This window comes from Primulina tabacum, chromosome 16, assembly GCF_025594145.1.
Source record: "Primulina tabacum isolate GXHZ01 chromosome 16, ASM2559414v2, whole genome shotgun sequence".
In the NCBI taxonomy this organism is placed as follows: domain Eukaryota; kingdom Viridiplantae; phylum Streptophyta; class Magnoliopsida; order Lamiales; family Gesneriaceae; genus Primulina; species Primulina tabacum.
The window spans coordinates 29,591,732-29,735,910 of NC_134565.1; the positions used below are offsets into that span (position 1 = coordinate 29,591,732).

At 34.9% G+C, this 144,179-nt stretch overlaps 11 protein-coding genes across 17 annotated transcripts; 4 read left to right on the top strand and 7 right to left on the bottom strand.

The window, feature by feature from the left end:
• The first annotated feature begins 20,581 nt into the window (after window positions 1-20,581).
• Window positions 20,582-25,777, top strand: LOC142528878 (uncharacterized). Of its 2 annotated transcripts, none has more exons than XM_075634137.1 (4): window positions 20,582-20,740; window positions 20,857-20,929; window positions 21,032-23,930; window positions 24,512-25,777. In XM_075634137.1, the coding sequence occupies exons 3-4, from the start codon at window positions 21,108-21,110 to the stop codon at window positions 25,385-25,387; spliced, it is 3,699 nt and encodes a 1,232-aa protein (XP_075490252.1). In that variant the 5' UTR covers window positions 20,582-20,740; window positions 20,857-20,929; window positions 21,032-21,107; the 3' UTR covers window positions 25,388-25,777. The 2 variants fall into 2 exon arrangements, with proteins under 2 accessions (XP_075490252.1, XP_075490251.1); XM_075634136.1 differs by having other exon boundaries at window positions 20,857-20,912.
• Window positions 25,778-27,194: 1,417 nt separating this feature from the next.
• On the top strand, window positions 27,195-31,547 carry LOC142529827 (uncharacterized). The gene is made up of 2 exons (XM_075635480.1): window positions 27,195-27,381; window positions 28,980-31,547. Exons 1-2 carry the CDS (start codon window positions 27,375-27,377, stop codon window positions 31,067-31,069), a joined length of 2,097 nt encoding a protein of 698 aa, XP_075491595.1. The 5' UTR covers window positions 27,195-27,374; the 3' UTR covers window positions 31,070-31,547.
• A 351-nt stretch (window positions 31,548-31,898) lies between these two features.
• Window positions 31,899-33,408, bottom strand: LOC142529829 (putative cytochrome c oxidase subunit 5C-1). 2 transcript variants are annotated; one of them, XM_075635483.1, is made up of 3 exons: window positions 33,335-33,408; window positions 33,196-33,256; window positions 31,899-32,362 (listed from the first exon to the last, which is right to left on the bottom strand). In XM_075635483.1, exon 3 carries the CDS (start codon window positions 32,332-32,334, stop codon window positions 32,140-32,142), a length of 195 nt encoding a protein of 64 aa, XP_075491598.1. In that variant the 5' UTR covers window positions 32,335-32,362; window positions 33,196-33,256; window positions 33,335-33,408; the 3' UTR covers window positions 31,899-32,139. The 2 variants fall into 2 exon arrangements, with proteins under 2 accessions (XP_075491598.1, XP_075491599.1); XM_075635484.1 differs by lacking the exon at window positions 33,335-33,408 and having other exon boundaries at window positions 31,899-32,375.
• A 2,771-nt stretch (window positions 33,409-36,179) lies between these two features.
• On the bottom strand, window positions 36,180-40,072 carry LOC142529828 (putative protein S-acyltransferase 1). 2 transcript variants are annotated; one of them, XM_075635481.1, is made up of 6 exons: window positions 39,658-40,072; window positions 38,598-38,777; window positions 38,203-38,508; window positions 37,386-37,607; window positions 36,687-37,130; window positions 36,180-36,550 (listed from the first exon to the last, which is right to left on the bottom strand). In XM_075635481.1, the coding sequence occupies exons 1-6, from the start codon at window positions 39,754-39,756 to the stop codon at window positions 36,530-36,532; spliced, it is 1,272 nt and encodes a 423-aa protein (XP_075491596.1). In that variant the 5' UTR covers window positions 39,757-40,072; the 3' UTR covers window positions 36,180-36,529. The 2 variants fall into 2 exon arrangements, with proteins under 2 accessions (XP_075491596.1, XP_075491597.1); XM_075635482.1 differs by having other exon boundaries at window positions 36,680-37,130; window positions 39,658-40,070.
• Window positions 40,073-43,996: 3,924 nt separating this feature from the next.
• Window positions 43,997-48,003, bottom strand: LOC142528720 (histone-lysine N-methyltransferase, H3 lysine-9 specific SUVH1-like). 3 transcript variants are annotated; one of them, XM_075633834.1, is made up of 4 exons: window positions 47,853-48,003; window positions 47,439-47,488; window positions 45,085-47,352; window positions 43,997-44,346 (listed from the first exon to the last, which is right to left on the bottom strand). In XM_075633834.1, exon 3 carries the CDS (start codon window positions 47,255-47,257, stop codon window positions 45,137-45,139), a length of 2,121 nt encoding a protein of 706 aa, XP_075489949.1. In that variant the 5' UTR covers window positions 47,258-47,352; window positions 47,439-47,488; window positions 47,853-48,003; the 3' UTR covers window positions 43,997-44,346; window positions 45,085-45,136. The 3 variants fall into 3 exon arrangements, with proteins under 3 accessions (XP_075489949.1, XP_075489948.1, XP_075489947.1); XM_075633833.1 differs by having other exon boundaries at window positions 43,997-44,300; window positions 45,085-47,488; XM_075633832.1 differs by having other exon boundaries at window positions 45,085-47,488.
• A 5,302-nt stretch (window positions 48,004-53,305) lies between these two features.
• On the bottom strand, window positions 53,306-72,910 carry LOC142528472 (uncharacterized). Its single transcript, XM_075633523.1, is given in 9 exon segments — window positions 53,306-53,487; window positions 53,489-53,897; window positions 54,027-55,307; window positions 55,488-55,563; window positions 55,566-56,240; window positions 56,349-57,068; window positions 69,282-69,484; window positions 69,640-70,015; window positions 72,760-72,910. Coding segments are annotated over 9 exon segments (4,050 nt in total). The 3' UTR covers window positions 53,306-53,328.
• A 3,520-nt stretch (window positions 72,911-76,430) lies between these two features.
• LOC142528703 (alpha-L-arabinofuranosidase 1-like) lies at window positions 76,431-84,052 on the top strand. Of its 2 annotated transcripts, XM_075633810.1 has the most exons (17): window positions 76,431-77,971; window positions 78,044-78,098; window positions 78,202-78,413; window positions 78,720-78,841; window positions 78,952-79,099; window positions 79,360-79,429; window positions 79,734-79,879; window positions 79,970-80,015; window positions 80,099-80,151; window positions 80,272-80,416; window positions 80,527-80,645; window positions 80,733-80,804; window positions 80,883-80,986; window positions 81,480-81,536; window positions 81,630-81,828; window positions 82,280-82,426; window positions 83,868-84,052. In XM_075633810.1, exons 1-17 carry the CDS (start codon window positions 77,795-77,797, stop codon window positions 84,012-84,014), a joined length of 2,019 nt encoding a protein of 672 aa, XP_075489925.1. In that variant the 5' UTR covers window positions 76,431-77,794; the 3' UTR covers window positions 84,015-84,052. The 2 variants fall into 2 exon arrangements, with proteins under 2 accessions (XP_075489925.1, XP_075489926.1); XM_075633811.1 differs by lacking the exons at window positions 76,431-77,971; window positions 78,044-78,098 and adding an exon at window positions 78,106-78,129.
• A 577-nt stretch (window positions 84,053-84,629) lies between these two features.
• On the top strand, window positions 84,630-87,683 carry LOC142529563 (E3 ubiquitin protein ligase RIE1-like). The gene is made up of 4 exons (XM_075635125.1): window positions 84,630-85,363; window positions 86,333-86,452; window positions 86,549-86,837; window positions 87,298-87,683. Exons 1-4 carry the CDS (start codon window positions 85,134-85,136, stop codon window positions 87,457-87,459), a joined length of 801 nt encoding a protein of 266 aa, XP_075491240.1. The 5' UTR covers window positions 84,630-85,133; the 3' UTR covers window positions 87,460-87,683.
• Window positions 87,684-100,381: 12,698 nt separating this feature from the next.
• Window positions 100,382-103,183, bottom strand: LOC142528473 (large ribosomal subunit protein cL37-like). Its single transcript, XM_075633525.1, has 2 exons — window positions 103,126-103,183; window positions 100,382-100,737 (listed from the first exon to the last, which is right to left on the bottom strand). Exons 1-2 carry the CDS (start codon window positions 103,181-103,183, stop codon window positions 100,382-100,384), a joined length of 414 nt encoding a protein of 137 aa, XP_075489640.1.
• Window positions 102,104-109,054, bottom strand: LOC142528728 (aladin). Its single transcript, XM_075633857.1, has 15 exons — window positions 108,919-109,054; window positions 108,764-108,819; window positions 108,476-108,637; window positions 107,941-108,055; window positions 107,744-107,843; window positions 107,462-107,635; window positions 106,993-107,051; window positions 106,216-106,303; window positions 106,030-106,105; window positions 105,190-105,289; window positions 104,429-104,480; window positions 103,877-104,014; window positions 103,622-103,709; window positions 103,384-103,447; window positions 102,104-102,618 (listed from the first exon to the last, which is right to left on the bottom strand). Exons 1-14 carry the CDS (start codon window positions 108,974-108,976, stop codon window positions 103,400-103,402), a joined length of 1,314 nt encoding a protein of 437 aa, XP_075489972.1. The 5' UTR covers window positions 108,977-109,054; the 3' UTR covers window positions 102,104-102,618; window positions 103,384-103,399.
• A 20,134-nt stretch (window positions 109,055-129,188) lies between these two features.
• Window positions 129,189-130,176, bottom strand: LOC142529786 (calmodulin-binding protein 25-like). Its single transcript, XM_075635425.1, has one exon. It carries the CDS (start codon window positions 129,973-129,975, stop codon window positions 129,343-129,345), a length of 633 nt encoding a protein of 210 aa, XP_075491540.1. The 5' UTR covers window positions 129,976-130,176; the 3' UTR covers window positions 129,189-129,342.
• Window positions 130,177-144,179: the final 14,003 nt, after the last annotated feature.

A 144,179-nucleotide genomic window follows, 5' to 3' on the forward strand; every position in this document is an offset into this window, starting at 1 on the left:
TTGAGATGGTGAAATTGCCGAAAGGAAAGAAAGCTTTGAAGAATAAGTGGGTGTTCAGATTGAAGCACGAAAAACACAGTAGTCAACCAAGATTCAAAGCTAGGATTGTCGTCTAAGGTTTCGGACAGAAACACGGGGTCGACTTTGACGAAATATTTTCACCTGTGGTGAAGATGACATCCATCCGGATTGTGCTAGGGTTAGCAGCTGAGCTTGATCTGGAGGTGGAACAAATGGATGTCAAGACCGCATTCCTTCATGGGGATTTGGAGGAAGAAATCTACATGGAGCAACCAGAGGGGTTTGAAGAGAAGGGGAATGTAAGGCTCGAGATTTATTAGTCTTCATTGATGTGATATTCGGAAGATATGAGTATGCATGACATGTAATGAGAAGCACTAAATGAGATTAAGAAGTGTTGCATGGAATATAGACCGCACCTGCGGTAAGGAAAGGACCGCACCCGCGGTTGGTGGACAGAGAGTTGGAGATTAATTACAGAAGTGACACCGCACCCGCGGTGAAGAAGTACCACACCCGCGGTGCATGGCCAGTAGGGTATGAAAGTTGCTACTGGAGATTGAGCGCACCCGCGGTGCTAGACAGACTGCACCCGCGGTGTTGTACCAGTAGGGTCAGCGCACCCGCGTTAAAAGACAGAGCGCACCCGCGGTCCAAGCTTCGGGGAAAGTTGATGCATATCAATACATGGAGCGCACCCGCGGTGCGACGTGCAGTATGAAGGTTTAGCCATTTGTTTGACATGCAATTGAGATATATATATATATATATATATATATATATATATGTATTGATTCTCACGATTTCAGCAGAAGAAATCGTGGGATTTCCTTCAACAAATCCCTTAAAGCTTTTCATATCTTCAAATAGTGATTTTGAGATATCCGTGTATCAGAAGTCGAATCCGAACGCAGTATCGTACTCCTCTCGCTACGAGCTATACAAGGACGTAAGTTTTATTAAGTTTTGAGATGATTTGGAAACATGATATTGTTCGATTTGAATATGAACCAGATATGGTGTTTCTGATATAGTAGGCATCGCATAATCGAAGTCAGATCGCAGAACAGACTGTGAATTGTTACTGATTTTAAGTGTACCGATATTGAGATTATGAATTGTATTGATACTGATTATGAATTCTGGTAGTATCTCTGTGATGTTGAGATAGACGGGGTTATCGTGACTGTATTGTTATGCCGTCGAAACATCAGTAGATTGATATTGATCAGATTCAGTAATGATTTCGATTGTATCGTGATATCATTGATATGAATTAGATTGTACCTTGTTCAGATATGGATCAGATTATATACCTATTTGAGTATTGATCAGAACAGGTCTTGAATTGAGTTATATACTGATATGGCATTTATATGATTGTCATTATCAGATTTGGATATGGACAGATTGGAATACAAGACTTCGTCTTCATCAGACCGAGAAGAGAAAGGTATAAATGGATGTCAATTGGGAGATCGACTTGAGTTAGATTTAACTCGAGTTTCCCTAAACCACATACTTGTATGGTATTGTTTTTATACCTTTGTGTTTTAATGAGTATGTTTATTCGATTGAATTAGAAGTAGAAAGCAGAGAGCTATTAAGTAAGAGTCACTGACAGAGGGGTGAGATTATGACAGACTTGTCACTGACCCATTGTACATTGTCAGAATAGGCTTAGTCTTGGTAGATACGCCAAGGCACTGGACGCTTGGTATATCGTTATGCTTCAGATACAGATAACATTCTATTCGATATAGATTAGACCAAAGTCCAGAAATAAGAACGTACCGCCACCGCGACTGGTAGTAGTAGGTGGGAGACTTGTTACGTTCTTATTCACCGGGATCCCTAGACTAGAGTAGAATGAGAGATGAGTCGAGTCTTAGATATCGAGACTAGAACTTGATTTACAGATTCGTATTGATTTATGTTTCGTAGATTACGATTCATGTTTTATTTACAGACTGGTATTGATACATGTTGTTTGATTATGCTACATGTGATAAGATATAATTCATGCTTTTATGTTAATTCAGTTAACTGCATGTATACATTATTTATACTGGGATTTATTCTCACCGGAGTATCCGGCTGTTGTCTTGTTTGTATGTGTGCATGACAACAGGTGGGACAAGATCGGGGTCAAGAAGATGATGAGAGATCGAGATTAGAGTGGTGATTCCGGACTTGGATGTAGACTTGGTTTAATACTTGAAATTTAGTAGTTAAACCTTAGATTAGTTTAAATTATAGGCATGTTGTACAAGATTTGTATTATTATACTGGTTTGTATAATAGATTGATTCCATTACCTTCCGCATTTTAAAGAAAAAAATTTTTAGACCCTGCTTATCTTAATTGATAATTAAATCCCAAAGATGATTAAGAAGATGATTAGCGTCCGGGTCCCCACAACAGGTGGTATCAGAGCGATAGATCCTTTAGACTGAGATAGAAGAGAATGAGCGGGGTAGAGTGAGTTTTCCTTCCTTGCATGTGATTGCTAGCATGAGATTTATTTTAATGTTGACTTACATTGTGTGTGCTAGCATGACATTATGCTTTACTGCTTTAAAATACATGTTATCTAATTATCTGATTTGAATTGGTAATATGTATTATTGAGTATGAATCAGATTTGATTCATGATCAGCAGTAAGATGATCAGAGAAAGATTGGAACAGATTTGTAGTATTTGAGTACTAATGTTTTGATAAGCAGATATACCTCCACGGAGAATTCCAGAAAGGGGTGGTACTTCGACTGAACATATAGATGTATCAGAAACTCAGATGGAAATACAGTTGGAAGAATTTCAGTTATTTCAGCCGCCGATTCTGAGTGGTGTCGAGACGTCTGAAGATTGTGAGAACTGGTTTGATGACATAGAAATACTGTTTGATTTACTTGATTATTCAGATGAGCAGAGAATTAAACTGATATTCCACCAGTTACGAGAGGCTGCCAGAAGTTGGTGGATTACAAGTAAAAGAATGCTAGAACAGAGAGGTACCGTGATTTCGTGGGAAATATTCAGAACTGAATTTTATCGAAGATTTTTCTCAATTTCGTACCGGGAGGACAAGAAAGCAGAGTTTGAGAATTTGAGACAAGGTCAACTGAATATTGAAGGATATGTTGCTAAATTCTCTACTCTACTGCGTTTTGCTCCTCATGTAATTGGGAATGATGAAGCTGTAGCGGATCAGTCAATCAGAGGATTGAACTCGGAGATAGTTGCATTGATGAATATGCAGCGACCTTACTATTTTGTTGATGCCTTGAGTAGAGCAAAGAGAGCGGAGGCGAGTCTGATTAGACAACTAAAAAGGGTGTGTGCGATGCAACCCCAGATACAGCAATCCCCTCTCCGATTTGATCGCGGCAGCACGAGTGGAAAGCAAGATTTGCTGAAAGCTCGAGAGAAACCATTCAAGAAGTTAGGGAGCGGACTGAGCGGTTCATCTAGCTCCAGTGGTTCCAGCCCAAGTTATACTGGAGTATATTGCAGAACTTGCGGAGGGAGACATTCCACAGAGCAATGCCAGGGAGTGACTGGTAGTTGCCATATTTGTAGACAGCCGGGACACCTTGCTAGAGTTTGTCCTCAGAGAAGTTCCCGAAGATTTTAGGAAACAGAAGACCGAGGAACAGACACAGGACACACCTGATGATATAGTGGCAGGTACTGTTTTTTTTATGATTATATTGCATAGGTATTGATATATACTAATGCATTCCCTACGATTATCTTTGACTGAGTTGCATTGAGATATGCTGTATCTGTTGAGTCTGATTGTACTGTAGTATTGATTCCCTTACTTGTTGGGAAAGAAAGATTTATATCAGAGATTTCTGTGAAATATTGTATACTACAGTAAAATGAGAATGAGGTCGAGTTAGATTATGATGTACTTGTGTTTTCTAAGTTGACTGCATTATTGATATTAATATGCTGAACAAGTACAGAACTATTATAGATTCCTTTCAGGAGAGTATAAAATTCAGACCAGATATGGATGATGAGTAAAGATTTCACGGTAAGGATTCTAGATTTAGAATTCCTTTGATATCTGTATTGTCTATGACTCGATTATTACAGAAAGGAGCAGATGAAATCCTTATGTATTCAGTAGACATACTGAAATCGAGCCTAGCATTGGCAGATTTGCCAGTGATGTACGAGTTGGCTGATGTCTGCCAGATAAGATTCCAGAATTGCTTTATATCAGAAAGATAGATTTCAGAATTGAATTGATACCAGGTACTGGTTGTGTTTTAAAATTCAGTACAGGATGATATTGAATGTACAGAATGACACTGAAAGAATTGAAAGATCAGTAGAAGAGTACCGACCAGGAGTTACATATGATTTAATGTTTCTCTTTGGCATGTTTTAGTATGTTCAGAGATATTATGATGATTTCATGCTCGTTGTATCTATGATGTTTTGATATACTCACAGCATCTGATTGACTGAATCGAATATCTGAAGATTGTATTGAATACTCTGAGAACTGTGATTATTGTATACAGAAATTATTCAGATGTGAATCCTGCTTGAAATAGATTGTATTCAAAATATGCGATATCTGAAGTTAGTATACCGATTGATTTTGACACAGTTGAGATCATGATCAGTAGATAAGAATAATACCGATATCAGAAATTTCAGAAATGTCAGAAATGTATGTTTGGTCTGAATTGACAGATTTTCGTATACGATTGTTATTTTGTGTCTGCCTGAGTATTGTTATATTTCTACAGCCATATTTGATACAGATCAATGTGAACCGTTGAGATTATATACAGTTCAATCCGAATCAGAGTTGAATTCGAGAATTTCAGTAGATCAGAAATATAATCAGAATGTTCAGAGCTTAAATTCGATAATCATAGCAGAACATCGATCAGAGTGACAGATATGTGATTTTACGGTATGAGAATGATTATCTTGTGATTTCAAATGTTTCAGAATTGTACAACAGAATTTGATATCGACAATCAGAACCGAATACCAGGTAGGTATTTTTCTTTAATTTATATTATTAACTGATTGTTTATACCAAATAGTTTGAATTGGAAATGACAGATAGGGTCAGAAGCGCACAGAAATGGATTCAGTAGTCGTTCAGGTAACAGAAAGTAGATGATAATTCGAACAGATAGTTTTGATATAGACAGATTAAATCAATTATGGCAGAATTTATGCTGAAATGTTGGCAGAATTGTACTGAAATGTCTGAACCGCCAATAAATGAAGATAGAAAGATAGAGATCAGAAGATTTATTACAGAATTTGTATATTCTTGACTAGACATGGGGAGTATAATTCGATGAATTTCGTAATGAGATCACTATAATACTTTCCAGATTGTGATATGATGTGATTGTGATTGACAGATTGTTCAATCTATATCTATTAGTTTGTACAAGATGACGTACAAACATGACCAAATGACAAAGATCGATGTCAAAGAAATGGTCAGATTGATCAGAATGTAGAACTAGACTATATCAGATTGTGATTTTGATTGAGTTTGTAATTGTGGCAGAACATACCATGAACTCATTCATATATTATCCACTGACTGACAGATAGCCAGAGTGTACTATCCGGATATTGAGAGATATCCAGAGAGCTGTAGTGCTGGATGCTAACACTAGTTAATATGACATATTTTCATCCTATGAATTATAGTATGATAATAGCTAATTCAGAAGAGAATGAAGATAGCTCAGACCAGACAGACTTAATATGCCAACGTCGAATGGTGACGATTGGTATTTGGGGCCGAAGATTTAATATATCCTTGACTAGGATAAACAGATTTGATAATAGCGGATGATATTGATTTGGTATGAGCCGTTGATTGGTATATACAGATGTTGTATAGCCAGTATTATGAGATTGATTCTGTCGGAGTTATTTCGAAGGGTATTATGATATTATGCTCTTGAATTATTATTCCAATTTAGAATCACAGATCCGTACAAGAAAGATATTTTCAGAATGAAGACTATTCTATTATTGAAAATACAGTAAGTTGACAGGGCCTCAAAGAGACTATCTGAAAGATAGAATTTGTCATGAGATTAAGATTTCAGAATGGATTCATTGAGATGAGTTTTGATTTAAACTCTGTATACATTCCTTTTGATATATCTGAATTGATTATTTGCGAGTTCGAGGACGAACTCAGATCTAAGAGGGGGAGAAATGTAAGGCTCGAGATTTATTAGTCTTCATTGATGTGATATTCGGAAGATATGAGTATGCATGACATGTAATGAGAGGCACTAAATGAGATTAGGAAGTGTTGCATGAAATATAGAACGCACCTGCGGTAAGGAAAGGACCGCACCCGCGGTTGATGGACAGAGAGTTGGAGATTAATTACAGAAGTGACACCGCACCCGTGGTGAAGAAGTACCGCACCCGCGGTGCATGGCCAGTAGGGTATGAAAGTTGCTACTGGAGATTGAGCGCACCCGCGGTGCTAGACAGACCGCACCCGCGGTGTTGTACCAGTAGGGTCAGCGCACCCGCGTTAAAAGACAGAGCGCACCCGCGGTCCAAGCTTCGGGGAAAGTTGATGCATATCAATACATGGAGCGCACCCGCGGTGCAAAAGTGAGCGCACCCGCGGTGCGACGTGCAGTATGAAGGTTTAGCCATTTGTTTGACATGCAATTGAGATATATATATATATATATATATATATATATATGTATTGATTCTCACGATTTCAGCAGAAGAAATCGTGGGATTTCCTTCAACAAATCCCTTAAAGCTTTTCATATCTTCAAATAGTGATTTTGAGATATCCGTGTATCAGAAGTCGAATCCGAACGCAGTATCGTACTCCTCTCGCTACGAGCTATACAAGGACGTAAGTTTTATTAAGTTTTGAGATGATTTGGAAACATGATATTGTTCGATTTGAATATGAACCAGATATGGTGTTTCTGATATAGTAGGCATCGCATAATCGAAGTCAGATCGCAGAACAGACTGTGAATTGTTACTGATTTTAAGTGTACCGATATTGAGATTATGAATTGTATTGATACTGATTATGAATTCTGGTAGTATCTCTGTGATGTTGAGATAGACGGGGTTATCGTGACTGTATTGTTATGCCGTCGAAACATCAGTAGATTGATATTGATCAGATTCAGTAATGATTTCGATTGTATCGTGATATCATTGATATGAATTAGATTGTACCTTGTTCAGATATGGATCAGATTATATACCTATTTGAGTATTGATCAGAACAGGTCTTGAATTGAGTTATATACTGATATGGTATTTATATGATTGTCATTATCAGATTTGGATATGGACAGATTGGAATACAAGACTTCGTCTTCATCAGACCGAGAAGAGAAAGGTATAAATGGATGTCAATTGGGAGATCGACTTGAGTTAGATTTAACTCGAGTTTCCCTAAACCACATACTTGTATGGTATTGTTTTTATACCTTTGTGTTTTAATGAGTATGTTTATTCGATTGAATTAGAAGTAGAAAGCAGAGAGCTATTAAGTAAGAGTCACTGACAGAGGGGTGAGATTATGACAGACTTGTCACTGACCCATTGCACATTGTCAGAATAGGCTTAGTCTTGGTAGATACGCCAAGACACTGGACGTTTGGTATATCGTTATGCTTCAGATACAGATAGCATTCTATTCGATATAGATTAGACCAAAGTCCAGAAATAAGAACGTACCGCCACCGCGACTGGTAGTAGTAGGTGGGAGACTTGTTATGTTCTTATTCACCGGGATCCCTAGACTAGAGTAGAATGAGAGATGAGTCGAGTCTTAGATATTGAGACTAGAACTTGATTTACAGATTCGTATTGATTTATGTTTCGTAGATTACGATTCATGTTTTATTTACAGACTGGTATTGATACATGTTGTTTGATTATGCTACATGTGATAAGATATAATTCATGCTTTTATGTTAATTCAGTTAACTGCATGTATACATTATTTATACTGGGATTTATTCTCACCGGAGTATCCGGCTGTTGTCTTGTTTGTATGTGTGCATGACAACATGTGGGACAAGATCGGGGTCAAGAAGATGATGAGAGATCGAGATTAGAGTGGTGATTCCGGACTTGGATGTAGACTTGGTTTAATACTTGAAATTTAGTAGTTAAACCTTAGATTAGTTTGAACTAGAGGCATGTTGTACAAGATTTGTATTATTATACTGGTTTGTATAATAGATTGATTCCATTACCTTCCGCATTTTAAAAAAAAAAATTTTAGACCCTGCTTATCTTAATTGATAATTAAATCCCAAAGATGATTAAGAAGATGATTAGCGTCCGGGTCCCCACAACAGGAAAGAGGACCTCATGTGCAGATTAAAGAAGAGTTTGTACGGTCTCAAGCAAGCACCAAGACAGTGGTACAAGAAGTTTGAATCGGTGATAACTCAACAGGGATTCAAGAAAACCACTGCAGACCATTGTGTGTTTGTCAAAGATACCTCTGTTGATGATTTGATGGTGCTTCTACTCTATGTAGATGATATGTTGATTGTTGGCAAAGATGTTTCTGAAATCAAAGGCCTAAAGAAGCAACTAAGCAAGACTTTTTCTATGAAAGACTTGGGGCCAGCAAAAAGAATTATTGGCATGGAAATCCATCGAGACAGGTATGCCAAGAAGACCTGGTTGTCGCAGGAGAAGTATATTGAGAAGGTACTTCAGATATTCAACATGGACCAGGCCAAAGCAGTTGGATGTCCTATTGCCAACCATTTCAAGTTGAATTCAAAGCAGAGTCCTATTACGGAGGATGAGGAAGAAGAAATGAAAAGTTTTCCATATGCTTCAGCTGTTGGAAGTCTGATGTATGCCATGGTATGTACTCGGCCAGATTTAGCTCATTCAGTAGGTGTAGTGAGTAGATTCCTTTCAAAATCGAGAAAGAAACATTGGGCTGCAGTAAAATGGATATTCAGATATCTACGGGGAACCTCTAAACATAGATTGAGTTTTGGAGGATCCAGACTTGAGCTTGTAGGCTACACAGATGCAGATATGGCAGGAGATGTTGACTCCCGAAAATCCACATCAGGATACCTGATTACATTTGCAGGGGGAGCTGTGTCATGGCAGTCAAAGTTGCAAAAATGTGTAGCATTGTCAACCACTGAAGCGGAGTTCATTGCAGCAACTGAGGCATGCAAGGAAATGTTATGGATGAAAGGTTTTTTGGAGGAATTAAGATTTGTGCAAGATCAATACAGGTTGTTCTGTGACAGTCAGAGTGCAATTCATCTTGGAAAGAATCCTTCAATGCATTCAAGATCAAAGCATATTGATGTTCGTTATCATTGAATACGAGATGTATTGGAGAAGAAGTTGTTGAAACTTGAGAAGATTCACACAGATGAAAATGAATCTGATATGATGACCAAGACATTGCCGAAATGTAAGTTGGAATACTGTAGAGCTGTTGCAGGTTTGATCGAATTCACAAAATGTGCTTGAGGGGGAGAATTGTTAAACAAATCAAGCCAACACTTTGAATTCAAGGCACATCATTTTTGACAAATAATTAACACATGTTTTGTTGATTAGTCAAAAATTATGAGGTAAGCCATGATGTTTTATTTTTTCCCTAAACTTCACCTATAAATACTCATCCATTCTTCATTTCAAAAACATACCAAAAACACAAATCCTCTCATCTACAATCATAAGTGTAGAAGTGAGATAAAGGATTTAGTGTGAGATTTCTTAAGGAGTGTTTATACTTGGAAGGAATAGGATTAGTGGAGAGAAAGTGAGTGTTAAAATCAGAGTGTTCTGAGTGAAATACTTTGTATTCTCAATTCTCTTGTCTTCTTTGTTATTAATAAAGAAGTGATCTCCTTGAGAGGTTTAGAGTGGACGTAGCCCAATCTTGGGGTGAACCACTATAAATATCGGTGTTCATCTTATACATTGTTGATATCACTTATGATGTTCCGCTGCGATGTTACCTCGTTTATTTCCCTGATATCCCAACAGTTTACGCATGTTATCTCGCGATCATATCGGGACTGGGGTGTACTCTCATATTGTTGGCTGTTTTTCGTCATGCTTTGCCTGCACTTCCGATTTCGATTACTTTGGGAGTGGTGTTTTACTTCTTGACCAGAATCTTGATGGAGCAATTTGTTGTCGGGGCTTCTAGTAATTTGATGATGTTCTAAAATGGCAGTCCTTGAGTATGTTAGTGAAATGGACAAAAAATGTAGCCCTGTATTGATAGATTTCTTGAAAATATGTCATGATTTAGCATGCAATACATGGTCTGGTCTGATCTGGTCTGGTTTGAGAAAGTAACGACTAACGACCACCCCCACAGATGTCTCTAAACGAATTAAAAACAATAAAGTTGTAAGCACGCCCACTCATCATCAAAATATTAAGTTTTTTTATATTTAAAAATATAAAATAATCATTAAATTAACAAGTTTAATATAAAGTTGTGATTAGATTATTGGATTGGATTTGATTTGATGAAAGAATTGGGAAATGTATTTCAAATACAAATCCAGGACAATTATTATTAAAATCGTTTGCTTTTCTTGTGGTCGGTCACTCTCATGAAAAAATAATTACATACTTCCTGATAGGAAAGAAAACTTTAGAATATGTCTCTCACGAATCTTTATCTGAGAGACGGGTAAACTCTACCGATATTCACAATAAAAAGTAATACTATTAACATAAAAAGTAATATTTTTTCATGGATAACCCAAATAAGAGATCTGTCTCACAAAATATGACCCATGAGACCGGCTCACATCCAAAACTTTATGCACTCTTTAGATCCACATATATTTTTATGTATGAAAATTGGTACAAAATATTGAAAAATATAGTACAAATGTATAATATTAGAATATCAATTATTTCAGACTTGATACAAAAAATAAATTTGAATTTAAAATTAGAACAAATTTATTAACGCCAACACTTCAAATACATTTTTGGGTACTAATTTAAAAAAATTTAGGTATAAAAATATTTAACGATCGTATTGATTTATATATTTATAATATCAATTGACTCAAATTGGGTTCAAAATCATAATATATACTTTCAATTTTAGATAAATGAAAAACATATATATGTCAAATATTTTTATACTCCGAGTAATTATTTTTGTTCCAGATCTGAAAATTCCTCGGAGGTGCAATTTTTTGTTTTTGTTTTTTTTAAAATTGTAAATCAAGAAGTGCATAATCATTTTATCTCAAAAAATAATTGACCACAAACCAAAGTTTGAGTATGAGGATTTGAAGACATTTACCATTAACTTGATGTGTAACATAATATTAATTTGGATTGTCTTAGTTATTTCTGAAGATATAGTTCACAACATACTAACAATTCTACTTACAAATCTTACATACACATACCAAGAATTTATTTTCAAAAGTTCCGACACGAAACGTAAATCCTCCTAGAAATTTAGTTGCATCCTGACAACAACCAAATTCAACCTCACGGCCTTTGGCCGATTCCAAGAAACATCAGTTGTTCGATGATGTTCTAAATTTGTAATCCAAACATTCTCCGAAGAAAGATCCCAACTTTCTCTTTTACAATACGAAACATGAATTCTTCTAATTTAAAAGTCGTTTTTTTAGAACTTGTAATTAAAATGATAATTATCATCCTATATGAAAGGTGCTTGAGGTTGTTAATCATAAACGTACATGAAATTAATATATTATGTGTATCAGAAGTTAGTGTTGTACTTTGGTGTTGTCAACACGAACACGCAACGAAAATTAATTATTTAACACACAAGTACAACTTGAATAAATAGAGACCATGTTTAAATTATGCACAAGTACAAATACTTGTGCAATACCTCATGAACAAAATTCACTAGAAAAATATGTAATCGTTTACACCAAAATAATAATAGTGAGAATAACAAAACTAAATTCTTTGACACTCCAATGAATTAAAATGCATCAAAATAAACCAAAATAAAAAACTAGATGCATAAACCGAAGTTGCTTAAGAAAAAATAGAAGAACACTCTTCGATCAATACTCTGCGTCAGTGTTGTTCTGCATGTGTCTTCAACACCAATCAGCAACATGGTATAACAGTGAATTAATCATAAAAATTCTTCACCCGAAAATCTCTAATACTGAACTTTCTTTATGTATGTTCAGAAAAAACTCCAGCAGCTACGTAAAGATCCTCTCCGAAGGTCATAGTTCTTCTCTCGATATTCCATATATATAAATCTTCGTATTTTGAACTAATTATCTTTCCATAAAAACAAAATCCTACAAATATGGAAACAAGAGTTTATTAGGAATAAAACTCTATTCAAATTTTAGATATTATATCTCATGGATAAATACCAAATTATGTAGGATAAATATTAAGATTCAAATCAAATTAAGGGTAAATTGTAGATAAATCCCTAAAACCCAACTGAAATTTATTCCAACTCCCTACACCTAAAAACATTTTTTTAAACTCCCTAAAAGGTTAAAAATGACAAAAATACCCCTTATAAGTGTAATTTTTAATGATTGATTTTCTGGGCCGAAAATGATATCAGAGCCGAGTTAAAATTATTTCAAACACACAAATTTATTATTACAATGTAATTAAATGTTTGAGGAGGAGAATTTCGAAAAAATTATGAATCTGAACTTAGGTTCGAGAAAAATAGTTTACAAGAACAATTCCAAAATTTCGGATATACACAAGAGTATATAACCTTGGTTAGACATCAGGAGCATAAAGGGACGAAACAGCACCCTCAGGTAAACTTATGATTCAATCTAATAAGTTTTTGGAGATAGTACCAGATTCCTCTAAGCTCTCTTTAGATCTTAGGTAAATCCAGAAAACGGTACAAAATTATGGCAATATGTTATACTTTGTACCTCAACGAGTTGAAAAATCCTTGAAAACCAAGAAGAAATTCTTGGAATATTAAAGGATATTCAAACAAAAATTCAAAAACTAGAACAACAATCAAGTTCTAGTAAAAGAACTTCAGGAGGATGGTTACCACCATCATTTGGTACTGAACCTTTGTTACATCAACAAGGGAAGGTCAAAGTGGTGTCAAAACCTTTGACTGAAGAAGAAAAGATGATCAATATAATTAAATCTGTCTCAGAAAAGAAATTAATCTGATAGCAACTTTAGAAAGGATTGGTCTAGAGGATTTACAAGAACTTGCGGAATCTTTCGCAAATCTTAAAGTTGTAGATCTAAAGATGAACACAGCAGGAGGTGAAACATCTGCTATAACCTGGTCATCTTTTCAAGAACCACCAAGGGAAAGTGTGGGATCTCAAAATATAAACATAAGAGAATTTCAACCCGATTTCCATACTGGTGGAGGATCACACCCAGCGGGAACAAGAACAAGGAGAAGTCAAATTCCCTTGCACCAAACACCTTATGGGAAAACTGTTTTAGATCATATACATCCTTACATGGTTATGCTAAACCTTGATGTAATAGATTTCAAAAACAAAGAAGATCTCGTAGATGATTGGACATCTGCTATGAGAATCGCCGCAGGAACACTTGATCTCAACAGAGAAGGATTCATTAAACTTTTAGAAATGAATCTTATGGGATCAGTTAAAATTTCTTAGGACATGACCTCATTAGATCCAAAAGAGTCAGTTCTAGCTTGTGAATCTCTCAGCGAGATCGCTGGAAAAATGGCTACCCTATTTAAAGCACAATTTATAGGGGTAGACTATTTTAATAGTCAAGATACAGAGAAGAGGAAGAAATATACCCAAGCTTTGTATAGTCTTGAATTACATGATATATGTTTAGTGGATGAATACATTATGTTATTCACTAAATATAGATGGAATTCAGAAGTCGAAGAAGATATAGTTATGCAGCTTTTCTTCGCTAAAATGCCAAGTCCCTGGAGAGAAATGCTCATAAAGGAATACGTACCTGGAAACCCAGATACGTTGGCACGAAGAGCCTCTTTTCTCAAAGGAAAATTGACAGAATGGTGTCATATGACATCATTACAAAAGAATTACAAACGCTTAAGGGGTATTAACAAAAGAACTTCTTTGTGTTGTAAAGAAAATGATCTTCCAACAATTATTGGAAGTAAGCCACAGAAGCATAAGAGGAAAGGTTTTAGGACTCATCCTTATGCTTGAAGTGGAAGAAGTTCTTGGAAACCAAGAACTGTTTGGTCTAGACAAAAAGCCAGATCTTATAAATCTGGGCAAAGAAGTGGACCATCAAGAAGTAGGATATCATCCCAAGTATCGAGTACATCTCGAAGCACAGGAAGAACACATACGAAGAAAACTTTCAGAAGAGCTCATACTCGAGCTAATGAAAGTTTCAAAGATTGTAATTGCTGGACATGTGGAGCAAGAGGGCATATCTCGACCAACTGTCCAGAAAATGAAAAAAGAGGTATTAAATGCTTCGATCCAACCCGGGATATTGAAGAAGGAGTTTATTACCAAGATCTTATTCAGGTATACCGATTCGAGGATATTGCCTTAGATGAAAGTATATATGAAGAAGAAGAAGAAGAAGTCTTGAGTCAGGGAGAATCAGATGGAACTGAATCGGAATCTGATTGAAGACAAGGTGTTTCGACACGAAACACATAAAGATTTGTCTGGATTCTTTAGCCAGACAACAATATCTCATAATATGGTTCAAAGAATCATGAGAGAAAATCCTAGTCTACAGAGATATCAAAGATTCTTTGCAGGACAGGTAGAAAAGTTCTTAGGAAGTCTTGGCCTAAGAAACAGAAAGCATCATCTAATCTATAAAGTTTCTAGAAGGAAAATGGCAATCCCAATGGAACTTACGTGAAATAGAATGGAGATGCAGTTAATTCCTTCCGAAGAAATTAAGGAGGAATTACAAAAGCTCAAGATAGAAGTAGCAAGGACTATGTCATGGATTCATATTGGAGCAATCCAGATTATGATTAAAGCTATTTTCAAAGAAAGAATAGATTCACCCATTGATATTGCTATATGCGATAAAAGGATGGGGAACCTTCAAGATTCAGTACTAGGAACTATCTCAGAAAATCTCTGCGCAGGCAAGATTGTAGGAGTAATTTATCCAAGAATAGCCTACAACCTGGCAGATCGAGATTTTAGTCGAGCCTTGACATTGCACAAAAATTTCAAGGAAAAAAGGCTAATGAAAGAAGGTAATAGACCATATTCTATTACCTATCAGATTTCATATGCTCTATCTAATACACACCATTCAGAATTGTTTATTAGAAATGAGTTCATTGAAATACGTGAGATATTTGAAAAAGTTGCCCAAGCAATTTATCCAGAAAGAATTGAGTTTCCTTTAATACAGGAAACAGATATCCAAATACAAGACAAACCGATTCTACAAAAGAATCAGAGTCTTAGATTGGAATCAAGGAGACTATCTTTTCAGGAAGATAAAATTACAAGTTACAGGTGGGGAAAAGCACCTGTCCAAAAAACCTAACAGGAGCCAAAAAGCTTTTCCACCATAGGAAAGCTTAGATTCCCAGAAGGGTGAAAGGAAATAGAAATAGTATTTGATATTACGAAACAAAGGAATCGATTTTCTTGTAATACCATATACTATTTGGAGCAACCTACGATAGGAACTTACCAAGGACTGATTAATATCGGAGAATTAGAAGTTCGTATCTAAGGAATTCCAGGAAAAGAATCAAATCAACTGATTCTTGGACTAGAGTTTCTGAGGAACACAAATCTTGAAAACGTTTAGAGTATGGAATGGAGCTTATGGCAGAAGATAAGATGCGGAAAATCCAATGACTACCAGCCCATTCTCTATATACATTCCAGTAGGGATGTTATATGAACAATATAAGGCAGAATTTTTGCTGCTTATATTGATTCAGGAGCTGGAATCTGTACAGAAAAAAGAGGAGTTTTTCCAAATAATTTGGAAGAAAAATTACCAAAGATTGCTGGAATAGATTTTTCATGAAGAATCTTAATCTTATGTAAATGGATTAAGATGAACGAAATCTTGATGGTGGTACTGGACAAACACCTTGGTACAAGGTAAAAACACCACCAATTTATTTTCATGATACAGGAGCTAACATATTGTTAGGAAATAATTTCCTACAAATGTTCAAGTCCTATACTCAAGAAAATGAGACTAGACAATTAGTGTTCGCAACACCCTGTGATCACAAAATCATAGTCCAAAGACTAAGAGAAGCGTTTTATAGAAAATTTCCAATCCAGATTCATAGCAAGCGTGGTGATGAAGGAAATCTTCTGAACCCAAAAATGAAAGACTCTAGAAGGTTTGGAGAAACAATGCTTCAGTTAAGAGCAGATAAAGTACTCCAATAAGAAGATATAGAATGCCTTAAGATAACTCTACATAGGAATGAAGTAGAGTTTGAATCTAAAGTATCATTGGAAGATGTCAAGAAGAGGATCAAAGAAAATTACAATGAAGATCCTTTGGCATGGTGGAACAGAAATCAACTCAAAGCTTGCTTTAAAATTAAGAAAGGCAATGAATATGAATTTGTCCGTTGTAAGCCTATCCCAATGAACATAATTGATCAAAGGGATATGCAGATGATAATCAAGGAACATTTGGACCTTGGTTTAATCAAAGCAGGAATGTCACCATATAGTAGTCCAGGTTTTCTGGTTAGAAATCATGGTGAGATAAAACGAGGAAAACCCATATTGGTTTTTAATTATCAAGAAATTAATAAAATTCTAGAGTTTGATGTGTATTTTATACCTAGTAGAGAACATTTGATTAGTTGCATACGAAATGCCAAGATATTCTCTAAGTTTGACTGTAAATCCGGATTTTATCAAATTCGGATGCAGGAAGAAAGCAAGAAATTCACATCTTTCTCCACTCTCCAAGGACATTATATTTGGGAGGTATTACCAATGTGATTGGTTAATTCACCCCAGATATTTCAAAGAAAAATGGATAATCTTTTTAAAGATTATTTTAAATTTAGGTTTGTTTATATTGATGATGTCTTGATATCATCTAAAAATATGGATGAACATGTTAAACACTTGGAGATTTTCTTGTAAAAAAGAAGGACTGATTCTATCTGAAAAGAAAACAATCATTGCAACAAGAAAGATTGAACTCCTCGAAATTGAAATCGATGAGTCAGGAATAATTCTGCAAGAACACATAGTCGAAAAGGTGCAGAATTTTCCAGATAATCTCAAAGATAAGAAGCAACTTCAAAGTTTCTTAGGAGTTGTTAATTTTGCTAGTATATTTATTAAAAACATAGCAAAACATAGAAAAGTGTTTAGTCCATTATTGAAAAAATATTCTAGATTTATATCGACAGAAGAACACACAAAGGGACTGAGCCAATTAAAAGATATTTGTAAAAATCTTCCGAAAATGGTTGTTCCTCAAGATGAAGATGATCTGGTATTATACACAGATGCCAGTGATCATTGGTGGGCAGCTGTTATTACTAAGCTCACACCGGACGGAGAACAACCATGTAGATATTGTAGTGGTTTATTCTCAGATGCAGAAACCATCAGATGACATATCAACGAGAAGTAATTTTATGCAGTAAAAAGGGCTTTTGAAAAATGGCCATTATTTTTACTTGCAAACAAATTTACTTTGAAGGTTGATAATACACAGGTGAAAGCTTTTCTGAGAAACAGGATTGAATCCAAACAAGAAAAAGCTAGACTTTTAAGATGACAAGCTTTATGTAAAAATAAATCTCATGAAAATATTCTTGCAGATTTTTTAACAAGAGATGGACAACATTGACATTGATGCTATTATCAAGATGCAGAGGCATTTGAGAGAACACCTTTGAAATGCTTCAAACCGAGTTTAACAAGTTAGCACTGAACGCAGAAATTGCGGGAAGGCTTCAACAAGCGAATAAGAGAATTTTCTCTGATCGAATTACAGGATGTTTACAGGCATATACTCAGTTATGGTCTGTGACACAAAGGCCTATCCTCCAAGGCATCGAGAAGCCATTGGTTTCCCGAATGGAGAGTTTTCGAGTACATGACTCTATTCCTGGAGCAGGGGATTCAAATACCCCTAGCACAAGTGTTAAGCCAGGATCATATTCTGATGAGTCGGTCAAAACAAAAATTGAAACTCCAGATTCTAATCTCGAGTCTTCAAGTCAACCCTTCACCTCGGGGATTGGAGAGGGAGAGATCAACCTTAAATCCAATACTGATAGGGGCAAAACTAAGGTTGTTACTAATGAAACTGCGATTTCTCCATTCCAGGCTTGCCAACAGACTTGGTAGAAATTAAACACAAGAATTTGCATCAACCCAGCTATGGTTCGAGTGATGTTGCAGGAAAATATCCTAGGGTATGGATGAAACAAAATTCATATCCAAAAGAGGTTAAGGCTTGGTATGAATTTGGGGCTCTTGCCTCAGTTTATACTACTTCACCCAGCTTCCCGGAAATTTCAGTATTACCAAAGTGGATACAGGAAGCGGTACATGAAACTTGGACGAACAATGATCATTTGTCCGGGGGAGATATTCTGTAACTGTATTTTTTCAGTGCAACATCAAAACCACCAAGAAAAGGCTCACACGAAGCCTTTCATTTTATCAAGCTAAGAAGGCCAGACATCAATATCCAGAAATTCATCAAGAATCCTTCTACAAACGAAACACCCCTAGTCTCTTCATTCAATGAAGATGACATATCTACCAGGAGAGAATGGGGAGTTTGGGTCTGTCTAACAGAGATGGATAAAGTCAAGTATCCATTTAAGTTTTATCGAAATTCTGTAAATGAATCTTTCCTGTTGAATACAATGACAGGAAAAACAACGAGCTTCGCAGAGGATTTGTTCGAAAAGAAAAGAAATCTTATGTGGAACAGCAAGCTGCCAGCAAGCAAAGAGACTCGCCAAAAATTCTGCAATATGACACATGTGGGAAGATGGTCAGAGAACATCTACCCAGAATGCCAGAACCAGAAAGAATCGGAGTTTGGTAAAGGATTCAAGCCGAGGTCTGATCGGAAACACTTTACCGACACCAGTACAAGTGGGGAAGGACCACAAGCACAATTTCCTCGGGGACACAGAAAGCCAAAGATTCCCCGACAAAGCTAAAGTGGACATGTGACCATGCCACTAACAAAAAAGAACACCATGTGAGTGGAATACAAGGACCACCAAAAATCTGTGGTAAAGGACAAAAGACCATTGGATATCCTATATTTAAAGAAAAAGAAAATCCAATAAACAGACAAGAAACTTTAAACCCGAAAAAAAATCATCTATAAAAAGAAGATAAAACGGGAAAAAGAAACACACAAGAAAAATTCGAAACCTAAAGAAAATGTATTTCACATATCTAAAGGTTTCTGAAAGACGCATCAAGAGAATAAGAAATCAGCTGGTAAATAATACAGATCTCTACAAATTGTTAAAAGAAGAAGAAAATGAGATCCCAGCTGATATAATACAGACACATATCTACTAGTTATTCCAAGAGATAAAGTCAGAAGAACAAGCTATCTCTAGATTAATGATCTAGGAAGAAGACAATTTGAGTGGAGGGACCATCCAACCACTCCACCAGATAGGGCCAACCACAGCTGGAAGGCATCAAATTATAGCAAGAATTGAAGTCCGAAATACAAATCCGTGAAGGGCTTCTATAAATAAGCAGGCAGAAGGAACATGAAGACATCACTCAACCTCTTCATTTTTCTTCAAAATATCTGTAATATTTTCTCTTTCAAGTTTATGTGCGCTGTAAGTTCAGCTACGATTAGTAGCTAAACAAGTTTCTCTTTCTCTACAGGAGGTTACTATGTAATAATTGTTTGTATGTTTGAATAAAAGAACCAAGGCTTTTGCCCCTCTCATGTATGGTTTCAAATTGAGCTTTTTACTATACACCCTGAGGTAGGAAACGAAACAGGGTTGTGCCAAGTATTGTTGAAGGAATCTGCGTCAGGAACCATCTGTTGCGACTGAGTGGTTAGGCTGTGAGGAGCAGTCTGTAAAACCCGGTGGATATAACCCGACGATACTCCGGTCAAAGAGGTAAACAGTTCAATTCATTATACGGAAGCATGATGGGCTTATAAAAAAATTGATCATTTGAGCATGGTATATAGGCTAGAAACCTTGCGTAGCTGTATGTCTTGAGGATATATGCTTCAAGAACACGCTCGATAGGTATAACAATGCCACGTACCAGACATAAATGAGTAAGGGTATTTTTGGAAAATTTAAAAGATTGGGGAGTTAAAACTTAAAACAAAGAATTGAAGGGTAAGGAGTTAGAATAAAGTTGAGAAGGGATGCACGAAGTTATTGAAAGTTTGCCCTCAAACTAATCTAGACATATAAAACTTTTATTTTATAAATTTAAATAAAGATTAAATATTAATTAAGAATAAAATAATTTTAAGAAGGCCACTATTATATTATAGATTTGAAAACCGACAATTTGAATCACATAATATAAAATGGAAAGATCCCAACTTTCTGTTTTCCTGAGTTTTGATGCCTTAATATATACAGACACAAATGCTGTGGAATAAAATTAAATGAACGCGAAGCAAATACATCTACAATACACTTTTTTTCTGTTTTTCCCTCCTTTTATTTTTTTGCATGATTGGTCCTGTTTTGAGGTTGGTATGGTTGGAGTTTTGCTTCGTTTTTTGCCCTCTTAAATTTATTTATTTTTGTGCTGAAACATAATCTTTCTGGGATTTCATGCGTTTTGTTTTTGTTTTGGGTTTTCCAGATACTGCTTCATTCTTAAATCCGATTTTCTAGACTTTGATTCCATATTGCACGAAGGTGAGTTCTTGATTGATGTAAATACTTGTTTCGATTCTTTTGTGTTTGTACATTGCCTCATTCCTTGACCTAAGGGCTAATAATAGTTGTTTTTTTTCTGAATTTAATTGATATGACAGAATTGAGAGGACATATTGCTTTTCAAAAGTAAGAATTTGGGAAGTGGGTACTGGATTATTGGAGATTTCAGTTAAGATGGGGAAACGTGAGGTTTTTTCAATCAAATTGCGTTTTAGATCAGTTTTCAATCATCCATTCCTTTTGGTTGTGCTTTGTTTCTTGATATTTTTGTACAGAACATCTCCTTTTATTTTTTCATTATTGGTATCTGCATCTCCTGTCCTCGTATGCACTGCTATTTTACTTGGAACCCTTCTAAGTTTTGGACAATCGAGCATACCCCATATTGAAATGGAAGTGAAAACCACCTGTGACACTTTTTTGATCAAAAGGGGTGCTTCAGGAGGCGCTACTGTTTTTGAGAAAAATGAGAGCTATTATGCTAAATACAGTGAGAAGAAAATGGATGAGATGGAGAAGTTGATTGAGAAATCCAGTTTCACAGCTGGTAAGTTTGGTGAGGGTTTGATCAAGGAAAGTTCGCGGGAAACTGAGCTGGAAAACCATGGAAATTGGAAAACAAACAGAGAGTCAGGTAATATGGATTCAGAGCAGAAGAGCAAATGGAATAAAGAGAGACTTGGCGATGAGGAGGCCGTGGAAAACCACTATGCTTCACTTCTGAAGATGAGTGATGATGAACATCTTGAATTGGACGATGAGACATCGGTGGCAAACTCTTTTGATTCCGAGAGAGTAAATGTAGATACATCGGATTCTCCTCCTCATTCTCATGAAGATAAAGAGAAAGAAGAGGATGAAGAGGTGGAAGGGGATGATGATTCAGATTTGGGTTCGGATATGGCTGAAAGTTCCTCTCCAGATGCTTCCATGGCTGACATAATGCCAATGCTCGATGAAATTCACCCTCTTTTGGATGAAGACACTCCACAACCTGTTCATACATCCCATGATGGCTCCGATGCAGCATCTGAACTGTCTTTGGAAGCCAGTACTAGTAGTCACGAGTCAGATGATGAGTCTGAAAATCACGAGGTTTTGGAAGTTGCAGATGAAGATGTTGAAGACGGTGAAGACGCAGAAAATGCACAAGGAGACTACGAAGAGCAGGCAAAGTCTGCTATTACATGGACAGAAGAGGATCAAAAGAATCTCATGGATCTCGGAAGCTCGGAAATCGAAAGAAACCAATGGTTGGAAAAAATAATTTTGAGGAGGAAATCAAGGAAAAATATGAGCATGGTGCCAGAAATAAACTTGATAGACTTTGAAAATTCTGATTTTTCATTCAACATTCCTTCCATTTCAACAGTGAGAGAAAATCCATTCGACCTTCCTCATGGTTCATATGATAATTCAGGGATACCTCCTATTCCTGGTTCAGCTCCTTCTATTTTATTGGCGAGGCAGAACCCTTTCGACATTCCTTATGACTCAAGTGAAGAGAAGCCTAATCTTATGAGAGATGGAATTCAAGAATCATTTTTCACGGTTCAATCAAGAGAGCAATTGTTTCGAAGACGGGAAAGTTTTAACGTGGGACCTTCATTCTTTGCACCCAACAGGCAAGACAGACAAGAAACCAAATGGAGGCCTTCTTTTGTTCCTGAGCGAATGGTTTCTGAAGGATCTAGCTATTCAATATTTCAACGACAATCGAGTGAACTAAGTGAGTCCAAGGCGAGTTCTGTTCTTGAAACAGAATCACTTGGTTCAGTTGAGGAGTTGGAGGAAAGGAAGCTCTCAGACGAAGATAACTCAAAGGAATTAGAACCCATTCTTGGAATAAACAATGCCATAGAAGAGAGATCATCAATGAAACCAGGACGATTTTCCAATGGGGAACCAGCACATCAAGAAAACTCACTTCAAGAACCAGAGTCTATTTCTGAGATGGAGCATGTTTCTGAGCATGTTGGGCATGGTATCCAGTCTTCGGAAGATGAAGGATCTCTGGAATTAGCCAAAGTTGAGAAGAGAGACTCAGAAGTCGATGAAATTGATTTTCAATTTGGGGATGTTGAAGACCATCACGAGGAAACTAGTGCAACCCGACCTTTGGAAGTTGAGGCTACCGAATATCATTCAAATCCTGACAATGTTGAAAGATACAGTAGCATTTCAAGCTCTTCATCGCTGTCAGAAGTTAGTGAAAGGGTCTTCAATGAAACCGGAGCAGAACAGCAGTCAATGCTGGAGGCAAGAATCGGCGGCATTGCCGAACAGCCAAGAATCTCAATCCAAACTTCTTTAAAAAGTAACGATTCGATTGCTACATTAGCTGATGGTGTTTTACAAAGGGAGCCTGTTTATGATTCGAGCCCCCCAACCATTACAAAGAGCTTCTCGTCTTCCTCTATATCTTCTTCTGATGTTCATGTAGAGTCTGATCTAAGTTTTCCACCTGTATTGGTCAAGAGGACGGTATCTTTTATTGAGAGAGAATCACCAATCATCCATGATCCTGTAAACGAACATGAATCAGAACAGATAGATGTTGTCAATATGGCAGAAAACGATAATATATGCTCTGGATTCTCAAGTGTTGATCAGAGATTCAAAGAATCGGTTGAAGCTTCTGTAGAGGATAATCTGATGGGTCAACATTCTCAGGGTCAAGTTCCTTGTTCATGTGCTGATAAAAACCAGTTCAAATCTTCTGAACATCAAAATCCAGGCAAATCAGAGGAAAAGCATTTACTGATTTCGGACAAAGAGAGTATAGTTCAAAGCAATTCTCGGCAGTCCGAGGGTCAGTTGGCTGAGGACCATTCAATGAACACAGAAGAAACTGTTCAATCACCAAATTCTGATGCCGATATTTACCATGAAGCATATGAGAAATTAATTTCTACACCTTCTGCTGAAGGAAATGTGACTCTCTTTTATGATAAAGCAGTGCAGAAGCCAACTTTTGAGCATCTTATTCAAGCTAAGGTGAGAAGAGACCTTTCAGGCTTTTTCAGTTTTTTTTTTTCATCTATTCTAGTCTTGCCTACTGATGAACAACTTGTTGCAATTAAATAATTTACCGGAGTGATTTGATCACAAAACGGTCTCATTTACATCTTTATGGATTTATGTTGATTTCTAGCATTATTATTTTTCATTAATTGCGTTTATACATTTGCAGATTTAGTTTTCTGAATCTAATAAAAGAATTCTAGATCAATAGCTGTCTAAATCATCTGTCTCAAGAATCGATGACACTGTTTTATCACAAATGCCTACTTAAATTCTTCGGTATATTCTCGATGCACCATCCTTGTTTATGCTTTTGAAGCCACTTAAAACTTCTTTATGAAAATGTTCGCAAAATGACCGTTTTTCCAAAACTGAATGAAGTAATATTTGATCTTGAGTGTATTCCCTTATAAATTTTTAATTACACTTTATCAGACGTGCCACGTTTTTCCAAAACTGAATGAAGTAATATTTGATCTCTGGAATTTGTTACTGCTTCATAATATTTGACTATTTCTGCATATAGAAATTTGTTGACACATGTAAATATGCAGGTACAAAAAAACTCAACCTCGTTTGAGGAAGGCCGAACTGTACGGATTCTGAAAATTCGAGATATTGTGGAGGTTAACCATGATATCTCACCAAATATACATTCTCCACTAAGCCCTGACTTTATTTCTATCCCATCCAGTGCTTCAGAAGCTGCTAGCCCTCGTGTTGATATGCAGACAATAATCCAAGAGGAGGATGAGATCATGAACATTGATGAAGAAATTATGGTGGAATTAGATGGTGTCAGGGGCTTCAGTTTGAGAAAATGGAAATTGGGTTCAAATGACCTTGAGAAACACATATACTGTATTGGAGAAACTAGCGATATGAGAGCTGATGATGTTAACCTTGCCAAAGTAAATAAAATGGAACATGAAATGCATTTGGAGAACTCTAGGGAGGTTATTGATATATACGAAGAGGACATGGAATGTGTTTCAAAGATTACGATGCTAGAAAGTGGTGTAGCTGAACATAATGATATCTTGAATGAACATAATGATATCTTGAATAACGAGTCGACTGATGCGGAGAACCAGGATTCTCCTGATCAGAATACGTCCGAAAAGAAGATGATACTTCCCAAAGTTTTAGAACCTCCTGAAACCAAGTTTGAGATCGGAAACTCGTCATCCGAGTATTATGATGATGGAAAAGTGAACGTAAATCCAAATGTGTCAGACTCAGAAACCGAACTACCAATTCTTGAAGTGACATCAGTCGAAGTTTGTGGGGTTCCATCCGGAAAGCCTGATCATGGAGTCGAAGAGCCTGAAAATGGACATTCAATTAAATCAGGTAAATGTAAGGGTAAATATTCTAAAAGTTCGAGTTCGAGTTCTGAATCGAGTTCGAGTGATTCTGATAGGGAGTAAGAATCACAGGATGGGAAAAATCACTTTCTTTGAGTCCTTTTTACTTTTCACAATCCCCATTCGTGATTTCATCATTAGCTACTTATATCTTTTTCTTCAAGAATGGAGCTTTTCATTCATTTTCTTGGAGATTTGAGGTCAGTTGAGGTTTCCGCGCACTTCTCTTTTTCTCATGAGAGTATTTTTCCTTCTCGGTGTGTGGATAACTCATTAACACGTTCAGCTGATCGAATCAAACGAGCGTGCTGTAAATTACTTGCACCGAACTTACGTTTGTTCATCGTTTTTTCTATGGTGAAGAGGTTTTGTGATGATCCCAGAGATTTTTTCTGTATTTGAATGTACAATGATGATCTGAGTGCAGTTTTCATAAATTTTGTTTCAATTCTACTTCTGTCTCTTTTCTTTTATTGTAGAAATTGTTGTTGTTCTCTTCCTGATAGTGAATAGAAATAGTTCAAGATTTTGCGTGTGATCTATGGATGTGATTATTGTTCAAATGATTCAAATTACTTTTCCAATGAGCTGAACTTGTTGTATCTATATATATACTTCACATTTTATTACATATGTATATTCTATTTGATTCAAATTCTACAAATGATTACCGTCGTAACAGATGATTTCGTTTTTCATATATATTAATGTATCATCTCGCCTTTAACAAGGACTTTTGTCATTCCTGAGGAGTATGCTAACGTGGAGGTATCTATGACTGAAGTATATTTATTTCCTAGTACTTCTTTTCACAAATAAAAATCTGAGCTTTTACGGTTAACAATTCCTCAGCTTATAAATTCGATAGACCCTTTATAAGATTCTACAAGAATAACAATATAATTTAATGACATTGAATAATCTTACACGTTCGTTACTGTCCATACATAATATATTAATAACTAGCCATTTTTAGTAAAATCGAAAATCGAAGGTTTGTTTGACAAACGTTACTAAATTATTCAGCTTTGAAATTTTGAATGCTTCGACTTTTATTATTTTTAATTTATTCTGAACGGTCATTTATGATTTCCGTAAAAGATTTGACACTTGCCGATTATGGAAGCTCTCCCCTTTTATAAAATCTTCTAATACCACGTCAAATTTTTTCCTCACATATCATTGTTTTGTAGATTTATTTCTTTGAATTGCAATATAAAAAATAATATTTTTTATGAATTGAGTCAGATTGAAGATATGTTTCATGAAATTGGATCGCGTAACCATCTTACATGAGTTTTTATCCTCATGATTATTTTATAAAATCATTCGTGGCTTTAATGATCTATAACCTATACAAAAATATTTACTTAAACGATTTTTTCCCAAGAAAAAAATACAAAATCGAAACCAATCCAAAAAACAACTTATGTTAATATTGTTTTGTTCGTGAGATGATATATTAATATATATGAAAAATGGAATCTTGTAGTATGACTATAATCATTCGTAGAATTTGAGTGAAATAATCCTCTTATCAAACGGTTCCCATTAAACATGATTCGATTAGAATTGGGATCATCAATTAGATCGACGAATTGATTGATATTAACGAACAGTGCTTTGTAAATTACTTAATTAATGAAATATATAAATATTTATAGATTTATAAATTCATAATTTTGATATGTTATACTTGATTTTATATAATTATGTGAGTATCGATAAACTGATACTCACTATTAGATTAAATAAAATATATCATAATTATATATATAATTAATAAATGTTATAAATATGTACGATGAATACATGAAGTATCAAAATTATATATATATATATATATATATATATATATTCTCTCTTTTGACGACAAAGAGAATGGAAAGAAAGCATATGCCATATGACACGCTTCTCTCATCCTTACCGATGCATCTGAGCGCATACATACACAGAGAGAAACAACTGTCCCGAAGAGAGAGAGATGGGATTCTTATTTCTTACAGAACATCTGCTTACTGATGACAACGATCTAGACGAAATTTGAACCATGGAAGGTATAATTGCATTTCAGATTTTCCTGCTATCTGAACCCTAATTTTATTTTTTTAAGAAAAAATGGTTGAACTTTGCAGTTGGATGAATTTGGGTTTACTGAATTGTGACTTGATTGTGCCGCATCTTTCGACCGTTTCCCGAAAATAGTTTACTTTGTTGTTTTTCTTTCTTCTTTGCTGTTCATATTTTCATCGGGCTTCAAAATTTTTTTTTTAATTTTTTTGAGTTGGTGCTTATGAGTTATGTGCATGGTGAAATTTTCATCAGATTTTTTAGTTCGTGATGGTGTGTGTTAGTGGGGAAGTTGCCTAGTGGATGAAAAAGTATGGTAATGTCTCTGAGATGATTGAGTTCGTTGTCCATTAAATTTCCTGGTCCAACCTAAGCCAGCCAAGCAGCAAGGAGGTCGGTTGTCAAGGTTAGAGGAAATTTCTCCATAATTTGTTCAACCGGACCGTACTCCGGATTAGTCTGGACCCAATGTGATTATGAGAACCAAGAATTCTAGATAAAAAATAAGTCTTGGCCCTCTAGAGCTTGGATGTTCGATTTTTCGCTTTTGTCTGTTACACAAGTACAGGTGAAGGATTGTATAAAACATGTGACAAGTTATGCTTCTGACCTTAGAAGATTTGTGTACTCGAATGTGCATTATTTTATTGATGCATGGGCAAGAGTGTAGTGTGTATCATTGTATTTGGCGCAGCTGCGTAGAATTGTATTTGGAAAAGACCTGACTGCTGCTATGTTGAGTGCATACATGTAAGAGTGTCATGTCTGCTAGGTCCAAAATGAAATGCTTTCCGTTCATATTTGCCTTGATGATCATATGTTTTAATGAGTTTTAATCCTGAGAAGTAATTTTGATGCATGGTTTATAGAATATAGAGGTTAGTTGGTAATTCTTAAGATTCAGCAAAATGGTAAAAGTTCCAAGGAAGTTATTTATGTCACACAGGGTCAATCAAAGAAACACAGGGTTCAGTATACTCGAGCAATCTGCTAACGAATTTATAATATTCAGGCAGACGAAGTCTGCATAGTTCCCTTGTATACCTTCCAAAACCAAATTTATATTTTCTTGTCAGTTCGTTAATCCAGTTGTGTCAATAGGTCATTACGTTGGAATTGTTCCCTTTCTTAAACTGTGGTGGATTCTTCTAGATTCACCATGAGAAAATCAACATCACAGTCCAAATGGATCTCATATCTCGTTTCCCACAAATTTATTTTAGATAGCAATTGCTTATGGTTCACAGGCGCCACAATATTTTTCTGAAAAAAAAATCAAATACGTAGATATTGGGTAAATGCATTCAATACCCAAAGTTTTGGGTTAATGCCTGATTGATAGACCAGTTTGAGGAGATGACAAACAAACTTGTCATGTCTGAATGATTTTCACCTGTGGCAAAAGAGTTCTACCTGCTTCTCTTTGAAATGACTTATCCCTCGGCCTATTCATAAGACAGTTCTGCTTCTTTCACCTTGTGTCGGAATGAATTTATTTTCCAGCATCAGTTCAGTTTCATCTCAAATTTAAACTCGTCCTCGAGTAAAGTCTTATAATGACTTGTGATTAACAATTTATTTACAGGTGTATCACCTGATCAAGATTCGGTGGATTCTGCTACACAAAAGCTGAGTATTTCATCAGGTGATAGGACTCATGATAGGAAGGAGTTTCTCCGTAGATTTGTTAACAGTGAAATCTTAAATGCAAATCTTACATATTGGTTTGAGGATATAACAGAAAACGATGCGCCACCTGCCTTTGATGTTCCTTTTGAGTTGGTAGACCTACAAAAGTTTGATTATGCATTAGAAGGTGTACCCTTTCAGCAACTAGTTAGGATGCCTAGCGCTATAAATGCGCCGGTATCAAACTCTGTAGAATCAACGGGTTATCTTGCTCTTGAGGACTTCCTGCATGCAAGTGTGAACGGCTTGTGGGAAGCTTTTTGGGGTCATGAGAATGATCAAATGCCTTTCTATGTTTCCTCATTATATGGTGGGAACTCGAGATTTTACCCAGCAGAAAAGGCTGTTTCTAAAGGTAAGCTTGGGGGGTTGTGTGCCTCGGCTATAATGCTGAAGAACCCGAGACATCCTCAAGGGAAGTGGGACGATATTGTTGAATTAGCTCTGCTAAGGCCCGATATCGGAAGTCTTACTTCATTGACTGGCAACTACAAGCCCCAACTCTCCATTATTGGTGAAGCTTTGTTCTTTGCTATTCGTGTATTGCTTGCTAGAAGCATTAGCAGGTCGTATAGGCATCTGAATCATAACTCGATTTTCGTACTACTTGTTGATTCTCAATATGGTGGAGTTGTTAAAGTCGAGGGGGATCTGAATAAGTTGGACTTGGATCTTGATAGTGTCTATGAATCTGCTGCCGCATGGATCAAGAATCATTCACAGATAGAAATATCCCCGGTCGAAAAGATATGGAACAAGCTCGGAAATGCTAATTGGAGTGATATTGGTGCTTTACAGGTTCTTTATGCTACATTTCATTCTTTAACTCAATATTGTGGAATGCCTAAGAATACAGTCGAAGATTTAGCCGCAGACCACAGTTCCCGTCTTCAAACAAGGAGAGCCGAAAGGCAATTGAGGGACACAAATGTTGATGGTAATCATTTGCTTCGTTTCCAGCATCGCCCTTGTTCTCCTGAAATTGTAGAATTACAAAAAGAAGACGTTAAGTTGGATCCCAAAACACCGGTGAAGCTAGAAGTTGGATCCATTTTGTTGATAGAAGATTCAAGCCGACAAAATGGTTATCAGATAGATGAAGTTCCGAATGATGGGGAGATTGTGTTTTATGTCGTGTCTTCTGTTGAAAATCCAGGGAAGAGTCTGTTCCTGTACATTGGCTCTCACCCTTCTCACCTTGAGCCGGCATTAGAGGGTATGGAATTATGGTATCAGGTTCAGAGGCAGACTAAAGTGTTGAGTATTATGAAACAAAAAGGTTTGTCAAGTAAGTATATTCCCCGTCTGTATGCATCTGGACGGGTTGTTCATCCTGGTCAATGTCATAATCAGAGGTCAGGCCGTAACTGTGAGTACCCGTGGTGTGGGATTCCCGTCTTAGTGACCAGTCCAGTTGGCATGACCATTCCCGACATGGTGAGAGCCAACCAGTTTGGCCTTGATGAGGCCATCAGATGTTGCCATGATTGTTTGTCGGCCCTATCTTCTGCTTCTTCAGCTGGAATTCGGCATGGAGACATAAGACCTGAAAATATAATATGCGTGAAATCTAGCTTGGGGCAATGTTATTATGTTCTTATAGGTTGGGGGCATGCTATTTTAGAAGATAGAGACCGTCCACCGTTGAATCTTCATTTCTCGTCTACTTCTGCTCTTCAAGAGGGGAAGTTGTGTTCTGCTTCTGATGCAGAGAGCCTGGTATATACGCTATATTTTTCTTCTGGTGGAGATTTACCCATTCTAGATTCGGTGGAAGGCGCAATACAATGGAGAGAAATTTCTTGGTCTAGGAGGGTGATTCAGCAGAAGCTTGGTGACATCTCCGCAGTCTTGAAAGCATTTGCAGATTATGTTGATAGCCTTTGTGGAACCCCCTACCCTGTGGACTATGAAATCTGGCTAAGAAGGTTAAAACGACATGTTCGTGATAATGATAATGGAAAGGAAGTTGAGTCTTCTTGTTAGGATTTTGCCCTCGCGTTACACTGGCTAGTCTGCTCCAGCTCCCCGTTTCAGGAAAATTTTTCCGGTTTAGGATGTTTCAAATTTAAAGTATTTGGGATATTGTGGTCGCGATTTTAATAGCACTGGTGGTGACGAAAAGGACTCAGCGTCATTGATGGTTTTTGTTTATGCACTTTGCTTGGAGAATCACATTTCATGGCTCTCACTCCTGTTGCGCATCAGTCAGGGCCTCCTGTTTATGTTTGTGTTTCACTTCATGTATGCAGATGAATGATATGTGTGTATTTAATCATTTTTGGATTTATTTTAGGATCATAAATCATTCATCTATATACATGTATAATCGATTACTTATCATTTGGAAGAAAATGTTTGGACCAATAGCCTCAACGTTTTTGTAAAGAGTGGATGGAGATGTTCAGATTGATTAGTGCGATTATTACGTTTTAGTGAATATTTGTTTACGAGAAAACTACAATTTTTTGTATTTTTTAAATTTTACCATATTTTTTGTTATAAAAAAACGAACTGTAGAAACATGTGCCTATACAGAATGCTAGCACACACAATTAAATAGATGATGTATTTGAAATTTTCCCGATATAAAGGCCCAAACAATTAAATGTGGTTGAATTATAGATTTGAAACATATTGCTTCAAATCCCTCAATCCATTGATTTTTAAATAACATAAATCATTCAAGTTAATCACGATCAAAGAAATTAGCATGGCATTGCCGCATGACTTGCCATACCAATGAATTGCTATTCAAACATCGAGGACTAAATAACAAACCACAAACATACAGTCAGCACATACTCAGTTGTAATATTTGAAAGCACTGGTATCCATAAATCTTTCCAGCATAAATCAGGTTCAGCAGCCAAAAGCAAGACAACAGAGACCAGAAAACTTAAGTATTCGCAGGAGATTGAATAAATGGTCTGCAATTATTGACATGAAATCCAAACTAAACAAGCCCAATTCTGATCAAAGAGCCAAAGCAATGGAAATTCTGATCAGCATTACACCAGTATGGGTGGCAATAACCAAGAAAAATTGCAGAAGTTTTATTCTTCTGCAGCGACAACAGTGACCTCGCCTTTATCCAATAAGTCATAGAATGCCCTCGTCTTTCTTTGCTCGTTCCAATGGTGCATCTTCCAAAGACTGCCTGCAGCAAGGCCAAGTGCAGTTGCTATGAGTATCTCCTTCACCACGCTTGGTCCTTTCAGAGTGACATGAGCAACCCTAGAGCCAGCCATTTAACTTGCTAATAGAGGTGTACAAATCCTGATTTCACAAACTTTTGTAATTTCAGAAACATAATATCGGAGGGATTTACATAAATGAAAAGACTACATTTCAACATGAAACGAGGTAAATATATTCTAAAATCTAAATTCAGCAAAATATCACAAGACATTATCAAAGTCGGTACGATGATGCTGGCATTCCCAGCGGAGGAGTGAAATATTGTTGAACTGAACCAACACACTTTGTTATCTAATGGTGCAATTACAATTTCTAGAATAAAGAAAGCCACAAGTTGAACACCTAATTCATCTGAAAAATTAAATAACTTCTGCACAGAGGAAAAATGGATGGAAAACATATGTTTATGGCATATAAAAATAAATAAAGGCTCTGTATTTGATCCATGTAGAAGCTCAAAAATCCAGCGACCTTATTTAATCCAGCATCCATGAGACACTATTCTAGAATTCTACCTTGGTTTTTCTTAGCATTTACAAAGAGTTGATAAAGATGTGCGAAAGCTAATCTTATGAAATTCTCAACTAGTTAATTAACACAATGAAAGGAACAATTTTTTGTCCCTGTTCACCAAAACACAACCAAACCAAGAACGCAGAAATCAAATTACAAAACTACAAATTCATCCAATCAAAATGCAAAAAAGGTAATAATGTGAGGAAATTCGAACCCAAATACCATACAACATAGGATTAATATATATAACCGCGACCCAATAAAATCACAATATCAAATTCAGAGCCGTGATCAAATATTAGCTCTTTCTTAAAATCAACTTTCCAGAATCCTATAAGAATCTTAAAAATTCACACAAAAATAAACAAATCGAAAAATGAAAGGGAAATCCATACCTAGAATGAAGCTCAACTTCTAAACTTCTATCAAATTTCGAGACGCTAAGATCCGTATAACCTGCACTGAAAAATTGGAAGATGAGAAATCGTTTCAGAAAAACAAAAATCGGATCGGGTGTGTGTGAGAGAGATTTACCCTAACGAGTTTGCGAAATGGAACATCAGCAATGAGCTTTGGGTTTTCCATCACTATTTATTTTTTTTTTAGAGAAAATATTTATTTTTTTAAGATAGAAATTATTTATTTAATATTCATGTTATGTACATCAACTATCAAATATTCTTTCGTATCAAATATTGACTGATGAGTTCCTTTATACACATGAGACGATATCATATATCAATTTCAGTAAGATGTGTTAAATCGATTTATATTTTTAATAAAAAATAATATTTTTGACATAAAAATAATTTTTTTTATGAGTTTGGTCAAATCGAATATCTATCTCACAACAATGATCTATGAGATTGTCTCATAAGATTTTTACGTAAAAATAAACATTTTTATAATTACAAATTATTTTATTTATTTGGTACATAGCAACAAAAAATTATATTATTTTTAATGGATGATTGGAAAAAAAAAAGAGTGAAATAAAGTGCACATGCATAGCTATTATACATCATAATATATATATTAACTAATCATTTAATGTTATAAATTATTCTAAATCATCAATTTCATTTCAGTCTAAGATAGACAACATAGTGAGTTATTGCGTGAAATTAAAATTTTTTTCTATCAATTTTAAAAAGATTAATGTTATTTGCCTTCTAAACGTTGTGACTACATTCTATTTTGAATTCTTATATTACAAATAAACAAATTTAAACTTTTATCAATTCTTTTAATTTATGAAAAAAATGAATAATCTTCAAACCATCGCTCAATTTTGGTATTTGTTTATATGTAAAGTTTTAATATTAGGGTTCTATATATTGTTAGTCGAGACGAATGAATATTATAAAAATAATAAAATTTCAAAATTTCTAAGCAATTCATTCTAAATATTTTTTATTTCCCTACATTTATTTTTAAATTAGTGATGTTATTGCAATTATTTATTTATCAATTTGAGTTTGATTTTTATATGAAATCATTATTTTAGTTATAAATATACATCTGTGGTGAAACTTTTTTACAAAAGTGCGAACTTGGATATTAAAAGTGTATATTTTATTTTAAAAATATAGATTTTTTAAAAAAATTATCATGCAACATAATTCACTTTGTTATTTATCCAAAGAATAGGTCTCTTGTGATACGTTCTCACGAATCTTTATCTGTGAGACGGATCAGCCCTACCGATATTCACAATAAAAAGTAATACTTGATGTTGTCCGGGTAAATCGGGGAGCAAAGTCGGAGTGATCCACCGGATGGTGATATAATGTTTAAGGAAAATGAGTAAGGAAATGATATATCTTGTGAGAAAAATATATCTCTGTAATTTTGTGCTTCTACCGTGACATGCAAACAATGAAATGAACTCGTGAATGAGCGCCAGAGAAGTGTCTGGCGTATCAACTCCGATGCTTAAGTTAGCAGGTGAAGAAGAAAGGTGAAATGACTTGTATATGTGTGAATATACGTGAATGTTTGAGAATTCAATATTCCAGCCTCTGTAAATGAGAAATGTACCTGCTATTTATAGGAGAAAATTCCATAATTACCATGTTTTCAGTGCTCACCTGCTAAGTATGGCAAGGCGGCTGCCCATACCCTGCTTCTGATGACTTCTCTGACACGCCAAACCTATGTCGTTCTAACATGAATGATTGTCAACCATGAGGTAGCTCATACTGATGCACTCGAGTGTGGCACGCTTCTCGAGATAGTCCGGGTAAAAAGTTCCCGGGAACTTGTATGAGAGCCCGTGCTCTTGACTGCCCCGGTAGAAAATATCCCGGGTGATCCCATACCCGGCTGATGAAGAAAGTGATATGTATATTGATTTTGTTTTGGGCTATCCATTTAGTTTATCGAGTCATCCATGACCCGGGCTTCTATGAGAGTAACAATACTCTTAACATAACAAGTAATACATTTTCATGGATGACCCAAATAAAAGACTCGTCTCACAAAATACGACTCGTGAGACCGTCTCACGTAAGTTTTTGTCTTATCCGAAAAGTGAAACCGAATTGATTACATAGAATAGTTTATAATTTTAAATGATTAGTTAATATTACGGTGTATAACATTAAAGTTATACAATTTATTTTAACATTTTTTTCAATTATCCATTTAAAATATAAGATTTTTTTTATTTTAATGTACCAAATAATAAATATAATTTTTTTACCAAAATTAAAATTAGTAGCCGTCTAAAAATTATGTTTTAGAATTTTTTTATTTTATGGTGGAACTAAAAAGGAACATTAAGTTTTTGTCCATTTTTTATTCCCATTTCTATTTAATGAAATTAATATCGTGTCATCTTTATCTAAAATCATAATAATAATTTAACATTGGGTAAAATCACACAGGCTGGCCCCATTGTCCTGATCCTGAAATAGCCATTCCCCAGTAAGTAAGCTAGCAGGCTGTGCTATCCATTCTTGGACAACCTCAGAGTAGTCGAGTTAGACATGCAGGGTAGTTCGGCTTGGCGAGCCCCCAACTTTTGAACTCCGATAGCTAAGCATGCAGGTCATGATATTTATTTCAAGCCAGGCGAACCCCCAAAATATGCATGGTGGCTCGGCTCTTCAATGTGACAGGAATCACAAAAGTAAGACAAAATCCCAAGAGGTTAGAAGATCATCATAGAATCTTTGCTCGGGCGTCAAGCCAAGCTCTTATGCCGGGCGACCTAAGCGAGTTGATTCGAAGGATAGAACTCAGTTCCTAGCCGAATATGCAAATCAAGAAAGTTGCATATGATTTGTATTAAGGATGCAATATCTATCAGTGGGAACATCCAACTTTGATCTCTCCCTTTTCTTTAAAAAATTGTATTTGATTCAAGAGAGTAGTATTCAGTAAAGTTGTGATAATACAATCTTCAATATGTAAATATATACACACATAATTATGTGGCAAAATAAAACCAAACTTTCCCCCCTATTTTCATGGTTGGACACAAAGAACAAATCCTACTCGACAACACCACAAAATATTAAATAAAATCGAAAGGAAAGAACAAAGGAAGAAAACAAGGACAGATCTAATTTGGCGCAACAGTTTGAGAAGAAATTACATACATCTTTCTAATATTCACAACATACATTTATATTCGTCCCAAAATCTTGGTCACTTCCTCTTTGATTCCATTCGTGAAGAGAAGAGGATTACATACGATACTCAGCCTTTCGCTACATAAATCCTTCAAACTTCCACAATATGGTCCTGCAAAAAGGATCACAAATTCACAACTTGTTCATAAAGAAATATAAACATTACTCTCCGAATACAATTACTGGCTTCTCGAATAAAGTTCTAACTATGATGATAACGATAAACCGGGAATGAACTCACGTTATACCCGAAGCACAGCTGATGAAGTTCTTTGTGAGCTATTTTCTGTCCCATCATCCTCATCGGCATTACTGTCTCTGCCACAGTCTCCTTCTTGAGCCATGGGAAAGAAAAAGGGATCGGTAACGATTTTCCCTCCTCGGTCCTTCTTTAAGCTGTCTTCGATTCCTTTATAATCAAGATTCTGCAAAAGATCCGGATATGGTTTACCATCTTTTCCAAGAATGCCGGCTTCTATATTCATCTTCCCATTTGATTTCATGATGTCGCCACAGAATTTCTTTGTTATGGACTCTAAAATAGAGTCGTCTTCTTCGGTCACCCATTCCCGGAAGTTTACCAGAGAAGGTACCGTCTTGGAGAAAAATATTTCCTTGAGGTTCTTGATCATTCCTCGATTATATGGATTTTCCTTCTTATCATAACGATAACGAAAGTTTTCATATGTTGTCTGTGAGTTGTTGAGACGATGCTTTAGAATGTGTACAAACCATGGAAATAACAATATGCATGGATGTTTCATCTGTTAAATCTTGAAACGGCATTTTAGAACTCATTTATCGAAAATGGAACATGTAAATGGACTACTGTAGTTTCACAATAAATCACAAGAGCATTTTAGGCAGGCAAAAATCTTCAGTAATTTAAGTATCAAGTAACTTCCACAATATGATTTAGCCCTCGGTTAAAATGAAAAGAGGCAAACCTGGTTGGTGCAGATGAGATAAAAATGGAATACGCTTAGGCCACCAACAAACCACACCGCAATGAAGCAGTAGATTATAAGAGCAACTGACACGATATCCCTCGACATGCTAGTCCAAATGCGACCCGGTTGTTCAAGGAGATGTAACAAAGAAAATGTGAAAACGTATATGCACAAGATTGTTGAAGATGACACGAACATGATAAAAATCCGGTAGTTGCGCTGCATCAAATCAGCATAAAAAGGGAAGCGTAAGACAGTTCTACGACAAAATGGAGATGACCTAGCACAAAGTTCATAAGTGAAACCAATACAATGGGCTTCACCATCAATTATTGCATATCTACATTTACTTTGCAACATTAAAGAAAAAAATTTCAGGATAAATATGAGTTTGAACTATTTTATTCAATTGTTTGCGAGCTTTGATGTTTTATTTAGTATTTTATAAATGTACTTAAAATTAACAGTGCTCGACCCATTGTTTGAGCTTCTTACTTGATAGAGCTCGATTATTAATATCAAGCCAAACAAATCAAGCTCAGATTTGAGCTCTGCATTGAGTCGAACTCAAATAAATTATCATTTTCAAGCTTCTAGTAGAACATCTAGTTAGATTAAATTGTAGGAGGTCGAGTTCAAATATAAAAGATTAATTACTATTTGGCAAGATTTGGTTCATTTGCACCTCTGCATGTGGGGTACTATGAGGTTGTGGGTTATTCATAGCTGAAAACAAAAAGTCCATCAGCAGTCCACCACTAGATGGAATATTATTTAAAGAAACCAACAGGTTTAAAACATAAAAGTAACTTACAACACCAATACATTGGCCCACCCATGGACAATGGTGATCGAACCTCTGGACACAGTTGTTGCAGATTGAGCAATGAGATGAACGTGGGGGACGATACAGCAAACATGTATCACAATACTTCACTTTAACTGTATGGCCATTGATAAAGATATCTTTTGTTCTTGGCAATTTTAAGTCAGGTGTAGCATTGTTAATCCACTCTATAGATGAATTGGAATTCGACAAGCTGTCTGGCTCAGGTGGCCTCGTGTTCCTCGGGATTATTCCAGGATTTCTCGAAGATGTCATGATGAGAAAAGTCAAAACCTGTAAATTCAATCCTATGTTAATAAAGCATGGTACTTTATAAAACCAATACACCATAAATTCTATATAGAATGCTTATGTTTACGCACCAGAAATGTGAGGACAAGTCCAACTATAAATACAATGTGTCCGTACAAGGAATCAACTTCTGGGATCCTTACAAGCATCTTAGTACAGAATGTTAATGCAGGGGCTCCTATTAGGAAGCTAGACAGAAGAAGTGATGCCGCATCAGGACCAAAGATCAACCTCCCTCCACACAAAAATTTCTGAAAGTCGAACGAATCAGTTCACTACTGATTGAGCTATTTTTCAGAAGGGATTAAAAAAAAATTCAAATGAAATCAGCACTTCAAGTAAGATGACAGAACATAATGGGCAAAATACAATTGTGTATGTCATAAAGATCAGATGAGAAGAGAAAATATACGAAAAATAGTAATGCGTTTTCTTCTATTTATGTCTCTCTCGAGATTTTCTTCTTCAGAACACCAAATTCAACACGAGTTGTCAAATATTGTTTAAGAAAATGAAACAACCACAGGTTTGCCCCAGTGTTAAACATACTGATTCAATTTAATTTTGTCATCAAGAACCTCTAAAGATCAACAGACGTAAATTTTATCAAATTTCTTGAAGTTCAGGACAAAAATATAGTTAAATAATCGGAAATTGTACATGTATTCATAAAAAAGGTTTCAACACACACACACACACACACACACACGCACATCATATTTTCTCCGATGTACATAATTCAATCCAAACAAGAATCAGGAGTACAAATAATATTTTTCATGACTGAAAAAAACATAGGATAAGTTCTCAACCTTTTCCACATAGCATCCAACGGTAATAATAATAAAAAAAAAAACCTTTTCCACATAGCAAACATATCAAACAATAAAATCTGACATTGCAAACAAAAACTTGAAAAGAAATTCATTGCAATAACAGAAGTCCAAAAAGGGTTCCATTTTTCAAGAAACCCATTTGAAATCCAACATTTTCTTGCGCCAAAAATTCATAAAAGAACATAAATGGAGAAAAGCCCACATCTGATAATGAAGAATGACAATGCTCACATCCATAATCACACGATAATCAAAACAAAGAAAACATGAAAAATGGTCCAAGAAACACATATACATTTCGACCCTTCCAAACTTGATAAAGCCTTTTCTTGGATTTTGCAGAATCCATGCATTTGGAAGGCAGAACAAAATCTTGATTTTTAGCCCCACCCATCAAAATCTTCTAATCAAATCCTGCAAATTCTCCTTATTTGTTTCTCCAAGTCTCTCCTTTCCTCCCTTGCAAACTATTTCATTGCAAAACAATATCATCCATCACATGGGGAATAAAGGAGATCAAGAATTTGTCAGATGGGCAGGGCTGAATTATGGAGGTGAACAAGAAGAAACACATGAATGTATTTATTTATTTATTTTACAAAATAAATATTGTTTTCTTTACGGTTGGTTTCAAGTTCGAAGGATTCATTCTTGGTATCCGAATTTCTCGCGCTCGCGGATTATATATATAACGAATCCATTAACCGTTCTGTCAAATGTGTATATATATATATATATATATATATATATATCACAAATTAGGGGAAAAAAAAACAACACCTTTTAAGATTTAATTCTGTCTCATATCGAAAGAAAGGATATTTTGCCAATGAGGGATGTCCGAAGTTCGATACCTTTATCGACATTTTTTCGAATTGGATTGTAGTAAAGAGTTTGTTTAATATGATTTATTTAATTAACAAAATTTATAGATTATTATGTTAATCCAAAAAGTTTACTAATACGTTTCAAATGATATCTGCGAGTTTCAATTTGTTAAGATATTTTTACATTTTCACGAGCTTTATGATAAACACATTTGAGATTCTTTTGAAAATCAACACTTGACTATATACATCATATATGTCTCTATCATTGGTTTATTTTTTCATTTTCCCCTAGAAATTCGAGTTCCCAAATGTTGATTATTCATGTATTGTTTGCTTGTGTTTAATTCACTTAGAGAATCGATAACTATATTAAAATAATACCGAACAAGATCAAGAATTGATCATTCTCACCAAATCAAATGTCATGGATGAATTTGACATGAGAAAAAAGGACAGCTTGGGAAGCCTCTTTTACGAGCAACTGAGTGGCTCCGGGAAAAAATGAAAATCTCTCGACTTATATATATATATATACACTAGAAAAGTGCACGTGCGTTGCACGTGAACAACTAAACTGCTGAAATATATGAATAAAATTTTGATAATATTTAAATGAATTAAAATAAGGATAGTAGTATTTATCAATTGAAATAAATCAAACCACAAAAATTAAAAATCATGATCATAGACGGTATATGAATCAGAAAAGTTGTCTTATCCACATGGCACATTTTTCAATATGCTTCTTGGTTGATTTTGACAACTCAACAACTCTTTGTCGTAGTTTTTATAATATGCGTATAACTATTTTGGTATACTCAACAAGTATATGATCATCTTTAACTTATTATGTTATTTAGAATCATCATCAAAGATTTGACATGCTTGTAATTTGCTTCTCTATCACGACATTTTTCAGTTTTCTACATTATTTTTATCCGGTAATCTTATATTTCGACTATTTATTATTATTTTTTGAATGATTTTTCAGTTTATGACAACCATCAACTGTAACTCCTAAGAAAAAATTCTTTTAGTCGTGATAGATTTTCACTTGTGAGTAAAAGTATGTATAACCTATATATCCTTCAACAACATAATCAATGAATGATGTTGTAATTTCTTCAAACCTCGTGATATTTGTAATATCAATTTTATATATTTAATATCAATATTATTAACATATAGCTATAAGGTTAATAAATTAGAACTGTTTATATATAGCTATTCGGTTAATATATCTACTCAAATTACTATATTAGAACTATTTCTTTGTTTAATTTGACGCAATTCAGGAAAGTCATCTCGTTAGTTATTTTTTTAGAAGCTTTGGAACGATGATTGCGTTCGTCATATCATGGGGATAATATAGTTTCATTCTCATTTGTTGTTTCTAGAACATAATATTATATTATTTATTGAAACAAAACAAATGTTATTCTATCGAGTTTACATTTTGTTTATAATATTTTATATCTTGTGGAACGACATATAAAATTAATTATTGTATTTTAAAAATTTTGAGAAGAGACATGAATAACATAATTAAGATGCAAATGAGATAATAAATATCATTCAAATATATATAAAAGTATTTGTTTTATTCAATATCTCATCTAATAATACAACTGTTTAGATTTCATAAGCATTTTATGATAGTCAAAATTAATTTGATGAAATGTTGTAGAATTTTATTTGCATTTCACTATTTGGCTAAGTGAATGTATTTGGCGAGAAGTTTTCAATACTATCATTTTATATCTTATGAATTAGCTGATTAGTCACTTTGACTAAAAAAAAAAGACAAAAACAACCTCTTAACCACCTCGAAATATATCGAGATGATATTGGATAAAATAAAGTGCAATTGGCTCAATGTCTCAATTTACTAAAAATTCACAAAATTGATCTATTGTGTCCACAAAGCTTTAGAATTATTCTCATACCATTATAAATAGAATGAGAATTGTGTACACTTTGTTTTTCATGTGTTTCTTTTTCTGGATGAAGAATTTTTTCTTTTTGAAAACGATTTTATTTTCTTAGAAATATTGACATTTTATATGACATTCATACAACATAATCAACACAAATGACATATAACAATAAAACATGTTAACTCTAGGGTAAAAAACCCATCTCATTGCAAGAATACTAAATGACAAAAGAATCATATTATTTAGTAATATTTATTTAGCAGCATATATAAAAAAATTGACCAAATGGCTTAAAAATAGTGTTTGAAATCAGTTACATACAAACATTTCTCTCAATCACATATCTCAATTGACACATAAAGAGTCTGAAAATATCTCTATTCTAAATGGGAGAAAGAATTTTTATATGAACTTAATATTTATTAATAATTTATTTTTATTCAATCCGTCTCATCTCCCTTCGTCTTCCAATTATTATCTATCACTAATATGATAGAGATTTTCATAAATTTGACGGCAATAAATTTAAGAAATTAAAATTAAATTAAAATAATAATTATTTTGATTGAGTTAATTACACTATTAATGATCATTTTATACTAATATAAAAAATGACTTAAATAACATCATGAATATGATGAATATTGTAAAACAAAAAATTGGTAAAATAGTAAGCTCACAATTGAAAGTCATATATTTAATAGATATTATTAATAGATAATATATTATTTAAGGATATTTTTTTAGTATCATATATCGAAATTGATTAAATACTTAATTTTTTTTATTTTTATTGAAATCTATTACATACAAACTTTTTCTCTCAATTATGTATCTATGTTGATACATAAGTAGTTTAAAAATATATCTATTTTAAATGAGAAAAATATGTTTTATATGATTTTAATTTTATTAATGATTTAATTTTATTCAACCTCACTCATCTAGATTCGTCTTCCCATTATTACCTTAATATTCGGAATATTAACAAATTTTTAATTTATAACATTATTATAGTAGTTTTCTATGAATTTGATGTCAATGAATAATTAAAGTTTATTATAGTACTTTTCTATGAATTTGATGTCAATGTATAATTAAAGTAATTAAATTTAAATTTAAAAATAAAATTGAAATAATAAATACCTTAACTAAGTACTCTATTAATAATCATATTAAACTAACGTAGAAAATAATTTAAAAAACCTCATGAACATGACAGATTATAAAACAAACAAAATGGTAAAATAATAATCCTATTAAACTAACGTAGAAAATAATTTAAAGAACCTCATAAACATGATATAAAACAAATAAAATGGTAAAATAGTAAGTTTACAAATGAAAATCATATATTTATAAAAGTAAAATAGATGTAATATTATTATTATTTTTAAATATGTAAATTAAATTAAATTTAAAAGTAAAATCAAATTAATAATTATATTGATTGAATTAAGTAGACTACTAATGATCATATTAAATTAACATAGAAAATTACTTAAAGAACATCATAAACATAACAAATTGTAAATAAATGAAAAGGTAAAATAGATGTAATATTATTATTATTTTTAAATATGTAAATTAAATTAAATTTAAAAGTAAAATCAAATTAATAATTATATTGATTGAACTAAGTAGACTATTAATGATCATATTAAATTAACATAGAAAATTACTTAAAGAACATCATAAACATAACAAATTGTAAATAAATAAAAGGGTAAAATAGTAAGCTCACAATTCAAACTCATATATTTATAATAGTATTAGATATATATATATATATATATATATATATGTTTTTAACTGTTGCAACTCAATCAACTCACCAGATCAAACAAACCTACTGTATGACGGTGGCTAGAGTTTAAAGGGAAGCTTCTAGTATTAAAGATCAATGCCCCAAAGTCAAATTTACAGCTACATTGCTAATATCATCAAACTTGACACAACTAGCAAAATGCGAAAATCAACGGAGTCCAAATCCGAGTCCATATGCTCCCCGTCACGTAACACTTCACCTTTAAATTACAGTGCTAATACTTGAGACAAAATACGAAACACCATCCGGCCATCAAACGAGAATTTTTTTCTTTAAGCTTCACACCTGGAATTACTTTCTACGGGTTGCAATTTCTTGGCAGGTAAATTCACGGAAAACTTACCTGATAGACACAAAAACACCGTTCATCCAGCAGGGGAACATGTGGCCTATATAATTAACAGATGCATTAATCTAGTACAAAGTTGAGTAAATTTTGACTTTTTTCACAGTGCACAGTGATAATATTAGAAAAATGCTAAGGTGGTCTTTTTGACACAGAGAATAAATTTATTTAAGAGTGCAACAAAAAAACCATAACACAAGATAGATTTGGACCTTATATACAAGTGTCACTGTTACACAGGTCGCGTGTAAATCACAAGTTGAGTTATAAATGTTTCAGGTAAAATTCGATACCTATATTTCAATGACAGAAGAATCGAAAATCTATGATGCCTTTTATATGGACTCATAATACAATCAGGACGAAGTTACATAATTCTGTTGGAGAATGCAAATTTACAGTTCTAAACAAATAATGCCCATTATTTTCACATTTATGAATTCCAAACATATAATTAATCAAAAAGTTATAGGCTAAAGAATCTAAATATAGTTCGTATACTGAATCTTCGGATGTTTCAATTCCAATATTTTGATGCCGAGTAAAACGAAAGATTATGTAACCTTTTCCTTTGACTATTGCACATGGTGATGTAAAAAAACATGTTGTCTACAGGGAAGAATTAAATCAATTAAAAACTAATAGAAGCTGAAAATCCATGTTTCCTCTACCAAGAAATCAATCATGTCCAAATCAATCAAGTCGTGATGAACAAATAATAATGTTGACGCCGGTGAAATAAGTGACAACAGAGTAAGGTTCAATAAAACAGAAATATCACCTTTATTCCATGGTATGGAGCACCAAAATCCATCCACTCATACTTGGCACCATCAATAGAAGTATCCTCGGCACCTCTCGGATCCACACAAACACTTTTTCTTTCCTTTATCCCCTTTTTCGGATGGAACCAGTCCATAATCATAAGTTAGCTCTTGCATTGGAGGAATATGTCGGATGGCAAAGAATGCAACATGGAGATATGAGTCATTGTTTCGTTCACGTAAAACTGGCTGCCAGAACACATTTGGCGAACAGCTATGGTTCATGAAACGAGCTACATTTCCGCAATTCTTTCCACTTATAACAAGCGGGAATGGGGCCTTATTATAACCAGCAGAACTGTCTCGTATAAGCTCTAATGGCTCAAAGTAGCGTGTGGAATCAAAGATATAACTATTATCATTTTCACTTCCAAAATCACTGGTATCACTGATTACATCCCCAGCATATTCACAAATGAAAGCTCCCACACGAATAGGATCCCAAGACCTCAGTCCCCAACCACTGTTCTTTGTTTTGAAAACCTCAAGACGAAATTTAATACCAGCTTGAGACATTCGACTCCGGCAATTTGGAGGACAGGCACAAGTCGGTCCACACTCATATATCAAAGATTTGTTAGTTAGAAGAACCCCGGTTGAAGAATACGGAAGCAGGCCCTCGTTTCCACGATTACAAGGGCAGTTGGTATCACCTGGCTGGCATCCACCCAAGCAGTGGCAACCAGAAGAGGGTTTAGATGTCAAAAAGGGCTTGGAGTATCTCAGAGTAGAAATATACGAGAAATGGGCCGGGCCCTTTTCATTATCAACGTCATTCACAAGAGTGACAGGCTGACTCTCGGCACCCGAAGTCAGATCTGGAAGAATCACACCCTTAGGCCTAGTAAATCCATCCTTCCACTGCTGAATTGACTTCCACACAGAATAAGCTTCTGGCTGCCCCGGAACTCTGACCAACTTATATTTGAAAACATTGCATCCTGACTTGTTTTTTTCCGCCCATGACTCCCGAATCTTGTACAGACCATCATAGATATAGATCTTGCCGGTTGACAGAGAATCTTTTATACCCCTTATAACCCTTACATCATTGGCACGATGTAAACTCTTTTCAAGAGCCAAATTTCCCCTTTCAAGCTTCTGATCAAACATTTGCCCGTCTGGCCTCTGCACTCCACCCTGACCACTGTAAATCAACACATCTACGCCATCCCCCTCATCATCATATCCCCCAGATGAAACTATACTGACAGCGACAGGCTCTTCATCTACGGTAACTCTAACGCTCAAATAATCTATTCCAGCCATACTTTGGGAATGTAGACCAGCAATGCAGAGTTCCATTCTGAAAAAGAATACATCGCCAACTTCAATTCCAGGTACATGCCCGATCCTCTTAGTGCTATTTGTTCGAATCCCTTTCGCCATCAAAAATTTGCCTGCCTTCAGGTCAGGACGTTTAGCAATCGCTGTTGCCAAGTCACTCGCTTCTTCGAGCTGAGTAAGCTTTCTCCTTAATAAACTAAAAACCAGGAGTATGGTTCTAACAGTCTCCATGTCACCATTAGATCTTCTAAAGTCATCAAACTCATGAAGCTTAAATGGTGTCAAGAAGCTATAAACTAGAGATTCCACATCAAAGCCATCACTGTTCCTGGCCCCTCTCCTCCTCGCCCTGCCACTTCTCAACTCTGAGTTGCTGCCATTCTCTGCATCATTGGCATGTGCACTAGGTCCACTAGGATATTGGTCATTCTGTGAGTCATTATACTCATCATCCACCACAACAACATATTTCTGAGAATTGAAGGACCTCTTAGGCTTCCCACGGCGGCCTTGGGCTCGGGGTGTTGGGCTCATATATGAATTAAGTGGAACAGGAGCTGGTATAGGGCCATCGGAACCTAAATTATCTTGGTATTGGGCAGCAGAAGGAGTTTGTTGAGAACTATTGGGAATCAGAAAAGGGTAAAATGGTCGGACTCCAGGTGGAAATGGGCCTGAGGGTGGAAAACAAGAAAAGGGTGCTGGGTGGACTGAACCTGAAGACACATTGGGTGTGTTCGGGAAAATTGGGACGAGGCACTGCAATGGCCTCACATCCAACACCCTGGTTTTATCAATTGACACAGGAAGAGAACTTGGCTCCGAACCAAAACCCTGCTCCATCGATTCAGAATGCAGAACTCCCTATATAATAGCGCTAACCCTAAAATTTTAAGTTAAACTGCGCGCACTGAAATCCACAGAAACTTCTCGATGAACTGTCAAAATGCACAAAACGAAAAAACCTAATCTTTTTCAACTGAGAAATATTAGTCATTAAATGGTCAAAAACCAAACTAATCACTTCATATTTCCAGGAAAAAACATAGTGCAGCGCTTATACGAATCTGCCCCCTGCAAAATGCAAAAGGATGTAATCATTTATTGGAATGAAAATTTCAATAAAAATCAAATCTTGGTGGAAAAGGAACATTGAATCACTAAATCCCGAAAAGAACCACCCGTCGCACAGTACACATGCAAAGCTACGAATTCGAGAACCCAATTGAGAAACGAAGGAAAAAAACAAAAAATTTCAGTCCCGACATCTCTCAAGGGGTCCAAGAAACCTCAAAAACAGTAGAGTGAACTGCGAAGAACACAAAGCAAAACACTAAATCGTAAAATGTAAGAAATCAGAAACAAAAACCAAGTTCATTCATCGTACTTCTTCCACATCATGGTCGAACGAACAGTTCTTGACATAAAAATAAATTACCCCTGTGGTTTACGCTTGAGACCGATTGAGTTCTGAGCGAGGGTTTCAAATTCTTCGCATCAGCTGCACTTTGTAATATTTCTCATCGATAACAGCGCACACTTGGAAAGTCATCATATAATATGCACTTCAGATTTTCATTTTTGGTATCCATTTTGTATTAACTGATTTTTTTTTTCTATTTATACAAAGTCAATTTGTTACAATTTAAGACTTTTAGATGCAATAGAAAAAAATTAGTCAATGATTCAATTAAAATTAACATTCAATTCCATATTTATATATATAAAAAAATTCATTTATCTCTTATCTCCCATCATTTTAATTTCAAAAATTGATAATTCTAATTTTTTTAAAAACCAACATTTCAGTTCATTTCATTTCGATTTAAAAAATTGATAATTTTATTTTTTTTAAAAAAAACAACATTTGGTTCTTTTTTTTTACAGCTTCGATATGACAAAAATTTGTGTGATACAGTCTCACATGTCGTATTTTGTGAGACATATATCTTATTTGAGTCATCCATGAAAAAATTATTACTTTTTATGCTAAGAGTATTACTTTTTATTGTAAATATCGGTAGAGTTGACCCGTCTCACAGATAAAGATTCGTGAGACCGTCTCACAAAAGACCTACTACTCTAATATATATATTGAAGTTGAGGATCTTATATTAACCAACTTCTAATTGATTTTATAAAATCTTATTTTAAATTACAATAATACATCATTATATCACTTTATTGATAATTTTTTAATTTACTAAAATATATTTTCTTTTACAATCTTTTAATCATATCTATATTTTTATATTCAATCATGCATTTATTTATGTTTTAAAATTTTAGATTAAAAAAATAATTAGTTTGAAAATAAATTGCATGAGACAATTATTTCAATAACAATGTGTGCACAAGTACTATGTTGATATTTTAATGAAATGTGATTTTTATTTTTTTATATATAGTAATTTATATATATAATAAATAGAGATATATTAGGATTTTTTATCAATATCGATTTATGTATGTTATATTATATATTTTACATTACCAACACAATTGACATTATAATAACATATTATTTAAAGTTTTGTTACTATAATTAATTCTAAAATTCTTATGAGACGATTTCACGGGTCGATTATGTGAAATAGATACTTGATCCGATCCAAATAATAAAAAAAATATTTTTTATGTCAAAAAATTTATTTTTAATTACAAATATAGATAGAGTCAATTAATTTCACAACATAAATACTCATTAATTGATATATGTTTCTTGTATTATAATTATATCATTTTGCTAATCCCGGACCATAACGATGATTACTTAAGTTTATAATATATAGGAACGTGATTTATCGGATCTGGAACTCGAGACATTTATCATCTAAGGACGTCTATGGTAAATGTTACTTAAGTTCTAATTTATTAAATATTAGTGTCTTGGAATAATGATAATTAATTTTTGCATTTTTTTTAATTATGAATGACATCTAAAAATTTAATGGTATAGATAGATAAAAGTTTTTTATAAATTTAAAAGATTTTTTTAAGATGAATAAGATATATTATACCAAAATTAGATTTAGGTTAAAACAGCCTTGCTTTATAGATATGATATCGTTACTGAGAAGCTGTAGAACACCTGCTCCTCATCTGCCCAGCCTACAGTATTAGAAAAACCAGGTCACATCCTTGGATCCCTGAAGCAGTTTTATCAGTTGATGCGATCACATTTGAATATATTTGGAGAGCATTGAAGCAATGGGATGCACAAAATTTGATGAAACACATGGATCAAGCAAAGATGAGTCCAAGATCAAGAGTTTTTTTTTTAATGTAATTTGCCAAAATTGTATTGTTATTTGTTTGATAGGTTGTTAATGTTTCATATTTTTTTAGTTTGGATTCCGGTTTAAACCTTTGAACATTTCTAGCCAATATAGTGTCTCTGTGGTGGTGACGTGTCGGCAATATAGCGTTGACTTATGTAGTGTTATATAAGCATTTATGTGAAAAATGATTGAGGGTGTATGGTTTAGCTTATAAGCTCTAAATATTTGTTTGGTAAAGTTTTTCTTACAATAAATAGAAAGAAAATAGATAATAAGTTTTTGGGAATTTAGTAAGGAAATAAATCAGGTTTATATATAGTTAACAAATTAAACGATAATATATAAGTGCAGTATTTCAAAATGAGATGACATGTATAAGTAAACGCATTGTCACCAAATATCTTGTTAAGTGAAATACAGTGACAGTTCATGGCTCTGAATTGAATATCAAGGGTTAAAGAGATGACTCCCATCAACATTCGTTGTAGCACTTTTTCTCACGTACTCAAGTAGGATCCGTACGTACAATCGATAATTTAATTAGGGGAATTCAAACTTCCGATAAAACATAAAAAACCGAACACTGAATCGAACCGAAAATCGAATTTTATAATTCGGGTATAAATGTTAAAATCGAAATTTATTTTGTTTGGTTTCGGATTATATATGTCAAAACCAAACCGACCGAAAAAACCGAAATTTCATTAAATTAATAGTTTTTTATTATATATTTTTTGAGATGATATCAGTAAATGATGAATTATTTTGAATAATATTTAGTTGATTGTTGTTTATGTAATTCATTTAGACTTTATATTTAAATGTTTTATTAAGAAATCATGTAAAAAAAAAATAACATATTATATTTTACAATATATTTATCTTATTAATTTAAATAATTGTATCAAAACAGAAATAATCAACCGAAATAAGCGAACCATTTCGGTAGAAAACCGAACCGAACCAAAGAAAAATGGTTCGGATATCGGATTATATATTTGTAAAACCGAAAATCGAAAAAACCGAAATAAAAAATCGAAAACCGAACCGACCGATGAACACCCCTACATTTAATAGCCAGGGTGAACTCGCATTTCAGACCGAAATCACGTTGTTCAGATTAGCACTATAACAGGGTGATTTAAACTTGTTGCTCGGTGAACTCAAATTTTCGACCGAATCCACGTTGTCTAGTTGACTCACATTTTCGGCCCGTAGCCGTTTGTCCAGTGGACTAGTAATCCGGTACATAGACCGTTGTCTGGGATTCCAGTCATTTAGTCATTCATTCATTCCGTAATAGTCGATCCGTATCTATTCAAAAATCAATAAATCCATAAATTCAAAATGAGACACAATATGACAAATGAAATGAGAAATGCATGATATGATGCAGTATATATGAATAAATTTGTTGTTTGTGAAGCTTTAGTGTAAATTACATGCCGAATACTAAAAGGGTCGTAGTTGAAGAAAAACCAATAATAAACTTGGTGGTTGAAACCTCACGGTAGAGAAACCTCATATTGATAGCTTACTTTTTAGTCTTGGTGTCAATATCAAACAAATATAATTTCTTATAAATATAATTTGAGTTATTTTACATTGATTAGGATCAGTGTTATAACCTTTTAAGAAATAATTTGTGTACAAAACTTGTAGCGAGTAATTTTGATTAAATCTCTAAAAATTCTTAATAATTCAAAGAAACGTCCAAAAATCACAGCGTATGATAGGTGGAAAGTCATCCATAAAGTGCCTTAATTTCTCAGCAGCATCCCTAGTAATAAGAGGTACAAAGTGACAACCCCTATTAAATCTCCTAACGAACTTAGCCACAGTCATGTCTCCCTGACGGAAAGTCATAAAATCCCTCTTCAGGCGCCCTCGGACGTCGGCAGTAAAATATTTCTCATAGAAAATTTTCTAGAATTGCTCCCAAGTGAGTGTGGCAAAATTGACTCCATGCTTAGCTCCTTCCCACCAAAGAGAAGCGTCGTCTCGCAGCATATACGTAGCACACCTAACTCGGTCGGCATCTTCCATTTTCAGATAACGGAAATGCACCTCAAAAGATCGAATCCAACCCTCAGCAAGCAAATGGGTCGATGGTGCCAGAAAACTCCTTCGGACCCAGCCTCCGAAACTGATCATACATGTCGTGCTATGGCCTCGGAGCATGTTGTTCCTGCTGCTCAAAGAAACGTGTCACGCCCTCTATAACACGAGTAGTAGCATCCCCATTAGAATGCGAGGGTGTATTCCCTTGACGATCCCCATTAGTCTCAACTTGTCTATCGGTACTAGATGCGCATCTAGGAAGCATTATATCTAAACGTTTTCCAAATTCTAAACGTAACCAACATGCATTTAAATCTAGGTTTCTAATCATGCATCATATACTAATCCCTTTTTGAGCAACTTTAAACATGTATAACATTTAACCTCAAAAAGCTTTTAAACATGTAACGTAAACGTATAAACCATGTAAACATATAGGTATCATCATAAAAATCATGTAAATCAATTAAATTTACAGACTTGAGGCTTGACGACTGAGCTTTCCGGAACTAGCGGTGTCACAACCCTTTGCAGAAACACTGCTCTGATACCAATTGAAACCCCCACTAGTCGTTTTTCTTTAAAAGATACTAGAAATCTTTTTTTTTTCTTTTTACTTCATTCGGCCGAAATACAAGCTTTTAAAATATGAATATTTTGTACCATTTAAAAATAGACCAACCAACTATTATTTGAAAATCCAAAAGAAAGTAATTCAAAGCATAAAGTCGTAAAACATCAATCAATATAAACTAATATTATTTCAAAAATAAAATTAGCTCTAACATCCTCTAAAAAACCTCTCAAAAGCATCATAAGTCACAAAAATCTCTAAGTAATCATAAATCATAAACTATTTTATTTGCGAAAAACTAGCGACGATCCTCGGGTTGTAAGCACCTTCAGTCCAGCAAGATCAACCATCAAAACCTCCATTGTTATCAAGCTCACTGCGTCGATCACACCTACTGAATCTATTGACTCAGAAAACCTTAATCATGATAACAAGTAATACATATACATTCACAAGCAATAGTGAAAATATTTTTAATAAAATAACTTTTCATGAATATGAACTTTAACGTTTTCCTTTCAACATATCATATCATATTTCCTTTCATCATACACCTATATGTTTCCCTTTTTTATTGAACTAGTATTTCACCCGTGCGATGCACAGAGTGTTATTTTATGTAATTAGATATTAAAATTAATATGTATGATAATTTGTTTACTTTCTCTATAACATGACTTTTTATCAAAGTGAAATGTTTATTATTTTCATATACATATAGAACTTAACAATGAAACACTGAATAAAAGATCATTTTGTATTTCGACTGAAAATTAATATCACACTTGTATTAGACGATGAATGATATAATGTGTTTATCAATTATATTGTATTCACATATAAATTTATGTTATATGCACAAAACAATAACTATAACAAAATAAAATGATAAACATGATACAAAATTTTAATGTGGTTTTAATTTCAATAAATAATATAAATAAAATAAAAATAAACTAAATGGATTATAGATCATACAATTAGAAAACAAAAAAAAATTACAAATTTTGAAAAACTTCCTTAAATACAACATTTGTCGTTGAATTTTTCGGGTTGCTATCACTATCACATATCAAAATTTTTAGTCCCTCAGGATTCGTAACTCTAGATACAGCAACGTACAACTGACCATGACTAAAAACAGGGTTCTTCAAAAAAAAGTCCTACATGAGACAATGATTGCCCCTGACTTTTGTTGATTGTCATTGCATATGATACAATCAATGGATATTGTCTTCGTTGAAATTTAAAAGGAAGCCTTAGATCAGAAGGCGTCAATGACATTCTTGGAATAAGCACTTTATGACATGCATTACTTCCAGTAAGAATTTTACCTTCCAAAACATGGTTTCCGAGCCTTGTCACGATCAATCTAGTGCCATTGCATAATCCAAGAGAATGATCTATGTTCCGCAACAACATAACTGGAGTTCCAACCTTCAAATTTAACTCGTGATTTGGTACTCCAGAACATCTTATTCCATTTAAGAATTCAGGGGTATGCACATCATTCAGTAGATCAACATTTCTATCTGAGTGACACGTCGTATCAGAACTTAGATACAACCTTCCCTCTGAATGGTTTAGAGAGATCATATATTTATTTATGGACTGAACGACATCAAGTGTTGGTGCCAAAATAGCTCTTTGCTGAAAATATACAGTATTGTTGATATTGTTGTCTAAAGACGGATACGTACTCTCAACTATTGATGCTATAGAATCATTGCAATCTTTGATCAAAAGTTCATCAGGAATATCTATTGTCGCATAACCGTCATTTTGTTCTCCAACTTCTCCAATTTTTCCATCTCCTAAATTAGCAATCCAATCTGAAAATTTTTTGATTTTAGCACATTCTTCATCATAACCTAAATTCTGTAAGCGCATGTTTTTCGTCAATCTCAAAACTATACAATGTCTCCAAAGATATGAAGAATTAATAGTGGCGTGAACAATATCTTGCCTACTGCCTTTTGGAATAACAGGCAATATTTGTCGAAAATCGCCACCAAAAACAACCGTTTTGCCTCCAAAAGGCAAATGAAGGCTTGAAGGATTGACAAATCTCATTATATCTTTCATACTTTTATCCAAAGCTTCAAAACAAAACTTATGCGTCATTGGAGCCTCATCCCAAATGATAAGTTTAGATTTTACAATAAGCTCTGCAAGATGACTCCCTTGTTTGATATTGCATGTTGATTCCTCATTGGGATTAAATGGAATTGCAAAATGGGAATGAGCAGTTCTTCCACCAGGCAGTAAAAGAGATGCTATACCACTTGATGCCACATTCAAGACAATTTCTCCTTTCGATCTCAAGTATGCAGATAGAGTTTTCCAGACAAATGTTTTTCCAGTACATCCATATCCATAAACAAAGAATACTCCTCCCTTATTTGAAGCAATTGCTTTCATTATTGTATCATATACACGACGCTGCTCTGAGTTCAAATTATTAATGAGTTTATCATGTTCTTGCGACAAAGATCTTCTATCAAACCGCAACTCATCATGAATTAGTCTATTTCGTGAAGACTGAAAATATTGATCACTGGGAAAAGGCATTGATTGGAGTTCTCGTAAACTCTTTCCATAGCTTTGCAATAGCTTTTCAATATCAACCAATGCATAACTTCTTAATTCTATATATATATATATATATATATAAATTATCAGTTCATGCATACCTTGGTGTTGCAGCAAGTTACGCCGTTTATATAAAATATCATCAGATAAATATGTCCAACATGACTCCCAAACAACTTCAGGTCGGCTGATACAATTCGATGATAATAGAGTAGCAAATAAAACTCTCAGAGATTGTGCTGAAGCCCAATGACTTGCCTCAATAATGTCGTCGATATACTCCTTGTCATCATTCAACAACCCTAATGCATAGCAAGCATCACGAAATGAACGGTATTGAACACCGTTAACAAAAGTTATATCATCATAGCACGTGGCGCCACGATTTACATTGAGAAGACATCTTAAATATTACATTTCCCCACAACCAGGAGGAACGTAAAAAATGCGTCCGATTGAAAATCTTTGTTTTCTGGGAACGAATTCTCGTGTTTCTTGCTTCCAAACAAACTTCATTGGTAATTCAGCATATGTTAATTCTCTTGCCTCTGGATATTTCTTATTAGCTTCCATCCAAGCAAGAAACATGCTCTGGTTAATAGTAGTTCTATCGAGAACGGTACTGATTTCATCTGAATCTGAAAAATAATATTTTGTTCATTCGGAAGATGAAAGCTCAGACGCTCGACGGGTGGATCTCTGTATTGAATATCAAATCCAAAAATTCTCCAAGCAGCCTCACACGGGGAAATATATCTGCAGTCGTAGTACATATTAACTTCATCAACATTTTTCCCTAAACTATCATCATCTGAGCTCTTGTAGAATGAGGCAGTCACATGATCATGTCCTTTATTTATATACTTGAACAAATATTTGATAGCTCGAGATTGATTGCACCATTCAACATTCATATGGGCTCCGTACCGAATTAACAAATAACGATTATGGGGAACAACAAATCTGTTATCCAGATTAACACCATTCTTGATAATTGTTCGCCCATTATCTTTGCGTCTATAAATTGGGTATCCATCCTCATCAATTGATGTTACTTCAACAAACTTTTTAGGAAAATGCTTTGAACAACGACCGTTAGACATGCATGGAGATTTCTTTCTTGTTTTTCCGCATGGACCGTGCATCATTAGATCTCGTACTGCACCATAATAAATAGGATCATTTTTTTCATCAGGAATTTCAGCAGAAATGATATGATCTATTGCCTCTGCTGCTGGATATTTGTCTTCTTTACAGAGGAAAAGCAAAATGTGGGCGTGCGTTAATCCTCGCTTTTGGAATTCCACGGTGTATATTACTAACAAAATGAGAAAAATAATTAATTATGTTTATTGAAATATATTAATTTTCTAAAATCCAAAATATTAGTACGTTATATATAATTAAAAAAACATAATTTTTTTACCTGCTTTAACATTTCCAAATATTTTATTCCTTCGAAGATCTTTAATCAAGGCATCCAACTTCATTTTAAAGATTCTGCAAACAATATCTGGACGGTCTTCTGCCCTCAACCCATAGTGCTCGATAAATCTCAAAATTTCTGGCCATTTTGGGTTACATGTAAATGTGATAAACAAATCTGGGTAACCGGCCCATTTACATATAGCCATCGCATCTTGATAGTTCTGAATCATATATCTTGCCCCTCCAGTAAAAGAAGAAGGCAAGATAATACGTCTTCCTTGTGTAGATGCGTTTGTTTCACCATGCAAAAGCGCATCATGAAGACCTTTGTACATCTCACATCTCAATTGTTTTTGATGCATCCGAATATATGTCAACCTTGCAGATTCAACCATTGTGTATGCATCAACAATGAACTGTTGAAATAGTCTTCTTGAAAACAAAATACTCGAAGATTCAAAATCTCTATCATGCAGTCGATAAGCAAAAAATTCTCTTAGACTCACCTTTTTTCTTCCTCCAATACTTGATTTAGATTCTGAAAATGGAATATCTTCTCTATAACCATCTTCACCGTATGGAAAAAGTATAGGATATTGGAGAGCAAGATACGCAGGATTCAACTCATTGATACGTTTAAGTTGGCCCGTTTGAGTTTCTACTAAAATATCTCGGTTGCCCAAAGACTCGTCGAAATCTCCCACAATTAATGCAGCAATGATAAGCACGAATTATATAGCATTTTAGGGATTTTATTTTGTCGTATTCGTGCATATCTGGCATTTTTATTCCGAGTTTTGCGCTTATTTCGTCTCATTATGGCTGTTTGCAGGTTTGACCAAAAGAGGGTGAAAACCAAAGAAATGAAAGAAAAGTCAAACCTCGCAACGCCACATCAGAAATACCCGGAAAAATAGGGGAGAAAATAAAGGCTTTGGGAAACAAAGGCCGATACACGGACCCCGGAGACAGGTCCGTGCCATTCAATTGCCAAGAACCCAACTTACAGTGTCTGCACGGACCCCTCTCCGGATGCAGGCACGGGGTCCGTGTGCGCAATATCAGATCGAGATTTTGGCGAAGATTTGCTCGTGATCTGGAAAGGAATAAAAGGAAAAAAAAAACGAGACAAAACGGGGTTTTTTTTTCAGAATTGAAGAGAGCCGACTTTTAGAGGAGAAAAAAAAAGGGCGACTTTGGGACTCTTGAAGACGGCAAAGACTTGGGAGAAACGAGAGAAAAAGACAGTGCAATTTACACGCAAGATCCGCGCACCATCATTGAGATTTCTCTTCTCTTTTATTTTCTTATTTTTAGACATGAATTCAAACAATAAATTTGATTTTAGTTTTGAATTTATGGAATAGTTTTTCTTGTGATCGGGACCACGATAGGGACAAACGACTGATTTGGTTTATTCGTTGGATCATTCAATTCATCAGTTATTTCATGTTATTGATTAATGTTTGCGTAATTTTTGTGCTTTTGATTTGACCAATTAATTGCATGTTTGTTGTTCGATCTTGACTCGAAAGGGAATAGATTGGAATTAGCTTCAAAAATATTAATCAACACACAGTTAAACCGAGTAGAAATAGTATTCGGTTTCAGTGTGCGATTTTAGGTGACAGCTGCAATTCTATCGTTGATGCATGCGTTTTTGTTTAATTAAATTCAATTAGAAATAATTGGACTGTTAAATGAAAATATGATTATAAATTCTAGAAATAGATTTATAATTAAATTAGAGGATTACATCGTGACTACGAATAATTGCTAGTCGAATAATAATCGTGCTTGAATTTGATCAGAGTTTGTTACCGTTGTGTGCTCCCGGTCATTCTATTTAAATTTGAAAAAAAAACCCCACGTTCCAAGCTTCTCTGGTAATTGATTTAGTTATTAAATTAGAATAAATTCATTTAAAAATTCACTTAGTTGAAATAATAATCAATCGCTCGTTCTTGTTTGCCTATATTAAATAAAATAATCGAATCTTAGTAATTAAATAATAGTCTCTGTGGGATCGATACTTGGACTGTTCGTCCATTTACTATAACTTGACCTAGTCCGCTTGCTAGAATTAATCCCAACCGAATTTAGCGGTCAAGTTTTTGGCGTCGTTGCCGGGGACTATTTATTTGATATTAGGATAAATTATTCATTTGAGACTAGGCTTTTATTCTTAGTTTTAAATATTTCATTCTTTCTTTAGCATTTTAATTAGATTAACTTTGTTTTAGCTTTTCATACTCTTTTGGAGCTTAAATCTTGCATTTTAATTTTTGATTTCAGGGGTTAGCTCGTGTTAAATGAGCCGTGCTCAAGACGTCAGGAATCTAGTACCACTTGATCTTGAGATTGAAAGCACTCTCCGCAGTATCCGCAGAGCTCGAAGGAACAACGACTTGACCCTGGAGTTTGAATCTGAAGCAGAATCTGAATTAGACCGTAAACCAGAGGTTTAGGAAATGGCCGGAGAAGAGGATAATCGTACGCTAATGGAACTTCATCGACCAGCATTCGGAGGTTATGGGTCTAGTATTGTGCGTCCCACAATACAGGCTAATACATTTGAGCTTAAACCGGGCATCATTCAGATGATCCAACTTCAAGTCAAATTTGGAGGATCACCTTCTGAAGACCCTAATGCACATCTGGAGAACTTTCTGTCAATCTGTGACACAATCAAATGCAATGGGGTGAGTACTGATGCCATTCGACTCAGATTATTTCCATTCTCCCTACAAGGAGAGGCTATGGAGTGGCTTCGAGACCTTCCAGCTGGTTCTATCACGACATGGGAAGGATTGGTCGAGTTCTTTATGCACAGGTATTTTTCCCCAACTAAGATTACACAGTTAAGAAATGAAATTACATCATTTAGACAGAGAGATGGGGAATCACTGAATTCAGCATGGGCGAGGTTCAAGAAAATGTTAAGGATGTCCCCGAGACATGGCTTTTCAATAGGCCAACAGGTTGAGACATTCTATTATGGAGTAGACCCTTCGGTGAGATCTATGCTCGATGCGGCAGCAAACGGAAGCTTGTACAAGAAAACGCCAACCGCAGCGCTCGAAATCATATCTAATATGGCAGAGAGCAATGTGGGTTGGCAAGACAACCGCAGGGAAAAGAAGGTAGGATTTCTAGAGATGGATGCTCTGACAGCAATTACAGCGAAACTTGATGGATTGACGCATCAGATGGCACAGTTACAGGCAAATAAATCAATACCAGTCAAACCAGTGAATCAGATTCAAGGAAGTGCTGAAATGGTTGGTGGTTCATCTAGTGACATGCCATTCATGCCAGATATGTCTTGTGAGGGGATACAGTGCTTTGGAGGGGACTCGGTGAATTATGTGGGAAACCAAGGTCGTCCACAATACAATCCATACAGTTTTTCATATAACCCCGGCTGGAGGAATCATCCGAATTTTGGATGGAGGCAACCTGAAACTTCTGTTGAGCCACTACAGTTTAATCCGCCACAACATCCTACACAGCAAAGACCTCCTCAACAACCACCTAAACCGCCGCAAGGTGCTGGACCTTCGATGCCACCCGGTTTCAAGCCACAGGATAGCAAGTCGAATCTTGAGGACATGCTTGCCAAATACATCGCTGGAAATGAGATGAGATGGCAAAACCATGATGCCATGATGCAAAGAGTGGAGACGCAACTAGGGCAGTTAGCGACACAAATGGCTACACGACCTCCGGGTACACTACCTAGTGACACGGAAAAGAATCAAAAAGGTGTCAATGCTGTCACGGTGACGTCTCCCATAAAGCAGGAGGTGGTCGATGTTGAAAGTGATGTGAAGGAAAGGGAACCAGCAAAGCAAGGGTCAAATGCCGCAAGGGAGAAAGGTAAGTCGCTGAACTCGAACTCGAATATTGATATTAAATCACTCCCATTTCCCCAAAGAGCAAAGCAACTGCAATTGGATACTCAATTTTCAAAATTTCTTGAGATTTTCAAAAAGTTGCATATAAATATCCCATTTGCAGAAGCTTTAGCTCAAATGCCCTCATATGCCAAATTTCTTAAAGAGATTTTATCAAACAAGAGGAAATTGGTTGACTTTGAGACAGTTAAGCTTTCGGAGGAGTGTTCTGCGATTTTACAAAATAAACTCCCTCCGAAGCTTAAGGATCCAGGTAGTTTTTCTATCCCTTGCACTATTGGAACTTCAAATTTCAGTAAAGCTTTCTGTGACTTAGGTGCAAGCATTAACTTGATGTCATATTCATGCTTTGAGAAACTGAAAATAGGTGAAGTGAAGCCAACTACAATTTCCCTACAGTTAGCTGATAGATCGATTAAATATCCTAGGGGAGTTGTAGAGGACGTGTTAGTTAAGGTTGACAAGTTCATTTTTCCGGTCGATTTTGTTGTGTTGGATATGGAAGAAGATCGTGAGATTCCCCTTATTTTAGGAAGACCGTTTTTAGCCACTGGGAAAGCCCTGATAGATGTACAAAAGGGTGAGTTGGTGCTGAGACTGAATGATGAGAGTGTGGTGTTTAATGTTTTTCAGTCCATCAAATATCCTAATGATACATCTGCTTGTTTTAGAATTGATGCTACGGACGAGTTTGTTGAGTGTGTTTTACAGGAATTGATAGGTGACGATCTTTTGGAGGTCTGCTTAACTCTTTCATCTCCGCAAGAATTGGGAAATCAAGAGCTTCATGAATGTATCTCCTATTTGGAAGCAGGCAGACCAATTTCAAAGACGGTAAATTCTAGGATTGGGGAGCTTGGGCATGTCCCAAGACCGTTAAAGTCATCCATCGAAGAATCCCCGATCCTAGAGATGAAACCTCTTCCTTCGCACTTAAAATACCTGTTTTTGCTTGATAATGATAAATTGCCAGTAATTGTTTCATCTACTTTGACAGGTATGGAGGAAGAGAAGCTGCTGCGAGTCTTGAGGGATAACATCAAAGCCATATGTTGGAGCATTGCAGACATTAAGGGGATCAGCTCTTCTATGTGTATGCATAAGATTCTGATGGAGGCCGATCACAAGACGTCTACTCAACCCCAAAGGCGTCTAAACCCAGCCATGCAAGAGGTGGTAAAGAAAGAGGTGATTAAGCTACTGGATGCAGGTATTATTTATCCGATTTCTGACAGTAGGTGGGTCAGTCCAGTCCAAGTCGTTCCAAAGAAAGGTGGGATCACTGTTGTGAAAAATGATAATAATGAATTAATTCCCACGAGAACTGTTACAGGGTGGCGTGTTTGCATCGATTATAGAAAACTTAACGATGCCACCCGTAAAGATCATTTCCCCCTCCCGTTTATTGATCAAATGTTGGAAAGGTTAGCAGGCCATTCTTTTTATTGTTTTCTGGATGGTTATTCGGGTTATATGCAAATTCCCATCGACTCTGAAGATCAGGAGAAAACCACTTTTACTTGTCCTTATGGGACATTTGCATATAAACGGATGCCATTCGGTCTATGTAATGCACCAGCAACCTTCCAACGATGCATGATGGCAATTTTTCATGATATGATTGAGGATTTCATTGAGATATTCATGGATGACTTTTCTGTATTTGGCTCCTCGTTTGATACTTGTTTAATTAACATGTCTAAGGTTTTGGAGAGATGTGAAGAGTCGAATTTGGTCTTAAATTGGGAAAAATGTCATTTTATGGTGAGAGAGGGAATAGTGTTGGGGCATAAAATTTCTGAAAATGGGATTGAGGTCGATAAGGCAAAGATTGAAGTAATTGAGAAACTTCCAGCCCCAACCAACATTAGAGGAGTGCGTAGTTTCCTTGGGCATGCGGGATTCTACAGACGATTTATAAAAGATTTTTCTAGCATTGCCAAGCCCATGACTAATTTACTGATAAAAGATGTGCCTTTTGATTTCTTTGCTGAGTGTGTGCAAGCATTTCAGGTTCTGAAAGAGAAATTAATCACAGCACCTGTGATGATAGCACCTGACTGGGGGTCGCCATTTGAGGTGATGTGTGATGCAAGCGACACGGCGTTAGGGGCAGTGTTGGGACAAAAGAGAGACAAGTGCATTCATGTCATCTACTATGCTAGTATGACATTGTCAGCCGCCCAACTAAACTATGCCACCACAGAGAAGGAGCTTCTTGCTGTTGTTTTTGCTCTGGATAAGTTTAGATCGTATTTAATAGGGAGCAGAGTTGTAGTGCACACAGACCATTCAGCCTTGAATTACTTAATGTCTAAAAAAGATGCAAAACCAAGGCTAATTCGTTGGATTCTTCTTCTGCAGGAATTTGACTTGACGATAATCGATAGGAAGGGCACAGAAAATCAAGTTGCTGACCATCTTTCACGTCTGGAGAATCACGTTCAAGGTAATGATTTTATTCGCGACGATTTCCCGGATGAACAACTCTTCGAGATCACCAATCTACCGTGGTATGCTGACTTTGTTAATTATCTATCAAGTAAGTTCATTCCCCCCCATTTTACATATCAGCAAAAGAAAAAGTTTTTCTCAGATTTAAAATACTATTTGTGGGAGGACCCTTATTTGTTTAGAATATGTGCAGACGGTATAATTCGTGGATGCATTCCCCAAGAAGAGGTAAGTGAAATTTTGTTTCATTGTCATGCTGGTCCGGCTGGAGGCCATTTTGGGGCAACTAGAGCTGCGTCCAAAGTCCTCCAGTCTTGTTTTTATTGGCCTACTTTGTTTAAGGATGCGCATGAATATGTCACAAAATGTCCGGATTGTCAGCGAACAGGTAATATTTCTAGGAGACATGAATTACCTCTCAATAACATTCTTGTGTGTGAATTATTTGATGTGTGGGGTATCGATTTCATGGGTCTGTTCCCGGTTTCTTTTGGGAACAAGTATATTTTGGTGGCTGTAGACTACGTGTCTAAGTGGGTGGAAGCAAGTGCATGCAAAACTAATGATTCTAGGGTTGTTGTTCAATTTCTTATGAAAAACATTTTCTCACGTTTTGGCACACCTAGAGCCATTATCAGCGATGGGGGTACTCATTTTTGTAATCGTCAGTTTGACAGTCTGTTGGATAAGTATGGGGTCCGACATAAGGTGGCAACACCTTATCACCCCCAAACTAGTGGTCAAGTCGAGGTTTCGAACCGAGAACTAAAACGCATTCTTGAGAAGACTGTCGGTGCTTCGAGGAAAGAATGGTCTAGGAAACTCGACGATGCACTATGGGCATACCGCACCGCTTTTTAAACCCCCATTGGCATGTCCCCTTTCAAATTGTTATATGGAAAATCGTGTCACCTACCTGTAGAACTTGAACATAAGGCTTATTGGGCTACTAAATTTCTGAATTTTGATGCTAAAGCCACAGGTGACGAGAGAGTGCTGCAGCTAAATGAATTGGACGAGTTCAGGTTGGAGGCCTACGAGAATGCCAAGCTTTACAAAGAGAAAACCAAATGCTGGCATGATCAAAACATCGTCCATCGAGAATTTGTGGTAGGACAACTGGTCCTACTAAATAATTCTCGTCTGAAACTGATGCCAGGTAAGTTGCGTTCACGGTGGTCAGGACCATACACTATCACACAAGTTTTTCCCTACGGAACAGTGGAGATCACGAGTGCAACAACCGGAGCTTTCAAAGTAAATGGGCATAGGCTGAAGGTTTATCATGGTGGTGCCATACCCGATGAGCCGACCACAGTGGATCTACAAGATCCAAACTAAATCAAGGGAGTACAGTCAGGCTATCGACTCTAAATTTAGCGCTTACTGGGAGGCAACCCAGTGTTTATTTTTATTTTTCTTTCATGCTTTAGTTTATTTTATTCGTTCTAGTTTACTTTCTTTTTGTTTTTCTAGCATTGCTCGTGAGTTAATCTCAGTGAATGGTGGTGCAGGTAATTTATCTACTAGCGGTGGAATTTCTCAAGTGTGGGAGAATCTATCAGGGCGATCGGCTTCAAAACCACGAATTGACCAGGGAAGTGTCTGTACAATTCTTGCATCTTGTGTGCTTGATTGAGCCTCAAATTTCGTGTTTAGATCTATAGAATTGTACATGCATGGCATCACATTTGGGTTGGTTCGTATATTTTTCAAAAAAAAAAAAAAGTGTAAAATTGGTTTTCTTATACCGAGCCTCCACGGACCCGCCCCCGGACCCCTACACGGGGTCCGTTTACTTATTCTTCGAAGTGCCAATTTCCCGAGTCTGCACAGATCTCATCCCGGACCCCTACCCGGGGTCCGTGTTCTTCACTTTCGCGACATCACAAAAATAAAATCGCGCAGCCCCTCTTCCAAATCCCTAAAACCTCAAAGCGTTTCCTTCTCTCGCACCACCGCCACAATCACTCACGCCGCCGCACCACCGCCGTCCTCACCACCTCTCCCGCCGCCCGAAACACACCTCCATCACCTACTCTAACACTCCATTAAGCAACACCCACCGCCACAATCGCTCACGCCGCATCTTTCACCGCCGGAACACCACCCTTCGCCGTGCTTTCATCATCGTCATCTTCTTTTTCCGGTAAGCGTGGCTAAGCCTCTTCTCCATTGGCGATTATCAGTGTTGGGAATTTTGTGTGCGGTAGAAGAGATTAATTTATTGCGAGATAGTTCGTTTATTGCTTGGGTCTTTGTCTTCGGTTTGCTTGGTTAGACTGCGGTGATTGATTTGGTTGTTTTATTTGGGTTGCATTCGTGAATTTTTGTGTTTGAGATTGGGTGAAGTGAATTGGTTGAAACAAAATGCCTCCTCGTCGACTGACTAGTAAGCGTGCACGAGGCGAGGCTTCCTCATCATCTCGCCGCGCCAGAGTAGAGTTTGACTCCTTCAGATTCACATCCCTCGAGAACTCTGATTGGTACTCGGCCCTGCATGAGAACGCATTGATCGTTGAAAAGTCTATCCACCCCCGGATTGATCACGAGGTACCAATTCGGGCTGAATTCGATAAGTTTGGTTGGGGACCACTGTTGGACATCACCGGTCCCTACTTCCCCGAGTTGGTATGGCAATTTTATGCCAACTTTGACGACAAGAGTACTACTGGGCTGCAGCACATCCGCACTTTTGTAAAGGGGGTGCCTATCGAGTTTGATACTGCCTATCTAGCCACTCTGTTGAATGTACCAAATGAGGGCCCCCCGGTGAGTCATAATCAGCTAGACATGTTCTTCTCTGACATCACCTTTCAGATTCCCGAGGCCCGACATCGTCTGCAGTACTTCACTTCCCAGACCGGGTCTCGCTCGAGCGTCCTGCCCACTTCCCTCACGTTGCTTGATCGCTTAATCTGTTATTTCACGGGAGCTAACATTGTACCAAGGAAACCCGGGAACAACGAGGTCAGAATTATAGATTTATACATTATCGATAAAATGTTGAATGGGTTGGGGGCTATTCCTGGGATTCCGGTGGCTTCGATCATACTCGCACATATGCGCTCTGTCGCACATATTAACCCCACCAAGAACAAGCGCCCATATGCCCCTTTTCCGATCATCATCTCCAGGATTTTAGCGGCCCACGGCGTCGATCTCACCGGCGAGACGTCCCTCGCCCCCACTTCTACACAGATGCTCACCCCTCAGGCTATGCAGGGGGTGTATTTCATTTTCAGGCAGGGTGCGTGGTATCGGAACCCTGAGAGTCGACATATCGACCATCATCCCCGTGACCCACCGGTGCCTCCCCCTGCCATCGATGACCGCGCCTGGGATGCCCGTGGGGAGGAAGAAGCGGCATTGGATGCCCGAGCTGGCCCTAGAGCTGACGTACCCCCTAGACCGCGCAACTCGCAAGCCCGGCGCCACTTTTACTCATCCGTACTCGACTGAATGGACGACATCCAAAACCGCTTAGCTCGTATCGAGCAACAGTCTCCTGACGCCTATGCCCCACCCTGGGAAAGAGCTACGCTCGAGGCATTCATGGACTTAGAGTTGGGATCCGAGGACGAGCTGTAATTTATTCTGTTAGGATGTGTGGAGGATGTTATTGTTTTTTCTAGATTTCGCCCTTTTTATGTTGTTATCAACGTTTTCAGACTTGATCTTTATCGTTACTCTTATTTGAATTTTGATCGTGTGTTTGTGTGTTTCTCCTATTCCTTTTTACGTTTCCTTATGTATTCGATGTCGTGTTTTTCAGGAGTTGCTGATTTCTACCACATTTTCACCACTTACTCGCAATTTGTCCAGGGAAGTGTTTTTGCTTTAACTGTCTTGATCGTTCCTTTTCTATTGCTTTACACTGAGGGCAGTGTCGTGATCAAAGTGTGGGGGTGGGTCAGTCTTGTTACACATCGTTGCACAACACTTAACAACACTTTTCACGTAGGATGGAACTATTTTTAGACTAAGAACTCTTGTTTCACTTGATAATCGGATTAATTTGTTAGATTTTGGATCACCCGAAAAATTGGTTCATGCCTAGTATTGAGTGAGAGGAGTCGTAGTTTCAAGGAGAGAGTCTAACATGAACCAGTTCTGTATCAACATTTTGTTCAATGCACGTGGTCAAACTTTTACTCATTGATAGTGAATTGGTGAAATGTGAACTTAAAAAAAAAATAGATTAATCGAACAACGATCCCTAGAACTTGTCTGATTAGCCCTCGAAGCGAAAATACGAACGATGGTGACTTAGGGATGATTTAGGCGATCTTTGGACCGTTTGAGCCTTTCAAGCCTGACCGATACATCATTCATTGCCCTAGTAACCCCTTTTGAGCCTGAAAAAAAAAATTGTAATGGTGTGTGTCAATGACACACAGTCAGCCCCCATTCGTCAGTTATTCAGTGTCCCACATCAACTACCTGAATCTTAGCCTATACACTTTTTCCTACCTACATGTGAGAGAAATAAAACTCCTGTGCACATTGGAATGTTTGAATTACGCCAATGGATTGAAGAATTGAGTGAAGGAGTCGATGAATTTTTGTTCATGTGAACTTAAGAAAAAAAAAAAAAGCTGTGGGTGAAAGTTGGTGGACAATGAGAAAGAAAATGAGACGCTAGAGCTCTGAAAATGATGAAAAGATAGTAACTGTTGACGAGTCGAAAGTTGAATGAATGTGCTACAGGAATAATTTTTATTGTATCTCACTTTTGATTCCCCTATCTTTTATTGTAGCCGTGAGCCTTGGCCTTACGTTATAAGCTTGAAAAGACCTATTAACCAGGTCATTGTCGTTCAACATTTAGTAGAGAGGGGTATGAAAGTCAAGCATATGGGGCGTTTCAATAACAAATGAAAATAAGTGATCATGAAACCAAGTAGCTGGAGATGAGTACGAGTCAGACCTACACACTACACACATCTTGTTCTGTTGATCCTGACTGGGTAAATGTTTGAATCTTGAATTGCAACGAAAACGAACCTTGTGATATGCGAAGTGTGATCTTTTGACCGGGGGTGAAAGAGTTTAACAAATTGAGAAGTTTTGATTGTGGTACTTGAGTTCTGAATCTGAAATATTTTCATCTTTATTTATTGTCTAATTTGTTCGAGGACGAACAGGGGTTAAGTGTGGGGGAGTTGATAAGCACGAATTATATAGCATTTTAGGGATTTTATTTTGTCGTATTCGTGCATATCTGGCATTTTTATTCCGAGTTTTGCGCTTATTTCGTCTCATTATGGCTGTTTGCAGGTTTGACCAAAAGAGGATGAAAACCAAAGAAACGAAAGAAAAGTCAAACCTCGCAATGCCACATCAGAAATACCTGGAAAAATAGGGGAGAAAATAAAGGCTTTGGGAAACAAAGGCCGATACACGGACCCCGGAGACAGGTCCGTGCCATTCAATTGCCAAGAACCCAACTTATAGTGTCTGCACGGACCCCTCTCCGGATGCAGGCACGGGGTCCGTGTGCGCAATATCAGATCGAGATTTTGGCGAAGATTTGCTCGTGATCTGGAAAGGAATAAAAGGAAAAAAAAAACGAGACAAAACGGGGGTTTTTTTTCAGAATTGAAGAGAGCCGACTTTTAGAGGAGAAAAAAAAAGGGCGACTTTGGGACTCTTGAAGACGGCAAAGACTTGGGAGAAACGAGAGAAAAAGACAGTGCAATTTACACGCAAGATCCGCGCACCATCATTGAGATTTCTCTTCTCTTTTATTTTCTTATTTTTAGACATGAATTCAAACAATAAATTTGATTTTAGTTTTGAATTTATGGAGTAGTTTTTCTTGTGATTGGGACCACGATAGGGACAAACGACTGATTTGGTTTATTCGTTGGATCATTCAATTCATCAGTTATTTCATGTTATTGATTAATGTTTGCGTAATTTTCGTGCTTTTGATTTGGTCAATTAATTGCATGTTTGTTGTTCGATCTTGACTCGAAAGGGAATAGATTGGAATTAGCTTCAAAAATATTAATCAACACACAGTTAAACCGACTAGAAATAGTATTCGATTTCAGTGTGCGATTTTAGGTGCAGCTGTAATTCTATCGTTGATGCATGCGTTTTTGTTTAATTAAATTCAATTAGAAATAATTGGACTGTTAAATGAAAATAGGATTATAAATTCTAGAAATAGATTTATAATTAAATTAGAGGATTACATCGTGACTACGAATAATTGCTAGTCGAATAATTCTCGTGCTTGAATTTGATCAGAGTTTGTTACCGTTGTGTGCTCCCGGTCATTCTATTTAAATTTGAAAAAAAACCCCACGTTCCAAGCTTCTCTGGTAATTGATTTAGTTATTAAATTAGAATAAGTTCATTTAAAAATTCACTTAGTTGAAATAATAATCAATCGCTCGTTCTTGTTTGCCTAAATTAAATAAAATAATCGAATCTTAGTAATTAAATAATAGTCTCTGTGGGATCGATACTTGGACTGTTCGTCCATTTACTATAACTTGACCTAGTCCGCTTGCTAGAATTAATCCCAACCGAATTTAGCGGTCAAGCAACCTCAGAAGCAGATGGAAGATTATATCTCCTTCCGTCCCCACTTCTTCTACCAATCAACTTTAATTTCACATCGGATCGTCCTTCTACCATCATTCTTTCTTTGGTCATCCTAAAACACTTGACCAAAACATTGTTTTCATCCAACATTACCTTCAGATCAGAAACTAACTCTAAATGCAGATTATTTGTGTCGTTATTTTGTCTGAAAAATATTTCGATTAAAAAAATTTAATTTCTAGAACAAAAATAGAAAATATGGTCTATTCAATGTAACATATAGAATTTGAGATATACCTGACAGCAGAAATCCGATTAGAAATTTCGTTTTCTGTGTCTTAAATATACAGCTGAGCAAACTTCGGGGATGAACCTTCACATGGAAGTAGGCTTCCGATTAAATGATAATTCTGACCATGAAGTTTAAAAATTGGAGGGGAGCCACCTCGATTTAAACTTGAATCTATCTTCCCTCCCATCGACGTGAAGCAAAACATATTATTGTATGATCGGATGCTCTCTAGAAAATGTTTGCTCTTATCACTCACTCCGTTCAATAAATCATGCAGTAATTGAGGAGGTTTTTTTAAAGGAGGAAGTTGTATTTTTCCTTGCATACAACATAGAGAGTACTTAGGATTTCTAGATTTATAACTTCGACATAACCTCTCTTCATACCAAAACATCGCACCACAAAATTCACATTTGTACGTTGGATTCCCTATGTCCCAATAATCTATATATAAAAGGACATTGTTAAATACAAATTTAAGGAAAAAAATAAAAGAAAATTTATATAATAACATAACAAAAAAATTAAAATTATCCTAATTGAAAAATAATAAAAACATAAAATTTAACTGTACCAATTGATGTTATTGAGGTTCTTTTGTCACGATTATTGCAATCGTGTTGACTGTCCGATATGGAAATTGAATTAATATGAATGGAACCAGATTTTTCAACTGCAAAAAACAAAAAAAATAATAAAAAGTATTATTGAAATAATGCAATAAATACGTTAAAAAAATTATATTTAAATATTGTAATATTATTATATGTAATATGAAAATGTGAATTTTAAAAATAAATTTTTAATTAATTATTAGAACATCTTAGTTAAAAAAATTATATTTAAATATTGTAATATTATTATATCTAGAATGAAAATGTGAATTTTAAAAATAAATTTTTTAATTAATTATTAGAACATCTTAGGGTATATTTTCATATTTTTCAAATTAAAGTTAAACATTAGTAATAATGTTAAAATATATTCACATTAAATATTTACATTGACGAACATACTTCAATTTATGAAGAATCTTAATAGAAGAGATATGAAAACCATCACCATTAGTTAGATCAATGATCTCTGAGATATTTGTAGTTGAGCTGCTAGGTATTTCAAAAGATACATTTTTGGCCATTCGGTTTGATGGATTAACTGCAAAAAAAATTATAAATATTAAATACAGTAATTTATATATTAGAAAAACTTTAAAAAAGTACTTTATTTAATTAAAAAAATTCATACCATTTGTAATATCGCTTAACGGAGATATTGATGTATTGATGAACTTGTAATTTTAGATCTAATTTTTGTCATCTTTTTCGAGTGTTTTAACTTCACGCCGAAACTCATGGCGTGTACAGATACATACTCGAATTTTTAACCTCGGAAAAAATCTTTGTGGGGTCTAATATAGTTAGATTTACCGTTGATTTTTTTGAGAAAAGATTTGATGTCATTTTTTTGTGATTTTTCTAAATTATTTTGACGTTTTTGCTTCAGATTCTATTACTTTTGGAATAATAATTTTCGGATAAGCTTTAAATCCGAAAATTATCATATAAAAAATTTATTTTTTCCGAAATATAAATTTTATAAAACATGTTTTCAAGCATTATTCATTTTTTTCGAAACAGATCTATAGATCTGTTTATGGAGCACAAGATCTATTTAGATCTGGTCATGTTTCACCCAGATCTTCATGTTTTTATTTCTATACCTCAGAAAAAATCGTTAGTGACTAATTTATTTAAATATACTATCAACTATTCTGAGAAAATATTTCAAACAAACAGATTTCTTTTGTTTTAAAATTTCAGGAGATCTAACTCAGAAAAAATTTGGCAAGTAATATATATGAATCAACATTTGATTTTTTTGAGTTAAGAATCTATTAATTCGCCGATTGTTTAAAATTATTGTCATTATTTCGGATTCTGTAAAATTCTAAAGATAATATATGCATTTTTCGATGTTAAATCTATGATAAATCTTGCATACTATTGTAGAGTTTTCGAGATAAAATATATTTTTATGAATAAATCTCCGAATCTCGAATAATTTTTTACATGTTATTTTAACTATCATTATTATTTTAATTTTGAACACATATTTCGAAGAGAAAAAACTTAGATTCATCCTTATTCTATTATTTTGTTATTTCTGCATATTAATGTTTTGATAATAAAGTTTGTTTATCTTGAAGGTGTAACTACGGTAAGACAAAATATCATCAAAGACTGAAAACTCCTTCTCCGAAAGAGTTAAATCATGGCTGGTACTTTCAGAACATATTTTTGCTTAGAACTTTGGAAATAAGGTATACTACATTTTCGCCACAAATGCCTAACTTTTTTCAATAAAAGAATGACAAAAAAAAATACCTTTTGTTTGGTCGTCACTCTTCTGTCGCTTACCCCTTAGAACACTTGAATTTGTTAGTCGCTTCATTGTTGGTTTGAGCCTTCGAAATTCTGCATTGTTATTTTTTATGAAGATTGGATCTGTAAATGTCACATCTTTGTTGACTGTATGTGTTTGATTGTTAAAAATATGTGTGGATAGGATTTGGGATTGTCTTTTGAACAAAGTGGATTTCTGTTGAGAATTTTCAAAGAAGAATGAGTGGTAGTAGTGGTTTGAGTTTATTATAAAGAGCAGTAATCAAACATCTCATTGATGTAGGTATTTTGAAACTTGAAATTAGTTGTGATAATAATTTTTTTGGAGTTAATTTTAATGGCATCAATTAGTCATTTATTATTAGTAGCTTTTTTGAAACTCTAAAGGCAACTGAATATTTTAGTTTTTTAATTTTTAAGCCTCTATTTTGGAAAGATAGTTAATTTTGTACGTTAAGTTTCAAGAATATCATTTTTGGAATAAGGAAAAAGTTAATTGTTTGGCCTAATTTTTTTTAATTTATGTTCGATTTATTTGAAAATATAGAATTTCAAATTCAAAATATTAATTTGCACAAATAAAATTTGAAAATAAGTAAAATTGTGGTTACTCTAAATCTTCAATGACAAAATCAATAAGTTTTGTGGAACGGCCACTAATTTCTTTATTTTGAGGTTAGTCTTTTGCTATTATTTTGCCAATGACATCTAGAAAGAAATAAAAAAAATTGTAAAAATGATAGAAAATGTGATAGATGCATAAGTAAATGAAAGAAATCAACTTACCAAAAAGTTCATTCTCATCAATGACATCTGCATTTTTCAAATCTCTAAAACTCTTGAACTTATGTATTGTTGTCTTATATTTCAGACGATTGTCCGCAACAATTACGTTTTTTATTGCAAAAAGATGACCTTCTCGGAGAATTGGTTTCATTTTCTAGATGAGGCCTTCTTTTATTGTTGCATTTATGCGCGAACCCTAAAAATATGGAGAATGTATATATTATATTTATCGTGTTTACAGGATTTCAATATCAAATACATATATAAATTTGTTATCTCATTATCATGTAAGATGCATTCGAAAGTAGGACCATTGTTTCCATATGGAGGAAGATCGTAACAACGAACCAGCCGTAGTTTTAACGTCCATTGCCAGGTTGAAGGCTCAATTTCACGAACATAACTGAATAAAGGTGCCATTAGGGGAATAAAGATTAGCTGCTACAAAACGAATTGGAAAACGGTTTTGTATTTTGTTGGTAGAGTTTTTGGATTCTGTCTTTTGTGTGTTGTGATGATATATCATGGAAATTTATATATATATATATATATATATATATATATATATATATTTTTGTAGATTAAAAACATTAATGTTAATTTAATAAATTGATTTCGGAGCGCAAATTTTGAAGCATGATTCAAATTTCCAAAATTCGAATTTAAAATTTGAATATCATTTTGAATTTGGTTTATAAATAAATCCTAGGATGAAATTAAATTTTTGGATTTGAAATTTGAAATCTAATTTAATTTTGTTTGTAATTCCTAGAAGAGATTCAATTTTCAAAGTTATTATACACACAGATATTAATATACAGTTTTAAAATTGAATTAAATATAATTAGACATTTATTATAATATATTTTATCACATTTTTCGAAAATTTCTTTTTTTAGAAAGTATCTTTTGGCGAAAAATTACCATAAATAGCATACAACTCTGCTTTTATATATATATAGATTCACATCCTCAATTATTGCTTTCGTATTAGCTGTAGTCGATGGATCCATCTACGTATTACCACGGTACCGGACGACAGGGACATCAACGACACTCTCATCTGTCAACTGAGCTTTGGCTTTATATATCATCGTATTAGTTACAATTAATTCACCTCATTAAAATTTTCATATATCCATCACTTATAAAAATTCATGCACATATAAGCCATTTTTCTTTTAAACCAAGCATGCAACAAGTCTTTTATCATTAACGTTTTATCATAAAATTCTATAAACATTTGAAATAAATATTTTAACATTTATTTCATCATTCAGGGTTCTGCCATGACGTCTAACATTTTTCAGGTGTAAAATGACAGTTTTGCCCTGAAACCTTAACTTTCTCAATTTAACTTTAGACCTTAAAAAGACGACCCAAATCTATCCAAACTTAACATATGACCTTAAATACACCCATAAATATTTTTTAGACGTAAACTTAAGTTTCTCGACTAATTTCTCAATTCGTTTTTAAATTTAGACATACATCCCGGTTTTGACTTGTATGGATTCGAAACTTAACCAAATTTTACCAAATTCGAACTAAGGCTTAATAACACCTAACTAAAACATATTCAACCCAATTCAAGTCCATGAAGACCTTCGAATCAGCCTAGACCATCTACTGAACCTTTCTGCCCAAACTCGAAAACCAGGGCCTCCCTAATTGAATCACAAAAACATGAGTTGTATGCATGTGTGCCCATAAAAACGACAATATACCATGTTTATCATGTTTATGCATGCAAGCATGTATCAAGCATATAATATGGTGTGAAAGATAAAAAAAAGGAGATTAAGACGTGCCTTTGAACGAAAACGATTTGCAATGCAATGACATCAACACGGGGAGGACCTTGTTGAATTTTCCCTTCAAACTTCACGTGACTTTGCTTGAAAATTATGTATGTGATCATGTAGGCTGATGGAGGAAGAGTCTTTGTGTTATTCTAGGGAAGGGCGTGAGTTTTGGGATTTATGGGAAGGGTTTATTGTATTAAAATTTAATATATAATACATGGTGTAAGCTTAGATCCATTAACCTTGTATAATAGGCGCATTATACTCATTATTTAATATTTAAAATATTTTGTTTAGGAAATGTTGTGAAAATATTAGAGTTCTTGAAAAGTTTATATTTTCATCAAAAATCGAATACCGTTTAAAAATACGACTCGACGTTATAAAAATACCTCAAAACCCTCATTTTCGAAAATTTCATTTAAAATACACCACACATTAAACCACTAAAAATAATTATTTAATACAAATATTTTCTTTTATTTAGTCATCGGCCTCCGTTCCTCGATCGTGTCTCGAATAACCTTTAAAACACAGTTTTATGCATTATAACAGAAAACCTTATTTTAAACATGTGATCATGCGGATCATAATTAATTCATGCTATTAAAACTATTTAATTACTCATTTTCCATTTACCTTAGATTTGCATGCAGTTGGATTATGTTATCGTATTTTTGGACCTTACAGATCGGTTGGCACATGTTTTAACTAGAAAACATTTCGAACAATTTTATTTAAAACCGAGCTGAAAATCTTTAAATGAAGGAGAAAAAATAGATGTAAATAGCTACCCGAAACAAAAGTTTCTGAAATTTTTCCAGAAACTGTTCTTCGTAGATCTTGATTTTTTGAACAAAATCGATTCATGATTTTGTTACACTACCTATACATGATGTTTGTTGGTGGATGACGATTGTTGTATAAATTTTTCGTTTTTTGTGACATTGTACTATTTTTATTCTTCTTCGAACCATCAATTTTTTTTCTAAAAACATATAAATTTCATAAGATTTTTGTGATGAAATTTATTATGTGAGACCTATTTATATGCAAATTGAGATGAGGTGAGTCGCAACTTCTAGACAAATGTTGGCCTAACTTATTGACACATCTTTTTCATTAAATTAATGACACATATCTTCATCATTAAATTAATTAATATTTTATATTTTTATTCAATATATTTATATATATATATAACCATTCCTTTTTTTTGAGACGATTTCAAAAGTATATTTTGTGAGACAAATATTCTATTTGGATTATTCATGAAAAAACATTACTGTTTTTATATCAAAATTATTATTTTTTATTGTAAATATGAGAAGAATCGATCCGTTATACGAATAAAATTTGTGAGACTGTATCACAATATATAAATATATAGATATCATGACTATGACGTCCAATTATTTGTGGTGACTACTCACTAAAGATAATTTTCTAGACTATTCACACAATTAAATAATTAAAGATATATGGGATGGTTCATGAACAATATTTTCCAATGATAAAATCGCTACCACGCCACCGCATGACTCCCCCACAACTAGATCTCCCACCTTTGAAATAGTAAAAATAGATATAACTTCGAATCAAACGGGATCAGTGTTCACTTTACTATCTAAATGTAATACACAAATTTTGTAAATGATAGATATATATATATTGTTCACTTTTAATGGCATTTTGTGTTTCATCAATCTCTATAGAATGTAAATTCTATTCTATAATGTTAACATAAGGGTGTGAGACAAGTCATTTATGATTTTCTTCTTTTTTCTTCTTTCTCGTGTCTATTTTTTAAAATTTTCAGGATATATTTGTTACATAAATTTTATGATTTTTTAAAACTATAAAATTTTGTGAAGTTCATGGATTTTGATAAAATAGATAATAAGATATCTTGATAGATTCTTGTGTATTTGATTAGAAAGATTTTTACAATACATTGAGTGTACATATAAAGTGGATGGATACAAGGCAGACTCGGTGGCGTCAAGGAAGATTGTTTCCGAAACTTATAATAACTCTTCAACGGCAGAATGGTCGTTTCCTTAAAGCAAAGATCACTCTCTGGTAAATAAATGGCACTTTGCATCATCACACAATACAAATACAGGTTTCTTCCTTCATTAATCTGGCCTGGACTCTGATCTACAGCCTGCAGGTATGTTTTCAAGTGATCGTCTTTAAATTTTCCCAACTGGATCTCCTCTTCTTACCAGATCATTCATCGCCTTCTGGTTCTTTATAGGTAAAATGCGCATGAGTTTGTAGGTTCTATACCGCATATTCTAAGGATATGTGCCAGATGTTTTTTGTCTTATGGACTTTGATTCAAAAAATTTGGATTCTTTAATGGTTGTATTTGAGACCTGATTGATATACTAATATCTCTTATCATTTCTTGACTTGGTTATTTGAATTCTTATTTTATGTCTTTTTTTTTCCCAATTGGGTAGTATTTTTACACTCATATGTATTGTTTATATATGACAAAGCTCTAATGAAAATGGTTGGGTTTCATTTGACCTTATCCATATGTTTGGCTCACATTTTTGGGGCGTTGACTTTCACATCTAGAAGTATATGTTGTCTCTTTGGATTTGTTTTGTCCTCTATTGATAGATTCACCTCCACGTTGGGGGTTACAGTTGCAGTTAATTTATGTCTAGTTTCTTTTAGGCTTACATTGCTTGTCTGAAATCCTAAAATTCTAAAAACATCTCATGAAAAAAAAAAAAATCTCCCTCATTGTTTCCAAATCTTGAGCACAAACACTTTTCCGTACGTGTTTTAATGTGGGTATGTGCTCAAGATTTGAAAACACTTGGGATTAATAGAATGAAGTTTTTCGACGATTTTGGGATTTCACAGTGCTGGTAAGGATCCAGGATTTTTATTTTATATATATGCCAAGTTTCTTGTCAAATATATCGATCTAATAAGTATATATGTGTGTCTGTATGGATATGTATTTATGTTTCAAAACAATGCATCAATTAAAAACAAAGGATTCGGTTGCTTCAAGTTGCATAACTTATCAGCCAAAGAAAGCTAAAAGGCCTTTTCAGTGGTGAGGGAGTTAGTTATTTTGTTTAAACCTTTTTCTGTTTTTGGAAACATACAAGCTATCAGAAAATACAACTAAATTTGATAATATTTCATCACCATTTCATAGCATACGTGATAAGGATCTGATAATCGAAAGTAGTGAGGAAGAGATGGACCCGAGTCGCACTTCCTATGCTACCCTACTTTTCATGATTATTGGATTCTGCGTAGCTTGTCAGTGTTGTTCTAGTGGAATCGATGTAAAACAGACTGCATCGTTGTTCGTTAACGCTTCTGAAAAGTCATTTCGACAAATACCTCGTACCATGTTTGGTATATCATTCGAGGTTAGTTTTATAATGTTTGTTCAGCGTGTGTCCTTTGGTTTGTTCAGTCAAAACACCAGAACTTTTTTGCAGGAGATCAATCATTCTGGGACTGGAGGACTGTGGGGAGAGCTAGTCAATAACCGAGGCTCGTCCGAATTTTCTTTAATTTCCAAAATGTTCGGAATTTTCTTGGTGCTAATATTTTCGAACTATGAATTCTCACAGTTTTAATATATATATGCACTCAGGTTTCGAGGCCGGAGGCCAGAATACTCCATCAAACTTTAATCCTTGGACGATCCTCGGGAATGAGTCGTTGTTACATGTTTCAACAGACCGTTCATCCTGCTTCGACAGAAATAAGGTTGCACTTCGAATGGAGATTTTGTGTGACATTAGTGGTGACAATATATGTCCAGCACGAGGAGTTGGCATATATAATCCTGGATTCTGGGGAATGGTAAGAATATTTTTTCCTGGAGTTTATTAGTGTTTCCATTCGAAGAACGAGTGTTTCCATTATACCAAAAAATATAGCTGATGTTAACAATGAAATTGAGATCGTTTAGATCATATAACAGCTTTTTCATTATTTCACGTGCAAGAAAACATAATTATGTTTCGTTGGCTGCAATTTTTTGCTGATATATCTGCATTGTACGTATCTATCTTCTGGAAAGATGCGAAGGGTCACCGCATTTCTTGTTTGATCTAAACAAAATGATTCTGGATTTGGAATGAATTGCTCGTTCCTATTTTCTTGCAGAATATAGAAGAAGGAAAGACATATAAAGTGACCCTATATATTAGTTCATCGCGACCAATTGAAATATCTGTATCATTTATTGGTTCAAAAGGACAACAGATATTAGCCACGGGAAATATAAAGTATGCATCTGTTGTAGTACCTTTTGTGTAGATTTTAAGCAATTTTAAGAAATTAATTGATGCTTTCATGTCACAAATTTGTAAATATTTGTTCTTAACTGATGAATCAGAGCTGGTGATGTCACAAACTGGGCAAAAAAGGAGATCTTCTTGGTAGCACAGGGAACAGATCGTAACTCAAGATTGCAGTTTACGACAAGAAAAAAGGGTATTATATGGTTTGATCAAGTGTCAGCTATGCCTTTAAGCACACATAAGGTATTACACTTTTAGCCAAAAAACATGTTAATATCTAAATAGTAACCGGTTTCATATGTTTGAATTTAGATGTTCTGCTTATGGTACCGAAGTAATGGCCTCGTGCAAAGTCTTGTTCTCTCAGAAATTGTTCGCATATTTGGTCACAGACATTCTTTTGCTTGAAGATTTCTATATTTTTTGTCCTTGACATTGTTTGATAGTAGGAAAAAAGATTGCAGTTAGTGTGACTGAGATCTTTAAGGAAACTCATGGTGTAGGGACATGGATTCCGAGCCGATCTTTTCAACATGCTTGTGGACTTGAAGCCGGGTTTTATCAGATTTCCAGGTATTTCAGTAGCATATTTGACTTACATTGCTCCATCCTAAATTATCCAATGTGAGCACTCTTCAGTGCTATATTTAGTATCTGCTATTGTGGCTGGAGAACCAACAGCTCTATCACAGGGTTGTTTCTTTGGCCCTTCTGGTAATTTAAGTATATGCAGTTATCTGCTTGGTACCCGTAAATGTGCATGTATATGCATTAAAATTTCGATGCCGCGTATTGTTAATTTAACATCCTTAGCAACATTACCTTGTCTGTATCTTTTTCCCTTAACTAAGCATTCATTTGACTCGTCTCTTTTCAGGGGGTTCCTTTGTCGAAGGAGAATGGCTAGCCAATGCATTTCGATGGAAAGAAACTATCGGACCATGGGAAGAGAGACCGGGGCATTTTGGAGATGTTTGGCAGTATTGGACTGATGATGGGCTCGGTTTTTTTGAGTATCTCCAAGTAATATGTAGTATTAGTGAGCATGCTTTTAACAACTTCTTTCGAATTTCAATCATATCTCACATGCATACCGTTATTCATATTCTGTAGCTCGCAGAAGATTTAGGTGCACTACCGGTTTGGGTGTTCAATAACGGTACTGACCAAATACACCTCAGTAATTATGTGTTCGGTTTTCAAATATTTCTGTTACTTATGCTCTTTCTTTTCTTTCCATAGGAATCAGTCTTAATGATCAAGTTGACACTTCCCTCATTTTACCTTTTGTGCAAGTATGTTTTTTTATAATTCTGTCTTTATTTAATCGTTAATTAAAAAATTTGAACTTGGTCTGAAACATCAAGATTTTTATTTATAAATTATTGATTTTGCGAACTTGAATGCCGTTGCAGGACATTCTGGATGCTATTGAATTTGCTCGAGGAGACTCCAAGTCTAAGTGGGGTTCTGTTCGAGTTGCAATGGGACACACAGAGCCGTTTGATTTACGATACGTCGCTGTTGGAAATCAAGATTGTGGAAGCAAGAATTATCGAGGTATACGTCTGTTTGTAGAGTAAAATAAATTCAGGTTTTTGACATGCTATTTTCTTATGCTATAAACAATAAGATCTGCAATTACTTACTGTATTGCTACACAAGTTCAGGAAATTACAATAAGTTCTACAATGCGATAAAACAAATCTATCCAGATATCAAGATTATCTCGAACTGTGATGGCTCATATCAGCAGCTGGATCACCCAGCAGATTTGTACGATTTTCATGTACGAATCTCAAATTTGACATATAGATCCTTGCATAATATTGGCAGAATTGTCTTCTTTCTTAGTATTCTGGTATCATGTGTTTAGGTGTACACGAATGCGAATACTATGTTTTCGATGGCTCACAACTTTGATCACACCTCACGTCGTGGCCCAAAGGTGTTTGGCAAATTGTTCATTTACTTATTTTTGTTTTGAGAAATTCCTAAATATTTCATCTGATAAATGAATTATCAGGCTTTTGTGAGTGAGTACGCAGTGACTGGAAATGATGCAGGAAGGGGAAATCTTTTAAAGGCACTTGCTGAGGCTGGTTTTCTTATTGGTCTAGAGACAAATAGGTACTAAATTTGAAATTTGAAGTCCCTTTAGCAGCAGTTCATTGTCACGTGTTTGTTGGGTTGTCGTACCACCGGGATTGTGAAATCATAGAACACGAGTTTTCTCCAACACATCGAACGTTAACTGAAAGCAAGTTGCCTTTGCCGTTGCCGAAATCAGATGTAATATGGTGCACGTAGTTCAGCTAAAGTCTCAAAGTTTTCTTTCTTGTCCAATTGACGCACAAGTCACAATCTTCTTTCTTTAAGAAGGTAGGATGGTGCCAACTCTATAAGTTGACGGTAGCATGAGGCTGGCTGTAACATCATTTGTCACATTCCTATGGGTGTGAAAGAGAGGTGTCTCAAATCTAAAATTCGGTTATTTTTAATCATTGTTTAAAATTATAAATATCCGATAGTCCACATGAGTTTGCAGAAAAGCAAATGGTTCAAACTTTTATTCCACATTGAATGGACACAAGAAATTACTGATTTTATTGCTTCGTTGTAGCGATGTCGTTGAAATGGCAAGCAATGCACCTTTGTTTGTTAACGCCAATGATTGGAGGTATGTTTCATATAAACCCTTTACGCAGAACACATGGTTTTCCTCTGCATATTAGTTTTCTTGAACGAACCACACGATACTGTGTTGTTTCAGTTTCAATCCAGATGCTATAGTATTTGATTCTTCAGAGGCATATGGAACTCCTAGTTATTGGATGCAACATTTCTTCAAAGAATCAAATGGTGCCATTCTACTTGATTCCAAACTGCAAGCCGACCCATCAACCTCTATAGTCACATCTGCTATTTCTTGGAATGATTCAGACAGAAACAAAAGTTATGTGAGGATAAAGGTGTGAATATTTTCTTGAAATTGCATTGGTTCTTGAAAAGTCTTTGCAAGAAACTGAGAAAAATAAACTCATGAATGTATACCTTGGCAAATCATATGATACTATTTTGTCACACCCCGAATCCATAAGGCAGAAGTCTAGAATCCCCGTTCAAAAGGATTTATCGCACGTTTGAATTGAGTGCATGTTGATAGTACAAACAAGTGGGGTCTCTGAGTATCTTGTCACCCTCGGAGGCTTCAGATTCGAATCTAGAGGATGCTAGACAAAGAAAAATGTGGATGTTGTTATCATATACCCTTATTTTGTTAAAATAATTATCCCGTATTAACTATGCTGACAACCGATTCATAAATTGTTACTCATCGTGAAATATGACATATATTCGCGATTTTAATAGGAAAATGGCATGATTTTTGGGTTATGTTATGAATGGAGGTCTCTTGTGCAGGTTGTGAACTTAGGTAGCAACAAATTGCCTCTCAAGATTTCAGTTAATGGGGTGGGAAAGAATTCATTTGAATCAAAAGGGTCCCAAATGACCATTTTGACATCCACCAATGCGAAGGATGAAAACTCTTTCAGTGAGCCTAAAAAGGTATATCTATCGACTATTTTGTGTCTATTTTTTTTATAAAATAATTTAGTGATTAATGTTTTTTTTTTTACCAAAAAGTAATTAATGTTAAGTGAACTCGTACGTGGTAACAATGCATACATGAGCAACAAAATTTATAAATCATTAGCGGCACATAAAATTAGTGTTTAAAAATCGAACCAAACTGCGAAACCAAGAAATCACTCACGCATGCGAAATTAGAGAAGATCTCCTTTAAGATAAAACAATTCCTATTGAATTGAGTATGATTGTATGTGTGATAGGATCTATTGTATCACGAATATCAATGAACTCAATTATTGCAATTGCTAGGATACCCTACCAACTAAATCACATAGTTTGGATCGATTTTTAGTCAATCATGATTTGTATTAATTTTTTAAAATCTACCAAATCGATCGCATTAATGTAATGTTGACTTAGTGTTATTTTTCTTGGATATAAAATATTTTATTTGATTTTTAGTTTGTAGTATATTAGTATCGAGCTTTTTAAACAGTCCAATGACATTAATAATCTACTTATTGCATATTTTAGCTCAAATAAACTTCAGTAGAGCACTAAAAGTTTAGTTTCTTTTATAAGTTACAAAATTTTGTAAACTGCATAAGTATTTTAATTTAGGCAAAAACTTGTGTGAGACGATCTCACGGGTCTTATTTTGTGAGACGGATCTCTTATTTGGGTCATCCATGAAAAAATATTATTTTTTATGCTAGGAATATTAATTTTTATTGTGAATATCGGTAGGGTTGACCCGTCTCACAGATAAATATCCATGAGACCGTCTCACCAGAGACATTTGTTACCTTTTTCAAAATTAATATCTCATTATTTAATTTACTCTGAAACTCAAAATATAAATTAACCACTTAACCTAGACCAAATCGAACCCAACCAAAATTAATGATTTTGTTTGATTTGAAATTTTGTAAACCCAATAAACGATTATTTTGTTCGGATTTTTATCTAAACTCGAATCTAATCATAGTTGAACACTCTTAAGAATTTTCAATATACTCCAACATCTCATATATAAAGATTGCATTATTTTTTCCATTCATATCAAATATATAATCTAATGTCTATGTTTAATATTATTTTATCTATTTTTAATCAATCTACTCATATTCATTAAATATATCAGCTATTTCTCAAGAAGTTTTTATTTCTATATATTGTTACCATAAATAAGGGTAAATAGAAAATTTTTTTGTTGAATTTTTTTTTTCCAATAATTTTTTAAAATCTGTATGAAAATACTAATAAAACCATATATATTGGATGGATGAGGTACTTATTTAGTCGGTCGTCTACGTATTATCAACGGATTCTAACCATAATCTACTGGTTCTTAATTAATTCTGAATTAATCATTGAAATATTATCAGCTTTTTGATATATATTATTGTTTATGCAGGTTGCACCAATTACAATTCCACTTAAAAATGTTGGCAACAATATGAATGTCGTGTTGCCTCCATATTCTTTAACTTCAATGAATTTGTTGAAAAAACCAAATTCTATATATCTTGTACGATCCGATACTGCTGAAAAAACTATGTAATTTATGATATTTATCATCAGATTTAATCATTGCAATTATGGATGTTTTTTTTAAGAGAGAAAATATATATTTGTAAATCACTGTGTTTCTGCTAACAAGATTATGCTAAAAAGATTTTTAAATTGTAAAACCATTTTTGAATGTTTATCTAATATTGTCAATAAATTAACAAGTCAGTCGGTTTTTTTTGAAAAAATTATTATTATTACTATTTATTTCTATTATTATTATTATTATATTATTATTATAGCAGCTGTACTCAAGGTTTTAAAAAGCGTGAAGTGCCTCGAAGCGTTAATGTCGGGTTCCAAGCTTTTCAAGATTAAGCAAAATTAGCGCATGTTTAAACGTGAAAAAATGTTTTTTTAGTGTAATTATCTCAAACCAATAAATAGATAAAATAATATATAAATATGATAAATTTAAGTTTGATTTATTAATTCTCGTATTTGAGTGTCATCTTAGAAGTTGATTTTAGCCGTTGATATATGAATGAGCATGATTAATATGAATCATATCAATATATATATATATATATATATATAATATTCAATAAAAACTCCAATTTTTTGTTTTCCTTCTATTTTCTTTCATCGTTTTCTCCGCTGCAAAATTGTGTACGAGGATTTTGGTCGTCTGCGAGTCTTTAGTCAAAACCATTACCATGGTATGACTTGACATTTTCGTACCCCCACACTACCCCACCCTCCACCCACCACCTCAACAATGTAAAAAGCAGGCCCCGCCACCATTAATACACGGCCATCTTCCAGTTCCCTCCTCCCTTCCTCTTCCCAAGCTTCCATTTTTCGAGTGATACCAGCACTTTCCGGCTCGATCTTGCCCATTTCACAGCGCCAAGTACTGACAACGAAACGATGGACCGAGATTACCTGCGTTTTTTCCGAGGTGATGACGATTTGAGGGCCCAACAGAAACTCCATAGCCACCTCACTCACACCCCCTTTTGCAGGAATAGCCACCAATTCTGACCAGCATAGGATCTTGGTTGATAATGAACAAGAAATTTACAGTATTGATGACGATTGTGAGGATGATGATTTAGCAGCTCAAATTGGTAGGGATTGTGGCTACTCAAAACCCTTTCTGTTTCTTGATATGATATGGAATCTGGCATTTGTTCTGGTCTCTGCCTTTGTGATTTTAACCACCATGCAAGAGAGGCCTTCCACTCCTTTGAGGCTGTGGATTTGTGGGTATGCTCTGCAATGCATTCTGCACATGGGGTTTGTGTGGGCTGAGTATCAAAGGCGCGGTATCGATGATGATTTTGAAGGTTTTCAAGATTATAATTTTTATGGGGTGTTCTCTTCTCTCTGTCACAACAGGTAAAATTTTAGTTCAAAAAAAAAAAAATAGTTCAGTGTTGTTTTTTTCTCAAGGCAGTTTGTGGGTTTGAAATGGACAACGACCTTTTGGTTTTATGTATGAATGATTTTTTGACTGGTTTTTATTATTAGATTAAGAGTTTGTTGATGTTTTGTTATCCCTGATGCAATCATGACATTGCTAGAGGCCTATATTGACTTATTTTTGCGTTTTTTGTTATGTAAAGTTCTTTTTTTTTTTGGGATATATGTTATGTAAAGTTCTGTCTGTTAGGAGTTTGTGGTATGATTATAGATGAAAGACATTTAATTTTGTATATCTTAATAATTGACTATATGGCAATGCATATAATAAATGCTCATATAATCAATTTATAACCTCTGTATTTATCTACGATGAATAGAATAGAGTGGAAGCCAATTTATTATAATTTTATTTGGGTAGGATTGAGGTTTTGGGGGATGATTCCCTAAACAGATTTAAGGTTGGATTTCTTGTATTTCTAGAAAAAAACTTGTGATGGATGTACTGTAAAATGAGATGGGACTGGATACAACATGATCATATCACCAAATCAGAATAAGTGGTTTCCGTCTAAGGAAATTTGGTAATAATTTTTCTGATATGGTTTAGGATAATTAGGCCAAGTTCATTTGGTGCACAGTGTATCAGAATGGTAGTAACAAAATTGAGTTTGTAGTTGAGATAAAATCTTAAGGCGGATGTGTTGTTGATCGAGGAACAGATAAACATGAACGTAGCACCAACTTGGTTTAAGGATCATCCGTGCTAGGAAAAATTTGCTGGAACTTGGGGTTTAGCTATTTTAACCAAAGGTCCTAGCAAAATTGACGGAGCTAAATTTTCTGATGAAGAGAGACATTAAAATGACATGACTTTAGAAATGGCTTTATTTGACGAAGAGAAACAATCAATATGAACAACCGATCCCAATATCCTTTCCACAGGATATTCCAAAAGTTGGAGTCCGTCAATACTGTTCTTTCGTCAATCTGGTGGGTATTTGGATTCTATTGGATAGTGATGGGAGGCCAGCTGCTTCTGCAAGATTCTCCGCGTCTATACTGGTAATTACCATACTTGTACATTTCAAAAATACAAAAAATTTATGCATAAAATTATTGATATTCATCGCCCTGTGAAATGGATGCTCTAAACTGCAGGCTATCGGTAGTGTTTTTAGCATTCGACGTGTTCTTTCTGATCTTCTGCATTGTGGTGGCTTGTATTGTTTTTCTGGTGCTGTTCTGTTGCTTTCCGATCTTAGCTACAGTTGCTTACGCAATGACTATTGGGGATGGGGCCTCGGAAAATGATATCAGATCTCTTCCAAAATATTTATTTCGCCACCAAAATCACACGTTCGAAAACGAAAGGAAACAAGTTCAGTTAACACCACTGTCAAGCCACAGCAATTCCATGGCTGAGCTTTTTCTTCCACCAGAGGATTCTGTAAGTATCTCCTCTCTTCTAAGCTGTCCCCTGAACGAAAAAAATTTCAAATTTTATATAAAATTATTTTTGAAAATAAAAATCCAGAACCCCTTTGCTAGAAAAGCAACAACTATCCTTGCTGTTTTGTGTGATTGTCTGTACAATTATATAAATGACAATGAAGTTGTATTAGTTGAAAGATTTGTGTTATCTTCGCTATAAAATACAGCTTTTGGGATATTGGCCAAACTCTCTCGTATGATTAGAATCGAAGCTAAGATCATGTATTCGATTATCATGAATTGCAAATTTGAATGGTTGTTTCATGCTTTGAGTATCTGATGCCTTGTGTTTTGGGCTTTGTTTTTATTCAAAATTTAGTCGTTGAATTCATATTATAGCCGATCACATAAATCTTTTTTTTGGTGAGGTCTTAATCACTCATCATACCAAATATGTGACTATTTCTACCATGTAGGAATGCTGCATATGCCTATACAAATATATAGATGGGGTGGAGTTATGTTCACTTCCCTGCAACCATCATTTCCACCATAAATGCATTGCTAAATGGCTCCGTGTCAACGCGACGTGCCCTCTCTGCAAACTTAACATTCTTCGGGGCGACATGTTGGTCTGACCGGTTCCTAACTGGATTTCAAGTATAGAGACGAATAGTTCTTACCACAGAAGGAAATGACCGAGAATCGTTAGCCATTTGCCTCTCTTTCTTGCAAAACGTACAGTTCAAATGCATATCAAATCATCTCGAGCAGAATCTAACTTTCTTGTATTTTTCTTTTTAGATGCATCACTTGAGTGGGGTGGCGTACTTTGACTTTAATATGTAGCTTGATTTTGATATATTGGAAGTGGTATTTTAATAATTTGGAATGATTGATGCTGACTCGGGACTTGTAAACCAACCGGCCGGCTCGAAAAACTCGTCAATTGGCTCGGTTCGTTTACAAGTCCCGAGTCAGCATCTCGAAAAACTCGTCAACTGGCTCGGTTCGTTTACAAGGGCTCGAAAAATATTTGATTCGTATTCGAGCTTATCGAATTCGAGCTGTTCGAATTTTTTTCGTGTCGAACTCGAGCCTAAATTATTTTATATGATAGTTCGCGAGCCGCTCGAAAGCCGTAATATTTTATTAATATAATATAATAATATATTAAATAAATAAATTTCGAGTATTTCGAGTACTTATTTTCGAACAGTTACGAATATGTTCGAGTCTTTCGAGCTGAACTTAGACTCGAGCTTTAATTCGAATCAAAAGTTTTAGAATTTTCGAAGTTCGAGTCGAGTTCGAACAAGCCTAATTCGAGTCGAAATCGAGCTTTCAAAATTTCGCCATAGTCGGCTCGATATTTGTTCACACCCTTGCTCGGCAGGATGATCATTGGAGTCCATGGATTATTCTAAGTGGACATTCCTCCTTCCGTTGACTTGGATCTAATGGATCTAACTGGATATAATTCATGAACTATCATATTAGTACACAAATTTCATACAAGTTTTGTATTTTCTTCGACTGGAATTATTACATTTCAAGATGTTTATGCCCTTCTGAAGACGCAAACGATTCGAGTTTGTTCGTCAATTTTTCGAAATATCAATCGATTTGTGTCGGAAAACAATGGAAGACGCGCTTTCTACGCGTCTTCACACTTACGGGAGCTCTATAGAGCTCCCCCCTTCGTTCTGAAATAATCTTTTCATTCGAGTTTTCTCTCATCTTATTGCATTGAGTGTTTATTTCTATAATATATGTGAGGTGTTTGTTCTCCTGTATTAAGAGAGTGTGTGTTCTCTTTGGAAACACAGTGAATGGGTTGTACACCATAAGATATTATAATGGAATTTTTTTCATCTTGCTCGTGATTTTTACCATAATAATTTTTAGGGGTTTTTCAGGTAAATTTCAATGTCCAATTTATTCTTTATTTTTATATTTATTGTCTCAAGTTGCCGCACGTGGGACTCACAAGTGGTATCAGTGCCTGGGTTTTAAAATTTCTTAAAATTCTGAGTATGCTCTGTGGTTGCAGCCTAGACTGTTCTTCCACAATAGAAAGGTTTTTTAAAGATTTTTTATTAAGACGAGATTATTTTGTTCAGTCTACTAAATTGTTGTAGACATAATGGCGGACATGTACGAGATAACAACGTTCAATTGAAGCAATTTTATGCTGTGGAGAATAAAGATACAAGAAATAAAAAAAAAATTGTTTGGCGGCTATTGGAGATAGACCGGTGGAAATTACTGACGATGGAAAGTGGAATGACATGAATAATAATGATGTTGCCAATTTACACTTGGCTATAGCAGACGAAGTATTGTCAAGTGATGCAATCATGGAAGGCCAAGCCCCGAGGAAGGCATGGGACCCTTTAGAGTTTCCGGAGGGACCAATCACGAGGGGACGAATGAAGAAATTCAAGGACGCATTGTAATGGACTTGTAAGCAATCGAGGAGAGCTTGCACACGAGGTTTCGAGCCTAGGAGAATTCATGTTGCATGGAAGTGACCTTGGAGGCCAAACAAGTGCCATTAAGTGCGGAGTAATATGGGTGGATCAGTGCCACATCGCCTGGAATGCAGCGCCGCAGCGCTAGAAGTGCAGCAGCTAGCGCCTAGGCGCTACTTTTGCGAACTATTGGCGCCTAGGCGCTACCCTGGCCGAAAGTGCAGCGCCGCGGCGCTCCGCCTGCGGGAAAATATATTATTTCCTTATTTTTAGCACTAGATAATTTGGTAGCTTATCTTTTGATATCTTTTGGATTTGTAATCAATATTTGGACGAATTTTGACAGAATTTTGAGAATTATTGAATATTGAATTAAGTTTGTTCTGGAGTTTCTCTCAAACAACCAAAAGCTTTTAGCTTTGTTTCAAAATCAAACTTATCAAAGTTTTTAACTTTGTGGCGTTTGTCGATCGTTCTTACGCGGATTGTCAAAGACGAGTTCTTTGAAGGTTCGTTCGAGTGTCGATTGTTTTCTTGTGATTATTTATTGCTAAACCGTTCATAGTTTAGAGGTGAATATCACGTAATACTTGATTCAAAAGGTCGGGACAACAACAACGATTCCTTGTTCGTTATTGAATTGAGGGCGCGATTCTAAATTAGTCGTGTTTGCTATTCTTACGTACGTGGATTCATATCATTTGGTATCAGAGCTTAGGCTCATTGAATTCAAGTAAGTATCTTTCATTCTTTAATTTTCAGATCTACAATTATCCTTTCGTTTGTTTGTCAGATCCGCTATCATTTCGTTCCTTTTCCAGTGCTATCTTTTTGTATATCGTTCTTCATCGGTTTCTGAAATTTTGGTGATTTTTTTTGTTGGGATTTTCGAGAGCAAAAAAAAAAATCCGAAAATTCACCATTATTTCTTTTTGATATTTTGTTCTATTATATATTGTGAGTTATATTCAATTGTCTCTCACAATAAAAAAAATATATCTTCAAATTTCTTGTCTACGCAGTCCAAGTGAGTCGATCACAATTGTTCACAAGTTGAACTTGATTGTTTGGTATACAAATACAAAGCTTGAACACATTTTCGAGAATACTATCAAATTTGAGTGAAATTACTTGAGTGCGAGTGAATTTTCTTTGGAGTGACTAGTGAGTATTTGTTGTGAGCGAAAAAAAAATAAGAGAGGAGAGACGAGCGACTTTCTTTGGAGTGATCGTGAGCATTTGGGTGAGGAATATCTCTTGTTTTCTACTAACGTTTTCTTGCAGGTACAAATCTGAAAGTAAAATGGAGAGGGAAGTAGGAGATAGTACGAACCAAGGGTTGTCTACGACCCAAATGGAGGCGTTGTTTGGGCATTTTAGTCGAATGATGAGGGTTGAGTTGGAGCCATTATATGAGAGGATGAGTAGGCTTGAAGTTAGTACTAGTGGAGGTAAAACTAAGTCTAAAGATTTGGGTAGAGGAGAAGAAGAGGAAGAATATGATTTGGGAGGAGAAGAGGAGAGCCAAAATGAGAATTGGGGTAGGAATGGAAGAGATAGAGGATTTGGGAGAGGAAGAAGAGAAGCTGTACGGGGTAGATATGATGGAAATAGAGAGGATGGTAACATGGGTAGTATTAAGATGAAAATTCCTTCGTTCCATGGGAAATCTGACCCGGAGGCATATTTAGAATGGGAAAAGAGGGTAGAGTTCGTGTTTGAATGTCACCACTATTCCGAACAAAAGAAGGTTAGGTTGGCGGTGATTGAATTTCTAGACTGTGCTCTCATTTGGTGGGATCAATTAGTGACCACTAGGAGGAGGTATAATGAGAGACCCATTGAAACTTGGGATGAGATAAAGAGGGTCATGAGGAAGAGTTTTGTGCCTAATCATTACTATAGAGAGATGTTTAAGAGGCTACAAACTTTGAGGCAAGGCGTTAAGAGTGTTGAGGACTACTATAAAGAGATGGAAGTAGTCATGATTAGGGCAAATATCGAGGAGGATAGTGAGGCGACCATGACACGTTTTCTTTGTGGTTTGAACAGGGAGATTCAATATCAAGTGGAGCTTAGGCACTACTTGGATCTAGACGAGATGGTGCAAATGGCCATAAAAGTGGAGCAACAACTCAAGAGGCGAGGAGTTGGCCGCACCAATCAAACTGGGAGTTCGTCATCTTCTTGGCGACCAAATGGGGCAAAACGTGATGAAAGCAAATTGGTGGCCAAACCCAAGATTGAGACTAACCAGGAGACGCCTAAGCAAGGAGTGCAAGGTAAATCTGAAACTCCTCTTAATCGTTCTAGAGATACTAAATATTTTAGATGTCAAGGGTTGGGTCATATTGTTAGTCAATGTCCTAATAAGAGGATGATGATTTTGAATGACTATGGTGAATATGTGTCTCAAAGTGAGGGTGATGACGAGGGTGATGATGATGAGATGCCTACGTTAGAAGATCAAGATGAGGGATATGGGGCGGTTGTAGGCGAAGCACTAGTGACTAGGCGGATCATGAGTGCCCAAGTCAAGGAGGAGGAGATAACCAAAGGGAAAACTTGTTTCATACTATATGTTTTGTGAATAGCAAGGTTTGCAATCTTATTATAGATGAGGGAAGTTACACCAATGTGGCTAGTAGTGAGATAGTAGAAAAGTTGAGTTTACCTACGTTAAAAGCATCATCAACTATATAGGCTTCAATGGTTGAATGATTGTGCGGAAGTGAAGGTGAACAAACAAGTTTTGGTGTCTTTTTCTATTGGGAAGTATATTGATGAGGTCTTATGTGATGTAGTGCCAATGCATGCTTGTCATATCTTGTTGGGTAGGCCATGGCAATATGATAGGCGAGTGACACATGATGGGTTCAAGAATAAGTATTCATTTGTATTGAAGAAAGAATCTATTGTATTACTTCCTTTGTCCCCAAAGCAAGTGTTGGAGGACCAATTGAAAAAAAAGAAGAGAGATGAGGTCGAAAAAAAGAGTGAACTAAAAAGTGAGGTAGCCTATGAAAATAAAAATGAGATGGCTGAAAAAAAGAGTGATAAAAAGAGTGAGATAGTCATACAAAAGAAAAAGAGAGGAAAGAAGATGAGGGAAAAGAAAATGAGATGAAAGAGGCAAAAAAGAAAACTTATATGGCCCAAAAAAGTGAGTTGAAGCAATTGATACACACACATGAACCAATTGTGTTGATATTTTATAAAGAGATCCTCTTTAACACAAGTGATATAGCCGGGTCCCTTCCGAGCATTGTTGTTTCACTTTTGCAAGAGTTCGATGATGTATTTCCGGAGGAGCTACCTCAAGGACTACCACCATTGAGGGGGATTGAGCACCAAATTGAGTTTGTACCCGGGAGTGCATTGCCAAATCGTCCAGCTTATAGGAGCAATCCAGAGGAGACTAAGGAACTTCAATGGCAAGTAAGTGAGTTGTTAGATAGGGGTTTTGTGCGTGAGTCCATGTCTCCTTGTGCTTGTACCTGTTTTACTAGTCCCTAAGAAAGATGGCTCATGGCATATGTGTGTGGATTGTAGGGCAATTAATAATATAACCATCAAGTATAGGCATCACATACCTAGGCTAGATGATATGTTAGATGAATTGCATGGTGCTTGTATTTTTAGTAAAATTGACTTGAAGAGTTGTTATCACCAAATTAGAACTGAGAGAAGGTGATGAGTGGCAAAACTGCTTTTAAAACCAAATACGGGTTATATGAGTAGATGGTCATGCCTTTTGGCTTAACTAACGCTCCTAGCACCTTTATGAGGTTAATGAATCATGTTTTGCGTGCACACATAGGAAAGTTTGTTGTGGTTTATTTTGATGATATCCTAGTGTACAGCAAAAACTTGGATGAGCATGTTAATCACTTGAGACTTGTGATAATCACACTAAGGGCTGAAAATTTGTATGCTAACTTAAAGAAATGTGATTTTTGTACAAGCAAACTTGTCTTTCTTGGTTTTGTGGTAAGCTCGCAGGGAATACATGTGGATGAAGACAAGGTAAGTGCTATTCGAGATTGGCCAACGCCTACTACTGTTGGTCAAGTCCGAAGTTTTCAGGGACTTCCAAGCTTCTATAGGAGGTTTGTTAAGGATTTTAGCACAGTGGCAGCACCGATGACGGCGGTAATCAAGAAGAACGTTCCATTCCATTGGGGCGAGGAGCAAGAGAAGTCCTTTAATATTATCAAGCAAAAATTAATTAATGCTCCTTTACTTGTTTTACCTGATTTTGCTAATACTTTTGAAATTGAATGTGATGCTTCAGGTGTAGGTATTGGTGGAGTGTTGATGCAAGGAGGGCGGCCGGTGGCGTACTTTAGTGAGAAGCTCAATGGAGCAGCGCTGAACTATCCAACGTATGATAAGGAGTTCTACGCACTTGTGAGGACTCTAGAGACGTGGCAGCACTACTTGAGGCCTAAGGAGTTTGTGATTCATACGGATCATGAGTCTCTAAAGCACCTTAAGGGGCAAAAGAAGCTGAACAAACGGCATGCCAAGTGGGTGGCATTCATAGAGACATTCCCCTACATAATCAAGTACAAACAAGGTAAGGAAAATGTAGTGGCCGACGCACTATCACGTAGGTACGTACTAATCTCTACCTTGGATGCAAAAATTTTGGGGTTTGAGCATGTGAAAGAGTTATATGTGCTAGATGAGGACTTTAAGGGTGTATTTGAAACATATATGCATGGTCCATATGAAAAATTTTATTTGCATCATGGTTTCTTATTTAGAGAAGATAAGTTGTGCATTCCTAAATCTTCAATTTGTGAATTACTTGTTAGGGAAGCACATGTGGGTGGTTTGATGGGGCATTTTGGTGTGGCCAAAACTTTAAGTGAATTGCATGAACATTTCTTTGGCCATATATGAAACGTGATGTTGAGCTAGTATGTGATAAGTGCATAACGTGTAGGCAAGCTAAGTCTAGAACACAACCACATGGATTGTATACACCACTTCCTGTCCCTAGTGAACCTTGAGTTGATACTTCTATGGACTTTGTTTTGGGTTTGCCTAGGACTAAGAGAGGAGAGAGATTCAATATTTGTTGTTGTTGATAGATTTTCTAAAATGACACATTTTATTGCTTGTCATAAAACTGATGATGCATCTAACATCGCAGAATTGTTCTTTAGAGAAGTCATTAGGTTGTATGGCATGCCTAGGACTATTGTTTCTGATCGTGATGTTAAGTTTTTGAGCTATTTCTGGAAGACGTTATGGGCTAAACATGGCACTAAATTATTGTTTTCTACGACTTGTCATCCTCAAACTGATGGACAAACTGAGGTTGTTAATAGGACGTTAGGAACTTTATTACGTGCTGTTCTTAGAAAGAATTTAAAGAATTAGGAAGAATGTTTACCATTTGTTGAGTTTGCTTACAATTGTAGCATGCATTCTACTACTAGTTATTCACCATTTGAGATTGTGTATGGTTTTAATCCTTTAACTCCATTGGATTTGATGTCTTTACCTGTGAGTGAAAGGATAAACATGGACGGCAAGAAGAAGGCGGAATTTGTTAGGAGTTTGCATGAGAAAGTCAATGCCAACATAGACAAGAAAAATGAGCAATACACCAAGCAAGCCAACAAGGGGAAGAAAAGGGTGGTGTTTGAAAGAGGTGATTGGATGTGGCTGCATTTGCGAAAGGAAAGGTTCCCTGAGAAGAGGCGTTCGAAGTTATTGCCTAGAGGTGATGGGCCATTTCAAGTCCTTGAAAGGATAAATGAAAGGATCAATGACAACGCCTACAAGCTCGATTTTCTAGGTGAGTACAACGTGAGTTCTACATTTAATGTTAGTGATATGTCGTTGTTTGATGTAGGTAATGAACAAGATTTGAGGACAAATCCTTTTCAAGAAGAGGAGGATGATGCGATCATGGAAGGCCAAGCCCCGAGGAAGGCATGGGACCCTTTAGAGTTGCCAGAAGGACCAATCACGAGGGGACGAATGAAGAAATTCAAGGACGCATTGAATGGACTTGTAAGCGATCGAGGAGAGCTTGCACACGAGGTTTCGAGCCTAGGAGAATTCATGTTGCATGGAAGTGACCTTGGAGGCCAAACAAGTGCCATTAAGTGCAGAGTAATATGGGTGGATCAGTGCCACAGTGCCTGGAATGCAGCGCCGCAGTGCTAGAAGTGCAGCAGCTAGCGCCTAGGCGCTACTTTTGCGAACTATTGGCGCCTAGGCGCCACTGACAGGCGCCTAGGCGCTACCCTGGCCGAAAGTGCAGCGCCTAGGCGCTCCGCCTGCGGGAAAATATATTATTTCCTTATATTTAGCACTAGATAATTTGGTAGCTTATCTTTGGATTTGTAATCAATATTTGGACGAATTTTGACACAATTTTGAGAATTATTGAATATTGAATTGAGTTTTTTTTTGGAGTTTCTCTCAAACAACCAAAAGCTTTTAGCTTTGTTTCAAAATCAAACTTATCAAAGTTTTTAACTTTGTGGCGTTTGTCAATCGTTCTTACGCGGATTGTCAAAGACGAGTTCTTTGAAGGTTCGTTCGAGTGTCGATTGTTTTCTTGTGATTATTTATTGCTAAACCGTTCATAGTTTAGAGATGAATATCACGTAATACTTGATTCAAAAGGTCGGGACAACAACAACGATTCCTTGTTCGTTATTGAATTGAGGGCGCGATTCTAAATTAGTCTGTTTGCTATTCTTACGTACGTGGATTCATATCATCAAGTATCTCTGAGATAAAAACAGTAAAAGTTATCTGGGATACTCTGACAAAGATGTACGAGGTCAAGTTGCTACACAACATGATTTTCTAAAGAGAAGGCTTTATACTCTTCGGATGGTAGAATCATCATCGATCACCGACCATATCAACATACTAAATACTCTATTTGCCCAACTCACTTCTATGAGGCATAAAATAGAGGAAAATGAACGTGCGGAGCTTCTACTTCAAAGTACACCAGATTCATATGATCAACTTATCATCAACATAATCAACAATATTCTTATGAGATTTCTTAAATTCGACGATGTCTTAACTACGGTTCTCGGAGAAGAAGCCGGCGCAAGAATAATGAAGATGGTTGGGTTGGTAACTTCAAAGTATGCAGAGGCTTTGTCGATGATAAGAGGAAGATTTTTGGACTGTGACTCCAGTGAAAGCCAAAGACGAGGTAGATCAAAGTCGAGAAGTAAGAACAAAAAATATTTACTGCTTATTGTGACGGTAAAGGGCATTTCAAGAAAGAGTATACGAGTATCGAAAAAAGTTCTCAAGGAAATGTGGCCAGTATTTCATGCAGTTGTGAAATATTATTCAGCGAAGCAGAAACATTTGCAGAAAGCATGCACAAATTTTGTGACACGTGGATTATAGATTCAAGAGTGAAGTGGAACATGACGTCTCGGAGAGAATGGTTTGATTATTATGAACCAGTCTCAGGAAGATATGTATTCATGAGAAATGATCATGCTTTGGAAATCGCTGGGGTCGGTACTATCAAAATAAAAATGTTTGATGGCACCATTCGCACCATACAGGAGGTATGAAATGTGAAGGGATTGACAAAAAATATTGTCCTTGGGGCAATTGGATGACATTGGGTGTAAAACCGTATCAAGAACGAAGGTCATGAAAATTGTGAAGGGTGCGCTTGTGGTTATGAAGGTGGAAAAATTTACTGCAAATCTGTATGTGCTTTTGGGAGAAACGCACAAATAGACAAAACTAGTTGTTGCATCAATTGGTTCAGAACAATAAATAACAGTGTTATGACATAGAAAACTCGGGCATGTCAGAATGAGGGTTGAAAATTTTCTCTCAGAACAGAAGCTGCTGTCGAGACTTGCAAAAGTGTTACTACTCTTTTGTGAGCATTGTGTTACCAGTAAACAATACAGATTAAAGTTTGGCACATCTACTTCCAAAAGCAAAAACATACTGGAGCTGATTCATTCGAATGTTTGGCAAGCACCAGTTGTATCCCTAGGATGAGCGAGATAATTTGTCTCGTTCATTGATTATTTCTCTATGAGATGTTTGGTGTATCCAATCAAAAAGAAATCAGATGTTTCCAGATCTTCAAAGATTTCAAAGCGCGGGTTGAACTTGATTCTGAAAAAAAAATCAAGTGTTTGAGGTCTGACAATGGAGGAGAATATATCAGTGACAAGTTTGATGCATGTCAACATGAGGACATCAAAAGACAATTCACGAAGGCTTACACACCTCAAAAGAATGGAGTGGCGGAGCGGATGAACAGAACTTTGTTGGATAGAACAAGAGCTATGTTGAGTACTGCGGGTCTAGGCAAATCATTTTGGGCGGAAGCAGTCAAAACTATTTGTTATATTATCAATTGTTCTCCATCAGTGGCGATTGATCTGAAGACTCCGATGTAGATGTGAACTGGGAAGCTGACAGATTATTATCATTTGTATAAATTTGAAAGTCATGTGTACGTTTTGTACAATGAGCAAGAAAGATCGAAGTTTGATTCGAAATCTAGAAAATGTATCTTCTTAGGTTATGCTGATGGATTTAAGGGGTTTCGCTTGTGGGATCCTACTATTCACAAGCTTGTCATCAGCAGGGATGTTATCTTCGAGGAAGATAAAGTAAAGGGAGACAAAGGCACACTAAATTCATAAACTACTATATTTCATGTAGAAAATAAGACCGACGAATGTCAAATTTCTTGTGAAGCATTACCAGAACACGAAGAACAAGAACATGTTGGGTCTGAGGTTTCCAATGTGAGGCAGTCAACTCAAGACAAAAGACCACCAGGTTGGATTTCAGATTATGCCACTGAAAGCAATCTTGCATATTGTCTATTATCAGATGATGGTGAGCCCTCGAGCTTCCATGAGGCTACTCAAAGCTCGGATATATCCTTGTGGATGATAGCAATGCAAGAAAAATTGGAGGTATTAGACAAGAATAAAACTCGAAATCTTGTTACACTACCATGAGGGCGGAAAATCATTGGTAACAGATGGGTCTATAAGATCAAGCGTGATGGACAATAACCAAGTGGAGCGGTATCGTGCTAGATTGGTTGTAAAATGATATTCTCAGAAAGAAGGCATTGACTTCAATGAGATATTTTCTCCTGTGTTTTGGCTTACAACAGTCATAGTAATGTTGGCATTGTTTGCAGTGTTTGACCTACATCTAGAACAGTTAGATGTGAAAACGACGTTTTTTTCATGGAGATCTTGAAGAAAAAATTTATATGCTCCAGTCAAAAGGTTTTGCGGAAAAGGGCAAAGATAACTTGGTTTGCAAGTTGAACAAATCTCTATACGATCTCAAACAGACGTCGGGGTGTTCGCACAAGAGATTTGATTCCTATATCATGAGCCTTGGATATAACAGATTGAGCGCAGACCCTTGTACATATATTTCAAGAGGTCCGGTGATGAGTATATCATTTTGTTGTTGTATGTGGACGACATGTTGGTAGCAGGCCCCAACAAAGATCAGGTCCAAGGATTGAAGGCACCACTGGCTAGGGAATTTGATATGAAGAACTTGAGACCAGCAAACAAGATTCTAGGGATGCAAGTTCAGCGAGACAGAAGTAACATAAAGATTTGTCTTTCCCAGAAAAATTATTTGAAGAAAATCTTGCAACGCTTCAACATGCAAGATAGTAAGCCAATTTCGACCCCTCTTCCAGTTATCGTCTGAGATGTGTCCTAGCAATGCAGAAGATTCTACAAAAGATAACATAGCTGATTTTCTGACCAAGCCAGTGAACACTGATAAGTTTGAATGGTGTAGATCCTCAAGTGATCTAGCAGAAACGTAAGCAGCAGGGAATGAAAAGATTGCAAAGATGTGTGAAAATATGTTTGATTTTCAATCAAATCTCCAAGTGGGAGAAATGTCGTCAAATAATAACATTGCATTAAATATATTGTCATTTAATCAACAAATGTTGGCCTGGTAGCATTCAACAAATGTTGGCTGGTATTTGTTAAAACGAACGGCAGCAGAATTTGAAGATGGAAGATGTTAAATTTTACATTGCATTAAATAGAGCTCCCTCCTCTCATTCTGAAATCATTCATTCATCGAGTTTTCTCTCATCTTATAGCATTAAGTGCTTAGTTTTATAATATTTGTGAGGTGTTTGTTCTCCTGTATTAAGAGAGTATTTGTTCTCTTTGGAAACACAATTGGGTTGTACACCATAAGATATTATAGTGGAATTCTTTTCATCTTGTCCGTGACTTTTACCTTAATAATTTTTAGAGATTTTTTACGTAAATCTCAGTGTACAATTTATTCTTTATTTTCATTATTATTTTCTCAAGTTACCGCATGTACGACTATTTATAGTTCAGATGTTAAATTTTACATTGAGCTTGATTGTGTTAAATTATGTTCTTGAGTCAAACTGGAATCCAGATTAATTTGTTCACAATGTAAGCTCTTTATGACTAGCTAGTACTTGAAACCAAATACGAACGAGCACAAGCCGTATTCTTAATCAAGTTCAATAAAGAATTTGAAACAAATGAGAAGAAATCGATTTATTATTTTAACTTCAAGCAGGCTAAAATGTTTAAACTCGAAATTTAAAATGAAAACGAAAGAAATATTGACCTTGACACAATTTCCTTTAGGCTTTATTCTCCTTGTACATTGTTAAGTGCACCATTTTCACATTGTTGAATTCAATCTTAGAGGCTACTAAAATAGAAATGAATTCCACCATGTTAAAACTTTTCAAGACAAGAAACAGAATAGAAAGAGAAGAAAGATTGCATCTTTTAAAAACAACAAAAATAAAGCTAAAAAATAATTTATGCCAAGAAATCTTAGCAGGAAAATAAATAGAGATTAATCCATTTAATAAAACACATAAATACTGCCGTATCCCATCCATAAGCAACTTCAAATGGTGGAATGAATCGGAAACTGATATCTTTAACGTAATGATAATCCATTAGACAAAAATATATTAGTGCCACAAATTGATGAACTGCGATTATACAGTGAGCAGACAAAGTAATGAATAAACAGGTAAGTTATCATGAAACAAAGTTTACACGTTCTTGTTTTTCTTCAACTTTGAAGGCGGCCATCGTCCCTTCTTCCTCAAATGGCGCTTCCTCAGAAGCCTCTTTCTCCTTAATCTGATTTTCTTTGCTATTTTCATTTTCATCTTCTGCTCAAGATTCATCTTAATTTTGGACTCCAACGGGAGATTCTCAACAGGCACAGTTTCATTTGTGTCCTTAAGAGTAGGAGAATCGGGAGCACTAGGTTCAGTTCCATCAATATCAGAAGATGCCTTAACAATCAATGCACCTCTGCTTTTCCGAACAAGAGGTGCTCGAATCGTGTGTCCAACAGACGGTTTTGGGCGCTTATTGATGAAGTTGTTGCCCAAACTGAAGACTAGAAACAGAAAAACCAATGCCACATAATTCAGAAACATTGACAAATTCACCGGAAGACTAAGAGCCAGTTTGGATACAAAAAAAACTTTGTTTAAAAAAGTATTTAATTAAGCAAGGTTTTTAAAGAAAAAAACTCAACCCTGCATAACATCACAGTACACAAGTACACAACTAAGCAACCTGTAATATATCTCCAACTCCAATTAGGCAATTACTTGTGTCCTTAGCTAAAAACTAGTTAAAATTAGTTTCTGATCAAATCTAAAAGTCTCGTTAAGGTTTGTGTACAACAATACTGCAAACCCAATTTGAATGCGGAACATATTGTAAGTCCAAGTACCTTCAAAACAGACCTTTCTGTAAACATAAGATGTGGTTTATATGCTCCACATTGTCCAAATTTAATCATTTTAAACCAGAAAATTGTACTGGGTATACTAGGAATACAAGGAAAAATACATTTTTTTATCAATCTTGTTCAGAGCAGAATTCAAAAATAGAAAAGAAACCAAGAAAAAGCCACTCATACCATAAACATCCCATTTTCTTTTTCTCTTGTAGATAATTTACAGAAGAAGAACGAGGCGCAACGACCACACACTACACGCGTCAAACAAATCCCAGACTTTTATTTGATTGATATTTTATTGTTTCTTTATATTTTAATATTTATAAATTAAAAATAATGGTTTTTTCCTTTTATTTATTTGAGTAAATAAAGAAAATAAATAAACAGTCGATGGAAACGCTCACAAGAGGTTGGGCTGTTAGGATTTTTGTTTGCATTTTATTGAAAGTTTTTATTATATTAATTAAAACTATTTAATATATAAACAAATTAAGATAGTAACAAATTGAAAGTCAATTATTGGAATATTTTTATTTAATTAACTCACGCTTGTTTTATCTATGAAATATTATATATTATATCTATCTTTATCTTACAAAATATGCATTTTCCACATTACCCAAGTACCCTTGTGTTTATAAAGAAAAATTTGACAAAATAAATACCATACAAAAAAAAAACGTTACAATTTTCACGAATTTAAACATAGAAAGGTCAAAACAACTTTCAAAAGCCATGCAAATTTTCAATTTCATATTCTCACCATATGCTTGAGTACACCATTTCGACTACTTTTTCAAGCCTTGGGTAACAGTAAATTGAATAGAGGAACATCCACAAATTTTGTCAACAATTGCAAGTAAAATAACATTGTAAAATCTAAAAATCATCCTCAAATATAAAATTTTGAAGCTACAAAATCACATTATCAGAAAGCATATTTATCAAATATAAATATTTAATTTTGCATTAAATGGAGATGCAAATCATTCACATAATGGTGAATAGAGGTGAATAGGAAACTATGACACGAACCCAATCCACATAAAAATTTAATTACATTTCCAGTATACATAGTTTGATAGAAATGTAAAAAACTTGCCTCAAAAGAAAAGTATTTCCTTGTGTCTGTCATTGACGTATAAGTTCACCGGTCAGAGGTTACATTATAACAAAAAACTTCAAAAAACAGAGAATTTGAAAATACAAAATGCGACTCCCGATTCAAATAAATATCAACTTCGACACAGATCATGCATCCGAGACTTCTCACAACCGAATCAGCAGAAAAGATTGTACACATGTATTTTCAACAATAACACTCCAGAGACAGTTTCTACCAGCTTGAAATGAACACTTATGAGGGCCCAAGACCGAGAAGCATATGACCTTCAGGAGGGATATGTGAAAAATGCAATAGTCAGAGTAGATACTCCTTTTCCGAGTGCATTGCAATGTTTGCAAGATCAAGACCATAAGCTGATCCATGGATTCAAAACGATTTCAACAAGAAATCAAGTTTCTTTTCATCTATCAATTATCAAATACCTAATATCAACGCTAAGCAAAAAACATATGATCTTCAGTAGCCAACAATAATAAAGAATGTGAAACCATGTCGGCATTTATAGTAAATTATTTTTAGCATGCATTAATGACCAAATGGCCAGGACATGTGATCTATCAAATTTCACATGATATGTTTTTACAAACTCACCGTTCTCTCTTGCATTTTTTAAATATATAGAACAACACGCATTAATCATACCAAATGATTACAGTAGAGGTCTTGTTTATGAATACAAACCAAGCCACCAGGGAGCAACTTGGTCAAAGTTCTATATTAGCTCGAGAGCACATACATTAGTGTTCTTCAAACAGCTCAGATTAGAATCAAAATTGTATATCTTCCATAGGGTTTATTTCATCCTACCCATGTGAGCATTGCCCCCATGATAGAATGGATGGCCAAGATTTGCCCATGCATATATAGGACCCACTTTTTTTTTTGAAGTTGTATGTGTGGCAAGATCTTACCTGTTGAAATGAAGTGAGTGTAGTGTTCACATAGGTAGGATCTCATAAACCCTTCCATAGGTATATAATGTTATTTAAATTTACAGGTCTTAATGCTATAGGTAAGCAAGCCAAGCTCGAGTATCAAAATACGCAAGTGCTTAGCTTTTCAACCTTGCTCGCTTATTTGAACTCCTGTAGAATTATATATGATGTATTGTAGAAGTGCAGTAAAGAGAAGGGAGTTGTAAAACTTCAAAAGCTTAATAAAGATCATACCTTAACTTGGCCGTTGTCATCGAAATATAAGAGGATAAGTGCAGCAATATCCAGTGCTCCAACTCTGCACAAGAATCTTAGTCAGCCAATATACTTCAGTCAAGATGGCAGAAATTGTCACACAACTAGAATAAAGTGAACAGCAGGAGCATCTGACTTCCAATGATTTCATCATACAAACCTTAAAATGTTACAGAAAGCACGAGCATAAACTTCATGCAAAGAAAAGGGGACTAACCACTGAAAGCAATGGTCCCTGTTTAAACTTATTGTAGAACCCAAATGCCAATGGCTTTGGATTGTCCCCAGGACCTCTGATGAATCCACTGAATTAGCAAAAATACATATCCAAATAAGTTAATAACTGAAGTTCGATTACAAAAATCCAGAAAGTGTACAACAAAACATGTCCTACACAACCATGCCAATGATAAAAAGAACACCATTATGATTTGACAAGTACCGAACAAACCATAAGTTTCTCCGCACTTACATCAATGATGTTGAAATTAAGGGTGTTCTTTTAACATCAAATAAAGCAACAAGTCCTTTGTATAACTCATCACCATCCACATATGATGCTGCCAATCGCTCTCCTGAGGCATCCCAAGCTATATTCTTAATAACTTGACTGCGGAAACGAAAAATAAAAGAGAGAAAAATCAACTATATGTGTCATGTGTGACAAGCACAACCAACAGTTCCTCAAAATAAGGATCTCTCTTGCTGGGGATATGAAATCGAAAGTGATCTTCTCACGTAGAGATTTGCAAATCCTGACTAAAAAAGGTAATTTTTTCAATAAATAATAATTATATAGGACCAAAGATGCAGCATTTGAATGATAAATGCTAAAAATATATATTATCAGAGCAAAAAAAAGTTCTGGTAAAATTTTAATTAACTGACAACTTTCTTAAAAGCAATTAGTTGGTATGGCAACTGAATGGTTGTATATAAACTATAAAGCTGCTTTAATTGGTGTTAACAATCGAATAGACAAAATACATCTAACAACTACACTTAACAATACAGATATCTCTACCTGCCCGTCAAAGATTTTATTTCAGGCAGCTCAACGGGTATGAGGTGTGCATCTGAAGAAGACATCATTGAGAGTTACAATATGAATATGTTGACACTGAATTACATTCAAGCATCCATTAGCTTACATATGCCAAATTTAAACAAGTTAACATACATGAGACTCAAAATCCCATAAAGCTATAAATAACACAAGTACAAACAGAGAAAACAATAAAACATTTCTGTGGTACAGTGCCTCGTGCATCCACAGGTTACTTAAGGGTCTGTGAAACATCAAAAGTTAATGTTCTCTAAAATAAAATATTTGATTAAGAAACAGAGTATTCCAGAAGTCGCTTTAAATCTTCCAATTCACCTTCGACACATCAGAAGATAACTTACATGCTACGAGTGTACAATTATTTGTCGCAAACTAGTGATTAGTGAACAACTGTCTTTGTCCCCGTCATCCTTAGAAAGGTTAAGTCAAATTCACAAAGACGTCGCAGAGAGATATGAGATAATCGACAGGATAAAAATGAATAAATACGAACAATGTCAAAAATCACATTATAAACTACTTGTTCTCTGAGAAGACACCAGAAAGAACCAAATGGCACGGTCATCACCAACCATGCAGCAAAATTAGCATCACATACAACTAGTTGTCATTCTGAGGTCCTCATATGTTAGTTTACAAGTCAAAAAACCATAACTCTTATTCACATCAGAAGGATGTTATTTAATAGAACTAGTTAAGTGTGGAGATACATGATATACCCAGTGATGGAGCTTTTGATGCAAAGTGAATGGAACCTAAAGTTGAAGATTCTGAAAAAGAAAGAAGTATCATACGCCCATCAGGATCCCACGTTGCACCCTATCATCAATTGATCCCAAGAACAATTAGAGGACATAATAAGATGAAGTCATACTTTAGCCCATAACAAGAGCAAAAAAGAAATACACAGAAGTAATAACTCGGATAAGGAAATAAATAAAAACATTAGAAGGCAGCAGAAACATGTATTAACAGCAAATTTTTCATTTTTATTTTTTCTATTAACACCTTCTCGGGTTCTCGGGAAGATCGGCTAAGGAACATGCAAACCAAGACAAAAGTTAAAAAAACACGGAAGACATGGAAAAGCAATAGGAAATGAATCATAATATTTGGTACATAATTTCATATTTCTTTATCAGCATTTCTTAGACCACCAAACACTCAAGTACAAATACCCCCTTCCAATACTAAAAAAGAAGGCAGGTTATCAGTGAGCTGTTTTAGACCAACCAGCTTGAAAGCTGCAAACATTATGCATGACGAGCAACACGGTTTTGAACTTCATACATCAAAATCTGTCCAAGAAAATCACGAGAATGCTTGAAATGGAGGCAACACACCAACACCTCGCATGCACTATGAACATGCTTGTCAAGGAAAAAATGCAGACTAAAAGATTGCGTTCACCTGGCCTCCAAACCAAACAACATATATGAAGGGATGAAAGAACCATCACGGGACTCCATATTTTGATTTCTTTATATTAATAAGTAATAACTTAAAATGAGACTCGATAAGTACAATCACAGTTAAGAATAAGAGGGGAATATATCAACCGTGACATATCCATTCTTTGAGGACCATGGTTCTGATGTCCACGTGTTTGTTTCCCACAGATAAAATGTCCCATCACTGCAGAAAGTATATGGACACTCTTAACGTACACGTTTCAAAACATAGCGAGTTCATAAAGTCAACAGCATGCTTAAGAAACTTGGCGTTATTCTACTGAATTTCAGTACAATTTTGCAGCAAAAAAATAATCCCCACACGGAGACCAACTCAGCATCGATATGCCTCCTAAACCTCGTCGGAAAGGAGTGCCCAGTCCTGTATAACATAAAGCAATAAAAATACAGCTGGACATCAATACAGAAGTGGAAGTTATGGGGGAAAAAACCACACGTATGAAATTTGATAGATTACAGTTAGCAATATATTGGTTCGAAATTACGAACATGTAAAATTGATTGCAGAAAATAATGTAAATTATGCATAAAAAAGAAAATTCATTGGGCTAGTTACAAGTAAAGTTGCAATCCATGAGCGAGGAGATAGATTTCATCATGCTTCATGTCGAGCAAATAAATTTTAATGATAGGCAGGCACCCATCCTTCTATTTAAAGTCTGCATTTACCTAAGCTGACACGGTTTAAAATAGCACCCTCAAGTTATCTTTGAACATAACCATCCATAATCTAACAAATAAAGATCTTTGTACACCAAATTTTGACAGGGCTAATGCCACCAAATCATATCGTCCTCCCCCGCAAACTGAGCAAATGTCGTGAGAAAGATCAATAAACAAGCACCCTGTAACTGCATATAACTTGCAGTTAATAATTAGTCGCTAAAAACTATTAGCATTTTTAATGTCCAGACTGCTCGGATGGGAGAGGTACAATGGACAATATTTTGATATTGATAAAGCCATATAATAATAAAAGACCAACCAACATACGTTGCCATTGAAAAATTTTAGTTTGCATGAATGAGGTAAGATGAAAAAATAACTAACCTTGTGCTACATCCAATATGGTGAAAGATGAATTCTCAAATGCAGCTGATGCCAAATATGTAGAAATATGTCAAGAAAATTTTCAGATAACAAGGAGAACCACTTTTGAGATCTGAACAGCAACTTCTTACGAATAATATTAGATGTAAACACCAAAGGTTCTGGGCAACAAGAAATACAATAGCTCCAAAATTTTCAGCTTTCTAACATTAAACAGTAATAAATCAAACTAATAAATCAAAAAAATGGAAATAGAAGCATAGATTCACATAACCTACTTGCTGAGAGAAAGAATGGAACAACTAACTAGAAAACATATGTGAGCAGATGAGTGCAGGAGATTGCATTTTAGCTAACAACAAAAAATAACAAAACATATTGGAACATAAATAAAAATTAGAGATGATAGAAAGAACAGGTTATGCATCATTAATTAACCCATGAACTAAAGAGCATAACGTTTGGATATCTTCCATTAGGGCTCCATGCAAGCGCACTTATTTGTTCATTATCATCACTTCGAAGGAAATCCACTAGTGTCCATCTAGTGCTAGAACTTCTAGAAATGATGCTTGACGTCACCACGGATCTTACAGATGCGACATTACCAGGATAAGAAGCAGCCCAAATGCAAATGCCACCCCTATTCATTGAGTAATTCAAACAGCACCAAGTTAAAGCAATCAGCAAACCTAAAAAGGAAACAATTTACCAATTGCAATAAAATAATGGTCAATATAAAAGTACGAACTTGCATGCAACAGAAAGTGTTTTCCCATCATTTGGTCTCCACTCAATAAATTTCACATCTTTTTGTGACTCGCTGGACAATACACAAGGAGACTTCCCATCTGATGAACATAAAATAAATGAAATCATCTTTCAAAATCAAGAAATGACATAAGACGGTCTAGCCATTTTAATTAAGATAGTGGTGATGTCATTTACCAGAATCATCATAATCACAAATTGTCACCTGATGTGGTCCAGAAATAAATGCTAAAATACGCTTATGGCTGTGCCAACTTACAGCATGAAGATCAACATATTGTAGTAATTTTACCTGGAAAATACATAATTAAATTAAAAAGGTATTTTTACAACTCATTAATCATATTATACAATCAAATCAAACAGATGGCAATTCTGCCTCCGATGATTGCAAAAGCAGAAAACTTTTTTAGGTCTCAATCTCACATACGAAGTCAGATCATTTTCCTCCAAAACATTCACAAGTACTACCACCAACATATCTTGCTTCACATCACCACTTTACAGAATCACATCCACCACATAAAGGTGCTTTCATCTAAAAATTCCACATTACTAACATTCCTGCAACAAGAATAGAATGCAAAAAACTAGAGCTACTAACTCACTCCATATAAAAACCTAATCAGCAACAGCACCAAAGACAATACAGATAATACAGCAAAAAACCAAAAATAAAAATAATAAAACAAGTATCAAAGAGGATATTTACATCAGCCGGCTCAAAAAGGGGCTTTACAGAACCGCTCATCAGCGCCTGTACCACTGCAGATAGAATACCTGAATTGCCTTGCCGTGGCAAAACATCTATCTGTTCAGCTTCAGTGCCCAAAATACTATCTGACTCAAATGGAACTGGAGCAAATACAGTTCCCTGCAATCATATCAACCCATCAACGCTATAATAAAGTGAATCCACATTACCCTTTTTATATTAAAAAAAGGTAAATTCACGTTAATTCTTCGAAAAACGGGTAAAACGAATGTATAGAGCGAGTACGAGAATTTCCCCGTAGGTCTCCCTGGCCTGATCATCGCTGAGATGGTCCGCAATGACTGCATAATCTAGTCCAATTTAAAATAATTTGTAATCGAATACATTGCGTGAATCAAAGTAGCGTTATCAAAAGAAGGTTACAACTGATCGTAGGTTACCAAGTTCTCTGTTGATTTCGCCGATTGTGACCTTGCCTGGCTGAGGAAACGAAGGCATAGCTTGGTTGGGACAAAATGGGGAGAGAAATTAGGGTTTATATGTCTTCTTCTCCCACCTCGCACCAGGGTTTTAATCCATTTTATTTTATTTATTTATTTTGAAAAACCAATTTTATTTTTTTTTTCGATTAAATACATACAACTTTGTTTTCAGTTTGTCATATTTACTCCTTTATTTTGGTCCTCTATATAATAAAATTGCATCGTTAATTACATATATTTATTTTGTTTATGATTTTGGTCCGGTTTTGGCCGGGAAAACTTTGATATGCTAAAAGTAATACTTTTTCATGGATGATCCAAATAAGATATCCTGTATCACAAAATACGAGCTAAAAGTATTATTTTTTATTGTGAAGATCAGTAGCGTTGACTCGTCTCACTGATAAAGATATGTAAAACTATCTCACAAAAAACCTGCTCAAAATAAAATTTGGAGATTTTTCAAGCAACCATCTGGGAGCATTCTCTTCCATAAATAGACATTTTTCAACACCCAATATCCTCAATTTTTATGTCACAATGGCAAGTTTTTCCGTCAAATCATCAAACCACAACAAGTAAGGTTTTTCAGGACAAAACTGGACCAAAGTTGCCAACAACATAAACATACATATCAAAATTATAATTTTACTATATAACATATTAAAATTACAAGATGACAAACATAGTGACTGAAAAAAAATTTCCAAAAAAAAAAAAATCACATACAACTTTGCAAAAAAAAAAAAATCACTTTTGTTTTATAATTTTTAAGTCAATTTAATTATTTTTGAGAGGATAATCATTTTATTTATCATTTAATTGTATTTATGTATTGACCCTTCACAATATATTTTTAAACATCGTGACAAATTGCATAACTATTATCTAATTTTAGAAAATTCATCAAATTCGGGTATACAATTATGTATGCATATATTTTCCAAAACAAATATTATGTGTTTTGGATATTATGTAATGCATATAATCATTTTAAAATTGTATCAAACTTGAATTGATAATCAATTTTAAAATTAAAATTTAGATTGTAATCCAGTTATTACTTTACCTTCTCCGAGTCAAGCTTAATCTTGCTGAACAAAAGTTAGTTTTTGTTTCTTAAATGAAAATTTTATTGCACGATTTTTTTTAAAAAATAAAAAATTCTTATGCTTTCGGGATATGAAATTCGAAAGTGTGGCTTTACAGTAATTTTTAATTGGTTTTTCCTTTTTTAGCGATAGTAATATTTCTTGTAAATGTATCACCGGTTTAATATTTTTCCATGCAAATGAATCCAATAATATCGTAAAAAAGAATGAGTTTTTAAAAATTAAATAAAATTAATGAGAAAATATGCAGAAATTACATTTATTAGCAATCGTCACACACAATTTCTGTGTGGTAAAAAAAATAAAAACTAATTTATAATACTCCTTTTCTTTTGCAAGTCAATAGCTATTAGGAGCATAAGTGTAATTCAAACAGGACAAAAACTTATGTGAAACGGTTTCATGGGTTATATTTTGTGAGACAGGTCTCTTATTTGAGTTATCCATGAAAAATTATTACTTTTTATTATGAATATCGATATAGTTGACCAGTTTCACAGATAAAAATTCGTGAGATCGTCTCACAAAAGATCTACTTTTCAAACAGACCGACCAAAAAACCTATCCTGAAAAGGTTGCACTTGGTAGAAATTAATTTAGGATATCAAATTTTGTTTTGAGCTTGATGAATTGAAATTAAATAAAGAAGAAGAAAAACACGAACAAAACAAAATAAGAAAGAACATGTGCCTAGCACCGAGGTGTCTCTTTTGGGCGCCCAAGCGCTCCAGCTATGGCCTAGGCGTTTGCCTAGGTACACTGGAGGCGCTATGTGTCGAAGGCCCTGTTCACGAATGGTTGTGAACTTTTTTCCAATTTTCAATATTCAATTCAAACAAATGGTGTCATTTTAATGTTTTTCATTGGACTTTTGAACAAAGAGACAACTCATATGTTGAAACATATCATTGCTGACAAACTATACAAATAGGAGAATTAAACACCATTTTAGAATAATTTTTCATATTCTCAAAAAACTTATGCTCGTATTTTTGTTGAAGTTCTTTTCTTCATTGAAACAAAAGATAGTTTATATCATTTATAATTGTGAAACCTCTTATTTATTGTACGATTATCATAAATGAAGTTTTATTTTAAAAGAATAATGCCAAATTTCTAAAGCACCAAGAGCAAAGCAAAATCTTCGTAAAGAAATAATGTTAAACACTAATCTTATTTTATCATTATTGTTTATTGCCTTCTTAAAATATTCATAAACCAAATTTACCAACAAGTTTAAGAAGATTTTATGAAAAAATTGAAGTTGGATCCTTATCATCAACAAAGATGAACACTCAATTGGCACAAGGAGAAAGACTGGAAAATTTCAATGGGACAGATCCCAAAAGTTGGAAACATACAAGAAAATTTTAACATGACAGACCTCAAAAGATGACAACATAAAATTTTGTTTTATCTTACAATTCTAAGACTGTCAAGGTTTCTGAAAGAAGACCCACCCACCATAATCGAAGATGAAGTTGACCCTCGCAGGAAGGTTGTAGTAGATGCATGTAATCAAGTATCTATTCACCAGAAAGAATTAAATATGAGACAAATATGGTGAATTGAACTCCTAAAAGACTGTGATTTGACAATAAGCTATCATCCAAGTAAGAAAAATAAAGTAGCTGATGCTTTGAGTTGAAAGAATACGAGTAAGGTAATTATAGCTTCGCTCTCAGCTCAACCAAGCCTACTAAAAACTGTTAAGTTGAGCCAAAATCAAGATTTCAATTTGACAAACTAAAAGAACAAGTCCAAGAAGAGAAATCACAAGATCTTCAAATTGATGACAAGTGAATCATTTGGATGAAAGGAAGATTGTGTGTACCCAGAGTTTCCAATTTTCGACAAAAAGTGATGTCAGAATCACACAAATCTAAATTTTCTATTAACCCCGGCAGTACCAAGATGTACCAGGATCTTAAGAAAAACTATTGGTAGAGTGTAATGAAACGATATGTATTAGAATTCATCTCAAGATGTCACGTATGTCAGCAAGTCAAGGCTGAACATCAAAGACCTAGAGGACTTCTACGACCTCTGGAGATTCCTGAGTGGAAATGAGAACATATTTTCTTGGATTTTGTGATATGTTAACCAAAGTCACGATGTCATATTGGTGATTGTAGATAGGCTTACAGAACCTGCACATTTTTACTCGTTCGTGTGAATTATAATCCAGACAAGTTAACCATCTTGTACATTGACAATATTGTGCGCCTACATGGAGTTTTAGTCAGTATCTTATCTGATATAGATCCGAGATTTGTATCCCGATTTTGGAAGAGCATCCAAGAAGCTATGAGATCAAAAGTCACTCTAAGTACGGGTTATCATCCTTAAACTGATGACCAAACAGAGAGAACAATTCAAACCTTGGAAGATATGCTGAAAGCTTGTGCTCTAGACTTCAGTGATAATTATCTTTCATTAATTGAATTCGCGTAAAATAATAGTTACCACAGCAGCATTGGTATGGCTCCATACGAAGTTCTACATGGGAGGAAATATCGGTCACCACTTTATTGGTATGGAGTCGGGGAAAGAACCATCATGTCACCCGAACTTATCCAAGACACAGTGAACAAAGTAATTGTGATCAAAGAACAACTTAAGACGGCACATGATAGACAAAAGAGTAGGGATGATTTGAAAAGAAGACCATTGGAATTTGAAGTGGGTGAAAAAGCTTATGTGAAAGTTTCCCCGATGAAAAGAGTAGTCCGATTTCATAAGGTTGGAAAATTAAATCCTAGATATGCTGGACCATTTGAAATCCTAGAGAAAAAATGGGAACACTAACACATGATATCATTACCGCCCAATGTGGCGAGGATTCATAATGTTTTCCGTGTTTCACATCTAAGAAAATATGTCTCTGATCCAAGCCATGTTCTTGAAGAAGGATCGCTATTAATCGAAGGGAACTTGAACGAAGAATTAAGATATGAAGAAGTTTCCATTAAAATTGTGAATACCAAAGACCAAGTATTGAGACGAACGAGTATTCCTTATATCAAAGCTTTGGTCAAATCACACAGAAAGGAAAGCTACTTGGGAGTTGGAAGCAAATATGAGATAAACACATCTTTATCTCTTTGAATGAGAAGAACGACTCAAATTTCGAGGACGAAACTTTCCATAAGGAGGAATGGATGTGAAGATCCAAAATTTTACTATACAAAGAGACAAAGTGCAAGTTAATTTTAGTTTTGCATTGAAGATGAATTATTTCATGGAGGATAATAAATTACATATAATAAATTATGCAACCTTTGGCATGGATGATAATAAATAACATGCAATAAATCATGCAACATTTGGCATGGAGGGGAATGCCTTAAGTTATATTGATGCCTATAAATAGTGGCAAATGGATTAGTGAAATCAAACCAAAACAACACTAAAAGTCCTCTCTAAAAGTTACAATTTTCGAATACCAAAAATTCTGCCAAATAGCAAAAAGTTTTGCTCATTGTTTTACAAATCCAAATCCGATCTCAACCATTCAAAATACACCTACATGTGTTTTGAGCAACATATCCAAAATTCAGATTGATCCAACGGTTCAATTGGGCGCAAACATTTTTTCACGGTGACTAGTTTTTCAGTGTCAAACTCCAACTTGTTCATTCCAAAATTTTTGGAACAATCTTTCAAGTAAGTGGGTTTTTGTTATACTTTTATGTACACTTCCGCATTTCTTTCAAGTTTTGTAAAGACATTGATATGCTTTATGAAATAGACTGGTTTTGGATTTGATTACTACAACGCTTGTTGTTAATAGTCATGTGATTGTTGACAACGCCGGATGTTCCATGTCTCGGTCTCAGGGCGTGACATTGATGGCAATAAAATTAACAATTCTATTTACTTGCTCGAATATTCTAATTTATGACATGTTCGTGGAGAACATGTAAACAGTAATACTCTATGATGTTTAATGAATGTATATTTATCGCCTAGATATAATATTATGTGTTGAAGAAAAAACGACCAAAGCATCTTTCTAGTCTATTATAAGATATACAACTCTTTTAAAATTGATTCACACCGACATTGATGACGTAAAATTTCTGAAAACTTGAGGGGGATAAGAGATACTATGTAACATTTATTGACTATTGTAAAAGATATTGTTATGTTAATCATTTGAGGAGTAAATATGAAGCACTTGACACATTCGAACTTGCAAAACCGAAGTTAAAAGTCAATTTGGTAAACAAATAAATAGTATTTGCACTAGTAGAAGAGGAGAATATCGATCACCATTGATGGGTTTTATTCATCATTAGGTATTATACAACAAGCTACTGTTTCATACCCACCTCAATCAAATGAGATTTTCAAAAGGAAAAATCGAACTTTGAAAGAAACGATGAATGTCATGTTGATAAATTTGGAATTACCCAAAACTTGTGGAGGAAAACAATATTTTTGGTTAACCATGTATTAAACAAGAATTCTCACAAGAAAAATGAAACAAAATCATATGAATTATAGAAATGTCATAAATATTTATACAAATACCTCGAAGTATGGAGGAACTTGGCCAAGGTTGAAATACCAAAGTCGTGAGAATTGGACCGAAGACAGTTGACTACATATTCATTAAATATGCATGTAGCTACCATAGCAAGTCGCCTACTGTTGACCAAAATATATGGAAGAAACAGAACAGATAGCTATGTGTAAAACCAGCAAATCAGTATAGTGAATTTTAACAGTAGTTCAATGCTTAAAATAAACCAAACCGAGGCATGTAGCTTGTACAATTTCCTTAAAACATATTCGCCCCCTCCGGTACATGCTCCGAGGTTTCAACGGACGTCTGTTTCCCAGGATACAACGGGCAGACCAGCAAAGTAGTAGCACAAAGCACTATGCCAGCGAACAAAAGCAGTACCTGAACTTTATCAGCGGACGAACCAGAAGCAGAACTGTTGCAAAACAAATAGAAGCAACACTTCAGCAAAACCAAAAGCAACACTTCAGCAGAACCAGAAGAAGTACTGCAGTAGAACCAGAAGCAGTAGCAGAAGCAGCACTGTAGCAGCAGAAGCAGCACTGCAGAAGAACAAGAAGCAGAAGCACTGCAGCAGAACGAGAAGCGCAACGAGGAGAAAGTGGATTTTCGGTATCTCTTTCTATGCTAGGCTCATCCCTTATTTATACATGTCAAAACCATCCATACGAAAGGCAACATGTTGCCTTAAAGATGCCTTAAAGATGGTAGATGAAGCACCAACAGTTGGGGAGATGAAACACCAACAGTCATGCCATGCGAAAGGTCTCAAGGGCATGTGAAAGGTCTCAACCAAAAAAATAAAAAAAGATGGAATAGACTAGCTGAGCAATATCTGCCTTGCTCGGTCCGACATTTGATGCACCCAGGTCGCGCTCGTACGCTTGCACACAAGTCAAGCCTTTTTCCACTGCAAATCGGGCCCATGATTTGCACCCCCTGCGTCTGTGTGCGCGAGAGAGAGAGCCTCTTGACCAATCATTGTTACACCTCCATAAAGTGTAACACAATATAAACTTATCTATACCACTTCATTTTTCCAATGTGGGACAAATCCACCTTTCAAATTTCCATTCACATATATGGAAAGCCCATAAGTCTAAAAGTTCATACCTTTATTCCAACAATCCCCCACATGAATGGAAATTGAAAGTTTTACGAAAGGATTCCACTGATAAAGTTCAACAGTTGAGTCTTGCATAGGATAGGTAGGTGTTACCTTTTGAACCTTCCTTTGTGAAAGCATATTAATTCACTGGTTGACAGTAGACATGATGTCTTTGAACTGTACATCCGTTTGTGTGAATTGTGATATACTACACACAAGACTCTCTCTGATACTATTAAGTTCTCATGATTGTGTTCTTTTTGGCCATGAACACACGTCTGGTTCTGCAAGAGGGTCTAGAATTGAGCCATGCAATTCCTTCGAAGCAGTCCCACTTCTCTCTCACATAGATGATTCTATATTGCTTCTTATCATAATCATTAAAAGCCGTAAGATTATCCTCAACATTCACTGTTTCGTAATAGGAATGGACTATCCCTACAGTGCTTCTCCAAATTAGTGCAATTAGGTTGTCCCATTGAACCTAGTTCTTGGGATCTCCAGTAAGCGTAGGTTGGGTTTTCCTTCGCACCAATTTATTCTATATGCTTGAGCCCTATTCCCCTTGACGATTTAGCAACTAACTCTCTGTTTAACCCATTGGTCAATGGATCCGCTATATTATCCTTTGACTTTACATAGTCAACAGAGATAACTCCAGTTGAGAGTAGTTGTCTAATGGTATTATGTCTACGACTTATATGCCTAGACTTACCATTATACATTTTATTTTGTGCCCTTCCAATCGCAGATTGGCTATCACAATGTATGCATATAGCCGGCACTGGTTTTTCCCATCCTGGAACATCTTCTAAGAAGTGACGCAGCCATTCAGCCTCCTCAGCACACTTGTCAAGAGCTATAAACTCAGATTCCATCGTGGATCTGGCTATTACAGTTTGTTTAGAAGATTTACACGCAATTGCTGCACCTCCTAAAGTAAATACAAATCCACTTGTAGATTTTGAGTCTTTCATATCAGATATCCAATTTGCATCACTGTATCTTTCAATAACAGCAGGATATCAGCTATAGTGCAGCCCATGATCACGAGTGTACCTTAAGTATCTTAGCAATCTGATAATTGCTTTACAGTGTTCAACTCCTGGATTACTCGTGAATCTGCTCAATTTGCTCACTGCATAAGTTATGTCTGGTCTTATACGACTCATTAAGTACATCAGACTTCCAATGACTCGAGATTATTCTAATTGAGACATACTTTCACCTCGATTCTTTGATAGATGTTGACTGGTATCTATCGGGGTTCTAGCCAATGTAGAGTCATCATTATTGAATTTCTCAAGTATTTTGTCAACATAATGTGACTGACTTAGGATTAGCCCTTCTGATGTTCTATGGATTTTAATTCCAAGAATTACATCGGCTAAACCCAAATCTTTCATGTCAAATCTTGAGTTCAATAACTTCTTGGTGGATTTGATCATCTTATCATTACTACCAATGATAAGTATGTCATCTACGTAAAGACATAAAATGACATATCCATTTTCAGTGTTTTTTATGTATACACATTTGTCACAATCACTAAATTTAAATCCACTTTCCAACATGGCCTTATCAAATTTATCGTGCCATTGTTTTGGTGCTCGTTTTAAGCTATACAGAGACTTCACCAGTTTACAAACCTTATTTTCTTGCCCAGTCGCAGAAAATCCCTCAGGTTGTTCCATGTAAATTTCCTCTTCTAAATATCCATTTAGAAAAGCTGTATTTACGTCCATTTGGTGTATTTCAAGATTCCGCAAGGCGGCAATCGCAAGTATCACACGAATAGAGGTTATTCTCGATACAGGAGAATATGTGTCAAAGTAATCAAGCCCTTCTCGTTGATGGTAACCTTTAATTACCAATCTGGCCTTATACTTATCTATGGTTCCATCTGATTTCATTTTCCTTTTGAAAACCCATTTATAACCTAGTGGTTTGCTTCCCGGAGGAAGATTTACTAATTCACACGTATGATTTTGTAAAATGGATTCCATTTCGGAATTGATAGCATCTTTCCATAGAGGTCCCTCAGATGAACTGATTGCTTTCTTGAAGCTTTGAGGTTCACTTTCCATCATGAAAGTGATGAAATTCGGACCAAAGGATTTCTCAGTCCTAGCTCTCTTACTACGTCTAGGTTCAATATCTTGATCAAGCTCTTGTTCTTTATCAATTGTATCATACAATCTTTTTGATGAACTTGGTTCTTCCTTAGATTTGTATGGAAACATGTGTTCAAAGAACGAAGCATTTTTTGATTCCATTATCGTATTCTTGTGAATATCAGGTATTTGAGATTCATGTACAAGAAAACGATACGATGTACTGTTTTGAGCATATCCAATGAAAATACAATCAATAGTTTTGGGTCTTATCTTTACTTTCTTTGGAGTGGGTACTGCTACCTTGGCAAGACACCCCCACACTCGCAAGTATTGGTAGGAAGGACTTCTACCCTTCCATAACTCGTATTGACTTTTATCTTGCTTCTTTCGGGGCACCTTATTTAAAAGGTAGTTTGCTGTTAGAACAGCTTCCCTCCACAAGTTCTGTGGTAAACCAGAACTTAATAACAACGCATTCATCATTTCTTTCAATGTGAGATTTTTTCTCTCTGCAATGTCATTTTGCTGAGGAGAATAAGATGCAGTTCTTTCGTGTTTGATACCGTGTTGAGCACAAAACTCAGCAAATGGTTATCCATTTTCACCTCCATGATAACTTCTTAGTACATTAATTTTCTTGCTAAGTTGGTTTTCATCTTCACTCTTATATTGGACAAATTTGTCAATAGCTTCATCCTTACTTTTGAGGAGATACACATAACAAAATTTTGTGCTATTGTCAACAAAAGTGATGAAATATTTATTTCCACCACGAGTTTGCACATTTTTTAGATCACATATATCACTGTGAATTAGATCAAGTGGTTCACTATTTCTTTCAATAGTTCGAAAAGATGATCTTGTTAGTTTTGCCTCAACACAAGTTTCACATTTGTGTTGTTTATCAATTTGGAATGCAGGAATACTTTACATGTTAATTAGCCTACGAATTGTATCGTAATTAACGTGTCCAAGTCTATCATGCCATAAACAAGAAGACTCAAGCAAGTAAGCAAAAGTATTAATTTTATTCATCACAGGCTTAATAGCCATAACATTGAGTTTGAATAACCCATTACAAACATAACTTTTGCCAACAAACATTCCATTTTTCGACAAAACCACCTTATCTGACTCGAATACAATGCGGAAACCATGCTTGTTCAGAAGCGACCCTGACACCAAGTTCTTGTGAATGTCAGGCACATACAGCACATTGTTCAAAGTCAGTTCATTTCCAGATGTCATTTTTAGGACAACTTTCCCTTGACCCTTGATCTCGGAAGTGGCGGAATTTTCCATGAATAGTTTTTCACCATTCATAGATTTCTCAAGAGTAGCAAACATCTCCTTGTCAGAGCAAACATGGCGAGTGGCACCAGTGTCGATCCACCACTCCCTTGGGTTAGAACCCACCAGATTAACTTCTGATATTACAGCACAGAGATTCATGTTCGAAACATCTTGAGATATGTTCTCCACCATATTCACCTCTCGGTTACTCTTTGGCTTCTTACATTCAGATGCCTTGTGACCCATGCCATCACAGTTATAGCATTTTCCAGAGAACTTCTTCTTTGAAACACCTCCTTTGGGTCTGAGGTTCAACTTCTTGTTGGAAGGAGAGAAGTTTCTCTTTTTCGAGCTTTGGCCATGCTCGACAACATTTGCCTTAGCGGCAACATGAGAAAACAATTGTCTTTCCGATCTCTTATTGTCTTCCTCGATGCGAAGTCTAACAATGAGCTCTTCAACGTTCATCTCCTTTCGCTTGTGTTTCAAGTAGTTTTTGAAATCATTCCAAGCGAGTGGTAGCTTCTCAACTATAGCAGCCACTTGGAAAGATTCGGTCAATGTCATCCCCTCGGCGTGAATCTCGTGAAGAATCACTTGGATTTCTTGAACTTGACTGATAACCGGCTTAGAATCCACCATTTTAAAATCCAGAAAGCGGCCTATAAGAAACTTCTTGGCCCCGGCATCCTCGATTTTGTACTTTCTATCAAGGGATTCCCATAGCTCCTTGGCTGTCTTTTTTTCGCAGTACACATTGTACAATGAGTCTGCCAATCCATTCAGCACATAATTTCGGCATAGAAAATCAGAATGATTCCAAGCCTCCAGTGCACTGACGGATTCAACATCTCGCTCATCCTCTTTCAGGTTAGGAGCATCCTCGAATAGGAATCTAGCCAGGTTCAGTGTTGTCAAGTAAAACAACATTTTCTGCTGCCACCTCTTGAAGTCGACACCAGTGAACTTCTCAGGCTTTTTACCGTGGCTGGCTGGGACAGTAACCACAGCAGCACGTGGGAAAACTTGAGTAGGCACAGTAGGGACAACATGACCAATTTCCCTTTGTTACGCTGATTTCAGTAGCCATATCTGAACTTTAACCACGTAATGATTAAATCTGTTTTAAGTTTGTTGACCAAAATATATGGAAGAAACAGAACAGATAGTTATGTGTAAAACCAGCAAATCAGTATAGTGAATTTTAACATTAGTACAATGCTTAAAATAAATCAAACCGAGGCCTATAGTGTAATGCCAGAGAATTTTGTTATTGTAATCTGAAATGATTTATTGATAATTGAGGTGATTATAGACGGAATGGATCGGACTGGAAAAGCCGAAAAGAAGATTGAAATTATGTGCGATGATGAGCCCTCGTGCATATGCGCGACCCAATCGGGCGCATATGCGCGAGGTAGGCAGAGAACCTCGCGCATATGCGCGATAGGACCCGCGCATATGCGCGAGTATGGCAGAGAACCTCGCGCATATGCGTCGGGTAAGGGCGCGCATATGAGCGAGTTGTCGAGAAAGTTATTGGCCGATACAGAATGTCTCGCGCATATGCGCCGAGGAGAGTCGCGCATATGCGCGAGACGTGCAGGCTAAAGAATAAGCCACATGGCTCTAACATGCACATTTATATGAAAAGTGACATCATTCCATTCAGATGTCGAGGGAAGAAACGAGAATTTCAATCCGACTTCAGTATTGTGTTCCTATCAACAAAGAATTCAACTGGACGTAAGTTTTACTATGTTTTGTTATGATTTGAAAATATGATATTGAAGAAATCAGATATGATTCATACATATATGGTGTTCTTGCGATTATTAGACATCGTATAATCGAAACCGGATTGAAGAACAGATACCGTATGAAATTGTTATGATTTTCAGAATGAAATTGATTGAGATTTGATGTCAGATTTTTATTATTATCGATTATGAGTTGTGGGAATTGATATATGTTTATTTGTATTGCTGGGTATATTGAAATTCTGCAGTTATGCCGTTGAAACAGAATTAGATTGAATTCTGATTATATCCAGTATTGATTTGAGTGGTATATTGATATTGTACTCCTCGATATTGTCATTGCCAGATTGAGTAATTGACATTCGAATTCAAGACTTCGACAGAACCAGAAACCGACAAAAGAAAGGTATAAATCAATGTTAATCGGGAGATCGACTCGAGTCAGATTGGATTTGAGTTTCCCAAAAACCACATACTTTATTTATTGCATTGATATTTGCAATTTATGATATTGATATGCTTAGTCTATTGAGTTATAGCAAAGCGTGTATTGAGTCATGGGCGGAGATGCCTAGTTATTTGCGGATCTGTCAAGTCTTTGGCGGATATGCCAAGACACTGGATGTTTGGTTTATATCGATGTGTGTAGGGGCGGATCAGCTTCTATTTCGGAGATTCGGTATATTGTGCCAATGTCCAAGAACCGGGATCCCTAGATTAGAGATGAGTCGAGTCTGAGATGACGAGTCCAGAGTTGATTTACAGCTTTATATCGATTCATGTTTTTCAGATTTGATACATGCTATTGATATATGTTCCATGCTTTTATATTTTTTTATATGATTGCATGTATGCATTATTTATACTGGGATTATATTCTCACCGGAGTTATCCGACTGTTGTTGTGTTTGTATGTGTGCATGACAACAGGTGGGACAGGATCAGGGTCACGAAGAGGATGAGAGATTAAAGATTAGCGTGGAGATCCGAACTTAGAAGTAGATCTGTTACATCACCTGACATGTAGTGAATGAACAGTAGTTTGTTATGATTTACTTTTGTACAAGACTTGTACTTAGATCTGGATATCGATATTGTAAATGAAATAAGATTTATTTCATATGTTCCGCACTTATGTATTAAAAAAAATTAGACCAGATTAATTAAATGATCCTAATAATGATTAAGAAGATGAATTAGGTTCGTGTCCCCATATATAGCTTGTACAGTTTCCTTAAAACAGATTCGCCCCCTCTGGTACGTGCTCCGAGGTTTCAGCGGACGTCTGTTTCCCAGGATACAACGGGCAGACCAGCAGAGTAGCAGCACAAATCACTACGCCAGAGAACAAAAGCAGTACCTGAATTTTATCAGCGGACGAACCAGAAGCAGCACTGCAGCAAAACCAGAAGCAGCACTTCAGCAGAACCAGAAGCAGTACTGCAGTAGAACCAGAAGCAGCAGCAGAACCAGCACTGTAGCAGCAGAACCAGCACTCCAGAAGAACAAGAAGCAGAAGCACTGCAGCAGAACAAGAAGCAGCAGCACTGCAGCAGAACGAGAAGCGCAACGAGGAAAAAGTGGATTTTCGGTATCTCTTTCTAGGCTAGGCTCATCCCCTATTTATACATGTCAATACCATCCATACAAAAGGCCACATGTTGCCTTAAAGATGCCTTAAAGATGGTAGATGAAGCACCAACAGTTGGGGAGATGAAACACCAACAGTCATGTCATGCGAAAGGTCTCAAGGGCATGTGAAAGGTCTCAACCAAAAAAATAACAAAAGATGGCATAGACTAGCTGAGCAATATTTGCCTGCCTTGATCGGTCCGACATTCGACGCACCCAGGTCGCGCTCGTACGCTTGCACACAAGTCAAGCATTTTTCCACTGCAAATCGGGCTCATGATTTGCACCCTCCATGCGCCTGTGTGCGCAAGAGAGAACCTCTTGACCAATCATTGTTACACCTCCATAAAGTGTAACACAATATAAACTTATCTATACCACTTTATTTTTCCAATGTGGGACAAACCCACCTTTCAAATTTCCATTCACACACATGGAAAACCCATAAGCCTAAAAGCCCATACCTTTATTCCAACACCTACGTATCAGAATTTTAAGCATGTTATTAAACTTAATGAAACATCATTAAAGATCTTAACGATGGAAACATGAAATCATAATTAATTATAGTCATACAACCATATCGAAATGTGAATAAAAAAATCCCAAAATAAAATCCAAAAACAGTAACAAAAACGGTAACCATCCTCCTGCTGGCTCACTATATGCTTCCTCAGGGTCAGTCAACTTAAAACCTGCCTCGTGAAATAAGAGTGTCCAAGATTACAAAATTTTTAACATGAGCGATACATCGTCATCGTCATGTACAAAAGTACGAGTATACAATTTTATATGATGCATGTATGCAAAGTGTACTTAATACCAGATATCAAACAAGATCTCAACATATTCAGTCTAGAGACGTCATGGTGTGTAACACTCTATGTCGTTGCACCTAGGGATGGAAATGGGACGGGTTCAAACCCGGCTCGGTATTAAACTCACCTCGTTTGGGGCGGGTTAGATCCTGTTAACAATAAAATTATATATTTTTTATATTGATAATAAATACTTTATCCATAATTCTGATTCTTATTCTGCTGACGTTGAGCACCCAAAATAATATGCCTGTCCTCAACTTGGATGTGGCAAGGTGTTTAAATATCTGTCCAAATTGCGCAAACGTACATGAAAATTGCCATGGTTGGTTGGTTTTGTGAGCAGACTATCTTTTGGCTTTTGATGTTCTATTATGTTATGAGGAGCCTCAGTTGTTGAGGAATGCTCCATTGATTGTCCCTGCTGAAACCTGAATGGAATCTCGATCGTAAACAGTATTCAGTGGTGGAGGCATTGTGTTCAGAACCAGGATGCCTGAAATATTTCTCTAATCAGCAGCAGTGCCTCAAGGAACATCATCGGTCTTGCCATCAATTCATATTTTGTGATAAATGTGGGACCGATCAGCTCAAAAAGAACATAAAACGTCATCTTCGCATGCATGAAGAAGCTGGGGTTTGCACGGAGCAAATCAAGTTTAGTTTCAGTGGTTGTTCTAGCTCATTTTCTTCTGTAAGGTCTCTCTTCTCTGCCCTTAATTAACTTGTTTCTTTACCTTACTCTCTTATATATAGGTATTATAGAGCTTTGTGAATCATATCTTAATCAAAAAATGGGGGTATTTTATTTTTTAACCTCGGTCAACTATTTTTTTAAGAAAATGACCTTCTCAAATATAATTCAAATACACTTAAGGAGGTCATTTTCTTAAAAAAAGAGTTGACCGAAGTTATTTAGCCAATTACCCCCAAAAAATGATGACAAAATTAGCCAAAAAAAATAGATAAGAATTAACTGCAAAGAATACGCTGAGAACTATCCCCTTTCTCTAATGAGTAACGTCGTTCGTTTGATTTGAGATTAGGTAAAAGAATAAAAGATCCCGTCAAGATCGTATAAAAAAAATGGTAAAAATTTGTGTGAGACGGTCTCACGGGTCGTATTTTGTGAGACATATATCTTATTTGGGTCATTACATGAAAAAATATTACTTTTTATGCTAAGAGTATTACTTTTTATTGCAAATATCGGTAGGGTTGACCCGTCTCACAGATAAAGATTTGTGAGACCGTCTCACAAGAGACTTACTAAAAAAAAAAGTATGTTTATTGTGAGATGATATCACATATTTATATATATATGTGATATGAATTTAATTGATCTATATAAAGTGAAAAGTAATATTTTTTATATAAATAATAATATTTTTAAAAATATCATGTCGGATACGAGATTTGTCTCATGAAATTAAACTGTGAGACAGTCTCACAAGAGTTTTTATAATAAAATTAATATACCTTTCATCCCACAAATTAAATCAAAATCAATTCGGAATGCAATATGAATTGATTTCGATTCTGTTTTGTATTGAAAATACATTCATCAAAATTGACGATTTGATCTTTAAAATATTAAATTTATCTTAACCAAATTGTGAATGATGCATAGCAACCGACACACAAAAATAAAAATAAAATAGAGTAAAGAATTGAATAAAAAATTTTAAAACGATGATAATAATAGACAAATGACTTGTACAAATCAACGCCACGTCACTGCTTAGGACCCGGCATAACAGTTGTTAGGTCAACAACCTTCCTATTCCCATACCCCCGGTGCTATTCCAATTTTTTGAAATATTGGGTCCATCCATAAATTTTATAAATTCTACATTTTTAAATTAAAATTTTCTTTTCCAAAATCTTATTTTGAATTACATACATTTTTACCCTCAAAAAGATTTTTTTTTTTCAATTTTTCCGGCATGAAATATAAATAATGGAAGATGTTATCACGCTTTATATAGCTTTAGTTGCAAGATTGTCTCCGACCCTTACTGTCCAACTTGAGAACGAAGAGTTCCACTTATTCAATATGGTTCTATGGTTGGTCTGTGACCGTTGGATGTTCAAAACATCTATGGGGTGATCTCGTAATTCCTACCAGGTGAAGATGATGGAATCAGATTTCAAATCAATCTATATTGAATGTCTTCATCGTGTTGTTGCTAACAAATACAACCATTTTTTGTTTTGAATCTTTCAAATAATTCCCGCGGGAGATCCAGACCCATCTTTTTCTGATCATTCAAACAAAAGATTCATTTTCCTCGTAAAAACAAGAAGTAGAACTAATAAAACGTTTTTTTTTTTTTTTGGATACGATGAAAAATCTCCCAACTAATATTTGTTTGCGTCGGAACTCGGGGTCAATCTTAACAATTTGTGGGCATGAGTCCAAAACGCTCGTAAATCATAATATATTCATAGTTAAGTCAATATATTAAAGATAATTTAAAAAATCAAATACACACGAGTCAAAATATTTTTATTAAAAAAAATTAATAAAGTCAAACAAGTCCCACATTAAATGCTTAATGAAGTAATAACTGCGACTACGTATGTATTCAATAAACATAATTCGTTGTACTATAGAAGAGTCAACTTTCGACTGCAGTCGTTGGATCATTTGATTTCTTTGATTTTTATATGCGTGAGATACTTTGATATTAAATTTAAAACTGAATAAATTTTCATCGAGGCCACCTCAAAGCCATACGTTGGATCGGCCAGTTTTTTCAAAACGTTATATTGATATAATATTCACTATTCTATTTCATAAGACGAATATTTTATTTGAGTTGTTCGTGAAAAATATTATATTTTATGTCAAAAGAATTACTTTTTATTATAAATATGAGCATTATTGACTCATCTCACAAATAAAGACCAATAAGATCATCTTGCAACAGACCTACATGGTATTTTATTCAACTAAATTCAAATAAATTTCAAAAACATTATTTATCATGATATCAATAACATGTGATGTAGTTGATTAAATTTAAAAATTATATTTTAATTTCAATTAATAAAATTTGATATTAGAATTCATAAAGAAATTTTTGTACAATATTCAATATAATAACGTTGTACTCTGAATTATGTCCAAAAAATAACTATTTTTCCTCGTTTGTCTTAATTTTTGTTTGTATTGATAAAACAATTAGTACTTTATTATAAAAATATAAATAAATATTTTTATAATATTCAAAACACAATCTATAAATTGGTTACTTCTACTATCATTTTAACCAAATTTTTTAATGATATTTCCCCCAAAATCTCATGTTCGTCGACGCTTATTCTAATCTCAATAATGTGTATATATCTATTGTTTTAGAATTTGAAAAGGATTAGAACATTGAGTAAGTTTTTTGTGAGACGGTCTCACGAATCTTTATCTGTGAGACGGGTCAACCTATCGATATTCACAATAAAAAGTAATACTTTTAGAATAAAAAACAATATTTTTCATGGATGACTCAAATTAGAGATCTGTCTCACAAAATACGACATGTAAGACTGTCTCACACAAGTTTTACCTAGAACATTTTAAAATCGATTTCGTTATAATTTTCCCAATTGCAAAAAATAAAATAAAATCCACATGTTAAATTTTTTAAATGATAATTTTTTTTAGTAATTTATATTAATAGTTTAATCTACATATATATACACTAAAACGTATTTATCAGAGTACCAAATTATCTGTCATTTAGTTATTATATATATATATATATAATTAAAAAGAAGAAGAATGAACTCCCCCATATGTCAACAGTATGTCATGCTTATGTCACCTTGAGTAAACTGTGGGCAGTACTTGTCTTTATTTTGTGACCCCTGCTAGCTAATTAGAGTTCTAGAAAACACTTGATAATTCAAGTAGACCAAGTCAATTCAAAATATATTCAAATAATATTTAATTTATATAATTTATTATTTTGAGATATATATATATATATATATTTATTTATTTATATATATATATAACAAGTAGATTCAAGTATTCGCTAATATCGAAACTATATGACAAAAATAATAATAAAATGTAGAGACCTAAGTCAATACACCTAACGTGCTACATTATTATATTTCATTTCATATAAATATAAATATAAAATAATATATAAGATTAATATAATAATCTTCTGATCATACTTTATTGATTTCTCAAACCATTTGAAGAAGACAGCCTTTTCTAATAAAATTTATTGGACAATACAACCATACTTAAAAATATATATTTTCAATAAATAAAATTTAAATTTATTTAATTTGATATTTATATTGCATTTTTAAATTAAAACTTGATGTAAAGAAATATATAAAAGTCCGGTTATTTCAATTCGGTTATCGAATACTCATTCCTATAATTAATGTCTAACTCAAGACAGAGCTAGCCTCAAGTATTTTTGAATTCTGAATAGATAATAGCGGGAAAAAATAGCCACAAATTGCAAGTCATGAGTCATAACCAAGACCAAATTGTATGTCTTTCATGGTACTCCCAACGTTGGCTTCATCTTTTATAAAACTAATTGATTTAAAAAAATTAACCACAATTCTTTGAATTTTAAATAATAAAAGGATATATGGTCGAACCAGTCTTCCCTTCCCAAGGAGGAGTGCCTATATAATATGATAGACTAAGAGCATCTACTTTAGGAAATTGTGAAATTAATAGCGAAAAACAACTAGCTATACCTCAATCTGGGCCAACTCAACTTCAATTATTTGCCTTTGAAATAGACTTAGACTCCCCGTCAAGCAAACCACTGCGGGGAATTTCAAATTTCCCACTTCATTTGTGCACACTTACCAATGAAAATGAAAATGAAAATGTTTGCAAACTAAAGAATGTCAGGTTAAGTGATGAGAGTCTTAAACTTGACAAATTCAACGTTAATCTTATTGGATTTTGTATTTTTTGTCAAGATTGTTTTTTCAACGTACAGAAAAGGTGCCATGCACATGTTTGAATAAAAAAATTTGTTTTAAAGACAAAACACTTGTATTTTATGTACATGTCTGGATTTGCTTTCCATGTTCTATCTTCGGTATGTTTACTCACAAATCTCGGCAAAGGCAACTGTGAATGACGTCAAATCCTAACATGACCTGAACTCGAGACCAAAATGTAAATCATTCAAATTTTCAATCCAAGTACGTAAATTTGAAACTTGAAACATGAGAGAATGAGTCCAAATAGAAAATAAAATAACAATTTTCCGGATTCGGTATATCCGAATTAACTTCGTAGTAACAAGAGACTAATAAAGCACTGAGAGAGTTAAACATCAACATCCCAATTTGCTTTTTGTTTGGGATTTAAATAGATGGATGTGAAGTGTCGGCACAAACACCTTAATTAACCAAACATATGACTGTGGCAAAATTTCTAAAAACACTGGTACTATAAATTTGGTTCAGAGCAACGGAATTTTTAGGTTTTAATATATAGATTAGTCTTTTTAAAACATACTCGCTTAAATGTAAGTAAATTATATACTAATATACTTGCGTGTGAATGAAAGATATTCGATCTCACGAATCTTTATCTGTGACAAGGATCAATCCTATCTATATTCACAATAAAAAATAATACTCTTCAAGTAAAAAGTAATACTTTTTCCATGAATGACACAAATAATAGATCCATCTCATAAAATATGACTCGTAAAACCGACTCACACAATTTTTTGTTTTTGTAAAGAAATATGTTTTATTTTCTCTCCCGGAATTATATGAGATATAAAATCTGATTATTTAAAATGGGAAGAAAAGACAAAAAATTTAAGAATTGACGATCAAAATATGCATTCCATCAAAGTATTATAATAATATATTATATTGATGGAAAAAAAGGAGGAGGAGAAATAATAGCGTTACATTCCTACACGCCATAATCATTACTCATTGATCCCCATTAGTATTAACAGATGTCCCCGTTTTACCCTTCCCCCATCGCATTAAAGTAAACTAAATTACACAACATTCCATGACTCCAGAGTCGGGAACCTACAAAGAGAGTCAAAGTCAAGTCCAGTCCCAGCGGCTGCTCCACCGTCAGACGCGGCTGTCGGCGGAGGAGCCAGATGGGACACCAGAGATCCACCAGCGCCGTTTAGGATAAACTCCGACGGGTCAACAGCGGTCAGGTACATACCAGGATGAAGTCGGCTCACCAGCCTGTGTGGCTCAGTCTTATGAACCGGCGCGAAAGGGAGGTGCCCGTTCAAGCCGCTGAAGTTCACGCCGGTTACCTGCTGCACCATCTGCCTGAAATTTGAGGGATCCGCCGTGATGAAAGTCGTGGTCGCACGCTTCGACGCGCGTGGCTTACGCTTTGTCACCCTACCCGTCGGAGCGATGCTCCGGCGCTGCTTTGTTGTGAGAGCCTCGTTCTCTGATCCTCCGGAGGCGGTCGGTGTCGTGACGGTCGTCGTGTCGGGAATGGCGAAAAGGGATTCCACCATTTCAGCAGGGAACAACTCGTCGCTGTACGGGGATTCAAAGGAATTCTGTAGAGCTATAGTTAGTGTCTCATTTTCCCTGGCAAACAAGTCCGAAATCCAAGCGTCACCATTTGCCGGCCGTACTTGCCATAGCTGCTCCATCACTCTCGGAAAAAAAAAAGTTTCAAAGTCGAAGAAAACCCACAAATTTTCACCAACTCTGAAGTTGAAAACAGTACACAGTGTGGAGAAAATGCGAAGAAATCAAGCTGAAAATGCAACGGAGCTGGCGTACTATGCGTGTTATCTTGGGGCAGGATAAGCGGTGAATGGGAATGAAACGTTGGGGATAGAAGGTGACTAAATAAGGCGGAGGTGGGGACTGTGGGGCGGGGAAGAAACCGCGTAATGAGTAACACGTGGCGAGCTGACATGTACGGAAAACTTAACCTTGGTTAAATATCATTTGACTGTGGACTCAGTGGTGTAATAAATGATTTGAGGTAATTTAAGGTAAGCCGCATCGTCGTTCGGCTTGGATTTTACCCTAAGCCGCATCGTCGTTGAGTAGTACACCGAGGTACAATTATATATATTATATATATATATATATATAGATATAATGTGTTTGTACAATCATTTTTTATAATTTATTTGATTCATTTTTTATAATTTATTTGATTTATTTAAAAAATAAATCAAATAAATTATAAAAAATAATTAAGTACAACTTGTAATTTTGATTTAAAAAATAAATAAAAAAAAAGTATTAAAAAACTCAAGTTGAAATTGAACTAACAACTTGACGTTTGTGAAACAAATTTTATATGTTAAGATATATATGATTTACGTTAAAGTTTTAAAACTTTATTAATATATATAATTATTAAAACAGATTATGATACGAAAAGTTAGTTACTCCAAGTATATCTTAATAATATAGATATTATTGATAGTATACATGTTTGAGTTTACCTAATTACCCTTTTGGCTTGTGCGTTACTTTGTTTTACTTCGTTGGGTGTTGTATTTTTTTATATATTATTAATTTTAAAAAAATATTATATTCATTTAAATAAAAATTGTTTATCAAATAATTTACTCTTCACTGTAATATCAAATCTATTTTAAAAATACACATATTATCTTTACAAATTACATATTTAATATAATTACATAATATTTATTTAATAATAATTAAAAAGTATAAAAAAATTTATTAATAAAATTTATCTATTAAAATTATGATTATGATATAAACATCGTGTGTATCTTGTTCACTAGCAGTGTTTAATAATTGAGGTAGAAAAAAGTGATAAACGGGAAGTAACGTTCTTTCTTTGAAAAAATTCAGGAAATAAGGGAAATGATGCAAATAATATCATCTTATCGCCCCGTCATTTACGCTGCTTGTTCTCTATCCTGAATTCTCTTTCCTATTTAATATATACTAAATTATATATTATTCATTTCCATTTATATCTATGTTATTTTATTAAATTTGAGACATTTAAATATTAATTTAATGTCATAATCTGTTTTAATAATTATATATATTAATAAAATATTAAAATTTTAATAAAAATAATATAGAGTTCAGCGGATAGAGTCTTTGTTTCTTAGGATTTAGGTTATAGGTTCAATTTTTATTTTTGTCATTTTTTTATTCTTTTATTTTTCAATTTATTTTTTAATTTATATATAAAAATTACAGTGTAGTCCCTCACTATTTCTTATAAATATATTTTGATACTCATTTAAATATAAATCAAATGAATTATAAAAAAATTATTGCGTGCGTCGGTGCACTAGTTATTATTAATTAAACTTAAAACACACACAGTAACTAACTTTTTAATTTTTTTTAAATTTCTACTGATGTCATTTTTACGTTTTTAAAGCACATACCTCACTTTTTATTTTATTTTTCATTCAAAATAAATTTTCCATATTTCTTTTCAATTTTTCGTTCAATTAAAATAATTCAATCCATACATATAGTTATATATATATATATATATATATATACACACTTTATTAAAAAAGTATGTGTTTTGTAAGATCGTGTTAAATATATTTATTTATAAAACGAGTCAAATATACTCATTTTTTGAAATGAAAATGAAATTTTTTTATAATTAATAATAAAATATTTATCTCATGAGATCGTCTCACCTAAATTTTGGTAAAGCATGAGAGAGAAGGATACGTGGAGAATAACTAATCGCCGTGATGATGATTATGTGATGTTAAATTGCAATAGCAGGAGCCAATTAGGCTGAGGCTGGCACCGTGTGATATTCCCATCTATGATTTCCACTCCATTATTTTAATCTATCTCCTTTGCTTTTGGGTCCCAAAGAATCTCGTACAGTTATTTTTGTTTTATAATGAATGTTACACTTTTTCCTTAAAACACAACTATTCCCCCCTTTTTTTTTACATAAAATTTGGAAGTGAAAAAACTTAATGTTTAAATTCTTACTTGTATTGATCCAGATGTTGCATAATTTGATCGCAATATCAATCAAGCGTTAGAATAATGTCAGATCCGATTCAAAATTGCAACATAGTTAATAAGTTGAATGTTATTTTAGATTTCGATCAGAACGATAATTTGTCGAAACTTTGACATAGATATGATAACTTTGGATATAACCAAGTGATCTAGAGAGAAACTCTTTTGCTATAAAATATATATTGTTTTAATTAAATATTCAGAGGTTATTAATCGTTGATTTTTCAAAAATTTACATGCAAAATTTCCAAAGGACCACAGTTGAACATATCTTTGATCGAGGATAGAATTGCAGACAGGGTGAGCTGTAAGAGTAAAGCCGAAGCCTCACTTTCTAGAAGAGGGGGGGGGGCAAAAACGGTAATTACCTTTTCAAATCTAAACAAAATGAAGGGGGGCAATCGGTGACATCATAGTGATTGATTATGACGACGTGATGACGTAGAGTTAAGGATATAGCTGGGCTTGATGCTTGCACCGAAAGCTGTTTTAGTATCCCAATACACGGACAGTCTTGTAGCCGAAGATAGTTTCGCTCGGCTCAGCCGGCTTAAGCCTGTCACCGTTAATTTATCGAGCCGGCTTTAGCAGCAGGCAAATTTCTTTAATTTAAAATCATAATTTCGTTCCTTTACATATCAAGTACCATTTTCGAATTGGAAATCCAATTGTAATTAATTTTCCTTCTCCTAACTAAAAAAAGAGATATCGCATTTATTTGCCGAACAATAAATCGTGTGTCATGAATACGATTATATTGCATAAATTTATAATGCGGGATTATTAAATATATGATATTTAATCAAATTGAACTAGTTTATTACTTTTGTAATTCAAACTATTTATATTAAAGTAAGTTTTTTTTGTGAGATAGCTCGATCCGGTCCATATTACAATGAAAATTAATACTTTAACATAAACATAATATTTTTTTCATGGATTGAGTCTGATCGAATTAGATATCAATATCACAAAATTAACCCATGAAACAGTCTTATAAATCGACTATAAATGTTAAATTTCAATAATAATAATAATAAATATTTATATAATTTTTATGTATTTCATGGGAGATAAAATGAATTTTGTTGTTCAATCGGATAAACTTCATTTGCACGTGATGTTACGCTTGAGGACTTTTGACTTTTGAGAAATGTTTTGGTCTAGCAAGCACTGAATTAGCTTTTATAACTGCCCAAAAAAAAAAAAATTTGACTCTGATTATTATTCTTTAAAAATAATTAATTTATGCTTTATTTCAGTTAAATTTTGGGTCGTAACCTAAATATTGAGCTTTTTATCTCAAAATTTTGCACGTCAAATGGAACATGTTGAACTTCGTCAATTTCAAAAAACTATATTGCAATAGTTTTGGCAAAAACTTGTGTGAGACAGTCTCATGGGTCATATTTTGCGAGAGAGATCTTTTATTTGGGTCATCCATGAAAAAATATTACTTTTTATGCTAAGAGTATTACCTTTTATTGTGAATATTGGTAGGGTTGACCCGTCTCATAGATAAAGATTCGTGAGACCGTCTCACAAGAGACATACTCTACAATTTTTACATATGTTTTAAAACATAAAATTTATTCAACGTTTGAATTCGTTTTTAAAACTATTTATGTTTCGATAATTTTCATCTTAAATATATAACGTTAATTAATATAAAATGTTCTTGAAAGATCAACCAAAACTAAAAATGAATTAATTTCATACATGCATGCATGCTTGATTAAGTTTAATCAAAATTTTGATATAATTACCATGCAAATGGAATGTAAAACACTCACATTTTTATCATATTTTCTACTTCTAATATATTTACGACTATAAGTGGCAATACCGATATAATTGTTGGGAATAGTGTGTGGGCACTCAGAAATATACAAATTTAGAAATCAAAATTTTATTCTCTTAATTAGAGAATATATTATACTCGAATATATTTTCATCAAATGAAAATATTTTCTCTGTTCTATATAAATAATTGAAATTCAACAGTAGCCAATTGATTGTTACAGAAAACCATTTTCCTACGTAAGTTTCAATAATTTATAAGGCCAATTGATTGCCTTGATTTTTGAAACAATGAAAACAATTATCATAGTCGGAATCGTTCCGAAGACTCTATAAATTTCCAATAATAATCACTCAGATTTTTTAACAACCACTCAAACACGACATGTCGACCTTTACCCAACTCGGTTTGATTAGGCCTCTACTCGAACTACACTATCTATTAAAAGTAGAAAATTATAACTTTCGAAATAGCTATTGGCCGAGGTGGAATGAATGTAAGGGGTCACTTAGTTTCATCGAAGCCATGAAAACCTGGGGTGCTAAAGGTTCTTAATCTCAGTATATAAATAAGTAAGCTAATCCCACATAAGCATAGACTCTCCGTTTCTTTGTCTTATTTTATTAACGCAGGTCTTCGTCAACGATGAAAGTCGATGAACTTAAGACTCTTGTGCAGTTGGAGTTGATTAGTTTAGTTGTACTAATGTTGTAATTTTACAGTAGAAAATATGCTGTTATTTTAGCATACCGATTTCTGTCCTCTGCGGGGGAATAAATGCTTTGAAGTGCAGTTGAATCTGAAGACGCGTTTATGTTAGCTTATTTATTTGTTTGGAATCTAACTGCAATTCTGTGTATATCTTCTTGTCCGCTTCTCATAGCAAAGTATGAAAGCGTGCTTCATCATTTATTAAATCTGTGGCTGTAAAATTTGACCATAGTGCGCGTACTATTATTACGATGGAATCCCATAATTATCTTATTTTTATTGTATTTTAAATAGTATATTTGATGTGAAAAGTAAAAATTTATGGTAAAAAGTAAAAATCTCAAACTCTCAAAATTTATCAAACTACACACTTTATAATATTTTTGTCTCTACTCAATTGTGAATTTCTTCACAAATGGTGATGCTATTTATAGAATTTCTTTACAAATAATCCAAAATAAATTCATCATTACCTACATCATCACACACTAATTTTCAATATTTACAACTCTTATTTTCAACATTCAAATATTCAATACACACATTTTAAATATTATTTTTCAACACTCCCCCTTGTGATGATGATCATAATGATTGTCTTCATTACGTGTTTTTATACTGCCCCGTTTAAAACCTTACTAGGAAAAACACATTGGGATAAAAACCATAGTAAGGGAAAAAGAGTGCAGTCACGTAAACTCTCCCTCATGTTGACACGAACAATTCTTCACAAATTTCGTAGATTGCGCATCCCAATTTTATATATGTGCTTTCTGAATATTGTCGTAGGAAGTGCCTTTGTGAAGAGATCTGATGAGTTTTCACTTGATTGAATGTGACGAACATCAATATATTTATTCTTCTCAAGCTCCTTGGTGAATGCAAAGAACTTAGGAGTAATATGTTTAGTTCTGTCGTTTTTTATATATCCTTCTTTCATTTGAGCAACACATGCATCATTATCTTCATATAGTATCACAGGCTTCTCGTCAAATGATAATCCCTATGAGATTTGGATATGTTGGGTCATTGATTTTAACCACACACATTCACGACTTGCTTCATGTAGTGCAATAACCTCGGCATGATTTGATGAAGTTGTTACGAGCGTTTGTTTCTGTAAACCCCAAGAAATTGCAGTGCCTCCACGAGTAAATACATATCCAGTTTGGGAACGTGCCTTGTGTGGATCAGATAAGTATCCAGCATCGGCATAACCAATTATACTTGGATTAGCATCTTTTGAATACAAAAGTCCCAAGTCAGTCGTTCCTCGTAGATAACGGAATATATGTTTAATTCCGTTCCAGTGTCTCTTTGTTGGATATGTGCTAAATCTTGCCAATAAATTTACTGCAAAAGATATATCGGGCCTTGTACAATTTGTAAGATACATAAGGGCACCGATAGCACTAGATATGGTACTTCTGGACCAAGAATATCTTCATCATCTTCACATGGACGGAATGGATCCTTTTCTATATTTAATGATCTAACAACCATTGGAGTACTTAAAGGATTTGATTTATCCATATTAAAACGTTTAAGGATCTTTCTGTATAATTTGTCTGGTGAAGAAATATTCCACATTCTTATTGTTCAATTTGTAAACCCAAACAATACTTGGTTTTTCCAAGATCCTTCATTTCAAATTCTTCCTTCATGTATGACACAACTTCTTGAATTTTCTTATTCGTTCCAATGATGTTTAAATCATCAACATATACAGCAATAATTACGCATCCGGATGTTGTTTTCTTAATGAAAACACAATGGCATATTGAATTATTTACATGTCCCTTTTTCATCAAGTGATCACTTAGCCGATTATACCACATTCGGCCGGATTGCTTTAACCCATATAATGATCTTTGTAATTTCACAGAATAGCATTCTCTGGGTTTTGAACTTTGTGCTTCAGGCATCTTAAATCCTTTAGGGATTTTCATATATATATTATTATCAAGTGATCCATATAAGTAAGCTGTAACAACATCCATAAGACGCATTTCTAAATTTTCAGATACCGCCAAGCTAATCAAATACCGAAACGTAATTGCATCCATCACGGGAGAATACGTTTCTTCATAATCAATTCCAGACCTTTGAGAAAAACCTTGTGCAACAAGTCGAGCTTTATATCTTACTATTTCATTTTTCTCATTTCGCTTTCGAATAAAAACCCATTTGTATCCAACAGGTTTTACACCTTCAGGTGTAAGGACTATAGGTCCAAAAACATTAAGTTTATTTAGCGAATCCAATTCAACCTGGATGGCTTCTTTCCATTTTATCCAATCCTGCCGATTTTTACATTCACCAAAAGATTTTGGTTCATGATCTTCATTATCATTTATGATGTCGATTGTCACATTATAAGAAAATATATCATCAATTTCTTCTATATCTTTTCGGTTCCATATTTTTTCAGTATTAATGTAATTGATAGATATTTCATGATTCTCGTCAGTTTGTGTTTCTGACAGAAGATTTTCATCATCATGTGTTTCTTCAGGAACATCATTCTCTATTTTGTGATTATCATGTGTTTCTTCAAGAACATCATTTTCTCTTTTGTGATCATCGTGTTTCTCTATGAATTTTCTTTTTCGAGGATTTTTATCCTTGAAACCGACTGGCCTTCCACGCTTCAGGCGTTTAATGACATCATGAGTATCTTCAATTTTTTCTTCGGAATTTCAATTCGAGCAGGGGCATTTGCAGCATGTATATATGATTTAGTTACCCCTTTTGTGTCTGCAAATGCATCTGGTATTTGATTTGCTATTCTTTGCAAGTGCACAATTTGCTCTACATCTTTTTCACATTGTTTTGTTCTTGGATCCATATGTAACAATGATGATACATACCATGTAATTTCCTTTTCGTTATGTTTCTGTTCTCCCCCTAACATTGGGAAGATTTCCTCATTAAAATGACAATCAGCAAAACGTGCTATGAACACGTCGCCTGTCTGAGGTTCAAGATATCGAATGATTGATGGACTATCATAACCGATATAAATTCCAACCTTTCTTTGAGGTCCCATTTTTTTTCGTTGAGATGGTGCAATAGGCACATACATCATACATCCAAAAATTCTCAGATGAGAAATGTCTGGTTCTTTACCAAATGCAAGCTGCAATGGGGAGTATTTATGATATGCATTTGGTCTGATACGAATTAATGCAGCATCATGTAAAATTGCATGTCCCCATATAGAAATAGGGAGCTTTGTTTTCATAATCATTGGTCTAACAATCATTTGCAGACGTTTAATCAATGATTCGGCCAATCAATTCTGTGTATGTACATGAGCAACATGATGCTCAACAATGATTCCAATAGACATACAATAATCATTGAATGTCTGGGAAGTTAATTCACCAGTATTATCAAGTCTAATTTTCTTGATTGTATAATCGGGAAATTGATTCCTCAATTTTATTATTTGAGCAAGTAATCTTGCAAATGCAACATTTCGAGTTGACAATAAACATACATGTGACCATCTGCTGGAGGCATCAGTCAATACAATAAAGTATCTGAATGGTCCACATGTGGATGGATTGGTCCACAAATATCACCCTGAATACGTTCAAGAAACATTGGTGATTCAGTTTGGATTTTGGCTGGTGATGGTCTTATAATAAGTTTTCCAAGAGAACATGCTTTACATTGAAACTTATTATTCTGAAAGATATTCTGGTCTTTCAACGGATGACCATGTGTATTTTCTATAATTCTTTGCATCATTGTTGAACCAAGATATCCTAATCGATCATGCCAATTGATCAGTATTGAAGAATTATCAACTACCATGTTTGATTCAATGAGACATATATGTGTATAATGCAATCCGGTAGGGAGCATTGATAGTTTTTCAATCACATATTTCTTTCCTGATTTTATTGTGGTAAGACACATATATTTCTCATTCCCTTCATTCATTGTTTGAGTATCATACCCATGGGAATATATATCATTAAAACTCAACAAATTTCTTTTTGATTGTGGTGAATACAAAGCATCATTGATAAAAAATTTGTACCATTAGGTAACAAAAATTGTGCTTTACCACATCCTTTAATCAAGTCTACAGGACCTGATATTGTATTCACCATTGTTTTTGTTGGTTTTAGTTCCAAGAAATATCTTTTATCTCGGAAGATAGTGTGCGTTGTACCACTATCAGGCATGCAAGCTTCAGCTTTGTTCGTATCATTTTTCATATTTGAACTTCAAAAAAATATACAATGAAAAAAAAATTATTGACAATACGTATGCAATAAATTGAAAAATACAACACATATCATACTTGTACAATTAAACATTAACATATGAGTACATGAAAAATAAATTATTGTACATTTATATTCTACCACTATATTGTTCATTTTCAGATAAATCATTGAGAAAATCTGCAGCATCAATATTTTTCATTTCTATCCCACCAACATATTGATCATTCCCAGAGAAATCATTCAGAAAATCAGCAGCATCAAAATGAGTTGAATCACTCAAACGGTCACTGCGTTCAGTGAAGTTGGTCTCTTTTTCTTTCCCCTTTATCGATTCTTTATAGAGCTTGCAAAGGTGCTCATGGGCTCGACAAATACGAGACCAATGTCTTGGAGTGCCGCATCTGAAACAAGAACTTTCAAATCTTTTCGAGTGATTTTCATTAACACTCATGTTCTCATGATGCCTTTTCTGTGGGTGGTTCGTGACGCCCTTTTGAGATGAGTTATAAAAATAACTATATCTATTGTTTTCAAAACCACGGCCTCGACCACGACCACGACCACGACCACGACCACGACCACGACCAATTCCACGTCCACGTCCACGACCACGACCTCGACCAAAACCTTTTCTTTGAATTTGATTTTGGTTTCCATGTTTAAATTCATTTTTACTTATAGCATTTACTTCTGGAAATGCTGTTGATCCAGTGGGTCGAGACTGATGATTTCTCATTAGTAGCTCGTTGTTCTTTTCCGCCACAAGAAGACAGGCGATGAGTTCAGAATATCTCGCAAATCCACGTACTCTATATTGTTGCTGTAGAGTTATATTTGATGCGTGAAATGTGAAAAATGTTTTTTCAAGCATTTCCGATTCTGTGACCTCATGTCCACAAAATTTTAGCTGCGAGATTATTCGATACATAGCTGAATTGTAATCACTGACTTTCTTAAAATCTTGGAATCTTAACATATTTCATTCACCATGGGCGGTCGGAAGTATAACTTCCATTATATGTTCAAATCTTTCTTTTAATCCTTTCCACAGGGCCAAGGGATCTTTTTCGATGAGATATTCACATTTAAACCTTCATCAAGATGTCGACGCAAAAATATTATAGCTTTTGCTTTTTCTTGTGATGAAGTTATACCATTTTCTTTAATGATTTCGCTTAGACCCAATGACTCAAGATGCATTTATACATCAAGGGTCCATGACATATAATTTTTCCCCATAATATCAAGAGCAATGAATTCGAGCTTTGCCAAGTTTGTCATGGTGGTACTAAAAAAATTACGATGCATTTTATTAGTTAATGAATATGGCAATATAAAGTAATGGATAAAGTACAAGTACAAGCATTCGTAAAAATAAAGAAAACACACGAGGAGGATATTCTCCGATAAATACAAGACTCGTGAGTATGATAACCAAAATAATTAAAAATAACCTTGAGAAAGCCATCTTCGTTTTTCTTCGAAAAATTTGATGAAGAATAATTTTTAGAGAAGAAGAGAAAGTTGGAGTGATTGAATGTGTTTATGAGATAAAATTTTTGGACAAAAACTAGCCGTTTTGTTACCGTTTATGACCATTGGTATAAAAAAATAAATGTATGTATTTGTACAATTTTATGGTAATAATATGATGTATATAATATTGGTCATGTTTAAATAATTATGTATATCATATCATATTATTATAATAAGGTGTCATAAGGTATTTTGTTTAAAAACTTTATAGGCTTTTATACTTGTAGTATCCCTTACCAGGAGTGTAGGATGTCGTCTTAACATCCTCCCAGGATTTATAACAAGTTTTTGAAAAATTTATTTTTATTATTTCTGAATAACATTATATTATATATTAAATAGATACACAATAAATAAATAAACAGTAAAATAAATATTATTACTTTTGTTACCTTTTTCTTCTGTTTTGGAGCTTGGAAAAATATGGAGAACTTTTAGAGCTTCGTGCTGATAACGTGTTGTGAAAAGTAAAAATTTATGGTAAAAAGTAAAAATCTCAAACTCTCAAAATTTACCAAACTACACACTTTATAATATTTTTCTCTCTACTCAATTGTGAATTTCTTCACAAATGGTGATGCTATTTATAGAATTTCTTTACAAATAATCCAAAAATAAATTCATTCATAACCTACATCATCACATACTAATTTTCAATATTTACAACTCTTATTTTCAACATTCAAATATTCAATACACATATTTTAAATATTATTTTTCAACAATATTTACTATTTTATTAAGATCGAGTAGGGTATAAAAACCGTCGTTTGGTGTTACGAGAATTTTCCATTCTTCACCCTCACATCTCGGTTTCTACGTGTATCAGGTAAACCCTCGACTAACACAATATCTTGCAAGCTATGTGATACCCTCGGGATAGCTCGGGTTGTGCCCGAGTCATGAACGATTCTTGTGCCCGGGGTATGGACGACCCAGGATACTAGATGGATGGCCAGAATTAGGACAAGTCGGCAGGAAGGGTTCATCAGAATCCGGGCGGGTGAATGCCCGGACGTCTCCTCGTCGGGCCATCGGACGCCCGGGCTGTCGTTCAAACTCCCAGGAACTTTCTACCCGGGCCACCTCGATATGAGCACCGCACTCGAGTATACTAGCAGAATAAGATGTGGGCGACTGTCCCATATCTGACATCAGGCCGATGGGTTGACAAAATCAGATGGGCTAGATGTGACTACTATGCGATTTGACATATCAGAATATAGGGTGTGCTCAGCCGCCCTACTATAACTAGTAGGTAGCACGGAGAACGAGGTTGTCATTACTTCTCCTACTATAAATATCAGGTTCTCTCTTTACATTTATATTCATTCATTCACACCAATATCACAACCATCACTTGGTTACATTGGTTCTTGGCTTGAATCATTCACTGACTTAAGCATCGGAGTGGCCACGCCGGACACCCCTCCGGCACCCATTCACGTGGTTACCTTCTTGAGTGCAGGAAATACTCTCCACCCGGGGAAGAAGCTTCTGGTTCGGATATCTACATTACTCTTATTTCCTTCATCATTTTGATAGCAGATTCGATGGAGCCCCCGACCCTGCTCACTCATTTCACCAGGATCGCATCACTATGTTAGCCAGGTAAATTGCACTTGGCAAACTATATGCGACAGACTCGTCAGAGAAAATGTTAGTAAGACAATCGATTTTAACCATTGATCAAATACTTACATACTCTATCAGTTCGGATACTAACTTTTACCTAAAAAAACAATTATATTGTTCCACATCTTCGAAGTCCACAGCTTGTTAGTCATTCATACTATTTATTAAAAAAAGTTAACAAAATTTACAAAAGCCAATAAATCCCAATTCAATCACATGCATTTAGATTTTGAATATTTAATCAACGAAAAATGTTAATGAAATCCATGCAAAAATCCATCCGATCAACACGTATATATTATTGGATTGCAAAATTAATATACACAAATATATATACTTATTATTGTAAATATGAGCATAGTTATTATTTTGTCTCATAAATAAATATTCGCAATATCATACTGATAATAAATTATATTAAGTTTCCAGGCACCATATTTGGACATGTATACACAAAAAATAAATGTGAAAATGATGGATATGAATTTAAGCTATTTTGATAACAAATTTTATGTGAGTGGGCCGGGATATTGTTATCAGACTGTGGCCTTAATTTAGTCAACCTTTTTTTTTTTGTTTTTTTGTTTTTTTTTTAATGTCGGCAGTTTTCTTGAATTTGTCACACAGAAATGCCACGCTGGTTGGGTGCATTTAATTTGGGGTGGCATCTCTATTATTGGAATTTCTCAAAGTCAATTGTGGGAAAAATCCGCCATTTCCTAAGCGGGTATTAATTAATTGGCATGCATACAATAATATTAGTAACATTGGATTTAGACTATTTTAAAAATTAATCGAATTAAAATTTTTTCTTTTGGAATAATAGATGAATATATTATTAAAACGAATGTCGAACGATTACATCCGAAATAAGAGTAGGAGAGGGATAAGTCCATCTTACGTGATCAGACGTAGAAACAATGACATTTGCTAAAGCGTGAGCTGCCCTGATTCGACGATATCGTAACATTTCAACAAACGTAGATGCTGCCATGCAAAGCAGTGATCAACAAACCTTTTGAATCCCTTAGGATGCATCCAAAACCTGCGTGGAAAGAGTTAGAAAAGATGGCCTTCCGGAGGCTTGGTCCAAATTAATCCATTAATTTTAATATATCGAAAAAGTTATGATTTATATTCTGATCGATCGAGTAACTTTAATATATCGAAAAAGTTCGACGTGACGAGATTAGTACTAAAAATAATTCATTTTTCTTGTGCATGCATGATGTATTTTTCTACTCTTCAATTACAATAAATATAAAATTTGTATATTTTTTTTTTAAAAAGTTTGAGTTTTAATAATTGTAGATCATTTTTCTTATCAGACATATAAAATTCTTTTATTATTCAAGAAAATCAACGTTAAACGTTGTTTTTAAAAATAAAATAAAATAAAAATCAATGTCAACATATTAATATTAATATCCAATTAACTTTGGGTCATAAATATCGGCTTAAAATTCGGTAGTATTCTTGTGGTATTTTTTTTAAAAAATTCTCCTAGAAAATGAAGTGTTTACTTTTGGTTTTTGAAACACAATATATTATTTCATGTAAATTTTTTTTGAGTTATTCAATTATTTAAATGATATATCAGAGAGTGTAATAATTTAGGAATTATATAATGAATTATAATATATAAAAGAGTAGGTTTAATTTCTTGTTAGACGGTCTCACGAATTTTTATCTGTGAGACGAGTCAACACTAACCGATATTTACAATAAAAAGTAATACTTTCAGCATAAAAAGTAATACTTTTTCATGGATGACCCAAATAAGAGATCCGTCTCACAAAATATGACCCGTGAGACCGTCTCACACAAATTTTTGCCTATATAAAATAGATTTTTTTGGAATAATTTTGAAAAATTGATGAAAATCTGAATTATAAGCAATGATTATATTGTAATTTATAAA

Bases quoted from the DNA above. Each gene is read 5' to 3' on its own strand.
- LOC142528878 (XM_075634137.1), top strand. From the start codon at position 21,108: ATGGGGAAACGTGAGGTTTTTTCAATCAAATTGCGTTTTAGATCAGTT. The intron at 23,931-24,511 runs GTGAGAAGAGAC...GTAAATATGCAG, and splicing joins AGCATCTTATTCAAGCTAAG to GTACAAAAAAACTCAACCTC.
- LOC142529829 (XM_075635483.1), bottom strand. From the start codon at position 32,334: ATGGCTGGCTCTAGGGTTGCTCATGTCACTCTGAAAGGACCAAGCGTG.
- LOC142529828 (XM_075635481.1), bottom strand. From the start codon at position 39,756: ATGGGTGGGGCTAAAAATCAAGATTTTGTTCTGCCTTCCAAATGCATG. The intron at 38,778-39,657 runs GTATATGTGTTT...TTCGACTTTCAG, and splicing joins AAGTTTGGAAGGGTCGAAAT to AAATTTTTGTGTGGAGGGAG. The intron at 37,608-38,202 runs GTAAGTTACTTT...GATTTGATGCAG, and splicing joins TGGGCCAATGTATTGGTGTT to CGCAACTACCGGATTTTTAT.
- LOC142528720 (XM_075633834.1), bottom strand. From the start codon at position 47,257: ATGGAGCAGGGTTTTGGTTCGGAGCCAAGTTCTCTTCCTGTGTCAATT.
- LOC142528703 (XM_075633810.1), top strand. From the start codon at position 77,795: ATGGACCCGAGTCGCACTTCCTATGCTACCCTACTTTTCATGATTATT. The intron at 78,842-78,951 runs GTATGCATCTGT...CTGATGAATCAG, and splicing joins TTAGCCACGGGAAATATAAA to AGCTGGTGATGTCACAAACT. The intron at 79,880-79,969 runs GTAATATGTAGT...CATATTCTGTAG, and splicing joins GTTTTTTTGAGTATCTCCAA to CTCGCAGAAGATTTAGGTGC.
- LOC142529563 (XM_075635125.1), top strand. From the start codon at position 85,134: ATGATATGGAATCTGGCATTTGTTCTGGTCTCTGCCTTTGTGATTTTA. The intron at 85,364-86,332 runs GTAAAATTTTAG...TCCTTTCCACAG, and splicing joins TCTTCTCTCTGTCACAACAG to GATATTCCAAAAGTTGGAGT. The intron at 86,838-87,297 runs GTAAGTATCTCC...TCTACCATGTAG, and splicing joins TTCTTCCACCAGAGGATTCT to GAATGCTGCATATGCCTATA.
- LOC142528473 (XM_075633525.1), bottom strand. From the start codon at position 103,183: ATGGAAGGGTTTATGAGATCCTACCTATGTGAACACTACACTCACTTC. The intron at 100,738-103,125 runs GTAAGATCTTGC...TTCTGTTTCTAG, and splicing joins CACTCACTTCATTTCAACAG to TCTTCAGTTTGGGCAACAAC.
- LOC142528728 (XM_075633857.1), bottom strand. From the start codon at position 108,976: ATGCCTTCGTTTCCTCAGCCAGGCAAGGTCACAATCGGCGAAATCAAC. The intron at 108,820-108,918 runs GTAACCTACGAT...TAGATTATGCAG, and splicing joins CGAAATCAACAGAGAACTTG to TCATTGCGGACCATCTCAGC. The intron at 108,056-108,475 runs GTAAATATCCTC...TGTATTTTCCAG, and splicing joins CCCTTTTTGAGCCGGCTGAT to GTAAAATTACTACAATATGT.
- LOC142529786 (XM_075635425.1), bottom strand. From the start codon at position 129,975: ATGGAGCAGCTATGGCAAGTACGGCCGGCAAATGGTGACGCTTGGATT.